We start from the raw sequence: 108,874 nt of genomic DNA, 5'->3' as shown, positions 1-108,874 counted from the left end.
CATTCAAAAATGTGGAGCAAAAAACATTAGATTAAGATAACCCACTGTACAGCTGCAAAAATTTGGGGACTTCCTGTGAAAGTGGAAGCAAACTTACAATGTTGTGGTGAATTGTACCCTTCACCTTGATCAGCAAATTCCCCTGAGAGGGAAAAATCCTCACAAAGCTACATCAGGCGGCTGAAGAATTTTGAAGTAGTTGAAGGGAACAGACGGCCATATCTGGAGCCACAGAGAACAAGACCTACCCGGTGTTCCTAAATAAGTCCTTGATATTGCCGCAAGGACCAGGTAGGTGGCATGGTTCACCTGTACAATCATCAGGAGCCCACATGTCATTGCCTTATGTTTACACCTGGTTAAGTGCGTTATCGCGGTAACCAGGGGCAAAAAAAGTTGGTATACCTGTATTTTTTGTTTCAGAGAAAACCCACAGAATACTATATGGGCCAATACTAGTACAGGTTTTAGTATAGGGTGATACAACCAGACCTGTACAATAACAGAAAAGCCCAGTTTAGAGTATAGTATATGCCCATTGTTGTGAGCAGGAGCCCAGCAACGAGCAATGAATCTAAAAACAATTTAACACAGGCTAAGAGAAAACTAATCAACAAATATGTTTGGTGAAGTAGTGCGCTGCTGGGCGGTTAAAGTGATTGACAATTCTGGGGATTGCTAGTCCCTCAGAGGCCTGCCATTTAAGCCTTTCGGAGACTGAAGCTTTGGCTCTCTAGTCTCCGGACTGGCCTTCCAATACTTCTCATTGGAGGGCATAGCCCTGTTACAGAGAAAGAAGCTCTTCTGACCCGTAGCTATTGGCTACGGGTCGCGTGGACACTATACACTTGTAGGAGGCGGTCTAGCCTTCCTACAGGAAACAGTACTTCTGCGATCATCTGCTCTCGAGTGGAGGGTTGCTAGGTACCAGTCTTGTAGGAAGGTTCTAGTTCTTAGAAGCTCGGAGCTCTTGGCTCTTGGATGACTTCCTGTAGGCGGTAATACCAATTTGCTCATGCTTTTCCCTCGCGACCCTATACTTTTTGATAAAAGTCGCAAGGTATTCTATTTTCAAACTAATATTTTAGAGGGAACTTTGGGAGTCTAGCCTCTCAGCGGTCTAGTCTCCTTGCTGTTATAGTTGCAGAGACAGCACCGCTATTTTTCGGTGGCTGTTGCTGTTGCAACAGGTTGCGGGTCACAAGAAGAGGGTTCTTTTCATATAATTTCAGTTGATGCGCTTTCTTCAGCAGAAAGCATACTCTTTATTTTTCAGTGTTAGAGCCTCTGTTTTCAAGGAGTGCTCTCTAACAAACTTTTATGGTGTTTTTATATTTTCTATCTATTTTTGTATATACTTTTTTACATGTATATTATCTACTTATCCGCGCGCGCATTGTGGGTGTCTTTGTTGTTCAACATTTTTATCTCTTAGCTGCGCTTCCTCAGCTAAGTTTGTTTTACATATTACGTCTGCTGGCTTCTGGAATGATAGCCCGGCTGACATCTTTGGACCCAATTGATGGGTCTTCTGTGGTTTATCAAGATATTATTTGATTGCATGCTCTTAAACACCAGTAGTAGTAAAAAAACTGGACACAAAAACAAGTTAATAAAATGTATGAATTAATAGAAATAACAATGTGTATTTTAGGAGTTTTTACCTATGCAAGTGCAAGTTTAATGTGACAACAGACTGTTTGAGATGGCAAGACTTTGAGGTTAGGAAACTAGAGAACAACAAAAGAAAACTGAGTCAACAATAATTATCAATAACATAAACAATGAATCCCAGCTACCTATCCTCCTCCCCCTGAATGTTTATCCCTGGATGAGTTGATGTTCATGGATGCTATTGATTGACACTGAGTGAGTTGAAGCGTCCAGGATGAGTATAGGCCTTGGATTTGTTGATATCAACAACTTTACCTTGTGTTGATACCAGGTTTGAGTTATGATGATGATCTTGCAGTACTTTGACTTTTTGGCTCTTGTTGGTTTGGTTCTGAACTTCTACTCTAGTTTTTGCTGCCGCTTAGAATGTGATCAAAATCAGATTTCATTTCTTCATGTGACATGTGACAGACATTTGATCCAACATCTTCAGACCCAATTCATGGGTCTTCGGACCCAATCAATGGGTCATCATACACAATCAGGTCTTGGGACCCAATCGTACCTGCGGGCCGCGGGTACCTGCCTCTTGCACCCGGGTACCCACCATTTGTACCCAGGTACCCACTCCGCGGGTGCGGGTGTCTGATTTTAGTGAAATTCTGTCTGGGTACCCGCACCCGTGTGGGTACCCGGGTACAAAGTGCCATCCCTACTTCACACAACATCTCACTGCTCTCAAAGTGTATGGCCTGAATGTAGGAGGCTCAGTCCAACACCATCTGTAGTAAACAATGGGAAGTTACGTTATCCAGTTTGCCTAGGTGTGATTTAGTTATCCAGTCCTCTGGGGTGTGAAATCCAACATAAATTGAATCTGTGGTAGTCAAAAGAAAGGCTGAATGTTAATTAACAGCATGGTACCACTTTTTTTCAAATATACTCCTATTTTTGATGTTGAAATATCACTTTTGTGACCAAAAATCAGTTATCCAGGTAACTGAGACCAGATAATTGATATTTGGTCACGAAAGCATTATTTTAACATCAAAAAGAGGATTTCCTTGGAATAAATTGGTGTCCATATTGTGAAACAACATTATACCTTTCTCTTGACACCCACAGATTCAATTTATGTTGGATTTTACACCACATACAACCGGATAACTGAATGACATCTTGGCAAACTGGATAACATAACTTGCCATCGTAAATTAAAAATTAATAAGACTGTACAAAGTGGCCAAAAGGTTTTAAAAAATTCAAATACATATTTATCATGATTCATTAAATTATTTGGATGTTTTTGCCTGCGGGAATATGGATTCCAGGTCCCCAAATGACTGTACTTGTTTGATTTCTTAATGGTATTTTTAAGCATACAAGGAAGCTTCAAAAAACTCCAAATAAACTCACAGAGGACAATAATAAGCTTGTATATCAATTGGTCAATTCATTTTTTGAAAAATTTGCTTCCTTCACACACAGTGCGCAAAGTGTTTGCAAACTCTGCGCACTGCACAGTGCGCAAAGAACTTTTTGCAGTGCACAAAGTAAGTCCGTGGAAATGATTTGTTACATTAATTATTATTAAGGTTTTAATATTTAAGGCAGTCTTTTGTACATGTAATCATGTCTCTAAGGCTGACAATAAGCGTGCACAGCAAGTATGAATGGTGTGTGCAACCTATAGGTTAAATGGACACCCTTTGATATTTTCAGAAAGGAACAAAGGACGGCCTTGGCGGAGGGTCGATGTAGATTTTGTAAAGGAATGTAAGGTGGGCCAACAAGAGAATTCAAGAGGAGATGGCGAATCAAATAAGATGAGAATAGGTACAGTTTGAGCTTGTTTGTGAATGGCGAAAACGACCGGATCTGATAGGTTAATGAAAATATTCCTTTTGCACCTCGTGGAGCGTGTGATCTAGTGAGGTAAAAACAAGTATAAATCAACAACTGTCCGGAGGCAACTTTCCTTTTGAAGAAACACTACAGATTTTCCACTTACGTTTTTGCCAGAGGGCTGGCTAATGAAGCCGACCCTTACGGCTTTAAACACGAAAAACAGCCCGATTTTTTACCGATGAGTCGCGGAATACGGGCGTTGTCGCTGGCAGGCGGGTGTGGTGATGAATTCTCGGTTTCGGAAATGCCAGGTCCCTCCTCTTGAATTGTTCTTAGGCCTCCATATGAACAGGTCTTTGGCATCCCGCGCAAGTCTGCTCTTGTCACCCCAGTCCGTCTTGACTCTTCCAATTCTCTTTCCAATCCAGTGTTTTCAGGCGCTCTGCTCTGGGATCCGAGTGTTGAAACCTCATGGGTGACCGGGCGGCTAGAAATCAAATTGACATGCAACATAGCAATCAAAAGAACGAGGACGGAGGTGGTGTAGTAGCCTAGTTTCATAGTTGCAAGAGGTGTGCTGGGGTTGTCGTGAGGGATTCCAATGTAAATTTATGGATGCGGTGTGTGTGAAGGCGCAAGTCGTGAAATGTGTTCCCAAGGCAGGACTGATGGCTGATGATGATACAAACAGTTGTGGCCAGAGGCCTCTGTTTTATATCTTTCGTCAAGACCCATTCTACTGGATTCCAAGGATGCTTTCGTCCCACTGGTTTGGATAGGCAGTGGGGCCTCTGTTTATACGTCGTACTGGTTATGGATCAAGTTTGTTGCGAGCCTTACCTGGGACATGTTCAGGTCTATCTCGGACCTGACCCGCTCGTGACCTACCGAGCACCGGCCCACCATGCACCCAAGAACAGGTTTTGAAACTTGACATCCATGCCAAATCCAGACATAAAACATCGTAAAGCACATTGCACTAAGGGAATGGATGTACCTATCAGCTTTTTCCCGAAGCTAGCTTCCATACTACACCAGCAACCTGAGACATGAGCAGCAGATGGATATATTTTGGTCTCGTTTTCCCCTTCACATTATCGGGCCAGATTAACACCTAGTCAGTCAAACAAAGGATAAATTTGTGCTTGTGGCAGATTTGAACATACAAGGCGCGCAAAATCAACAAAAAAGAAAGAAGAGAAAACAGGAGGCTGTCTCGCAGCAAAATACTGATAAGACGAGCGAGTGAGAATTGGACTTGGGCATACAAAAAATGGTGCATCAATTTATCAGAGCATAGGGAAGGCGGCGCTAAGAATCCGGCCTGACTTTGCAAATTCGAGATGATGGCTGACATTTCCTCAAGAGAGCGGGGCTGGTTTGGTGCCCAAAGCCGAGGAAGAACTAGGCTTGCTGCGTTTAGCCTGAAGAGAATAAGCTTGATGGTTCTGGCCGGAAGATCAGGAAGACGGACGGCGGGGGATCGCCGTGGCTGATTTGGGGGCTAAAATCGTGCGAGAACGAGGCTGGTTGATTTTGGCCTGCAGACTAGAAAGGATACTCTGTTTCTTGAGCCGGAAGAATTCTCTCGCCTGGTCGTCGGGAAGAAGCGAGATATCTTTCTCCATAACCTCGCTCTCGATCCTGTCTCGTTCGAGTTGCAATCGAGCATCATCCAACTTCAGTCTCTTCCGTTCGTTTTCGGCGTCATGCATGTCGTCCGCATAGCCATCGCCGTCTTCCGAATCGGAATGATATTGCTCTCGACCCCGAACTTTACTCGAGCGAGTTGTATTTCGACCTCCTTGATCGAGAGCTTCTTCCTCCGTACTATCCGAAGACAAGTCACTGTCCTCAGCCTCTTCGTCATAAGCTTCTTCCTCCGTAGTATCCGAAGACAAGTCGCTGTCCTCAGCCTCTTCGTCATCAATCTGGCCAAAATTGGGCTCTGTTATCATCCATTGAGCTTCGTGACGAAGTGTACGTTGCCATAGGCATACGAATCCGAACTTTCGTCCATGACGTGACTTGAACCTGTCCTTGGCCTCGGTGATCAGTTCGTGCTCCGATCTCCCAGTTGGCGGGGACGCTTTGAGCGCTTGATAGTAAGCAGAGAAATTGAGAGTATCTTTGTGAATTTTTTCCCATCTGAAACGAAAAAAGGAGGATCGTGAGGAAAATAAGCCCCCTACTTTCTTTGCACATGACTTCCATCAGTAAAGAGCTTGTAAACGTACCTTTGTTGGAGGCTAATCGCGTCTCTTGCAAGGTCGCTGCCTGCATTGTAGACTACCGTGAGGGTAGGCCAGAAAGTATCTTTGTCGGCCCTAGATTGGAAAAGTTTGGTCACCTTGATCCAACACGTGGCGAGTCGGTCGTCATCCTGAGAGATGAAGGGAGGGTTCGAGGTGGAGCGTGAATTGGTTTTGGGCATCGCGCAAAGTGATATTGGTGGCTTCCCTTGGGGCTGGTAACCAATAAGTATGAATCCTGGGGATTCGTTCAAATACGAATATCGAAGACACACAGCTAGGTTGTTTGAGCTTGCGGTTGGCTGGGGAAGCAGAGGTGGGCTACGTCAAGAGGCCTGTGGAAGGAACCAAAGGATGTAAATCTCAAAGAGATGCTCGAAGGGCGGACGAAGGGAATCAAGATTTCTGAAGAACTGCTGAATACGAAAGCGTTCAAGGGGGGTTATATACACATATCCGATACAACAGGGAAGTAACCGCAACAGGTAAGAAAGAAATCCACAGCTTCAAGAAAAAAGTCCAAGTCAAAAGAGGGCTGTGCGTCGAGGGAACCAGGCTGGATGCAACAGCAGAAGGGTGCAGTCGTATCCATCATCAGCTAAGCAACTGGCCTGCTGCTTGTCAGGGCCAACCACTGATGGCGCAAGTTTAAACAAGTATTGGGCTGGTTAAGTTTGAAATCAAAAAAGATCTGGTTAATGGTGCTGATAGTAGTGATACACATCGCCTGTTCCAGACCCAGCGCTGCAATAGGCCGACGGACAGCGCCGGCGTGGATACATAGTCTTTTTCTCTCTGGGAGATACATCCAAGTCCCTCTGTTTTTTGCGCAGGAGCGCTGTCCCGCAGGGGTCCTGCCAGCGCAATGCGACCAGTTTACTGATCCCCCGGTAGACTACTAGAAAGATGCCGGCCTACCGAGTACTGGCCCACCACACCCCAAGAACAGGTTTTGGAACTTGACATCCATGCCAAATCAAGACATGAAACAGCATAAAGCACATTGTACTGCAGGCAGTGGAATGGGTGTATCTGCTAACCCAACCAAGTCCCACCAGGTCCCACCGGCCTCATACATACCTGTGGAGTGGTGAAACACCGGCCACCCTCCTACCCGTGGTGTGGTAAAACCCTTCCCGAGCGGGTCAGGTCCGTACGGTGGACCTGGCCCGACATTGGTTGTGCCACCCAAAACAAAAACAAAAAACAAAATATGACACCCGTGTCAGATACATATGCCGAGTACAGGCCGCGGTACATAGATACTGCGCTCTGCACTACGTCCACAAACTGCTCGGGTTGGAAGGGCATGCCCCCCGATCCATCCGCCCAGAACAAGCCCATGGACTCCGGGCCAGGCCCGCTGATCAGGACCGCGTACGCTCCGAACTGAGTCGGACCAGACCTCGGATCGGCCGCCGATCCCAACTCTCCTCGGAAAACCATGTCCGACAAGAGGAGAGGTCGAGCCACCATGCCTGAGATGACCAACTGGGGAAGGGTTTCAAGGCTTGTCTGAAGACAGTGAGCGTGAAGAGAACAACGGTCCCCGGCGGGCTTCCTACCGTCACCCAACAAACCCCGCCGCCGCTTCGGTAACCTCTTCTGTCGAATGAGGGAGAGAAACCCCGCTTCTGCCCCACAAACTCTACCTTCCTACGACACTCCACAGCACATCATCATCAAATTGCTCATTCGTAGTCAAAAGCGACTGAAGACGTTATCGAGCCGAAGCAGGCGACGGGATGAAATCAAGCCACGCAAACAACCACCACCGGCAACTGTTCATGTCGGATTTGGAAAGATTGTTGACTCAAAAATTGAAAGGGTTAAGGCAAGACCTTGGAGAGCTGCATAGCTTGAAGGTGGATTGGGATTCGCTGAAACGGGATGCCATCCTGGACGAGATCAACGTCCGGATGGACAACATCCTGAATTGCTGGCTTGGCGGATCAGGCAAAGAGAAGGTCGGCAGGTCCATGCTCTCCGACCAGAAAGCTGATCTCATGGTCGCCGCGATCGATCGATGGGGCTCCCAAACTGAGGAGAAACTAATTAAGGACTTTTGGGTGCACCCAGGGAGGATGTTGCTGCCGCTTGTTTTTTGCTTGGCGTATATATTTCGGCGAGGATCCTTGAGACTTCCTCGCAGTTCCAGGAAGAATGTATCCGGTGGACATCTTATATGCTCCCAACCCAGAGGCAAACTATCTCCATGCACCGGTCACAATGATCTTCCAGATCCATTCCACCCAACCAACAGGTGATATCCTTGTGTTCTTTACCGGTCAAGATGAGATCAAAGCAGCACAAGAACCCCTGGAGGAAACAGCAAGGTCCTTAGGGAATAAAATTGGGGAATTGAAGATCTGTCCAATTTACACCAATCTGCCCACTGAGATGCAGGCCAAGATCTTTGAGCCACCACCAAACAGAGCTCGCCAAGTCATTCTGGCAACAAACATTGCCCGAAAATCTGATATAAATATTGATGGTGTTGTTCATGTCATTGATCCCTGTTTTTGAAATCTGTGCGCCTCTAGGGCTTTGATAAGGACCTTCCTTAAGTGCCATGATGAAGATGGAAAGCCACTAGTTATTGTTTTAAAGGTTAAATCTAAAAAACTGATGTGAACAAAGCAAAAAAGGATTGTGATAGCCAAAATTACATGAGAAGAAATAGAGTTAAAATCTATATACAAGAATAAGAAACCAGGGTGTAAACTAGATTTGTGGGTTGGAGTGATTTTCAGAAGATGAGTTGGTATTGTAAACAACAGGAGAAATACAGTTAAAATCTATATACAACAATAAGAAACCAGGGTGTAAAATAAATTTTTGGGTTGGAGTGATGTTCAGAAGATGAGTTGGTATTGTAATCTAGGGGTAAATTTGCTTGAATATATGGGAGCATTTGATCAAATATGTGCCAGACACCTCCTGGTGGAATTTCATCAACATTGAACTCAAGCTCTTGCATTACCAGAGTGGCTAATTCATGAAACCAGTCAGGTGTGTGAGTGAACATTGGATGAATGTCAGGGTAATCATTTTCCAGGATAAAACTGACTGTTTCCTTGAGTACATGGATGATTTGATTAGATGCACCAAAGTGTTCAGGGGTGGTGTATGAGAGGTTTGGGAAGCAGGATGCTGGCAGCTCAGTAAAATTTTCCTTCCTTTTCCTTGAATCATTGTATATTTTCACCCAGTGGTCAACACTTTTTTGAAAAACTGGCATCCAAAGGAACAGGAACAGGAGTCTAATGTGGCATAAGTTGGATTAAACCAAGCAATAATGGGTATTGAATGAAGAATTTACCTTTGGATTTCATCTCCCTGGTCATATCTACCAGCCTCCATTTGTGTCAAAATGTTATCAATTAGTGTTTGGTTGTGTTCCTTCATCATCCTTGACCATAGGGACTCGATTTTTTGATTGTGGGTGGATTTGGTATAGTGCATATGTGTCTGGGCTTCTTCAAAGGTGATTCCAGCATATCTTTGGGTGAGTTGTATCATGTGGGTGGCCATATCTGGTGTTTCTGTTCCACTGTCTGTTGTTAATTTGAGAGGAACTCCACCAGCATTTGCTACAAGTTGTAGGAAGTATATGTCAATATGCTTTGGATCATTGTTGGTAACATGAGCATACATTCCTAGTATCTTCCTGGACCAAGCATCAATGAAGCCATAAATGGTGATTCCATATGGCTTCCACTTGTCATGTCCATTGGCTGACCAAATGTGGTTTGGACCATGTGTTTGGAAAATTCGACGTTTGCAAGCATGGCGGAGCCGGTCAGCCATTCCTTGTGGATCAAGTTCAGACAAAATTGATATACAACAAGTCTATATTGTGAGAGAAGATGTATTGTTAATATTTCTAATTCAGGGAGGTTGTAACTTGTAGGAAGAGAGAGAATTGAGAACCAACCTGGGTGGAGATAATAAGAAATGTCAAGGATCTAAGAAGTGAAGACTGAGAAATATTCAGAAGGGGAGATGGTTAGTTTGATGAGTAAGTTAAAGGTTTTTGGGGAAGAGGAAACCAGAAAAGAAATGCATTGATGATCATTTCTCACCAAGTTGGAAGCTAAATAAGGTGGTCCAATGTTGGCAGATTGAGCAAAACTTGTTGACTGAGGAAGTTAGATTCCAGTTGGTAGAGGTTTAGATCAGAAAGATGAACAGTTGAGTGAAATGAAGATGAGTTGATTGAGAAAGGAAAATAAGGGGAGGAATTGTTGTTTGAGGGTTCTTTGAGTGGTGATTGTATTGGCTAGAGTAGCAAGAGTATTGGTTTGGCTAGCAGGATGAAAGGAACATGTGAGGCCAGATAAAGTGAGAGGATGAAGGAATAATATTTCCAACTGCAGCTTCCTTTTATAAGAGATATGAGATTGTCTATATTAGCAAGTGGTCTGTTTCATTTGAACATGCCCATCCCAAATTTTGATAGGGAGTTGAAAAATCGACTCCCATGAATTAATTAATCGACTCCCAAAAGTCGTTTACGTCGCGCGGACCGCCTCTGGACGTCCTTCCCCGGTCCGCGGGACCAAAGTTCGACCCGCGCGCATTTTGGGAGTCGGAAAATTAATTCTACTCTCCAGAATGGGAGTCGGAATTTTAATTTCACAAAAAATGACAGAAAATAAAGAAATATTTATACCTCCGCACTGGGGGACCTAAAGCCCCCCAAAATTTTACAGCGCCATCAAGCACTCTGAATAACACCTGATGAGCTTCACGGCATTGGCACACCCCAGGAAAGGGGTGTGCTACTGTGGGTCTAATTTGGCGGATTTCCTTAGTAGGAAATCCGCCAAAGCCTTAGCTAAAGTGCCCCAAAGCCCCCCAAAATTTTACAGTGGGCATAATAGCCTCTGAATGGCACATGGTGAAATTCTTGGCATTATTAAAACCCAGGAAAGGAGTGTGTTACTGTGGGTCTAATTTGGCGGATTTCCTTAGTAGGAAATCCACCAAAGCCTTTGCCACAGTGCCCCAAAGTGCACCATACTTTTGGATCATGAAATAAAATACTCTGTGACCAAATGGTTAGCTGCAAGGCAGTAACACACCAGCATAAAATAATTTTGAGGCAGCAGGGGCTTTTGGTTATATCTGCTACTAATTGCCTCCGCAACAGATAATAGTGCCTCCACAACAGTTGATAGCGCCTCTGAAAGAGTTAATAGTGCCCTGCCACAGCTAATAGTGCCTCCGCCACAGTTAATAGTGCCTCTGCCACTGTTAATAGTGCCTCCGCCAAAGTTAATAGTGCCTCCGCCACAGTTATGTTGCGGAAGCATTACACTGCCAGCATATTTGGCTGGGATGAATTCATCCCAGTTTAACTGGGATTCACTCAACCAATTTCAAATGGGTTGATCTCATTCAATGAAATATAAAACCAAGGGGGGTACCTTGGATTTATATTTCATCAGTTGAGATGAACCAAGTTTAAATTGGTTGAGTTCATCCCAGTTTAACTGGGATAAACTCAACCCAGCCAATTATTCTGGCAGTGTTATTAACTGGGCGGACGCACTATTGATTGTGCCGGGCACACTATTAACTTTGAAAGAGGCACTATTAACTGTGGCAGATGCACTATTAACTATGGAGGAGGCACTATTAACTGTGGCGGAGCCACTATTAACTGTGGCAGAGCCACTATTAACTGTGGCGGAGCCACTAATAACTGTGGCGGAGCCACTAATAACTGTGGCGGAGCCACTATTAACTGTGGCGGAGCCACTAATAACTGTGGCGGAGCCACTATTAACTGTGGCGGAGCCACTATTAACTGTGGCAGAGCCACTATTAACTGTGGCGGAGCCACTATTAACTGTGGCGGAGCCACTATTAACTGTGGCGGAGCCACTATTAACTGTGGCGGAGCCACTATTAACTGTGGCGGAGCCACTATTAACTGTGGCGGAGCCACTATTAACTGTGGCGGAGACACTATTAACTGTGGCTGAGCCACTATTAACTGTGGCTGAGCCACTATTAACTGTGGCGGAGGCACTATTAACTGTGCTGTTGCGGAGGCACTATTATCTGTTGCAAAGGCAATTAGTAGCAGATATAACCAAAGGCCCCTGCTGCCTCAAAATTATTTTATGCTGGTGTGTTACTGCCTTGCAGCTAACCATTTGGTTACAGAGTATTTTATTTCATGATCCAAAAGTTTGGTGCACTTTGGGGCACTGTGGCAAAGGCTTTGACGGATTTCCTACTAAGGAAATCCGCCAAATTAAACCCACAGTAACACACCCCTTTCCTGGGGTTTCCTACTTCCAAGAATCTCACCATGTGCCATTCAGAGGCTTTTATGACCACGGTAAAATTTTGGGGGGCTTTGGTGCACTTTAGCTAAGGCTTTGGCGGATTTCCTACCAAGGAAATCCGCCAAATTAGACCCACAGTAGCACACCCCTTCCCTGGGGTGTGCAAATGCCGTGAAGCTCATCAGGTGTAATTCAGAGTGCTTTATGGCCGCTGTAAAATTTTGGGGGGCTTTAGGTGCCCCAGTGCGGAGGTATAAATTTTTCTTTATTTTCTGTCATTTTTTGTGAAATTTGTTGAAATTCTCACCAAAGAGGGTAAGAGAAAAGGGAGAGATGGTGTTTTTGGTGAACAGTCTCGAGATCCTTGGAGGGGGCACAAGGTGGTCAACTCAGGAAAAGAGGAGAACTGATGATGTTATTACTTGTAAAAATAAAGTAATATATACATGATTTTTGATAATGAATAAAGAATGTATGTATAATGAATAAAATAATAAGGAGACATGTTTTGAATAAGAAATAGTACTAGAGGCTATTCCTCAGGGTTCTAGACTACAAGAGGCTGCCATAAAGGCTGAGATCAGATCAAATAACAGGCTACAATATTAAGTAAACATTAACATAAAGTAAAGTAATTTTGGGGTAAGTAAAGAGAAGAAGCTGAAATTCCAACAAAATTAAAATTCCGACTCCCATTCTGGAGAGTAGAATTAATTTTCCGACTCCCAAAATGCGCGCGGGTTGAACTTTGGTCCCGCGGACCGGGGGCGGACGTCCAGAGGCGGTCCGCGCGACGTAAACGACTTTTGGGAGTTGATTAATTAATTCATGGGAGTCAATTTTTCAACTCCCTTTTGATATTGGAAACAATATTTATCAATACAAGGTTGGTTTTGCTCAGGCAACCATCTGGTCTGGTTGGTGTCCCACCAAGGGCTGTGAGTTGTGGGGTTACTCCTGGTTGAGCTTGTTGACCAGTCCAATTCATTTATTGACTAGAATAGTCCAAGTCCTGGTCAATAGAATGTGCTGGTTTATGCTGGGGCTTCTCATGGACACCTTGGCCACCAAGTTGTCTGGTGGCCATGCTGATGATAGCTACATACATCAGTTCAAGGGTCTGCATTGAATGGGCTGGGGCAGCTCTATGATCAGTCATTGCCCAGGGAAGATTTGGGCTGGACTGGGCAGAGAAGACAAAGAACTACCACTCGGGGAATCGGAATGCTCTGGCGAGGCAGTCAGTCCATGAACCAATGTTGATTGGGGAATGGGTTGGTTCGCTGACTGTCTTCTCAGGCGCTGCATTCCAAGGTAAGGTCTTGTCTAACGGGCCTGTCTACATGTGTACTAGTTCATCATCTCAGGCATGGTTGTTCGACCTCTTGTCGGACATGGTTGCCCAAGGAGGAAGATCAAGAACTATTCAGCAAATCTGAATGCTCAGGCGGCGCAGTCAGTCGCTGAAGTGGGTTCAATTGGGGGACAGATTGGTACGCACACATTGCATCATCTTGGGGTCTTTGGAGAGCATCCGCGAGCTGCATGGAATCGGCGCCCCATTGGTTCTCCTCTTCGTCATCATTGCGGCCGTCCATGTAACTTTGGGGGCATCCATTGTCCCTCGCGATGAGTCGGGAACACAGGAGAGGGGAAGATTCTGCTTCTCCTCATCCTGTCATCATCACTGAGCTTCAGGACGAGGTTGGACAGCGAACAGTTATTCTCATGGGCGTCAATTTTCGAACGGCGGACGGGTCCAATGACGAAGGTCGCAAATATTTTTTTCGGCAGCACCCCTGCATACTTCCTCAACCCCACTGCCGTGAACGTTTTCCTCGATATATTCTTGTCTCACATATTACAAGGTCAACCTACTGCGCCACTCCATTAAACGTTCGCGCTTGAAAAAAACAATCAAGGCGAGCGCCCCAAAGATATGCCGGCAAAGTCATGCAAGCAGGCCTGGCCGTCCCTCCTCCCAAGAGAGTGGCAGGATGGGGGACGGACGAAAAGACATAAATAGGCCGATTGGTCGTTTGCGTTTCTCGACGGTGTTGTCGTGAGTGAATGACTCGGGGAAGCGCAACTTCGCTGCAGTGCCACGGTAGCGCGGCCATAGAGGGAATGCTGTCGTAGTCCGCACGGTCTGTGTACATATTTATTTTTATGGGACCGGCGGCCGATCCGAGGTCTTGTCCGACTCAGTTCGGAGTGTGCGCGGTCCTGATCAGCGGGCCTGGCCCGGAGTTCATGGGCTTGTTCTGGGCGGAAGGGTCGGGGGGGCATGCCCCTCGAACCCGAGAAGGTTGTGGACTTGGTTCAGACTGCAGTATCTATTTACGGCAGCCTGTACTCCGCATATGCATCTGACACGAGTGTCAGAATTCATTTTTTGTTTTCGTTTTGGGTGGCACAACCAATGTCGGGCCAGGTCCACCGTAGGTCCGAGATAGACCTGAACATATCCCAGGTAGGGCTCGCAACAAACTTGATCCATAACCAGTACGACGTGTAAACAGAGACCCCAATGCCTATCCAAACCAGTGGGACGAAAGCGTCCTTGGAATCCAGTAGGATGGGTCTTTACGAAAGATATGAAAAAGAGGCCTCTGGCCACAACTGCTTCATCATCACCCATCAGTCCTGCCGGAACACAGTTCACAACTTGGCCACCTTCACACACACACACTGCATCCATAAATATTACAATTGAATCCCTCACGACAACCCCAGCACACCTCTTGCAACTATGAAACTAGTCTACTACACCACCTCCGTCCTCGTTCTTTTGATTGCTATGTTGCATGTCAATTTGGTTTCTAGCAGCCCGGTCACCGATGAGGTTTCAACAATCGGATCCCAGGGCGAAACGCAAGGAAACACCAGATTGAACCCAGAAGCGAGGCCGACTGAGAAACCACGTCGCCGGGCCGTAAAAACTCATACTTATGGAGGCATAAAAGTATTTCAAAATAAGGGATCTGGCAGCTCCACAACCCAAAATTCACCACATAAAGTCCCCCAAGATCCGAGGATCAAGATTGACCAAAATAATGCCCGTGCTCGTCGACTGGCCCCCAACAAATCGACCTGCCTCGGGTTTATCAAGTGGTAATGGTCTGCTTCATTAGCCAGCCCTCTGACCAAAGCGTAAGTGAAAAATCTGTAGTGTTTGTTCAAAAGTAAAGTTGCCTCCGGACAGTTGTTGATATCCACTTGACTTTTGTTTGCCTCACTAGATCACACACTCCACGAGGTGCAAAAGGAATACTTTCATTAACCTATCAGATCCGTGTTCGCTATTCACAAACAAACTCAATCTGCACCTATTCTCATCTTATTTGATTCGCCATCTCCTCTTGAATCCTCTTGTAGGCCCACCTTACATTCCTTTACAAACTCTACATCCACCCTCCGTCAAGGCCTTCCTTTGTTCCTTTCTGAAAAAATCAAAGCGCACCCATTTAACCTATAGGTTGGAAACACCATTCATACTTGTCATGCACGCTTGTTCATTCCTGCATTCTCCCAGCCTTGAAAGTCTTTCCTTCCCCTTTTTTACCCGTTACAGAAAACCTCCAAACTAAGAAACATCATTGACCACAATGGAAACAGTGTCAAAGCTACCTTCATTCCATTTGGTGAAACCAACATGCCTGCATGTTTTTTTTGTCTCTGGTGAGTGTGAGGGCCTGAGATGACAAGAGAATGAGTTAAGCAACCGGAAGGACGAGAGACATCAACGAGATTGTATTTGATGGTACGAATTACAAGTATAAAAATTAGTAAAAGGGGTTTGGCGATGGCAAAAAGAATGTAAGCTAGGAAAAGATTGGGTAAGAGAGGAAAGAAAAAAATCACTCAAGAACAGAGGGCTACACCTATAAGCGCGAAGAGATATGTATCACAGTCCAAGGAAAAGTCAAACATTCTCAATTGGATTAAGGTCTGGAGATTGAGCTGGCCAGTCAATCTTGCTGATGGAGTAGTTGTCACAAAATTCTTGACTGGCTAGGACCTTATGAACCAGAGTGTTGTCTTCCATTAGAGCTGGTCAAAACAAACCCGTTGCGGATACCTGCTATCAGCTGGCGGGTACCCGCCGCGCGCAACAGGTCCCCGCCAGTGTGTGCAGGTTTGGATGCGGATGTCTGGGATTCTGCAAAAAACCATGCGGGTACCCGGGTATTGGTCATCACCTGCTCTGGAGTACAGCTGAGCTGTGCAGGCTGCGGATCACCCATCCTCCGACGCAGCTGGGGCTCATATCTGATGGGATCCAAGGCCTCAGCTGTGCGCTCTTCCACTCCAGCCAACAACCAGAAGATGCCTTGATCACGTGAGTGACTCCGACAGCAGTCGGCACTAGAGTGGCAGGTACCTGCAAATACCCGCGACTCTGCGGGTGCGGGTGTCTCATTTTAGGCAAAAAGGCTCCAGGTACCCGGGTTCAAATTGTTTTTCTTTTGTAATGTTGTCACTTTAGAGACACAGGCTCACACCATGTTAAACCGGGGTTTGCTCATTATTACCCTGTGCCAAAACGTTCAGCGCACCCACTGCACACACTCCCATTGATGTCCAACACAACCAATCATCAAGAGGAGGACATGCCCCCCTCAATTCAGGCACTACCACCTAAATTTCTGGTAAGTATTCCAGCCATTAAGAACAGTGCTCTCAATGACTGATTGTGTTGACCATCAACGGGTGTGAACAATTCAATGACCAATCCATGGTGACCAATGCACCAATTGGAAGATAGGAAGAAAGCTTCTCTCTCATACTAATGTTTACTAGTCTTCTTTTCCCATGTTTTTGTTTTTCCCATATTTTATATATCTTTCTGTTGGGGGCTTTAAGATTGATTTTTTTTCTCTCTTGATCTGGAACGAGCAACTGAACTTTGATCTAAAAAAAAATATTTTGAGAGCTTACCTGGAGGCTGGGATGAAACCAGGCTATTGCTGGGCTCCTATCCATTTTTAATCCAGGGGTGAAGCTCAACCTATTCCGAGTTGGGCATGCTGCTGGGGATATCAGGTTACTGGATATGCTGGGGGAAACCAGTGAGATTGAGCAACTGGATAAAAAGATTGAGTGTTGGTCATTCGATAAAAAGATGGAGTGTTTTGATTCTGCTGATGGAGGGTTACCAATCAATGTGCTTGATACAAAGTGAACAAACTGAATCTGAGAGGGCAGGGATACTTGATGAGGTTGTCAAAAAAAATTGTCCCAGTGCTGTATGTCAGTTTGTGAGCGCTCATGGGCCAGTTGTGCAATCTGCCCGTTTGACCAGATCACTGTTTTTGACAAACGGAATCAGGCCCTCAGGGCTCCACAGGGTATTCCCCCGGTTGCAAGCCGTTTGACCAGATCGCGGTTTTTGACGAACGTAATCAGGCGCTTGGGGCTCCACAGGGTATTCCCCGGGTTGCAAGTCATTCGACCAGATCGCGGTTTTTGACAAACGTAATCAGGCGCTTGGGGCTTGACAGGGTATATAAACCCCTACCCCCGGTCACCAGCCGTTCGACCAGCGTCCAGATCACCATTTTTAACGAACGGAATCAGGCACTCAGGGCTCCACAGGGTATATAAACCCCTCCCCCCCGGTCACAAGCCGTTCGACCAGATCACGGTTTTTGACGAACGCTCCTCCCAGTTGCATCTCACAACCCCTTTGACCAGATCACCGTTTTTGACGAGCAGAATTAGCGACTAGGGGTTCCACAGGGTATATAAACCCCTCTTCCCAGTCACATCCCATAACCCCTTCGACCAGATCAAAGTTTTCGCCGAACATATACACAGAGGTATAAGGTTTTTCTTAGGCTATTTATAACGCTCTAGGGTTCTGGTTCCAGCGACACCAGAGTCACAAATCAAACATCTCATTCCACCGGTATGTTTCCTTGCTTATATACTCATGAATTTAGATATTGACCTCCCTCACAGCTTGGATCAGGTAGTGAAACCCAAGAAGAAGGTAACCTTGTGACCACTGATGATTGGACAACAATTTCTGCAAACAATCCCTGGCGGGTGACCCGGAAGACAAGTGCTGCTATGGCCTCTGCTCCTGTATGTACCCTCATCTGCTCCTCCTGTGTTTTTTTGTGGACTATATAAGCAGCTCTGGTTATGTGTAGGTTGTCAATATGTGTTGTCAATACCTACACATAACCAGAGCTGCTTAGTCCACAACAAAACACAGGAGGAGCAGATGAGGGTACATACAGGAGCAGAGGCCATAGCAGCACTTGTCTTCTGGGTCACCCGCCAGGGATTGTTCACAGAAATTGTTGTCCAACCATCAGTGGTCACAAGGTTACCTTCTTCTTGGGTTTCACTACCTGATCCAAGCTGTGAGGGAGGTCAATATCTAAATTCATGAGTATATAAGCAAGGAAACATACCGGTGGAATGAGATGTTTGATTTGTGACTCTGGTGTCGCTGGAACCAGAACCCTAGAGCGCCCCACCCCCGGTGTCTCATTGCCAGGAGGAGGTGCTTCAGTCTGATCAGTGACCGGCCCTGAGTCTGCAGCTGGGTTTCTGCAAAGTAACCTGTCAGTGATCCATGAGAATCTTGATCTGCCTCAAGACTTACACCATAATTTGTTGTGGATGATTGGGAAATCTGTGTGTTTGAGATGTTAGTGCAAACCCATGACCAGGGGAGGGGGGTTTTAAATAGCCTAAGAAAACCCAATGGTGGGTCTGGGCATGGAAAAAATCTTCAAGTGGACATGTGCCATCTTTTGTTGGAAATCCACAAGTTCTCCTTCCCCTCTGAAAAACAAACCAAATTGATATCAGAATCACACAGGAGTGGATCCAATATGGTGTCATCTCATGCACTCAAGATGATTCTTTCTTTGAATTTGGATTGCATGAAACAATCCTACAGTACTGGCCTTTGTAATTTTTCCAGCTGGCTTTTGGTTGTTTTCACTGTCCATTACTATGTGATAGTAAATATGCATAATCTACATATTAAATATTAAAGATGGACATTGGGACCCGGGTACCTGCGGCGGGTATGGGTACCGGGTCCTTTTCTTGCCCAAGCCAGACACCCGTACCCATACCCATACCCGTTAGGCGGGTACCAGCGGTGCTTGGGCGGTGTACCCGCGGGTACCCCCTCCTTCAGGCAGTACTGGCCATTGAGAGAGTTCTGACTCCCTCGCTGGCCGGCACCAGCCCTTGGGATATTCCATTGACTCTCTCAATCGCCAGTAACGGCCATCAAGGGAGTTCCGACTCTCCTGTTGGCCAGTTCGGACCCTTAGGAGAGTGTAAGAGCTCTCTCAATGGCCAGTACCGGCAATTGAGAGTGCTCATACACTCTCCCAAGAGCCCAAACTGGCTGACCAGGGGCTGAGGCCCCCAAGGGACATTGACTTTACACCCACCCAAGCCCCCATCCACGAGCATATTGGGGCTTGAGGCGGGTACCCGGGTATAACTCCGACCTCCCGCATTGGGAGGGACTTTGTTAAGTTAGGTACCTGCCAGCTGCAAAAATTCAGGGACCCGCACCCGTACTTGACACCGCCTGGCGGGTGTGTGGCGGGTGTTGCAGGTACCCGCCAAACGGGTGCCAGGTACCCGCGGCGGGTACCCGATTGCTATCTTTAGTAAATATGCATACTATTCACATTATATACAACATGCAGGGTTTCTTGCCAAGGGCATGAGAGCCAAGCACTTCCAAAAAAGGCACGTGTGCCCTGCACACCTTCTTTTTCAAAGGGTATGGGCGTGGGCTTGGGTGTGGGTGTGGGTTTGGGTGTGGGTGTGGGTGTGGGTGTGGGTGTGGAGGGCTTTTTTGCACATGTATATATCAACATGTTGGAATGATCATATCATTAGATCAATTGTGTCAAAAATCAAAAGGAAATCAAGTTGTGATCTCACCAAAGAACATGATCTGGAAGGTTGCAAGACCAATCTCATACAGTTGTACATATCCCCTTGATGACCAGTCTGTACCAGTCATCAAGAGGGTTGTATGTTCTTGAATGGCTGGTCTGGTTTGGGGCAGGAATTTAAATTGCTCTTTTTAGTAGTGAGTACTCCATCAATTTTTTGATGCACAGGTGGAAGAGATTGGTCTGTAGAATTCTGCACCCCAAGATATATTGTGGTGTAGGAAGTTTGGTAGTGCAAATGGTAATTTTTGGTAGTGCCTAAACCAGCATTGTGGGTAGTTAAGTTACTTGACTTTCTCCACGTAATTTTGGTAACATAAATATCCTTTTTGCGCATTCATTGAATTCCTGTTATTAGTAAAAGATGATTTTTTAGTCTTGCACCTAACAAAACAGGCCTGATTCTGACATATGTTTAACATTATGGCTGCAGAAGAATTCACTTAGCCCTCTGCACTAACACAAGGGCTAAGTTGAGCTCATTTTTGCCTAGCATCTCACTGGTGATGAAAGGGAGATGGGGAGCCAGTTAATGTTAGCCCTGATGGGTCTGTGTGAGCTGGAGGTGTTTTGGTGGTGGAGGGGGAAATAAATGAGCTTTATTTTGGTACCAGTGGGGAATTTTGGGTGCCAGTGGGCTGGCTGAGCTGGATTTTAGTGTGCTGAGTTGAGCTGGGACAGAAAGAATTTTCAATGATGGGGAAGCTGGGTGAACTGGAATTGTTGGTGCAGGGGGAGCTGCATGGGCTGATTCGTTTGGTGCAGAAAGAGATGAATGAGCTGGATTTTGGGTGAGCTGGATTTTTAGGTGCAGACAGGAGCTTGATGAGCTGGAATTTTAGGTGAGGAGGGGGCTGAAGGAGCTGAATTTTGGGTGCGAGGTGAGCTGCAGGAGCTGGATTTTAGGTGCCATTGGAGCTGGGTGAGCTGGGTTTTTGGGTGTGGGAAGGACTTTTGGGTTCAGAGGGAGCTGAATGAGTTGGATTTCGGGTGCTTGTGAGCTGGATTTCGGCTGCCGGGGGAGCTGGGTGAGCTGGTATTTTGTGTGCTGGACCAAGGTGCGTAAGCTGGATTTTAGGTGCTATGAGGAGGTGGGAGAGCTGGAATTTTGTGTGCAAGTGGAGCTGGGTAAGGTGGTTTTTTGGGTACAGAGGGAGCTGCATGAGCTGGATTTTTGAGTGCTGTGGAGAGCTTCATGAGCTGGATTTTGGTACTCAGAGAGCTACATGCTGATTTTTGGGTGGTGAGGAGAGATTTGTGAGCTTGATTTTTGGATGCAGATGGCAGCTGTATGAGCTGGATTTTTGGGTGCAGAGGGAGCTGCATGAGCTGGAATTTGGGTGCGGAGGGGCATGAGCTGGACTTTGGGTGCGGAGGGGCGCTGTTTGAGATGGATTGTTAGGTGCAGAGTGGGCTGCATGAGCTGGATTTTGGGTGCAGAGGGAGCTGAATGAGCTAAATTAGGATGCTGAGGGGAACTGGGTGAGCTGAATTTTGGCTTCTGAGAGGAGCTGGGTGAGCTGGATTTTGGGTGCAGAGGGAGCTGGGTGAGATGGATTTCTGGGTGCAGAGGGAGCTGGGTGAGCTGGATTTTTGGGTGCGGAGGGAGCTGGGTGAGCTGGATTTCTGGGTGCAGAGGGAGCTGGGTGAGCTGGATTTTTGGGCACAGAGGGAGCTGGGTGAGCTGGATTTCTGGGTACAAAGGGAGCTGGGTGAGCTGGATTTCTGGGTGGAGAGGGAGCTGAATGAGCTGTATTTTTGGGTTTAGAGGGAGCTGCATGAGCTGGATTTTTGGGTGCAGAGGGAGCTGGGTGAGCTGGATTTCTGGGTGGAGAGGGAGCTGCGTGAGCTGGATTTTTGCCTGCAGTGAGCTGGGTGAGCTTGATTGTGGATGTGGAGGGGAGCTGAATGGATCTTTTACACAGGGCAGAGCTGGGTGAGCTGGAATATTAAATGAACGTGCTTGAGCTGACCGCAGGCAGCTCCAGTGATCCTTCCATTCCAAATGGAGGATGAGATCCTGTTTTCCACTATTTAGAATGGAATGGAATGGAAGTATTTCTTAGCCACAGGTGTGTCAATGAGACCAAGAAAAATAAGTGAGCAGTGTAGGAATACAGGACCAGACCACCCCCAGCAACCGCAAAGGAAGCTGGTGCGGTTAAGCCCAGATCACCCGCAGCAACCGCAAAGGAAGCTCGCGCGGTTAGCCAGAAACATAGACCCAGCTGCGCAAAGAGGTAAGACCCCTCGAGCAGTCCAGACCCAAAACCTAACCCAATCTCAAGCTGACAAGCCCCGCTTGATCACTTGCAGATACGGAAACCGCAACGGCAACCGCACTGGGGAAAGGAAGATTAGACTCAGCCTCCGGGTACGTGCTCGTGGAGAGACAAAGTTATGGCTCAGATAAGCTGACCAACTTTGTTCTCGTAGATCCCTCGCAGACTGTCTTGGCAATCAGAAATCAGCCCTTCTACTCGATAGGATCACGGCCAGCACCGCAACCGGTGAGTAGTCCAATGCCTGAGACCCAGGAAAGGATAAAACATAGACAGCTGACTTGATTCAAACCCTGTTCGACAAGCAGACCAAAAAGCCGCGCACCCGTACCAAAAGGATAAGACCAAGTTATTTGAATAACTGGCTCCTGCGTCGGTAAGCTCAGAAACCAAACCCAGACCAGAGTTATAGAGTGAGAGGAGAAGCTAACAAAGGCGCACTACATAGGCCCGCCTTCTCACCTTGCATCTCACCATAAACTCACCAGCTCAGACCAAGCAACTCAGTAGAAATAACCCTAAAAGCAATAGCACCCACTCGTGCTGCTTTCAGGTAAATAGAACAAACTCTTTTTCTTTATTCATCTTAATAAACTATATGTAAATACAGATGATTAAAATAAAGAAAAACACTTTCAGTTGCTCCTAAATTTTCAAGCAGGACATGATACAGTTCTGTCTTGCTGTTTCTTGCTAAATTTTTGCCCAAAACAGGAAACAGCTTGTTGCTAAGGACTACCGGGAAACTCCTGGAGATGGAATGGAGGTAGATGCTGGCTTGTCCCAGGGGGAAGATGAAGAGTTGACCATTGATGATTTTGGTGAAGGGGTCAGTTTTGTTTCTTTCAAAGAAATTCTTTTCTCTTTCTGGACTAACCAATCCCCTCACAGCCTATCAAAAAGCCCAGCACCAAAAATAAAGCCTCAAAGAGAAAGCCAAAATCTCCTCCAAAGAATAAATCAAAGCATCAAGTTGTGGTGGCTGTGGAAAATGTGGTGCCTTTCAGCGAGTAGTCTGACACTGGCAAGAATCTGATGAAAAGATTTACTAGGGCTGATGGAGTGATGGATGGAGCAGCAGCCAAGAAGGCACTTGCTGCTGGGACTCTGAATCAGCAGTTGGTGAGTCTGCCTAACTCTCTTTCCATTACCAACCACACAGCTGACTTGACTCCACCCAATCAGGCAGCTCCCTCACACAATCCGGATGCAGAGGCTGGGGATTCTGATGTGAGAATCAATTTTTCTCTGTCTTGCACACAGTCTGATGATCTTTGTCTGGGGTATTTGTAGAGTGACAGTCTTTTTGGCCAGGGTTGTGAAGAAGCACAGGTAGTTTTGCCTGATTTTTCTTGCCCTGCTGGCTGTACTTCACACTGATCATTTGATTGAACAAACAGGGTGGGCCCCAATTGTGTCGCGTTGAAGTATTGCTGGCTGGTATCAAAACCCGACCAGTTTACAAGAAGGCCAAGGTCATCAATGCTCCAGAGGGGAAGGCAGATTGGCACTGTGAGTACCCTACAGTTGCTGCCAAGAATCTTGAGGCAAAGCTTGGCCGAGCACCTTGGGACCACATGAAACTGTCAGAATGGGTTGTGCTTCCTTCTGGTCCGTTTGGATCGCCATCCTCTCCGCCTCTAGCAAAGCAACCTAGTCGGCCTGACCCCACCCAGCTAACCACTACCACTCCACGAATACAAACCTTTCAAAGGCCTCCAGTTAGCATCCTCATGCCCCGCCACATCAGCAGTGTCCTCAACGATTGTGTGCCCTTTTTAAGATCTACTTCCTTTTGTTCCTTTCACCAGTGTTCCCCCGTAGCCTACCAGCCAACCACTTAACACAATAACTTGTGTGTGTCTCCTTCATATTTGCTTTTTGAATAATCCTCAGGATCCCTCCTTACAGTGTTTACCACCCCAAACGGAAGCCCACAATGTCATCCATCAAGATCCCCACAACCAAATTGAGCTCCGACTCGAACTGTTATTTGGACAATATAGAACACTGCAAAAAAAACTTGGTCAACTGCTTGCAGTTGACATGCAGGATACTCAAGTCAAGCTACCATTGTAACTCCACCTGAATGCACAAGTGCCTTTGTTGGTACAGTCACTGTGCAAGGTGCACAGTGACTGTGCATTGAAGCTCAGGTTGAGTCAAACCTTGGGTAAGGCTGGTGTAACACCACAAGCTTCCTCAGAGTTACCGCATGTCAACTGCTCACAGTTGACACAGTTTTTTTTTGCAGTGGAAACCGTTCGACTCACCGGGTGTTGGATCCAGGTGTCGGAAATCTTCAAATCTAGAACCAACAAAGAGAATTTTTGGCCGACTCTCACTATAGTCTACAGTTCAGCCCCCGGATGTAGTCCTGTAAAGGAAGCAATTGTCAAAAAAAGGTACGTTTTCAAGTCCTTTGCTCGTGAAACACATGTGCAAAAAACTCGGGGCTTATTTTCATCACGTTTTTCAGATGGGAACAAATCAAGGAAGACACTCTCAAAGAAACGAGGCCAAATGAGAAACCACGTCGCCAGGCCCCAAAAACTCATACTTATGGAGGCATAAAAGTATTTGAAAAGAAGGGATCTGGCAGCTCCACAACCCAAAATTCACCACATAAAGTCCCCCAATATCCAAGGATTGAGAATGGCGAAGATAAAGCCCGTGCTCGTTGACTGGCCGGTAAAAAAGCAAGGTGCCAGTGCTTTGGGTTTTTCAAGCCGTAATGGTCTGCTTCATTAGCCAGCCCTCTGGCCAAAACGTAAGTGGAAAACCTGTAGCGTTTTTTCAAAAGTAAAGTTGCCTCCAGACAGTTGTTGATATCCACTTGACTTTTTTTTGCCTCACTAGATCACACACTCCACGACGTGCAAAAGGAATACTTTCATTAACCTATCAGATCCGTGTTCACTATTCACAAACAAACTCAAACTGTACCTATTCTCATCTTATTTGAATCACCATCTCCTCTTGAATCCTCTTGTAGGCCTACCTTACATTCCTTTACAAATCCTACATCCACCCTCCACCAAGGCCACACTTTGTTCCTTTCTGAAAATATCAAAGCCCATCCCTTTAACCTATAGGTTGGAAACACCATTCATACTTGTTGTGCACGCTCATTCATTCCTGCATTCTCCCAGCCTTGAGAGTCTTTCATTCCCCTTTTTGGTCCGGTAAAGAATGCCAGCCTGTATGTAACTAACCGGTCTGAGAGGGTTGTTACTATCAAGATGATGGTGTAAGATGCCAAGGATGGGCCAATGGGTTCGTGGTAAGACCTGTAAAAGGTTTCACTCTATCAGCAATCTTGACTGAGAGGCTTGCTCAATTAAGGCGCATCCAGATCAACACAGGGTGTTAATAGGCATCCAAGGAATAACTCAACTTGGGTTTGTGGTTTTACCTACAGAAAGGTAAGGGTAATCAAGAGTTGAAGGTATTCCTGAATTGAATGATGGGTGAGAATGAAAGCACTGTTTAACTATAGTATGGGTTAAAATTTGCTGTAATAATATTCTGAGGGATAAACAGTCCTGGAGGGCGTGTTTATATAGAGGGGGAAAGAGCAGGAGGGAACATGAGGCGCTTGGAGGCGCTTCAGAACCAGGGGGGAACTGGAAGCGCTCAAGGGAAGCAGATCCTCATGAGGATCAACATTGGAAATGATCAGGGCAGTTTAATGATCAGTACTGATCCTAGATCAGTAGCTGTGCACACTAGCTGATCATAACCAATCAGTGATTCCAGTCAGTTCTCTTTGAATTGGATTACATCATGTATTGTTTATGTATTTATATCATAACCAATATGTTATGTAAATGGGAGGAGAGGGTGCAGATATAGATATAAGATATAAAGAATAATGATAATGATAATGATATAATAAATGATAATGGTAATGATAGTGATAATGATAGTGATGATGATAATGATTTCTGATTTCTTCTTCGAAGAAATAGGTAATGATAAGTAAAAGTTTTTGTAAGATACAGATAAATAAAAGGATAAAAATGTAGATGTAGGAGGGTGTGAGATATAAAGATAAGGCCTAATCCTCCGAACCTAAACCTTAAATGCTGAAAATAAAACTTCTAAACCTCCTTCCTTGGCTTTCAGTAGGGGGAAGTGCAAGTATAAGTAAAGGTCAAGGGGGGATGCCGAGATAGATATGTTCATGAAGTTGTAGCTCAGTGGTAGAGCAAGTAGCTGTTAACTACTCAGTCAAGAGTTTGACTCTCTTCAATTTCTTCCCTCATTTCACACACGATATATATGTGGAAGGAGGTATACATAGATCTTTAAGTTCACTAAATAGCCCTCCTTCTTAGAAGAATACCTAAGCCCTATCTTTTACCTAACGTCTTCTCTATGTTTTATCCATTCGATAAAACTTATTCTTTACTATTGCTAAGTAGTAAAGGAGATAAGTAGAGGGAAGGTAACGGAGATACTAATGAAGGTCTAGGTATGAGGTAATATAGCGTAACAGGGGATAAATGAGTGATACCTGTCTTGGGGTATTTCACGTGTGCAGTAATATTACAATGTATTGTAATCTTACTGTTTGCACGTAAATTAACTCTCATAACAACATTACATTATGGTAACTGTATTTAACTATGGTTATATATAATGCAATGTATATCCAAGTTTATTAAATCCACACAAATGTGGAAACTTAGATCTAAGTTTTGGCGTGTTTTATTGCAAAACACCACAAAAATATCACACACACAATAGACAAGTTGAAAGAATCCCCAAACACCTTAAATAGGCACCTTGGATTGACCCTCCAGCCGTGCCAAAGCAACAAGCAAAAAAGGGCCGGTTGTGAAGGACTCTGTGAGGAGCCGTCAAGGAGGGGCCTAATCAAGCAATTAGGGCGCCTCCAGGGAGGGGGTGGGACAAAACCAGAACCCCTGGGGGACAGCGGACACAAACCTCACCCCCTTTAAATATCCGATCATCTGGCATCACGTGCACCCTTGCCTCGGTCCAGTGCCACGCCAACCGCATCCTTGCCAGCGCCATGCCCACTGAATCAGTGCCAACGCCCACCGAATCCGTGCCAACGCCCACCGTAGCCTCTCCAACTGAGGGTCCAAGGCCTCACCTCGAGCCCAAATGCCAGAATCTGCCTTGTGCAGGTCTTCCTCCTCACGCTCCCAAGACGGTCCTCGCATCCAAACGGATCACCCAACCAACTGTTTCTATGGGACATTGTTGCCCCCTTCAACTCGGCCCCGCACGGATGTCTTCTTCTACCAGGCAGATGACGACCATCACATCCCACGGGCTATCATGATTGAGCTCGAACCACGGGTGATCAATACCATCTTGACCAGCGAATACAGCAAGCTGTACAACCCAGAGAACGTCTATCTTTCAAAGGACGGCAGCGGGGCGGGCAAGGACGGCGGCGGGGCGCGCAAGGACGGCGGCGGGGCGCGCAAGGACGGCGGCGGGGCGCGCAAGGACGGCGGCGGGGCGCGCAAGGACGGCGGCGGGGCGCGCAAGGACGGCGGCGGGGCGCGCAAGGACGGCGGCGGGGCGCGCAAGGACGGCGGCGGGGCGCGCAAGGACGGCGGCGGGGCGCGCAAGGACGGCGGCGGGGCGGGCAATAGCTGTGCGGCTGGCTACGAGACCGGAGAGAAGATCTACAAGGAGGTCATGGACATGCTTGATCGCGAGGCCAAAGGATCAGATCCACTCGAGGGATTCATGCTCTTACATTCAATCGCCGGCGGAACCGGATCTGGACTGACTCTGCCTCTGCTATTGGTTCGGACGCCATAGTTGGCAGCTCAATTGCTCCTTCATCCCCTGTCCTCAGTACGTGCAGTGAGAGTAAGGCTGTTACCCGGGGTTCGGGACGGGGTCTGAGTGTCATCCCAAACCCCAAACCCCGTGAAACCCCGTGAAACCCCAAAGCCCCGGGGGTTACCTTTTTTTTCAACTCACCGCAGTGGGCAATGGTCTGGTAGCCGGATTTTGCCCTAGTTAGGGCTAATGTGAGCATAACTGTGGGTTTCAGAGGTGTCTAACAGATAGCGGAGAGGTTAAAGATAAGCTTTTTGACATCCTCAGAACGTTCCACACAGTCGCCGAAGCGTTTGAAGAAAGTCTGAAATCTTGCGCAAAGGATGCGAACAAGAGGCAGCCCCCTAGTTCCTCCAAGAAGCCCAAGACAAGTTTTTTTTTTCTGCGGCATTGTATCAACCAAGCGTGCCCGTTGAGGGCGTCAAAGCTGAAATCGCGCGATACTTGAAGGAGGACACCGAAGCGGAAGGAATCAAACCCCTAGCATACTGGGTCAATCGCCGCAGCACCTATCCTGTCCTCTCGACGATGGCTCGCAAGTACCTCTCGATTCCCGCAACAAGTGCCGCTTCCGAACGAGTTTTTTCGGGAGGCCGACGAGTTGTATCATGGCAGCGATCTTCCCTCAGCGCTAGCAGTATCGAACAACTTTTGTGCCTCAAGGGGTGGTACAAGATGTTTGGTGGACAATTCTAGGTTTCTTATTCTTTTTTCTACTGATTCATTCCAACTCAGGACCTTGTACATACATAGTTAAATGGGCAATAGAATGCAAAAAAAGACTCAAAAAAAAGACTCTGACATCGACCCCTCTCCCCCTCTCCAAAGTCCTTCCATGCCCCGGGGCTTCGGGGTTTTCCAGAGGGTTGACCTGAACCCCGTTCCCCGGGGTCAGACCACGGGGTTAGACCCCGGGGCGCCAGTTCGGGTCACAGCCTTAAGTGAGAGTATTTATTCCGCGGCATCCCCGAAGCAAAGTCATGTTGGTGTTGCTTCTCACTTCCATGTATTGTTTGATTTATTTATATATGTCATGCGCCAAGACTAACCGCTGACAACCCTTGAATTTCATTCTCATGATCATGACACATAAGACTATCGAGAATAATGGAATGCCCAGCAGCCTGGCTCATGTCAATTCGGCTCGGAGTAGCCAAAAGATTGCATCATTTGATAGACCCCAAGTCCAGGCTGAAGCTGCTTATCTGGAAACAACGGTTGGAAAGCTCCGGACAGAATTGGCGCGCGTCCGAGACAGCACTTCAATCACGGACCTTTCCAACTCCCGTCTTACATAGTCTGTCTTCAATTGAAAGAGATCTCTCCACAAAATTTGAATTACCCAATACAAAGTACCGGCATGTTTCGCGGCACTTCACCCAGCTTCAAGGGGTCTACGGCAAGGCGTTCTCGGACATCTCCAAGGCTGCTTCTGTAGAGGCTGGTCCACGTTCAGATCTGAATTCTGTCCAATTGACCCTGGAAAGCTCGATTGATCCGATCGCCGAAGAATACGAAAGTTTTATCCTTTCCCTTGAGGCTCAGCTGGATACTATCGGAGCGACGCCAACAAAGCGGACTGCGAAAACAGAAGCCGTACCGACGGGCAAGAATGTGATCAGCCTCGCTGGGAGCCAGCTCTATCCATCCGCAAACCGGAAGGAACTATCTGATCGAAAGGCGGAGCGCATCTCACAAACCGCCAGCTCAGAGGCTGCTATAAAAGACGTGCGCATGTCCAACGGTTTTCGCCTTCATGACGGGGAATCACAAGCCCCGGGAGGAAAAGGAGAGAAAGAAAGGCCCCGAGATCTTGCAAGTTAAGCGCACCCCTGTCTCTGAATATTGTTGTTTTTCTTTCATGATTTACTTACTTTGAGTGAACCAATGTCCGCTGTTGATTTTCTCCTCCAAAAATAGAAGTTTCGGAACAATCTGAGCCGGGGAGAGGCAAGACGCTAGCAGATGCAAACGAAACACAGTTGAAATCATTGAGCGAAAATCAAGGAGACGGCAGGTTGCTCACCAGTTTCCAGGAGCTTCAGGAGCAGCAATTTGATTTGAAGAAGCTCGGAAATCCCGACGAGCCTCTCCATCGCGATCCCTCGCCGACGCCACTGTTTTCCAACACCTCATCTAGGTCTACCCGCTCCTCTACTTGACCTGCAAGTTGGATGATGCTGAACGACGGGAAATATGCTCCTCCTGCCAAAGCGCAAATACAATCTCGCTCCAAAAGTAACCAACACAGTACAGAGACATTTTACAACGGCTCTCGGATCCCGAACCAATTTGAGAGTAGTGACGAAGATAGTCCTCTGCAATGCTCGGCTGCAGGTTGGAATCGTTTATCAGCTATGCCACAGTCGCAGCAATCGACAAAGCTGATGGGTGTTTTGGCCGGGTATCAATTACAACCCACTCCTGCCCCCGTTGCAGCCGCCCAGGTCGCTCCGGGCCGGTTGCAGCCTCCTATCTCGATCCTCGCTCAGTCGGATCCTCGGCCAGCTATACCGCCCAGCTCATCCCGCCCGGCTGTTCCACCCCTCAACCCATCCCGCTTGGCTGGTCCGCCTGCCAGCCCGTCCCGCTCGGCTGGTCCGCCTGCCAGCCTGTCCCGCTCGGCTGGTCCGCCTGCCAGCCCGTCCTGCTTGGCTGGCCCACTTACCAGCCCCTCCCGCTCGGCTGTTTCACCCACCAGCCCTCAGTCTACTTATTATCCCCTCGCTGCTTTCTTGGGTCACGCTAAATCTCAAGTTCCTGTAGTCTTGAATAACCCTTCTGTTCCTCCTGCAGCTCAGAATGCATCAAAGCCCCTGCCCTCTAGCAGTCTTTTGTCTGCCTTCTTCGGCAGCCAATCAATTGCAGAAGAAAAATCGCAGCTGTCCGATGAGCAACCCGCAGCGCCTCCCATCACTCGGCCATCCCCAAAGCCTTCCACATTGTGGCATTGAAATCTTCAATTTTCTCATGAGTCATTCAATAAACAACATTTGCAAGGTTTTCACAGAGTCAAATGAATGGTTGCAAAAGGCTGGAGAGAACAAATTCCATGAAGACTTATATCTTTTCAAAATCAAAATCAAACCTGTTCTGCAAAATACCACAAGCAAAGAGGTAAATTAATTCAGTGCTGATTAATTTTTATAGGCATATGTTTGGTCCCATCAGTGGTCTGATATGCTGCACTAAGCTACAGGGTGCTGGATACAACCCTGCAGCGGCGGAGCCGCCTTGGCCTCTAGTCAAGAGTACATTCTTAAGCTTGTATCTAATGATATACATATGTAATACAAGGTGTAAAGGGAATGTACTATATGTAATGTGAACAATTGCAGGTACTTGGTACATGTAAGGTACTGTGACATGTACTCTGTGGCTGACAAAGAAAACCTCCAAAATAAGAAACATCATTGACCACAATGGAAACAGTGTCAAAGCTACCTTCATTCCATTTGGTGAAACCAACATGCCTGCATGGTTTTTTTGTCTCTGGTGAGTGTGAGGGCCTGAGATGACAAGAGAATGAGTTAAGCAACCAGAAGGACAAGAGACATCAACGAGATTGTATTTGATGGTATGAATTACAAGTATAAAAATTAGTAAAAGGGGTTTGGCAATGGCAAAAAGAATGTAAGCTAGGAAAAGATTGGATAAGAGAGTAAAGAAAAGAATCACTCAAGAACAGAGGGCTACAGCTATAAGCACAAATAGATATGCATCACGCTCCAGGGAAAATTCTTCCCAGGCCTGTTTGAGTGCCTCATGCATCTCTGGTGGTAGAGGTCCTGGACATTCTGCTTTAGGACGAGCCAAACATTCTCAATTGGATTAAGGTCTGGAGATTGAGCTGGCCAGTCAATCTTGCTGATGGAGTAGTTGTCACAAAATTCTTGACTGGCAAGGACCTTATGAACCAGAGTGTTGTCTTCCATTAGAGCTGGTCAAAACAAACCCGTTGCGGATACCTGCTATCAGCTGGCGGGTACCCGCCGCGCGCAACAGGTCCCCGCCAGCGTGTGCAGGTTTGGATGCGGATGTCTGGGATTCTGCAAAAAACCATGCGGGTACCCGGGTATTGGTCATCACCTGCTCTGGAGTACAGCTGAGCTGTGCAGGCTGCGGATCACCCATCCTCTGACGCAGCTGGGGCTCATATCTGATGGGATCCAAGGCCTCAGCTGTGCGCTCTTCCACTCCAGCCAACAACCAGAAGATGCCTTGATCACGTGAGTGACTCCGACAGCAGTCGGCACTAGAGTGGCAGGTACCTGCAAATACCCGCGACTCTGCGGGTGCGGGTGTCTCATTTTAGGCAAAAAGGCTCCAGGTACCCGGGTTCAAATTGTTTTTCTTTTGTACTGTTGTCACTTTAGAGACACAGGCTCACACCATGTTAAACTGGGGTTTGCTCATTAATACCCTGTGCCAAAACGTTCAGCGCACCCACTGCACACACTCCCATTGATGTCCAACACAACCAATCATCAAGAGGAGGACATGCCCCCCTCAATTCAGGCACTACCACCTAAATTTATGGTAAGTATTCCAGCCATTAAGAACAGTGCTCTCAATGACTGATTGTGTTGGCCATCAATGGGTGTGAACAATTCAATGACCAATCCATGGTGACCAATGCTCCAATTGGAAGATAGGAAGAAAGCTTCTCTCTCATACTAATGTTTACTAGTCTTCTTTTCCCATGTTTTTTTTTTCCCATATTTTATATATCTTTCTGTTGGGGGCTTTAAGATTGATTTTTTTTCTCTCTTTAACCATCATCATATTTTTGCACTCCAAAACAGAGGGAGAAATATTATAAATATTTTTTCAAAATTATGCAGAAAACTCCTAATTGACATTGGACAACTCCCAAACAAACTAGGTAAAAATAAAATAGATAAAAAACATAAACAATTGGGTGGAAAACTCCAAAATGTCTGCCAAATTTGGTGGAGGACTCCAAAAAAGCTGTAGCCTTAAAAAGGGGCCCGCTAGATGTTGGGGATCTGGTTGAGAAACAATCCATTATCCCAGCAACATAAACAAACTTTGGGATTTGTTTTCCCCAAAAACAGCAGTTATTTTTTGAAGTCTCTAAAAGAAACAGGATCTAAGTCTTGCTAAAATTGTGGACCACCTTTTTGATTTCTCACTGAATGTATACGATCCAGGTTTCATTTCTTAGTTTCTCATCAGTTTCTTCTCTTTTCCACATGAGCTGTGTCTTTTGGAATGGGTCAATTTGGTTGATCTTTTTTTTCTTCCTCCAGCATCATCACCGAAGAGACAGAAACCAACAAAGGGGCCTCACACCTTTTTTTTTTACATTTGCAGTCTTTTATCCTCAAAAATCCACTCATTAGACTCAATATGAACTTATTCTGTCTGTGGGCCCATCATGATTTTGAAATCTCCTAAGTCTTGTGCTCCTTGCGGTTGCTAGTTGGGTAAAAACGGCTGCCAATTTCTCATTGAGATGTGGCGCAGAAACTTGAGACCCGGTACACTTTATGAGCAGTAGTTGGATACTATCCTTTTCCCCTTCATATTCTGGAGGCCCAGATTAGCAAATAGGGAAACAAAGGATGGATTTGCGCTGGCCGCGTCTGAACATACAAATTGAAAAATCAGAGGAAATGAAAGAAGAGAAAACAGGGGCTCTCTTGCAGAAAAATGATGAGACAACGGAGTGAGATTTGACTCTGGGTATGCAAAATTACTCCATCGGAGCAGCGCCCAGAATCCGGCCCAACATGTGCAAGCGAGTAAGCTACTGTTGCTCGCACGAGGAGCTCGGCGTAGCTGATTTGGGGCGCAAATCCGAGGAGGAGCCACGCGTGACGTTTTGAGCATTGAGATCCGAAGCCATCGCTGACGTTTGCTCGAGAGAGAGGGAGTATGGCGAAGCTGAATTGGAGCCCAGAGCCGAGGAAAAACTAGCCTGGCTGAGTTCGATTTGGTCCTGAAGATCAGAAACGGCAGCTGAGATTTCTTCGAGGGAGAGGGGGCCCGAGAAAGCTGACTTGGGCCCGGAAAGCGCGGGAGAAGCGAGCGTGCTGGCGGTAGCCTGGATGCTGGGAAGGCTGGCTGATGCTGACTGGGCCGCGGGAGCCCTAGTGGCCCTAGCTGATTCGCGGTCCGAAGGCGGGGCAAGAAGGGGATGGGCGGCCAGGGCCTGGAGCTCAGCCAGGGTGTCTCTAAGGGGCTGGGGAGAGGCGGCCTCTGCCGTCGCGGATTTGGGGCCCGAACCCGGGGGAGGATTGGGCTTGCAGGCGAGGGCCTGACGCTCAGCGAAGGCAGCCCAAAGTGACTGGCCGGCGGAGGGCCTCGGCGGCGCGGATGTGCGGTCCAAGCCCGCGGCAGAACCGGGCGCGCCGGGCCCCGCCTGCATTCCTGAAAGGCTGGCTGGAAGTGACTGGGGGGCGGCGGCCCTCGCCGCCGCTGCTTGGGGGCCCAAAGCCGAGGCCGAAAGAGGCGCGGCGGTCGAGGCCTGCATCGCCGCAAGGCTGGCTGCGAGGGACTGGCAAGCGTTGGCCCACGCCGTATACCCTGGTTTGTCCATCCCCGCGAGAGCATTGGGCTCGGCGCCCGCGGCGTTAATCGGGGCCCGGCTAGCTACACGGGACCGGCGATCGGCGGCCCTCGCCGCGGGTGGCTTCGGCTCCAAACCCGAGGGAAAACCAGCCTGGGGGGCCCCGGCCTGAAGACGGGAAAGGATGCTCTGTTTTTTGAGCCGGAAGAATTGCCGGGCCTGGACGTCGGGAAGGAGCGAGAGGTCTTTCTCCATCAGCTCGTTGTCGGCCTTGTCCTGTTCAAGTTGCAATCGGACAGCGTCCAACATGAGTCTCTTCCGCTCGTTTTCGGCGTAGCACATGTCGTTCTCGTAGTCCTGTTCGTCTTGAAGGTCGTAGTAGCTTTGACCTGGCCCACCAGCCTGGCTATTCTGAGCCCCTTGATGAGCAACTTCTTCCTCCGGCGGAGTCTCCAACGACGAGTCGCCGCTCGCAGCCTCTACTGCACCGGGGCCGTCGACTCGATTGGCCTTGGCGGCAAGATCGCGCTCTGTCGTTCCGGCTTCGATCCATCGCGCTTCGCGGCGAAGTATAGTTCGCCATTCGTATTCGAACGCGAACTCTCGCCCATGGCGTGATTCGAAGCTGTCCTGTGCTGCGGCGATGAGCTCCTGATCTGATCTCCCGTTGTTCTCAGATGCCTTGAGCGCTTGATAGGTAGCGGAGAAATTGAGAGTGTCTTCCTCAATTTGTTCCCATCTGAAACACGCGAGGAAAATAAGCCCCGAGTGTTTTGCACATGTCTTTCATGAGCAAAGAGCTTGAAAACGTGCCTTTTTTTGAGAATCGCTTCCTTTACAGGAATACATCCGGGGGCTGAACTGTAGACTATAGTGAGAGTCGGCCAAAAATTCTCTTTGTCGGTTCTAGATTTGAAGAGTTCTGACACCTGGATCCAACACCCGGTGAGTCGAACGGTTTCTATATTGTCCAAGTAACAGTTCGAGTCGAAGCTTAATTTGGTTGCGGGGATTTCGATGGATGACATTGCGGGCTTCCCTTTGGGGTGGTAAACGCTATAAGGAGGGATCCTGAGGATTATTCAAAAAGCGAATATCGAGGAGACACACACAAGTTATCGTGTTAAGTGGTTGGCTGGTAGGCTACGGGGGAACACTGGTGAAAGGAACAAAAGGAAGTAGATCTTGAAAAGGGCAGACAAAGGCTAAGATTTCTGGAGAACTGCTGGATATGCAAGTATTCAAGGGGGTCTATATATGTAAATATCCGATTCTAATGCAACGGGCAAGCTGATTGCAACGAGCCAGACCGCGTTTTTAGTGCACAGTTTCGGTTTAAACTGCCAGTCAAGGAAAAGGGCCAGATCAGTGCCCAGAGAGTAAAGGTTCCAGTAGTGAATACAGCCAGTGCTGAGTCTTCTGAGTTGCAGCCTCCTGAGGCATGGACGGGCTTTGTTGCGCTCGGTTCAGTGTCCATCCTGAGCTGTGCGACCGGCTTGGGCCCTGACGAGAAGCACCGCCACAGTCGAGAGCATTGCGGCAGTCGCTTTTGCGAAAGGATCCATTCGAGGTCGCGGGAGCGTGAGGATGGGTGCAACGCGTTATCGGCAGCTCCACCAACAGTTCAAGAGGAGAATGAAGGATCCCCTACTGGGTATCCAAATGAGCCTCGCCCCTGATCTTGCCGATGTTTCCCTGCCGCATCCACACACAACCAGGTGTGTTCTTCTGCAACTGCCGAAATCGTCCCGCGGCTAGGGATCCTTCATCATGAGAAACCCAGCACTTGATTTACGGATGCAGCAAATGCAAATGGGCAGGACACGAGGTGTGGCGGCCCACATAACGGCGTATTTCGTTCGAAAAAGTTTTAGTTTTTTGGGTCAAGCAGGAATATATGGTACTCGGAAGAGGAAGGCTATGTAAGCAAGGAAGGCGTTTGAGAGAGGAATACTGTTTATGCTTCTATATACATACATATAAGGAAGAAATACGTAGATATATCAACATTTTTGGTTGTTTTGATTGAAGATTACGAGGATTCGGAGGTTGAAGATGCAGTAGTAGTGGTGGTAGTGGTGTTGGTGGTAGTGGTAGCAGTGGAGTTTGAGTTTGAAATGGAGGGGGTAGGGGGGGCAGCGGGGATGTCCTGGGTGAGGCTGGGGTCGGTGAACGGGTGCAGATGATGGGGATGATGGAGGGGGAGGAGTTGGTGGTGATTAGGGACGGGGATGGGGTCGGGGGGGAGGTCGGGGTCGTCGAGCTGGTCGATGAGGTCGTCGGGGCTGTGTTGTTCGGAGAGGAGATTGAAGGAGGCGGCGCGGGGCCGCTTGGCCCTGTAGCGGTCGCGGATGTGTTCCATCTTGAGTCTGTAGACCTCCCTGCGGAGGGGGTCGAGGATGGAAGCGGGGTCGATGGCGAGCAGCTGGACCTCGAGGGCCTCCTGGTGGACGTCGGCCTTGCGCTTGATGGCCATGGCCAGCAGCCGGTCCCCCTCGTCATGATGTCCGCGAGGCTGCTCCTGCTGGCCCTGGTGTGGCTCCGACTTCCGTCGCCCGGTGGATGCCGTCCGGTGGCGCAGACGGTGCAGGAGCGGGTCCGGCGAGCCCGGCATCGAGCCCGGCGACCCCGCCGTCCCCCCCTCGCCCACACTCGTCCGGCGCACGTTCCCCGGCTGGCTCCCGCCGCCCGCGCCAAACGTCCACTTCTGCCAGCGACTCGAGCGCCGGAGCAGTTGCCATGAGCTGTAGAACGTGAACTTGTGCTGCTCCTCCCGCTCGTACAGCCGCATCGCTTCCGAGACCATCTCTTCGTCCGATTGCGCGCTTCCTATCAGCCCTTGGATCCGCTCGTAACACGACGTGAATTTGATCACCTTGGCTTGGAGGAGCTGCCATCTGGACAAAAAAAAACAAAGGGCATTGGCAGGCTTTTTTTTTGAGGATGGAGCGGCAGACATCGTGCGTACCGATTCCTGACATGGTCCTTGTTGCGCTCGATCAGTCCGGGTCCCTGGGCGGCGAAGTCGTCGGCGACCCTGTTCCAGAACTGGGATCCTTTCTGGATCGTATTGGTCACGGGATCGACGGCGTTTTCGAGCCAGGAGCGGCAGAGCTGCTCGTCCTCGGCGGTCGTCCAGTTGGGTCTGCGGACATGGTGGGTGGGCCGGCCGGCGGCAGGCTGGGCCGCGACTGGGGGCGAGGCTACCCGCGCCGGTTTCTGGGCCTCGGCGGCCAGCAGTGCTGGGTTGTGGTGCTCGTTGGTCGGCATGGTGTGTCTGGGTGGCTGGCGATCCGGGCTGGGCTCGCAGGGCTTGCCGTTGGTCCGGGTTTAGTCTGCGGTTTAGTCTGGTTTTGTCTGGTTTAATCTCTGGTTTAATCTCTGGTTTAGTCTGGTTTAGTCTGGTTTAGTCCCTGGTTTTGTCCCTGGTTTAGTCCAGTTCTGTCCCTTTTGGGCCTGCCCCCTTCCCTTCCCACCCCTTCCCACCTCCAACCACTTCCCAGACGACGATGGACCAGCCAGGAACAGCCCAGCCGATACTCTCGACCCCACTCTCAGCAGTCCTGCGCGCCGGAGGCCTCTCGCCCGGCACGAGGTACTCGCCCAGCCCGACGGTCAAGAGTCTCAGGCGGATCCTCGAGCAGCAGGACCAGAAGACCAGACTGCCCCCGCTCGAGCGCATCAGGCTGATCAACTCCCAGTACTCGCTCCTCTTCAACACCGCCCAGCACACCGTCCATTCGCGCGACTCTTCTGCCGAGTCCTCCGTCATCCCCCTCGCCGAGCCAGTCCCAGAACAGCCGGACACCCCCACGACTGCGGCCAGTAGGATTAGACGATGGTTCAGGCTCACCAGGACCCAGGATGATAACAGCATCCAGCCCGGGCCGCGCTCTGCAACTGCAGAGCTGCAGTCGATCATCAGCTATTCCAACACAGACCCCGCTCCATTCACCAAACCCAAGTTCCCGCTCGTCCTCTGCCACGGGCTACTCGGCTTCGACGTCCTAGGCCCCGCCGCCCTCGGCCTCTCATACTTCCGCGGCGTACGCGAAGCTCTCGAAGAAGTAATTCAGCCTCCCCCCCCTCTGCTCACTTATCGTCGGACCCTAATCTTCTTTCCCGTTGTCCAATAGAGAGGCGTCGAAGTCCATGTGGCCAAAGTCCCAGCCTGTGCAAGCATCGAGGTACGCGCTCTCCCCTTCATCCTGAACGACAAATCTTGGGTGTTTGAAAGGCTCATTCTTCGGTGGAGGAGTTTTCTTGTTCTTTTTTTGGTTTCGTGGACGACCAATTAGGAAAGAGCAAAGACGCTGGCCCAGTTCATCGAGAGTAGATTAGCCGGACGGACGGTCAACCTGATCGGCCACTCGATGTGTGTCCCCCTTCTCCTTCCTAGAAAAGAATACGGATGTCTGATCAAAATCGGGGGTGCATTTTGATCAGGGGCGGCCTGGACTCGCGGTTCCTGATCACCCATCTCCAGCCAACCTCGTTCAAGGTCGCGTCCCTAACAGTTAAGTCACAGCAAGTCATCACCCAAGCGTCCAGATGTTCACGCCATTCATTGATGCAGACCATCGGGACGCCGCACCGGGGGAGTGCGTTTGCGGACTACCTGTTACTCGACGTCTTAGGCCGTGAGTGGTGCTCGCGAAGTGTTCCCTAAACAGCCAGAGACAGCCGGCATACTGATGGCAGAGAATAGGCCAGCACCTCCCCACCTTCCTCCAGATCTCCAAGACCTTGGGGCTTCCAGGCGGCGGCCAGGCCTTCGTGGAGCTGACGAGCGAGCAGATGGCCGCGTTCAACAAGACGACGCCGGACGTCGAGGGCACGGCCTATTTCTCGTACGGCGCGACGTGCGAGCCGTCGTTTGCGAGCCCGTTCCGGCCGCCCTGGGGCGTCGTCTTCGAGCGCGAAGGTCCGTCCCTCTCCATCTTTTTTACTTTTTACTGCGATGATTGATTCTCTCGGGCTCGGCTCGTCTGCGCGCAGGCCCCAATGACGGCCTCGTGTCCGTCGCGTCCGCCCAATGGGGCACCTATCTCGGCACGCTCAGGAACGTCAACCATGCCGAACTGGTCGGATGGGTCGAGCCGTGGCGGACGTCGAAGAAGCAGCTCGCCACCCTCGTCCCGCTCCACTCAGGTACATCCCTCCCTCCCGTCCACCAAACAACCGTCTTCAATGTTGTTGATGACGGTGATTTTTTTTTTCGGGGATTGGAATCGGGAAGACGATGTGCATCATCAGGACCAACAGTGCCACCAACACCACCAGACCGACCAGTTCCAGGTCGTCCCTTTCTACCTCCAAGTAGTCGACTCTCTGGCCAAGAAAGGCTTCTAATAAAATCGAAACACTAATCCATCCCTCCCACGGAGAAACCTTGCTTATACTGTTCGACTCTGCGATGTGTATACCATTGATTTGATCTGCCCCCGCATTTAATCATCTCCACAGGTCCCTTTCACTCCATCTTTCACTCATCCATGTCTCTCTGTACTTTCCTTGTAACATGTGATCTGCCTAACCTGTTGTATGGGATCAGTGTCTCCAGGCTTGTATGTATTACCCTTTATCTTTCGTGGAATTTTTTATTGTAGATGTGTATGTGCTGGGAAAAGAATTACTAAATAACCATGTTTAGGTGTCTCTTGTTTAGTCCATGAAGTTCTTTTAGTCCAAGCTCCCCCGCGATTATTGCACATTTGTATGTGTCAAACTGCACTTGGTAGCATTTTCTCCAAGGGAGCCTCCTGTCTTCTCCTTCCTTTCTTCTATGCCTTGCATGCATATTAGGGGGATTCAAAGTTGGCCATGCATGACTTGCATGTACTGTTGCAAGTTGGTTTTCAAGGATTTTCCTCAGCACCAACATTCAAAAAAACCTTCAAGCAGGTTTGGGAGGTGTAGTACAATGTGACTTGCATGCACTTTTGCAACTCAGTGTTCAAGAATGAACTTGAACACTGACTTGCAAAAGTGCATGCAAATTGGATCTGGCCAACTTTGAAACCCCCTATTCAATCCTTTGCCGACTGCAAATCTGGGGTGCAGTAACATGGATGCTTGTAAAGATAGGGTCTGTCTCTCAGATAGCTTGGGGGCAAAATGGCAATGTGTTACTTTGGCGGCTGTTTCTTTCTGGGCAAGAGCCGCAAGAGCCCAGGACTTTACGCCATCTTGGATTCCAAATGGCCAGCCCCACTGAAAAGACTGAGTTGAAGAGACAAACACTGGGAGTGACAGAAAGCAGAATGAGTAGCCACCTGCATTTCTTATGGTGATTGCCCCAATTCCATCATTCAGAGAGAGAAAATTCACGTGGAAAAGAAAGCAAAAGTGGTCTGAAACTGTACTGAAATGAGCCATGTATCTGATCAAGAACAACACAAAAAAGGCTATCCAGAATGGTGCCAAGGTTTGAATGCATCAGCAAACTTTGATGAACATGTGAATGGAGTTCAGTGTGAATGTGGACCATCAAAATCTTTTTCTGTTGGGATCAAGTTTCCGAAAGCCTGGAGTAATTTGTGTTGCTCAGTGGTCAATGGTTTGGAAAGCAAGCTTTGAGGGATGTACTTGAATCCTCCAGTCTTGAAGAACATCAGATCACGGAACTGTAGCGCCTCCAGAAACGCGGCTCTTGCGTCTGATGAAGTAGGCAGAATTGCCAGTATTTCATGCACCATGTGGGCCAGTTTAGCTTGAGTTTCGGCATCCATCTTGGCACTTTGAGCAGTCATCTGCAAGAAGCCAAAAAACAGCCCTCTTTTGCTCATTTCAGCTAAGGCTGGTCCAATTGATTTGGCAAACTTCACCGGATAATTTTTGTCCTCATTCTCCTTCTGGTTCTCCACAATGACTTCATCAATTTGCCCACGTTCAGAGCCTTCAGGGTCAATTGGATATTCCTGGAAAAGCCCAACAGTTTTCTGGAGCATGTCTTTTTGCAGGTTAGTTAAGCTTTTCTCAACCGCTTTACATTTTTGGTTGTATAACTCTTCTTCAAATTTGAGAATATCCTTGGGATCTGACAGTTCTGGGATTATTTTTTCCGACAGAATTTCCTCAAGTGGCTCATTGATTTTTCTCAATCCTGCAATCAAACCTTGCAGTTTTTCCCAGTAGGGTTTTTCATTATCAATATCCTCAAGGTTTGCTTCTTCAATTGCCAGCAAAAGCTTTTGCATATTTGTTTCATGCAAATCTCCTACCTCCAAGGCTTTAAATTTTTCATCAAGAAAATTTTCTAACAGTTGTGGTAAGTTTAGAACAGTTTAATACATGTTGTAACTTTTCTTCTATGCTCAGAGGAAAAATTATAAAAGGTCTGACTCGCCAGCTTCTGTTTCATGGATACCCACAGGTTCCTCATTTTTGAATTCCAAGTGGGAGATATTCTTCTCTGCTTCTTCAACATGTTTATCCACTAAAGATGAGACTCATGCAAGTTCAGTGTTAAACAATGTAAAACAAAGCCAAAATTTGAGATGAAAACACATGGGAATTTAACATACAGCTTAATCTTTCAAATTCGCCAGCAGCTGCAACCCAATAATCATCAAATATCAGCATTCAGGGTAGAAATTGTTTGAAAGCTAAATCAAACTAGATGGAATGATTTACATACAGTTTAAACTCTCTGCTTCTCCCCTTTCATGGACATGAGGGATGTGGGTAGCTTCTAATGTAGAGCTTTCTGCTCTCTTGGCCAGAGAATGTGTAAGTGAAAGTGGGTGTGCTGCAACCCTATAGTAATACAAGAGCTGTAAGGAAACTAGTATCTTGGTTAAAAGCATTCCTATGAATGGCCTGGATGGTTTCTGTGTGGTAAGGAGAAAACCCCAGCAGATGAGGAAGATGATGAATGAGGTAATTGAAGTGGTGGGAAGAATCAAATTGCCAAATTGTATGGCTAATGATAATATAAAATTTCTCCCTCCCAGATACAATAATTTCCCCATTCCCAATATCTCAATACAGAGGGGATGTAGAGTGTGTATGTACAGTGTGGGAGTGCAACATGTTTTAAAATCTAACAAACAATAACATACTTGTCTCAACAGTGGATTAGAAAATACTTCACTATCATGAGCACTGAAACTTATTAAATGTGAGATACCAAAATTGGCTTATATTATGACAGAAAGTATTGGAATATGTATTGGCAAGCCAAAACAATTTATCTTAAATTTCTGTACAGGGCAAAAAAAAACATGCCTAAACCTTTTGTGATTTTTTTGTATTGAGGGGGGGGGGGGGGGGGGGGCTGATGCAGCACAGAAATCTATGAAACATCTCCACTAATGGAGGACTTCCCTTCAATCTGGAAACCTAGATTTTGCAGGGAAATCTAGGCAGATCTAGGATTTGGGACAATCAAGCCCAGATTTCCCTGTGAAATCTGGAAAAATCTGGGTTCCCAGATTGACAGGAAGTCCTCCAATCGAGCCAAGTTAAGATTTTGCAAACAATAGGCAGAAAATATCAGCCATCATAGCATAGCCACCGGCTCACCATTGGAAAGGAAACGGAATGAAACCTGCCCAACTTCTCCAAAGGACCTTTATCATTGCCTGAAAAGGTAATGGTATATACAGCTGCATTACCACATCTTCCTCATGCAGCCTCCGGTCTATTTGGATGCAAGCGGACAAGAAAAAGGCAAAGAAAAAGGCATGCCCTTTTCTGTTTGGAAAAAAGTGGACAAGTAAAAGGTTCAAGTGTGAAAAGCACTTCTATACGGTGATCTTGACCAATATGGTGCACAATTTTTTTCACTGATTTTGGGCTTTTTTTTGTGTTTCTTGTATGCCTTTTTGAAAGATAAAATGGCCAATGTCCCGGTCTGCACATACATACAGGTGTGATACCATCCTAAATATGAACCAACATACAGTCCACGCATCTACAGTGGATTTATAAGAAAGGGCAAACTGTTCATCCAAACAATGAGCTCATGGTGAACTTGTTTACCAGGTACCTCAACAACGGAGCTGTGTGCTCTTATGGATCCTCTTGTGGCTGTGCGGTTCTCAGAATTTTGGATGTTTGTGTTGAAATTGAATGCCCTCATTCTCATGTGGACTGTTTCTCAACTGCTCATGTGCAGCAAAAGGATTCTTTAAAAAAAATTGTGGGGATGAAATTTTTTACATCGGACACCACAAGTTACAACAAGGAACAACCCATATATTTACAAAATTTACAAGTCAGGTATCAAACCGCAATAAAAGAAGTGACGAGTTCAGTCGTCATTGTGGACCTTTGGTGGAGGAGGAGGGCTAAGTTTTCCAGTATCACCGTCAGGTTTCTGGGAGGTTGTGCCTTTCCCCTTGTCATTTGCTCCAGTGACAACCCCGTCGCCACCGCTGACCACGTTCTTGAGGAAGGACCTTAAGCCTCCCTTCTTTGGCACTTCCTTTGTTTCTTGTCCCTCGGTAAGCTTCGTCGAAGTGGCTTCGTTCTCCTTCCGCTTCGTCAGCTTAGGCCTCGGTGTCATCGGCCTGGTTTTTTTGGGTTTCGCCTCGTTTTCTGTTTCACTTGAAGATTCTAATCGTCTGCGCAGCGGCACCTCGGGCACAAGAGCTGGTCTGGCGACTGCGGGCGCTTCTGGCGAGTTAGCTGAGGATATTGATCGTTTGCCCATCGCTGACTTCTTTGCCCCGTGTTTCCTTCCAGTTTCTTGGGTACCGCTAACAACTTCCTTGATTTTCGGCGGGGTAACACTTGTTGATTGCTGATCCCTTCGTGATAATGAAGTTCTGGAACTTCTCTTATTCGAAGCTAATGACCTGGTTTTCTTCTGCTTGGCGCCGTTAATGTTCTTGCCTTTTGACCCGTTGGAAGAACCAGGAGATCCTCTGCCGATGAAAGTTGAAAAGAAGGGGAACAGCAACACAGTCAGACACAAAACTTGCTTGTCAATTGGGTTGCACTACCGCAATTGTCGCGTTGAGCTCGCCAAAAATTCAAGGCACTCACTCGACTCGCAGAGCTTTGGATTCTCCAGTAATCAAATTTTCTGACAAACCAACGGGCTTGCCGGAAGAAGGATCCAAAGCAACTGTTGACGTACTGGCAAGCATCAAGGAACAAAGGGACAAATAAAGAGTCAGAGTGACAAACTACTGTGATTCTGGGACGGAATCGCTCGAAATTCAAGGCACTTACTCGGAGGTTTTGGGAATTTCGATGGTTCTAGTTGTGAGGGTGCCAGCTTGGATGTTCATGCAGGTGGATGCAAATACGGTGATCGAGATAAGTTGGGCGAGTTTGACAGAAACCATGGTGGTGACTTGAATTTGTTGGAGCAAAGTACTGGGTGTTTTGGTTGAATTGACTCAACTGATCGGAGAAGGAAGTGGTGTTTGGATAGATATTTAAAGCCCGGCTTTATAAACAGAATTGATTTTAAATATACCAAGCAATGATTTGAACAATTGAAATACTCGGATTTGTTACTGGTATATGGCGATAGTGGATGAGGGAGATATATACTGGAATGTGGTGAGGGGGATGTTGATTAGTCGGTAGACAGCGTCTTAAATAGAATAAGTTATAACCGGAGTTGTCCCACTCCTCCACTGGAGCTTACAGAACCCTTCCATTGCTTCAACTCGAACCTGACGGGAGCTGACGGGGCAAACATGGGTCTTGGCCTAGGAACTGGTCATGTTGCGAGTACCAAGGAAGCGATCTCAGGCGCAACTTGAACTGGGCATTGATTGCTCCCTGCCATCAGTTGCTTGGGACTAGCTCGTCATTGCGTCACTCTCAGCCTGTTGAGCTTTGCTGAAGTCACCACCTGGATTCATCGACCTTAGCCAGAATCATTTGCACATGGCCTGGGACACCGCTCGCCTCGCGGGAGTCATCCCGAACGGAACACGAGTTCCTAGACGCTTCAGATGCTGGTTGCGAACCAACTGAGGACACAACGGCTCAGGATGAATCCAAGGGCCCGCCCTTTTCGCCGCGCGCGAGCTCGACATACAGGTATGAGGTACATATAGATTCACTGAAGTTGTCAGCCATCGTGGCAACATAAATTCAAAGAGAATTAATGTAAAGGAAACCATGAAAACATGCATCATTGGTTTATTGATGGTTTTAATTATTTTGCATAAGAACATTTTTTTTCTAAAATGATGATGACGAGAAATAACAACACATGCAGACACTCAATAACATACACGAAGCAACTATTAATTTTTGTAAGGGGCGGAAGAGAATATTATGAGACAAACGGTCCGATTTGCAGAGGGAAAGGATAGATAAAAAAAAGGACGAGGTTTGTTGTATGAAGAATTGCTAGGGTAGGACAGGGTAGGGAATCAATCCTCGTCTTCCTCTTCCTCTTCCTCCTCATCGGAGCCAGGCTCAGTGACGTTGCCCTCGACATTAACGTTGGCGCCGTCGAGGCCGCCGAACTTAGCGATAGAGATCTGATGATGATCAGAGCAGTTGTCGGGAGAAGGGTCGGGGAGAGGGAGGATACGACGAGGCATGGCAGTGGAAAGTTTGAAAGAGTATGAGTGTCGGTAGTCCGGGCTTGGACGAGCTAGAGGTGCCGAAGAATCTTCCTCCTGGATTGCCGCCGACGCAGACTCCAGTTCTACGAAGAGGTAGAGCGCTTCGAGAGGGGCGTCTGGCGCGAACTTGCGGACCACCCTCCGTCCATCGCCCAGTCGGAAGCCGATCGTCACCCCGCCGCCGGTGGAAGGAGGCTCGGAGGGCATCTTCTCCCGACGGGCCCAGTACCGCCACCGCCGTTTCTGCTCAGCCTCTTCAAGCCGCTCTTGGCGGGCTTTCTCTCGGGCGAGTTGCCTCTGTTGCAGCTCCTCGACCCGCTTCCGTTCCGCCTCCATCTCCGCCTTCTTCCGCATCACCCGTTCCCGATCTAGTCTGCCTGCCTCGGCATACGCCCGGTCTTGCTGCTCCCGTAACCGTCGATCAGCTTCCCAGCGTGCCTTCTCCGCTCTTAGTCGACTCAGATATCCATTGGTCCGTGGAATTACTACATTGTTGATCGTCGTACATAGCGAGCGACTCGATGTCGAATGCATCGGCGATCCCTCCAGTCGTGTACATACTGACATCACATTCGATGACGACCGGTTCACGCTCGAGGTGATCGTTGTTACGGTTGATGAGGGCCGTTTAGCCTGCAATGAAACAAATGCAACGAATGGGTACGTGGTCACATCAAGAACATGGGCCGCTGCTCACACATATTAATTGTACGCATCAGTCAATTTCTTAACAAAAAAAGAGGGAAGTTTCATTTTCAAGTCACCTGTTGACTTACCAAAAGATGCATCCCTCTCCTTGACATCCCCTCCCCATACCAAAATATCTTTTGTGCGCAGCAAATTCAGTAATTCCTCATCCATCAAAGTACCTCTACCAAAGAAAGGAAACAAAAGACAGTCAGGATGTAACTTTTTTTTGGAAGGAATGATTGATTGGAGCAGTTCGAGAGACCTTTTGAATTGATAGACATCGTCATGTTCTTCAGAGACCAATACGACCATGAGAACCTTAAGTTCCTCTCTAGCTTTCTGGACAGCATCATCGTAACCGAGGAGCAAGAATTCGGGTAGTCTGGGGATTGCGGGGTCGCCTGGTTGAGCAGTAGTATAGGAGGAACGCGCCTGGAGTTCTTCCTCGAGCTCTCGCACCCATCTCTCCGCCGCCGTCCGTGGATCTGTCCGCGGCATCGGCCCACTTGTCCAGCCAAATGAGGAGGGCCGTGGCCAGTGGAATGATATCGTCGGTAATCTCAACCCTAATAATCTCCCTGTTTTGTAATCCCCCCACAAATGAAAATTGCTTAGTCTGATGAATATATATATACTGGATTTTCGTTTTCTTGTCTGGTCTTTTTACCTAGTAAGCTGAATACTGTCAGTCCCAGATCGGCCACGAAAGAGACAGGAATAGCAATCAATCTGAACGGCCCGATCCAAAGCTACACATTCATTTTATCACCCAAAACAAAAGAATTCAAGTCAGAAAGATGAATAAAAGGGAGCCAAAGAAAGGGAGAGAGTACAAACTCTGAAGAAAAAGCTCAGTAGTTTAGAGGAAGACCGTCTGGGACGAGGGGCCGATTCGAACGCCCTCGAGGGTCTAGATCTTCCTGCAGAGGCAGGTTGGTTGGACGCAGTGGCAGAGCCGTTTGGAGGGCCATTTGCGGAGGCTAGGTTGCGGTCGGATTGGGAAGAGTCGTCTAGCGATAGCTGCTCGTATATCGACCGTTCTTGGTCATTGGATAGTAACGCTGAGGTCGGATGACTGTGTGAATCCAGATATGCTTCGACTGCTGCCTGCAATCAGAAAAAAAGGCAATCAATCAGATGTAAAATTATGTATGCGTGTAGAGTAGTGAAATACCTCCAAGTTTCCATTGGCTAGTTGCAACGCATGGCGGGCAGCCTGGACATCGCTAGTGTTAGTGAATGATAAGTATGAGCTGATAGCTTCGTCATCGAGCGTGTCTGGGTTCATACTTCCTGGCTGTTTTGTCGATTGGTTGGTGGTGTGGTTGTTTCCGAACAACAGCCGCTGCGATGACGATGTGTGCTCTCATCATGGGCCGGGTGCTCCGACTCGAGGTGGCCCGGCCCGACGGCACTGATCACTTACAACCAATATGTACTCCTGATTTTGCATCGCAGTTCTTCCTTGGCTAATACGGACCCCAAATGTGATAGTTGATACGGCGAGCCCCTCCGCTGGCCAGCCAGACACTGCACTGAACAATAAACAGGTGACACATGCTAGGTCAGATTCTTAGTGCTGCCTTCCCTGTGTGTTTTTAAATTTAACCAAGGTCATAGTTCATCTCACTCAGTGACCGTCTCATGAGTCATTTTCTGGGAGAGAGCCTCCTGTTGTATCTTCTTTCTGTTCTCCTAGTTTTGCAATCTGGTGTCTTTATATTCATACGCGCCAAGGCCCAGGGCAAATCAATCTTTGAACTGCTGCTCATGAAGGTTTCTTTTGATGATAATTCTTTTCTTCCTAAACAAGAATTAAGAACCACAGACACCGCAAGAATATTAATGGTTAAAAATCATGAAATGCCTCAAAAACAAGACAATTTTCCAATTAGCCTAATAGAATAAATTTTTGAGCATAAAGAACTGCAAATGAGAGAAAGAAAAACAAGATATGTCTTTAGATGATATCTTTGATTTTGGAGGAAACAGTGAACCCAAATTCAAAATTCAGAAAGAGACAATTGTTAAGTTTTCAACCTCAGAGCCCAAAAATATCCTGGGGCCAGAGAAACAGGATTATGGTGAAGTAGAAGGCACAAAACATAATGAATAAGAAGCATAATCAATGAGGAAGATTCTAAAACTCAGTGATAGATCATCAAATGAATATAGATGGGTGACGGTCTCAGACAGAGAAAACATTACCAGGATCATTCAAGCAATGAGAGTTGAGATGTCTAATCTAATCAGTGTTCAAGAACTAAAAGATAGTAAGACTGCATACACAACATTTGACATAAGACAGAACATAAGATGAGAAGCTTGTGAGTATGATGACCAGGCTTTTTCAAAGGATTATCAGCAGACAAAAAGTGGCCGGGGATTGAGGCAGAAGAGAAAAGAAAGAGATGGCCACAAGCAAGAAATCCAAAAACAATGCATGCGGAAAAGAAAATGATAAGAAAATTTGAAATTTGAAAAAGTGCTAATGAAATCCGGTATGAATCTTGTGGAAGCACATTAATCTTCTTCAGCCTGCAAAAGATTGAAGTAATCTACTTTGTGCATGAGTCAATCTTTTTTCAATTAAACCTGGAGGGATGTGTTTAAAACCTTCAGTCTTGAGGCAGAGAAGGTCAAAATATTGTATCAACCCAAGGAAAGCATCTTTTGCTTCAGAAGTTCGTAGAATTTGTGTTATTTCAGTCTTCATATCTTCCAGTTTGGTTTGAATTGAATCATCAATCTTCAGCCTTTGACTCATCTCTAAGAATTTATTGAGAGAATTATCTTCATCTTCATTCAAGTCCAACTTCTGCTTTATTGACTCGTAAAAGTGTAGGGGATAATTTTTTTCCTTTGCTTGTCTGCTAAAAACAACTTTATCCAAAACTTGAGTATCAGTAAAATCTTTAGGGTGTCAAATACGTTTTTGGAAGCGCCCAACTGTGGTTCTAAGCATGTCTTTTTGGATTTCAGCCAAACTTGACTCAATGGCTTTACACTTTTTAGTGTACAAATCTTCTTCCAATTTGCGAATGGTTTTTGGATCTGAATCTGCTGGCTTAACTATTTTCTCCTTTAAAATTTCTTGAAGTGGACCGTTGATTTTTCTGAAATTTTCTGTCAAAATTGACAATTGGTCCACAAAGGGTTTTTGGTTGAAATCCTCAAAGTTGGCTTCTGCAATAGCCTCTGAGAGCTTTTTCATGTTGCTTGCATACACATCTCCTTCCTCTGAAGCTTTGGCTTTTCCATCATGAATGTTTTCTAACAGTTTGAAAAAGTTAAATAACACTTCAATACATTTTGCAAGTTTTGCTCTGTGATCAGTTGGAAAAAATGAAATTTATCCAATCCAACTCACCAGCTTTGCTTTCCCTGATATCAACTAACTTCCCAGGTTTAGATTCCAATGAGGAAACATTTTGATCTTCCTTTTCAACATTTTGATTCACTAAAAGTGAGAATCACAAAATAGAAGCATTGAATGACAGAAAACCCAGAAATTTGAGAGAAGAGTACATGGAAATGTTGACATACAATTCAAGTTTCCAAATTCACCTGCGGCTGCAACCAAATCATCATCAAATATTAACATCCATAAGAGAATACTTTTGATGATTCCCAATTTTCTGTTTGTAACAAAATTCAGATGAATTGATTGACATACAATGTAAGTTATCTGCTTCTACCCTTTCTTGAACAGGGATTTGGGCTGCTTCCAATAAAGAACCTTCTGCTCTCTTTACTAGAGAATTTGGATGTGAAAGTGGATGTGATGAACCAGTGCAATAATGTAAGATCTGTAGGGAAACTAATATTTTTGTTAAAAGCATGTTGATGGATGGCCTGATTAGTTTATGTTTTTAAAAATTCCGGTGGATGATTGATTCAATGTTAGATGCTTGAGCTACCAGATTAGATAGCTATTTATAATCTAACCGTCTCCCTCATCCTGGTGCGTGGAGGGAGCAGGGTTCCAGGGCAAAGCTCAAAAAATCCTGCCCTTCCCAATATCACAATACAGAGGACATATATTAAGTTGGCAGTGTACCAAATTTTACTGCTTACAAGACACCAGTGGTATTGTCTGAGCAATGAATCAGAGACAAAATAACACCCCCGGACACTGAAACAAACTTCATAGCATGTATTGGTCTTAGTCTGTATCCTACAACCCTGTGTTGGTCCTCAATTAAACATCCTATACAGTGATGGTTTTTTTCATTTGTAGATCAGCCAAACCAATACACTAAATATTCTGCCTTTTTTTGAATTGGGGTAATTGATACATCACAACACTTTATGTATTGAGTAGATTGTTGCTGCATTAATACATAAAAATATTTTGAAAATTTGTGTCTCAGATAATGTATTTTCTTGGCATTGATTGTATTTCCAAGCCAATGTAATACAACATCTTGATAAAGCAGTGCACTCATGAACCACGGGTGCACCAAAAGTTTTTGGGATGGTTGTGAAAACCAAATTGATTGGATAGTGGTTGTCAGAACCAAATTGGTCTGAATCTGGGTTGTGCACAAATTCCGTTGCCAAAAAGGTCCCAAAAACCATGCCGTGAGAGAAGGAGCATCCAAACGGTTTCCAAAACCATTTCAAATGGTTCTGGAAATATTTTTCAAACCAAGTTGGTTTCCAAAATATTTTTAAAACCACCTCAGGTGGTTCTGGGAATATTTTAAAAGTATCTCAAAATGGTTAGTCCAACTTGTTCTTCAGGATGTCCGGACTCAATTGAAAAAAATGTTTTGAAAACCAATCAAACTGGTTTTCAAAATATTTTGTTGCACCTGTGGTGAGCAACTCTGATCTGTTGTTATTACATAATTGCTTATAATTATGTGTTAATTACTAAGCCTTTGCTTTAGGACAATCAAGAATCAGGATTTCCTTGGATTCCTGGTCTCTATGAAGCTCCATGATCTCAATCTACATGCAAATGATGTATTGTTACATTTGTGACGTCATCGGTTTTTTTCTAAAATGTTGTAGTTACCTTCTTCTGTTGTGACTCTTTCCTGTCTCCCTTCCTTCTTTTTCCCATCGAGATATTATTTGTCACCATAGCTATAACTTTTATGGTATTCAAAATTGCATAAGATTTTTTTACATAAAATCATAAACCACAATTTTGGCTGGGAGATGTCACTTTAAGTTTTATGCACGCTGACATCTCCCAGCCAAAATTGGTTTTATGATTTTATGTAAATAGGGACATATGCAATTTTGAATACCACATTTACTTATCATTATTTATCCGAGTAACTCATTCTTGGAACGCATACAAATAAAAAAAACCTCATAAATCATAATAACAAGCTTTGGATCCTATCTACTACGTAAGCATTTGGCAAACTATCCTCTCGGATAAGTTTCATAGCCACATCGCAAACTATGTGGGTAGTAGGCTAGACTTCGCAACTCACCCCACATTACAACATTGTATTGGCCAATATGATATCAGGGTTGGAAAAATGACTCCCAAATAATGGCCACACCATGAAACAGCTGAGAGACTTTGGCTGCCTGCTACGGCTCGCTCCGCAGTAGCTGCTTTGCAACGCGCCCAGGCCTGGCTTGCCCTGTGTGCAAGCAGATCTGTCAAGCTCGATGCGGTACGTGTCTGTTGATTATGACACAGGTGCTTTGCCTCGCAGAGGGGCGAGCGTTAAGACATGGAGCCATTCAGGCGCATTGCACTCTGTTCACACAGCATAGAGCACCAAAACGGTTTCTCATAAGAGTGAGGTTACTTTTGGGTTAGTATTTAAGAGAGATAGGTGGGCGCAAAAAGAAGAAGCAGAGCGGTTAAGACAAGTGTGTAACAAAAAAAGAAGAGCAACAACAATCATATGGAAGGAAAGAAAGCAGACATGAAGAAAGTGGTAGGAGGAGAAGGGTAGGTTTCCGTGGGCGTGGCGGAAGATGATCGTAGCTGAGAGGGGTATAAGCCGCTCGTTGTTGATGGTGTTGTTGGAGTGTAAGAAGCGTCGTGGTGAAAAGTAGGATCAAGGGGTGCACGTGGTGGATGTTGTTTTCAGAGTTCGAGGGCGGAGACGGAGGCCTTGGTCGAATGGCCAGTCAATCAGTCATTTGCGCGGCGTAGTCGTTTGGGTCGGCGAGTCCGAGCACAAGAAACGAGCGTCTGCTGGATGGGATCGGGGCCTCTGGGTTTTGATGGTGGGTGGGGTCGTGGATTTGCTGGGTGGGAGGTCGGAGAAGGGAACGGGGAAATGAAGACTGTATGTGTATATAAATAGGTAAGAAAAACGAGATCAAGGACAGCGCATTGGATCAAGGCTGGTGCAAAGACTCCTGGAACAAGAACTGATTAAAATCGAGGAGGTTTTTGGAAGAAAGGTGAACATGCGGGTACTGCTGTGTGAATGTATGTGTGGGCGTGTGTTCAGCGCAAGGTAGGGAAGACAGGATACATGTCGGGAGGACGGCCCGGAGGGGAAGGGGGGCTGACATACTGATACGGAGGCAAGGATTAGCACACACCTTTCTACAGAAAAACAGCATGGGGGAGTGTAAAGATACAGCAAGGAGTATTTTTTTTGAATAGTTTTTTTGGTGTGGTTTTTTTGGGGGAGATAGGGAGGGGAGTTAGGTGGGAGGAGCAAATCGGTTGGGGATGCCACCATCGGCAAAGGAGTTGGACGAAGCAGAGGGGGGCCTGATTGGACCGAGCGGTTCGGCGTCTGTATGCGGAGTAAGGAGACGATGAGTGACGGATGGGAGAGAAGAGCAAGGGAGGAGAGAGAGTGCTACCTGAAACCACGTGCGCCTTATCCTATTTGTTCTTGACTGAGAACGAGATAAGAGTCAGTGAAGAGTAGGCTGGAGGGAGGAGAGGAGAGAGGGATGGGGGACTGACCGACAATGGGGATGATGATGATCAGGAGCAGGACGATGATGCCGAGGGCAATCAGCAGCCGCATCTTCATGTCCTTCCACCACATCTGCTTCCTGACCCTGTTAGCGCCCCGTCGAAAGCCCTGGGCGGAGACGGCGAGATTGTCTGCGAGAAGAAGCGTCGGTCGAATGCACGTTCAGCGGGAGTGTTTCTGCTGTTGTTTCTGTGTACAGACGAGGAGTGTGGGGGATACTGACCGGTTTTATCCTGCAAGGTGTCCAGCCTCTCTCCACGCTCGGCCACCTTGGTGATGTTATCCCGCATGATCCCAACAGTGTCATCGATCTATTATGTAGCACGCAGCCATGATCGTCAGTGGGGGTGGGGGAGCGACGAAAGAGAGGAGAGAGCACAGCAAGCGAGTCGGGTGGGGTAGATCTGACCTGGGCTTGGATGGCCTGGGTTTTCTGGTTGCCTTTCGGCGCGGGCGGGTTGTTGCCCGTGCCGGGGATGTAGGGGTCGTAGGGCTGTCCGGCAGGCATCTTTCGCTGTCTTCTGTGGCTTGTTCGAGGTCTTCGAGCGTCGTCGTTTGTGCAGTCGGTGGTGGTTCTGGCTGGGGTTTTGGGTGGGGGTGGGGGCTAGCAACAGCATGTGTAGAGCCTCGGTTGGTGGGAACGGGGGACGGGGACGGGGCGGGGCGGGGAAAAGAAAGCCTATCGGCGCAGCTCGGGACGGGTGGTCATATACCCCGACGCCCGTATCCGAATTCACCCGGGTGGACACCGGACCACCCGGGTGCTTTTTGTCAGTCGCAACCGCCAACCAGAGTCCAGTGGCACAAGCCGCAGGAAGAGTCCAGTCACGCTGGATCCAACACCAAGGTCTGTCATCAAAGTTGAGGACAACAGCAACACACATCAACACCAGTGGCATATCAAAAACGGATAATGTACGCCATAGCTGGGTTTCTGTTTTTGGTCGTGCTCATCACTCGGCCCCAAAACTGTTGAACAGCTTCTTTGTATTAAAGACTGCTACCACTCTTTCAATGAGCTTGTTTAATTTCTTTTCTCATTTCATCTCCTGCCTCACTCCACAGCCCAGCACAAGCAGTCACCCAACACAATACAATTCAACATTATAACTTGTAAATAGGACACAATACAGCAGTATAACCTCTAAATAGGCCTCCCAAGCCAGCAAATATGAGCTTGTTTATCCCCTAATATATGTTTCACAACCACCTGGGTGTTTGGGTGGTTCCAAAGGCTCATCCTGTGGACTAACACCTGGGTGGTACCACCCATGAAAACACCTGGGGCACAGTTTTTGGGTTACACCTTTAGGCAGAGCACAGTGAACAAGAACAAAGCCTCTCAAACAGGGGTCCCAAAGGGACTCTCTGTAGGAGTGGGTCCATAGGAGAGGCTTATGTTGTAAGTCGCCCGCATGGCCTGAGCACTTTGGGGAATTTGGGCTGATTTTCACATTTTTCACACTCAACATCTATTTAAAAATAGCAGAACCTCTTGAACGTGATTCTGGGTAGACAAAGCACTTGCTTCTCAGGTGTATTTTCTTTTTTTGGAAACATTTGGCCAAAAAAAGCCAGTGGCTTGTGATTTGTAGTCCATCATCCCCCTGTTTTTTTTGGGAAATAGAGTTTGACAGATGTGGATCCATTTGGATCATTGGTCCATCAACCCTCTCACAGTTTTTTTGACTCATTGCAGTCAACAGGGGGTTTCACAATAAGGAAACCCAGGAAGGTGTTCAAGTGCTTGCAAGTATTGTTATGAGGACACTCAGGACAATTTCTCATGGGACTTCACACCAAATTTTCAAGCAAGTATGTCACCTGCAAGTAAAGAAATTTAGTGCTGCAGGAAGTGACTCCTGTGTGATACTTTGTTATGATTTAGCATTGGATATATCTACTGGGATATCCATGCATGAAGAGGGCTGCGCTAAACTAGCGGTAGCGGCCACTATCTGACAGTGTAGTATCAGGTAATTTCCAGAAATATTTGGTAGTTTCAGTTGAAGCTGAAATAATCTACACTACTGGATAGTTCAGTGGTTTTTTCTGCCTTGAGATTCATGGTAGTTTTAGCTTCAACTACAAGGTGTTAAACTGTTCCTCAGTGTAGAATTTTTGCGCTATCCAAATTTTCTGTCCATTTCAGCTCAGTTTTTTTTTCCTGCTACACTACGCTACACCTGCATACTTTGCTCTGCTACACATGCAGACTGAACTACACTACACTGACTATTGTAGTTGCTCTAACTGACCAATCAAAGATCAGCTACCTGGTGTTATAATTAATTCCACTCTTATGCATCCTGTCACCCAAAGACAACTGAGCTTGACCCTGGTAACATGAGAAGCAATGTAAAACACATGTAAGACTTGATCCCAGGATATATCTCAAAAGCACAAAATTTGGTAACCGTACAGTGAATTGAGCACCTGAAGCAACAGCGCACTTAGCTTTGTTGGTAAAAAGCATCACTCATGAAGTTTGAGGACATGGGTTCAAATCCCATAGTGCACAACTTACATTTTGGTTTCTGACAGCTGGAGACTGAAACACCAGCCAAGAAACACAGCATTGTGGGGGGCAAACCGGTAGCCAAAGGAATTTTCAGTTCAAGAATCTCACCGGCGCTCCCCTCAAGTTCAAGAATCTCACCGGCGCCCCCCTCAAGTTCAAGAATCTCACCGGCGCTCCCCTCAAGATCAAGACCTCAAGATCAAGACCTTCAAGATAAAGACCCTCAAGATTCAAGGTTCTCAGACTATTTTGTCTTCCCCTTTGTTCCTATTCCTCTATTCCTTTCCCCTTTCCTTTTCTTGGTCCTAACACAGCTTGTGCTGTGGGTTTTATTCCTTTCCTTTTTGTCTTTGATCTATGTCTCTTCTTCCTCCCCCTGGTGTGTCATTTATTTCTCATCTCTTAGGCTGTGGTTGTCTCTCCTGTCTGCTCTATTTCTCATCCTCCTGTGATCTGTTGTTCTGTGTTGGTTCTTGGTTCTCTTTCTTGTCTTCTTTTGTTCTGTTGTCTTTTTGTGTTGTGTTGTGTTGTGTGCGCGCGCACGGCGCGCAAGGAGATGATGAAATTTATGTGACATGTTGTCTCCCCGAGTCCAAGTTCGCAGAACTTGGAGGAGGGGAGCGGCATGGCATTCTGATCCGCCATCAAATATTATTGATCCCAGAAGTCGAGAATCCGAGTCCTACAAATCCCTTCCCTTCGACGAATCACTCGAAACATCCCAGAATCCCCAACAAAAACCGCCGCCGAGAATCTAACCCTTGGCGAACTCTCAAAACCACCCCACCACAAGCTATCAACTCGAATTCCCAGACTCAACTCCGGATCATCCGAGAGGGCAGCCACCCGGCACTTTTCCCCTCCCAGCGCTGTCGCCGGCCTAGCACTGGTCGAAGCTCCATAGCGTACAATCTATTAGGTGCCCCGGTCTCCATAGCAGGCACATGCGGGTCAGTACAAATCAGAATTGAACCTGTGTGTTTTCATAAAATTATCATAACAGAATCACCCATCCTGACTGCTATGCTATGTCAAATTATTTGGCGCATGAGACACCCAATTATGAAGCAATCCTCTGGGCCCAATTATAAACCAGTTTTGGGATAATATTGGGATTGTTTCCAAATAAGTTTGAAATCAAAAAAAGTTATCTTAATGGTGCAGATACAGGGGCCAAAACTGTTTCCAACCTGTTTCAAAACAAGTGTAAATTATAAACCCACCACCATGCTGGATGAGTTTCTGGCGCAACTGAACGTAAGCCTCCAATACCAAAGGTTGCTCTGTTGGACAGTTGTACGTCTTTCATGCGCCAAGAAAATGGCAGTGACAGCAATAGCTTTCCCAAGAACTTGGGGGGACAACTGGCCACCATTGTCTGCCAACTCCCCCTAGTCATCAGATACCCGTGAATCAGCCTTGAAGGCTGATTCTTGCGCGCAACATACTGGTTCAACTGTGAGAGCCTGTAGCTTGCTCATTCTGCGAGCTACATATGAGGTCCCGGTCATTGATAGATGCACTTGCATCCTGGCTATCCATCCATGGTGTCCGTTTTGCAATTACCTGCAAATCAGCCTTGATGGCTGTATCTTGCGCAAGTACATATGCTGTGGCCTTTGGCGGGGGGGAAGTACTGGTCAGGTGTATGGCGGGCATCTGCATGCTGAGCTGCAATCACATTCAAAACAGTATTGGTAATCCAGTTTTTCCCAAACCACCTCCCCAAGGTGGTTTGGGTTGTTTTGAGATTTTCAATTCCGAAAAAGTGAGCAAAAACATCTTTCAAACTTATTTGAAAATAATCCCAATATTATCCCAAAACTTGTTTATAATTGGGCCCTCAAAGATTCAACCAGTAGTCATGTGCTGTGGCTGCAATGAGCTATGTATGTTTGTACATCTGTATATACATAAAATAGAAGAATACCCAAAGCAGGGGAGGCCCCTGAGGCTGACACGTGACTGGAGTGAAAAAAGTGTGTAACACCAGGGCAAGCCCTGCCTCATGGGCCCAAGGGTGTTCCTCCTGTGTCAGCTACATATTTTCAGCCACCTTCATCTGCTTGCTCCCCTCTGCTTGCACACCTCCGTTTGCTTACACCACCGCTCAAATTTGGGCTCGGGTTGACAATGGCCCAACGTGCGGTCAGCAAAAGGTTGGGCTGAGTGGGCGCCAACCTGCCCGCCCAGAGTTTGACCGCGGGATTGGATTGTGTCAAAGATTGATTGGGGCCCCCTTGACCCGACCCATCCAGCACCGTGGGTGGTTGGATGGGTCGGCCGTGGCTAACCCAGCCAACCCATCCCGGCTCTGATCAGCGTGCCCACGGGGGAAGCTGGTTGGGCATGACAAGAGCCCAACCAGCTTCACTCAGCGGGTGGGCCAAGTCAATCATGGCTGGCGCTGAGCAGCGCACCAGCGTTTCACTCTTGTTGAGGCCGTGTTAAACTTAGGCCAACCAAGAAATTATTTTTGTTTTAAAAAAAATATATTTTCTGAGCCTCTTTCCATGTTTGGAAAAAGGCTACATAAGTGAGAAATTACAAAAAAAAAAAAGAAAGGATGAGTCTTGGTCCAAATCCGGAGACTTTCACTACCAACATGGATGAAATTGCAATGTTGTATATTGATCAATATAGCTTATATTGATCAATTTTTTTGTAATATTATTCCTCTTGATACCTTTGTCTGTGTTCCATGTCACCTTAATACTCTTCTATAATCTCTCTCCTTCCCCCTGTGTTACCTTCAAGCCACAGGAATCTTTTCTTTTTTTTTGCCTGATAACATTCATAAATTTCTACATACACCATTCAATTCTCCCTGACAAAAAGACATTGCAAGTTTTAGGATTGATCCAGGGTGGCTGAGGGGTCTCAAATCTTTTTCTTTTTTTTTTACTTCAACAATTGATGTTATCAGAAGCCTCCAAATCTACTTTTTTTCAAAAAAGGAAAAACATTGACCCCTGACCTCTCTCATGATACCATCCTGGACGCAGTGTTAATTTGGTTGGCTGAACTTCCTGAAGATATTGCATATCATACATGAAGTGCTACATGCATAGAAGGCCTTTTTGAAATTATTTTACCCTGGTTTAGCATATTTTTGTTGGGTTCTTTTTGGGTCAGGCTTTAGGCACGCCAAAAAAATGCTTAATGCACGCCAAAAAAGGCGTGAAATCTGGACCACTCCAAGATTTTTGGAGTGGAGGATTGTTCACTCCAAAAACAGCCCCCATTTGGAGTGCCCAACCTGGCACTCCAGGCTGGTATGGACCAAACACCCTGCCACGCCAAAACCAGCCCCCCCTTGATTACTGGTCTGTGCCGACCACCAAGGGCAGTACACTCAATGACCGGCACAGGCCGGCCATTGAGGGCAGTACACTAAATTACCAGTCTGCACCGGCCACCAAGGGCAGTACACTTGATTACCAGCACATCAAGGGCAGGACACTCAATGACCGGGATAGACTGGTCATCAAGAGGGATCTGTCCTCTCGATGACTGGTCTATACCGCTCATCAAAAGGACAGATCCCTCTCAATGACCATTACAGACCAGTCATTGAGAGGGATATATCTTCTCAATGACCGGTCTATGTCGGTCATCAAGAGGTGTGTGTCCGCTTGATGACCGGTCTATGCTGGTAATCAAGAGGGGTGTGTCCGCTCAATGGCCGGCCTGTGCCAGTCATTGAGTGTACTGCCCTTGGTGGCCGGCGCAGACCGGCCATTGAGAAGGGGCTGGTTTTGGTGTGGCAGGGTGTTCACTCCATACCAGCCTGGAGTGCCGGGTTGGGCACTCCAAATGGGGGCTGGTTTTGGAGTGAACAATCCTCCACTCCAAAAATCTTGGAGTGAACAATCCTCCACTCCAAAAATCTTGGAGTGGTCAGGAGTTCACGCTTTTTTTGGTGTGCATCCGGCATTTTTTGGCGTGCCTAAAGCCTGATCCTTCTTTTATTTATCTACTTTTGTTATCAACCACGGATTAATGAGGAATATATCCACATAAAATTTCATTGGAAAATTGTTCTGCATATAAAACCCAAAAATATTGTATTTGGGGTCACATCCATTATGCAGCAGCTATAATCTGATCAGTTTCCAAACATCAATAATTTGGTAGTTTCTTGGTGTTTCTGCCACTATATCTCATCCCAGTGTGGGAATTCTTCTGCCATATGGTTACCAAAATTTTTAAAAGCCCACAAAGTTTCATTAAGTACCTTTGCTGACCACAAAACCCCCAAATGTAGCAGCTACAGTCTGATCAGTTTCCAAAAATCACTACTTTGTATTTTCTTGGTGTTTCTGCCACTATATCTCATCCCAGCGTGTGTCAGCCTTAGAGTCATCACAGCTGACCTAAAGTCTGCCTTTTATCTACTTTTACATATGAATTGCTTTATATCTTTTCCATCTTAAGAGATATCCTTGTTCTGACTTCATATTCTGTTTCCTCATGCAATTTTAACCCTAGTTACAACTTACCAATTCTTTGTAACTCTACTCCTTCCCTGAGTCCTTGAGTTGTGGCGCGCATGCGCAGTTGTGACGTGTCAGCGCTACCAGGCGCGCCAAACCACATGTACATATGTAATTACATAAGCAAACTGTGAAAATTTTCGAAGTCAGGATCCCCCTTGCCTGAGGAGGATCTACAGACTTCAGACCACCCAGAACCACGCCGTAGATAACCCAGGATCACCTTACAAGAGGATACCACGCTCCCAGTACTCCTACCGTCACAGGCGCCTAGGATATTGACAGTAAGTATACTATTCATTTGAACCTTGATTATCCAGAGTGATTCTCTGTGCCTCTTGATTGCTTCTCTTTATTGCTTTCACCTCCACCATTCTCAAGATCAAAGGTTACTCTGTTAATCCTAGACTCAGTCTAAGAATCAGAGCAGATTAGTATTACTATCCTGTGTCCCCCCACTGTCTCCTTGGTGCGCGCGGAGGCTGTAGCCCTTGTTGGTCTGGCACAGCTGTCCTTATCACTTTTCCAGGTGATTCAAGTAGACTTTTGAGGATCCTCCTACAAGGAGTAGATAGACCCCCTCCAGATCATTATATTCTCTGTCTCCTTCTCTTTCTTTCTCTTTCTCTCTTCTCTCTGTTTGTAGTTCTTTATCCCAAGAAATACAACCAGTGCCCCCCACTTTTCTTGTGTCCTGTAGCCACTATAAAGGCTCAGGCTCACAGCGTGTGTCAGCCTTAGAGTCATCACAGCTGACCTAAAAGCTGCCTGTTCTACCTTTGTTACATATAAAAATACTTTATATCTTTTTCATCTTAAGAGATAACCTTGTTTTTACTTCATATTCTGTTTCCTCATGCAATTTTAACCCTAGTTACAACTTATCAATTCCTTGTAACTACACTCCTTCCCTGAGTTATTGAGTTGTGGCGCGCATGCGCAGTTGTGACGTGTCAGCGCTACCAGGCGCGCCAAACCACATGTACATATGTAAATTACATAAGCAAACAGTGAAAATTTTCGTAGTCAGGATCCCCCTTGCCTGAGGCGGATCTACAGACTTCAGCACACCAGAACCACCACCCAGATAACCCCAGGATCACCACCAAAGAGTTTACAACACTCCCAGTATACCTACCGTCACAGGCGCTTAGGATATTGACAGTAAGTAACCTCTTTCACTGAACCTTGTTTATCTCAGAGGTACAACTCTGTGTCTTGCTTGATCTGCTCTTTTCTGCTGGTTTTTTCTTCTTCTTGATCACAGGGCTGTCCCTCCAAATGTACAGGCCTTTGCCTCAATCTTGATCACTGGGCTGTCCCTTCTTATCTGTTGGCCTTTGCCTCAACTGTAGGTTACAGGGCTGTCCCTCAGGTTTCCCTTTAAGAACCTTGACTATCCAGAAGGAAGCTCAAAAATTGTGGCTGGATTAAACTTATCCAATCCAGAGACCCTCCACATTTCCTTAGTGAGAAGAGGCTGTAGCACTTTCTAGCACAGCTTAGCAGCACTCTTCAGAAGAGTAGCATTGCCAGTGGACGTGCATTCCCACTAGAATAATCTAGTACATCTCCTTATCCTGATCCTTTTCTGTTTCTCTTTCTATTTCTTTCTCTCTCTCTTAGTTGTGTTTTCTTTATCCAAAGAAATACAACTATTTCCCCCCTTCTTTCTTGTGTCCTGTAGTCACTATAGAGACTCAGGCTCACAGCGTGGGAATTCTTCTGTGATATTTTTACCAAAATGTTTAAAAGCCCCCAAAATTTTATTATGTACCTTTACTGGCCACAAAACCCCCAAATGTAGCAGCTACAGTCTGATCAGTTTTCCAAATATCACTAAGTTGGTAGTTTCTTGGTGTTTCTGCCACCATATCTCATCCAAAAATGGAAATTCTTCTGCCATATGGTTACCAAAATATTGAAAACCCCCAAAGTTTCATTATGTGCCTTTACGGACCACAAAACCCCCAAATGTAGCAGCTACAGTCTGATCAGTTCCCAAACACCACTGCTTTGGTAGTTTCTTGGTGTTTCTGCCACTATATCTCATACCAGCATGGCAATTCTTCCAAGATATTGTTACTAAAATGCTTACAATCCCCTTGAGACACAGTAGGGTGCATGCAAGTCCCTCCCTGACAGGATGTCACACTTCCTGCAAGGCAGTTTGCGCCCCACTAAGTTTTGAGACTGATGAGGCCTCAGCTGCTGCATGTTGACATTTTTAAGTGCACAAGCTGTCTCACATTGATCTTGAAAAGTTTCTTATCATTTTGTTACCAATGGCAGAAGCATAAAAAAATACCACATGTGTTATTTTGAGACTGATTGGTCTATAGATGCTGGACTGGAGCATTTACAACTGGAGAACCTGCCCCAACTGGATCCCTAAGAATTTCTTATCATTTTGGTAGTCATTTCTTTTAATGATCCCTATCCCTGGTTGAGATATATTGGCAGAAACACAAAAGAAAATACCTAATTGGGAAATATTTTGAAACTGATCAGATCTTTGCAGCTGCGTTGTGGTATTTTCATGGGTGATAGATGTACAAAGGCTGACTTGGAGAGCTTGTGAAAATTTTGGTACCAATATCATGGAAGAATTCCCGCATCGGGTATAGTGGCAGAACCACCAAGAAACTACCAAAGTAGTGATATTTGGAAACTGACTAGAGGCCAAAGCGGCTTTGCCGCTGCAGGGCGCAGCCTCCCTTTTTCCTCAGACATTGAAAAAAGCCAAAAAATGACAAGATATGTGTATTGATGTACATAACATACTCAACTGTTGTAACTTAATTTTACATCTATTGTTTCACCTGCCCCCTTCTCAAAAGAACCTTTAGAGAAAGAATGACACACACTTCAGATCAATGAAACTGGAGGACTTCCCATGAATCTGGGATTCCAGATTTTTTCACATTTTGCAGGGAAATCTAGGGAAATCTAGGACCTAGAGTCCTAATGCCCAGATTTTTATGTAAAATCTGAAAAATATGAGTTTCCAGATCAAAAGGAAGTCCTCCACTGACTTGGCATCAGCTCCATCCCTCAAGTTTTGCACGAGGAATTGAATAAAACTTCTCTATTTCCAAAAAGAGAGCCAGTTGTGAGGAGGAATCAGCAACAGTCTCCACCAGGACAACAACCGCGTAAAAAAAGGTAACTGGAATCTGTGGCTCGGCCAGCGGGTACACCTTATCTACACCGGGATGAGTGTTCTTTGGTGAGCACCTGCACTTCGGGAAGGATTCCACCATGGAGCAGTCCGTACCTGCTAGCCAAGGAAGGCTGCTCCAGGCGGACAGCAGCTATGTGTATTGGCTGGCCGGACCGCGGAAGGTGTCTTCGCTCGCCGGGCCCGGGGAGAATGTCGCTCCTTGTAATTCACTTGGCTCGCCGGGCCCTAGTCTACATCCTTGCCAAGGTTGCTCCCCGGAAATCACCTGCACATATGCTTGCCAAGAATGATTCATTCCCACCGGGCAGAATCCTTGGCATGCTTGACAAGGAGACTGGCCATCGAATGGAGTAAACCTGAGTAAACACTCCCTTCAATGGCCAGTCCGACTGCACATCTAGAGGAGGAGAGTCCTCTTGATGGCCATTGTCTTCTCCCTTTGATGACCTATTACATTGGCGGCCATCGGGAGGGGTAACTGAAGGCCGAGGAGGCATTCTTGCACCGGGAAGGGGCTGGGTGGGACAATCTTTGCAAGATCAGCATGTGTGGGTTCTCAGGCCCTTTTTTTAGCAATTCAAGAAGTTTTATTCGGGGGTGCGTTTTGCACATTGTGACATCAATTGTTTCTAGTTGTAGTACTTGGCAACCTGTGATAGTTATTCATTTTTGCGGGCAATGAATAATTACATATGTGGAACAGTATTTCTGATGTATTTGGCATATGACAAAACACTTGCATTGAGTACAATATGGTGATTAACACCCATACAATTTGTTGAATTTTCATGGTACACTCCAAAATCACAGCCTTCATTCCTGTTGGATTCTAGTCTCTTCCTGCTGTCCTCTACGGTTTACGGTCACGGTGCGCCCGGGACATGCAATGCGCAACAAGTGCGCAATGACGTCAAGAGAGCCGCGCGTGCTCATACTCCATTCTTAGAGCAGTTGACCGTCCTCTTAGGACCCTGTTGACCGTTCGGCAATCTTTCCCTTCCTCATCTCGACCACCACTCTTCAACCGCGACAACTCAACTTTTTTCATCGTCGTGTCCGCGGTCTGTTTGTCGAGGTCCTCAGTCTAGGCCAGCTGTTTACAGGTTCTTATTTCTTTATCTTTTCCATTTCTCTCTCTTGACCATTGTACTCCAGAATCCTGATCACCTCTATTTTATTATTAGCCTGAAAGTCCTAGTTTATATTGTCGGTTCTGGTGTCTATTGTTCTCATCCTTGATCTTAGTTCCTGTTTTTATTAGGTAAAACCATTTCTATTGTATTTCTTTATTTCTTATTGTTCTTACTAAAAATAAAATGTTTTTATTAGCCAAATCTTCTCAATTCCCTTCAGCATCTACAACAAGGAAACAGAGGAGGGGGGGACGAACTTGTCCAATCATGATACAAGTCGTCGGCCAGATCAAAGATCGCGATGGGGTGATTGTTCAAAGATATTTGGATTCGTTGGCACGAGGAGAAGTCGTTGTCGTCGAGCTCGGGGAGATAGAGTGTGACAAGCATTGCAAAGTTCATATGAAAAGAACACCCGCGCGAGGCGGATGATGTTACAGGACTCGTTCTGGGGCGCTCGGCACGATCCAAATCAGCCCATTGCGAAGTTCATAGCGAAGGTTTGCAATGCCGCTTCCAAGTAGAAATTGCCAGTTTATCCTTGCGCCCTGGGACGGCCTTGGACCAGATGTTGGGCGCCTTGATGACCTCCTGCGGGCCGCGGCTTGACCGCTTCGCTCTTGCCTGACGACTCTTACACAAACGAGTACTTCTCCTTCCACCCCTGGCTTGTCGCCCGCCACACCGCTCGCTCCGACGGACTCTTCCGCGCCAGCAGGATGCTCAGCAGCCCCGTTTGGATCACATCTCCTTTGACTGAGTATGCTGCTTGGACCACCTTTTTGATGTTCTTTGGTTGGATCTCGAAGGGATGATCTCTCCTGGTCCCTGTTGGGCAGCGGCCAAGGCATGAGGAGCAAAAGCTAGAAGACAGGAGCCAATATTATTCATTATCAGACAAAATGGACACTAAATTTTTTTAATAGAAAAAATAGGGAGAGATGGTGACTTACTATCAACTTTTCCAGTCACAAGGTCATTGAACCAAGCTCCGAGAGCAGTCAGGACATCGGCGTCCGGCATGGCCAAGTTAGCATAGGCTGAGCCATGCATACCGAGCATGTGTAACGGGCTGTGTAGAGTGGTAGCAGGGGGCTTACTTACGCCACCCGGGTTGGCATGCAAACGCGCCTCTGCCGGCGCCAGCAAGTCAAGCAAGAGCTTGTCCTTCAGGAGCTCTGGGATTGTCGGGCGTCTGTCCTCTTTGTAGTGCATACGGGCTTTGGAAACGGGGAAGGCGGTTACAGTCACTGCGCCTGGCTATTTTTTACAAAGTAGGGCAGTGGGTCAGGATAAGCGCGTAGTGGTGTGGTAAACGCCACCAACCAGTGTTGGCAGGATTCCGCGGAGTGTAGAGGTGTGTTGCGTCAAGAGGGTGGGCAGGGGTTTGCCTTGGCGGTGGTTTTGGTAATCAACAACAGGGGAATTGTGTGGCTGGCGATTTTGCATGTTGAGAGCTGGAAAGGTAGGATCGTGGGCAGGAGGCGACTACTGAAGTTTATGCTAGGGCTAGACGGTGGCGGTACCAAGGCGGAGACAGTTGGCAAGGGTACAAGTCAAGCCACGGGGAGGAGCAACTGAGGCGGAGTTGCAGAGTAGGTTGGTCGAGTTAATTGCCACAAGGTATAAAGGGGGGGGGGGGGGGGTCGGGACGGTCGATTGATCTGCAGGGGATTCGGTTTTGTTCTGCCCCCTCCCTGGGAGCCACCTAGCTGCTTGGTTAGGCCCTCCCTGGCTAGTTTACCAACCGGCCCTCTTTTGCTTGTTGCTCCAGCACAGCTGGAGGGTCATCCATAGGGCCTTTGGGTCTTCAGGGATTTTTCAACGTCTGATACCTTGTGTAATAGATTTAACTAGAGGCCAAGGCGGCTTCGCCGCTGCAAACCCTCTGATTCAGCTCCAGTAAATTTTTGGCCACATCCTTCAGCCTGCCCTTCCAGATAAGAATCAAACTTCAAAAACCTCCCTGGACCTTATAAAGGATCACCCTCCAGCTGAGCGCCCAGTATCACTGCAGCATTCTTGTGTCCAAAAGAAAAATTTATTTGCAAATAACTGAGGATTTTTGAGACAAGGGAAAGTCTAGAAAACTTTGACTGATGATTTGTGGGCAAAGAAATTTTCTGGTGTCATTAGGAGGTTCTGATGGGAGCATCAGACAGGACCTTTCCACCAGGCGCTGCTGACCTTACTCTGCAAGATGGTTGGTTTTACCCAAAGGAATCAAGGCTGGAGGCCAGCTCTCCTCTTTTCAATGGGTGGCAACATACACCAATCTCCAATGAATAGTGGCCAAGACTCCAGTGCGGCGGGAGGACTCTGGTTGATCCATTGCAGGTCTCCCGGTTTGTTGCCGTGCGGACAGCCGGTGGCTCGACCCACCTCGGGCTGACTGTCCGCCGCCCAATCACTCACCTCGCCCTGGGCTCCCTCGGACCGACTATCCGACGACAGGTGCCACCCTGTTGGGCTGCCTTGCGGATGTGGGGCAGCACGTCGTTGGGGTCTTGCGACGTTCAGTCAGCCGTTCTGTTGCCAGGCGGCCACTCTGTGGCTTGACCCACCTTGGGCTGTCTGTCAGCAACGGTGGGCTGCTACGCTAAACTATCCGTAGCGTGTGTATCCGCTAGTTTAGCGTTGCGTAGTTCCTGACACATTGCCGTTAGTTGTAGCGCCCGCTACGGGCCGCTACGCTACGCTAACGGGCGCTAACAGCGCTATCAGCTTTTTTAGCGGTTGAATAGCACTGCTAGCGCTGATAGCGGCGATAGAGGCCCTGTAGTTTCAAGGGGTGCCTGTTAGCGGTAGCGGGCAATCACTGCCCGCTAACGGAAAACACTGTCATTTGTAGTTTAGATCCGCTACGCTGCGCTGAACTACGGACTAAATGTAGCGTAGCAGCCCACCGTTGCTGTCAGCCGCCCCATCGCGCTTTCAGATGGTGAGATTTTTTCCAAAACATCTGATAGCATGATGGCTGCAACTCAGGAAAACCCTGGAAAACCTGCATCTCCAGCCACTCGCTGGAGACTTGAGCTGACAGGGCTGTCAAATTACCAACCTGGAAGCTGTCTCGCCGAGGCTCACCCGGGTCGGGATGATCGGTTTTTGCCGCCGGCTTGCTGTTGAGGCCTCCCCCAGCACAGTTTTTCCTCCTCATCTCAGAGCTCATGTGTTCCTTTGAGAGCTTGAGAAAAAAAAATGAACATGTTTTTTTGACAAGAAACGACTTTGCAAAAAAAAAAATGGATCAGCCCATCTTGAGCAGGTTACACCGTGTTGTGACATATGGCGGTCATGAGTACAAAGGGATTTGCCTTTGGCCAAGTTGGCACGCACAGCGACCGGGAGTCCTGACCCGTTTCAGGTGTGGGTTCCATCCCGCGCTCCACAGTTTTTTTGGATACATATTTACCTGCTTGTGGGCACATTTCTAACGGGCGCAATTAATAATGCTCCAAGTGTCTCAAGACTGGGCCCTCATAGCTGAGGTCATGCACGTTCATGATGTCACGCACCCATCACATGACCGCTGTACGGGTGGCTCGACGGCTGTTTGCCGACGGGCCGATCTTGGCCGTGGAACCCCAATCCTGGATAAAATGATTGGTGGTTAAAAAAGTAAACTACATCACCTTTTGAATCACTCCTTGATTGAAGTTCAAAGCTGACCTCATGTAACTTCAATCCACCCACTCCTGAGTGGACTTGATCCACCAATCCTTCTGGCCTCGAGTCGTTGCCCTTTCCCGTCAACAAGATGTTCATGGGTATATCATCAGTTGCCAACAGCATGTTCCTCTAATGAAAAGAGAAAACCTTTCAGTTGCCACCGCCAAATTTGAGCTCCTCGCCATAACAGGTGTGGTCATGTTCCACCTCGACCCAAAGAGATGTATCTGCAAGGTGAATTTTGTCACCTGTTGTTGGTCCAAACATGCTAGACACAATCCGCGATGGTGTTAATTCCTGGATGAACATATTGTGCTGCACAATGATATTTTAGAACTTGGTTAAAAAACTCACTTGGCGTACGCTTCTCTCGACATCTCGACTCCTTTCACAGGTCTCTCAACGTTGATTGCTGGTTGATGCTCGGAGCCCTTTGCTATCAAACTTGGTATAAGCGCTGCGATGGCTAAGGTATCATCTTTCTGCAAAATCTGGCCCTCTAGGCCGTTTCCGCCGGCCACTAGACCACTTCCACCGATCTCGACCATCGTTACCATTTGTTGGTCACCAGGCTCGAAGCGGACCGAAGTACCTGCAGGGATATCAAGACGATAGCCCAAAGCCAGTTTGCAATCGAACCTCAAAGCTGGGTTCGTAAGGGAAAAGTGATAATGCGAGCCGACTTCAATAGGCCGGTCGCCGGTATTTGTAACCTCGATCCTGATTTGCGATCGGTTGACGTTGAGGCTGATGGATTGTGAAGTCAAGACATCAGGCGAGCTTTTTACCACAATCGCTCCTGGTAGATCATGCTCTAAGGATGGTTGGACATGCTCAAACCACAAGTTGGGAGGAGGAGTGATGAAGGAACCGTAGAGCGCTAGCAAAAGATGCGGGTCCCGGCCACTCGGACTGCAAATTGGCGAATGAACGGTTACAAGGAAGGTGCCATCGGGACTGTGGGAGAAACGCGCACAGTTACCAAGTCAGTTGAGCTCTTCAACATTCAAATTCTGACAGGCATTTGGGTAAACATAGGTGGCTTATTTTCTATGCGATCGGGATGGAAAAAAGAATATCGAGAAGAGGAGGCCACGCACAAAGTTCCCTCGACTTGGACTTGGGACAACCCGCCAGGCACAGACGGTTGGACATGGCGGAAGCGCAAGATTTCTTTTCCAACCTGCATAAGTTGGGAAACCGAAGATTGGCCATCTCGAATCAATCTGGATTAGGCATTACATCGAAAAGGATGGAGGGAAAGTATGGGTGACAGTTACCAGAGGGATGGAGGAAGTCAAAAATGATGAGCTCCTTCATACACTGGTGTCTAAAGACCAAGAAATTGTGTTATTCGCTCACTCACTCCTGTAAAACACAAGCTATCAGGGCCGTGGCTTCGGACAAGTTGAGTCGGAGTCCTCTAGCCAATCTCCTCTGAGCTAAAAGGCCGGTCGTCGACAGCAGCAACTTATCTTGATCCTTGGTACTGAGATACATTCGACTAATCATAGGACCTTGAAGAGTCGCTGAGACACTCTCGACGGCCTGCCCCTGCTGGCGTCGGACATGCGGCAGCGTTTGTCGACTGGCCGGCATACTGGCTGCAAACCTTGACAGTACGACGGCGGCCACCATCAAAGTTGAGCGGAGGTCGGGGAGGTTCATATTGCCGGCAAAAACGACCGACAAGCTAAACTCAATGTTCTCCTGTGGTGTAGATCAGATCGTGGAATTTTCGCACTGTGCAGTTTAGTAAAGGTCAGGAAGCGTCAGCTGGTTTGAAAGGGTCATGGTAGTTGACCAAATACATGCAGCAGGTCTGGGCAGGGAGAGACGTACGGAGCCAAGAGGCATGAGGCCGGTGCCGCTCAAATCTGGAACGTGAATGTTGTAGCGACTTCATCAACGGTGTTGTTTGGTGATGAGCAGGGTGGTGCCAAAAGTAATTTGACTATTTATCAAAACCCAAAAACATAGAAATCAGCGTTAGTTTTTGGAAGACAGAATTTGCAAGGACAAGATCAATGAGGTTGATGACAGAGATAGAATACATGGACAGTTTAAGGCTTGGCCAGCCCCATGGCCACAAAAACGCGCATGAGAACCGCTGGACCCTTCATTGGCAATATTGGATGGGGAACGCAGTGGCCAACTGCTTTGATTTTTTCGTGTGATATTCAGGAGAGATTGTCATGGTATTTGGATGGGGGCGCTGAGCGTTAGCGGCAAGGTGATATGTACATAGGGGAGGCCTGAGCTGGGCAGGAAGAAAGGCTGAATGAATGGTGGCAATAGAGACTGGCCACAGGCAAGGCCTAGCTTAACAAAGCCTCTCGAGCGGAGGGTCCGGGGGACCCCGCCCGGAGGGCTCTCCGCAGGAGAGGCTTATGAGTTATGTCTTGATTTAAGCAGGAGCAGAAAGGATCTGCTACACTAAAAATCCCAACCAATATAGAAAAACTGAATACACAGAGTTTTAGGTTCTGTTCTTGCAAGGAATTTGAGCCACCCATTTATCTTGTAGCCAGAAAAACTACTCCTGGAGTCCCAAACAAGTGGAGCCTCATTTGGAAGACTTGTGCATTTTTGATCTTTTGAAAAGGTCAACAGATTGGGATAGAAAAAATCCGAGTAGACCAAATTGTAGAGAAAGAAAGGTAGCATAGGGTACAGATAGGGCATATTGGTGGAGAGGCTGGGGGAGGAGCTATAAAAATTTTAAAAACCTCTCAGCCAAATGAACTTTCTGCTCCAGCGTAAAATTTGGGATAATGCGCAAGTCCCTCCCTGCGGGAGGGGCGGCTTCGCCGCCAGCCACAGCGCTCCCACCAGGGGGGACTTGTGTTAAGCTAGAGGCAAGGCGGTGTGTTGAATTTTCTCGCGTCTCAATTCTGAATACGCAGTCATCAATCAATTGTCACTCGCATCCAAAGTATACCAAGCATAAACCTAACCCCAACTCAGAAATTTCCCCCGCAAACAAAACCACCGACAAACCCCCCAAGCTTGCTAGTCTTTTTCTTCACGCGCTTATATCAGAATTATCGTGAAGAAAGAGACTAATATAAACCAATTCTCTTTGCGCGTCCTTCACCGAAAACCCCTTATCAAAACTCTCTGCGTAATCGCAGGTGTGTGCTGTGTGGTCCGAGTCGTTATCTTCTGAGCTAGTCACTCAGACAGTTTTGTTTATTATCATCATCAGGTGTGTGCTGTGTGGTCCGAGTCGTTATCTTCTGAGCTAGTCACTCAGACAGTTTTGTTTATTATCATCATCAGGTGGCGTTATCTCTTCGCATTCTTCCAAAAATTACATGGTAGCGAGAGATCACAATGGCCGAACGATCTAGAGCCGAACAAGTGCGAATGGATAACCTCCAAAAACAAGCAGCTAAGAATGCCACAAACTGAGGCGGACTTGTGCTTGGTGCCAATCAAGCGCACGCATTCGCGATGTCATCAACCCTGAACAAAATTAAAGGAATCAAAGACCTCACGGACGATAACTATTCATCATGGTCAAAACAAGTGATAGGCTCACTCAATATCATCTTCTTCGATTCTTTTCTCTTAGACATTTATTTTGAAGACTACTCGGTTGGACCAGAAATAAATGACATCAATCGGAAATGTATACTCGAGTTTCTCTTTTCTCGAATGGATGAAAATAACGCAAATCGTTTTCGAGCAGCACTTCAAGATGTTGAAATTCCAAAAATCCGAGAAATCATAGAACCAACCGAAGAAGAAATCAGACTAGACCCCAACGCACCAACACAAGAAGGAAAACTGATCCCTGAAATGATCCACGGACCAGCCCACTTATGGACATTAATGGTCAAAGATTTCCACCAATCCGACAACAAGGCTAATCTTTACCTCATTCAAGCAAAAATTGAAAGCTTCCATCAAGACTACAAGACCTCAATATCAAGCCATATCAATAATTTTCTAGCCCTCAAAAATGAATTCGTCAATTGAGGAGGAAACTACGACAAATCCTATCTCGGAAGAAGACTGCTCCACTCGTTACACAACAGCCACATGTCAGAAGTACGAAATATACTACGAACGGTGAAACCAATAACTAGCCGGGCCGTAATCGCAGCTCTCAAGCAATATGAAGATGAGAACAGCGAATTCAACTATACTTCTGGTGGGAAACTTAGCACCGGAATAAACAACCTGAAACTCGCCAATAACACAGTAAAGCAAGAATTTCGTGACCCGAACAGACCTAAATGCACACCAACTGTATGTATAGGACCACATCCAGCCTCAAAATGTTTCAAGCGCCCCGAAAACGCGAAGGCAGAAAGAGAATGGTCTGAATCTAAAGGGCTACACCCACCAAAAGGCAATGCCAACGTTGCGAGAACTAGCGAACCGACTCTAGAAAAAACTGACGCACAACCTATTGCAAGCCACACCAGCACTTCGACTATACCAAAGAAGAAAAAGGATTATGTCTTTATGGCATACGGTCTAGAAGCAAACCTTGTTCACCCAAAACTCAAAGCTATATGGGACTCGGGAGCGTCAAGTCATATGTTCAACGACTTTATCTTCTTCCACAACGTCAAGAACCCGTCGCAAACTCAAGACTCAATCATGACAGCCGGCTCCAAAGAACTCAAGGTTGAAGCTAGCGGCGATGTGATAATCAAAGGAGTAACTATTGAAAAATTCACCCTCCGAGATTCGCTCTATATCCCGTTGCTCCGCAAAAATCTCATAGCCGCAGGCGCGCTGAAACAAAAGGGCACTATTGAGATCTCCGACCCTAGTGATCCCAAGAAATTCATTGTTGCTTTTGATAACGAGACATTCCTTCGAGGCCGATACGTAAACAACTTGATGGTCGTCCAAATAGAACCGGTGAGCAAAATTCTGCAATTGGACAATGACATTGACACTAACTTCAAAGCACTCAATACAGATCACAATCAATTAGGACACATCAATCCCATGTACCTCAAAAAGACACTGGACAGTCAGGAATCCGTGAATCCCTCTTGTGAAACCTGTAAGATGAGCAAATTGACCAGACTCCCTTTCTCCGGTAATAAACCAATGTCTAGAAGCCCTCTAGAAAATATTCATATCGATCTTAGCGGCATTATCCAAGCACCGTGTATTTTCAACCACTCTTATTTCATGCTAGTTGTTGACGAATACACTAGAATGACGTTCATTTTCTTCTTGAAAACTAAAACTAAAGAAGAAGTATTTGAAGCAATAAATTCATTTATCATTTGTGCTGAGAGACATTGTGAGAGAAAAGTGAAGATGATTACCACCAACGGAGGAAGTGAATTCATGAATTCACTATTAATTCCTTTTTGTGAATCCATGGGAATAGTGAAGAACACCACGGCACCATACACTCCTCAACAAAACGAACTCGTCAAACGTTTCATGAGGACAATATCGGTCAAAGCAAGAGCCCTAATGCTACAAAGTGGAGTACCAACCCGGTACTGGAGTCTAGCTTGCAACGCAGCGGTCTTCATTCAGAATCGTGTCTTCAACAAATCTAGGAATGGGATGCCCAAATGCGCCTATGAGCTATGGTACAGACATAAACCAAACCTCAAATACGTTAGAACCTTTGGCTGTCTGGCTTACATTCACAACAGAAAAGAACTTATGGACAACAAATTCAGCCCCACGTCCAGAAAAGGATTCTTAGTCGGGTTTGACGAATTCAATCGAAACTATCTCATTTTCAATTATGAAAATCAACGTTTTGTCAACACTCATGATGTCACCTTTGATGAAAACAAGTTCCCGGAGCGAGGAGATGAGGAAGACGAACCTTTCTTAATCGAAAATGATGAAGAAGAAGCTCCATTGAACGATTCCAACTCGCCAAACATCGATAACACCTCTGATTCAGATAATTCAAGCGATGATTTTCCCATCAATCGACCTATTTCGGGAAATGAGACTCCAAGACTTAAAGTAATTCCTCCCAAACCACCAATCACCCATCCTGATCATCCGAACTATGTCCGAAGATCCACCCGGATTAGTCAATTACCACGACACGCATATCTAGCGGCAGACTTGAAGAAGGATGTCATTGACCAATCAAACAATCCGAAATTCGAACCTAAACGCTTCAAAGAACTACGTACAGAACTCAAAGTTTAAAGCAAGATGGATTGAGGCTTGTAACAAGGAAATTGACGGAATGAAGTCAAAGAAAGTTTATAGCCTACAAAACCGTCCTAGAAACCGCAAAGTCATCAAGGGTCGATGGGTCTTTAAGGTCAAACTATTACCGGACGGAAACATCTCCAAATACAAGGCCCGCTTTGTCGCAAAAGGTTATACGCAAGAGGAAGGCATCGACTACGACCAAACCTTTTCCCCCACTGGAAAGCCGTCCTCTCTCCGTCTAATTGTAGCTTTGGCAGCAAGAAAGAACTGGATCATTGAACAGATGGACGCCGTGGCCGCATTCCTGAACAGTGATCTTGACGAAGAGATCTACTTGGAACAGCCGGAGGGTTTCGCGCAAGGAGGAAAAGACAAAGTTTGGCGATTACACAAATCGATATACGGTTTAAAACAATCTGCTTGTCTATGGCATCAAGAGGTCGAAAAACATCTTCAATCAATTGGTTTCCATAAAACTGAGGCCGACGCATGTGTGTTCTTCCGGTGTCGCAACAACAAGGAAAGCGTCATCTATCTCCACGTCGACGATATGATCATCACTGGAGACGAAATTGCGTGTGTAAAAAGTGAGATAAAACAGAAGTGGGCAATGGAGGACCTTGGAATTGCGAAGTTCGCCGTTGGTATTGAAATTGAGCGGGACCATGTGGGAAATTATTCTCTCCACCAAAGAGGAATGATTAATCATGTACTGGAAAAATTTGACATGACAAGTTGTCGCCCGGCAAGTACACCTTTTGGCTACAACGTCAAGCTTCTAAAATCAACCAATGAAGAATCTGCCAATTTCACAAAACAAAATCAACGGTATCGAAAAGCAGTGGGCTCTCTCATGTATATCGCCATCTGCACCAGACCGGATATCAGTTTTGCGGTTGGTGTTCTTTCCCGATCTCTTGAGAAGCCAAATCAACAAAATTGGGACGCCTTCCTCCACGTCCTAAGATACCCCAAGGGCACAGTCAACATGAAGATACAATACAAATCTGATCGTGGGAAGGAGATCTCTGCAAACCCAAGTTGGACTTTCCCCAAAATAGCCAGTGATGCGGATTGGGCGGGAGACAGGTCTGCCCTTTGATCAACCACCGGTTATGTATTCAAATTTATGGAAGGCGCCATCAGCTGGCGAAGCCGCCTGCAGCCCACCGTTGCCCTCTCATCCACCGAAGCAGAATACCGCGCCATCACCGAGGCCGGCCAAGAGGCTCTTTGGATAGCAAAATTGATGAAAGAACTCAATATTCCAATTCAATTACCCCTTGAAATGGTTTGCAACAATCTCAGCGCTATCCATCTGGCACAGAACCCCGTTCACCACGGACGCGTCAAACACGTTGCTATTGAACATCACTGGATCCGAGAACACGTCCAAGCCGGCACCTTCAAGATGAAACACATATACACATCCGGAATGATTGCTGATATACTAACCAAAAATCTCGGCAAATCACCTTTCTTTAAGTTTCGAAAAATGATTGGTTTAACGGATGCAGTTCCAATTGAGGGGGACTGTTGAATTTTCTCGCGTCTCAATTCTGAATACGCAGTCATCAATCAATTGTCACTCGCATCCAAAGTATACCAAGCATAAACCTAACCCCAACTCAGAAATTTCCCCCGCAAACAAAACCACCGACAAACCCCCCAAGCTTGCTAGTCTTTTTCTTCACGCGCTTATATCAGAATTATCGTGAAGAAAGAGACTAATATAAACCAATTCTCTTTGCGCGTCCTTCACCGAAAACCCCTTATCAAAACTCTCTGCGTAATCGCAGGTGTGTGCTGTGTGGTCCGAGTCGTTATCTTCTGAGCTAGTCACTCAGACAGTTTTGTTTATTATCATCATCAGGTGGCGTTATCTCTTCACATTCTTCCAAAAATTACACGGTGGAGACACGGTGAGGGGCAGGCAGTGGCGAGTGGTAGTTACGAGCGGCGAGTTAGGCGTGCTTGGACCTTGGTGACTGCCCCGGCGGCAGGCACCTTCCAAGTAAAGAAGTACTTCACTACCATCAGACCAAGGGTCTTGTAGACCGAGATGATGATGAGTGAATACAACTCACTGTGGCACAATCTGCTGTCAGGGTTTGATGTACATTTAATATGTAGTCAGTGCTACGCAGGTCAAACATACAGTAGCAGTGGGGCAGTCGCAGATGGTCTTGTACAATAGGCGGAGTCAAGGGGAAGGGCAAGGCTAACCAGAGTTGGATATAAAAGCCGGTCCTTGGGTTTGATTAATCCCCAGGCGTCCTCTGCCGCTGTAATTCCAGCGTGTGGTTTGTCCTCACCCCCTCCGCTGTTGCACTTGCACAGTTTGAGGGGCTCTAATTGGTGGCCCCCCTTTGCATAATGCCTTCAATGCGGCGCACTGGGGGTCATCCTCTCACCATTTTTTAACCCTGCTAGACAGGGATGGATGGTGGGCCACGGTGCATCAGCTTGCTGATGTTAGGTGGCTGGGTGCAGATTATTGTTTTGTTTTTGGTTTTCATAGTTTTTTTTTGTTGATTTTGGCATTTGTAGAGGGAAATCCCTTCATGTTTTTTCTTCTGGATGTTGTAGAGGGGAAACCCTTGATTTTCTTTTGTGATTTTTGGATATTTGTAGGGGAAACCCTTGAACTTTTGTTTTGTGATTTCAAGGCTTTAATAAACTTGGATTATTTTTTGACAATTGTATAGGCCAAAACTTACATCTAAATGTCCAGGATTGTGTGGATTTAAGATAGTTGGATCAGTCTTTAGCCGCTACATTTGGGGGTTTTGTGGTCAGTAAAGGTACATTATGAATCTTTGGGGGCTTTTAAACATTTTGGTAACAATATGGCAGAAGAATGCCCACTCTGGGATGAGATATAGTGGCAGAAACACCAAAAAACTACCAAAGTAGTGATATTTGGAAACTGATCAGACTGTAGCTGCTAAATTTGGGGGTTTTGTGGTCAGTAAAGGTGCATAATGAATCTTTGGGGGCTTGTAAAGAGTTTGGTAATTATATCGCAGAAGAATTCCCACACTTGGATGAGATATAGTGGCAGAAACACCAAGAAACTACCAAAGTAGTGATGTTTGGAAACCAATCAGACTGTAGCTGCTAAATTTGGGGGTTTTGTGGTCATTATAGGTACATAATGAAACTTTGGGGGCTTGTAAGCATTTTGGTAACCATATGGCAGAAGAATTCCCATGCTGGGATGATATAGTGGCAGAAACACCAAGAAACTACCAAAGTAGGGATGGCACTACGCACCCGGGTACCCGGTGCTAGGCCAGCAACAGCGCTGGGAGGGGATGAGTGCCTGGTGGCTGCCCTCACGGATGGTCCGGAAAAGAGTTGTAGGGATTTGAGTGATAGCTTGTGGTGGGGTGGTTTTGAGAGTTTGCCAAGGGTTGGATTCTTGGCGGCGGTTTTTTTGAGGTTACTGAGGTGATTCAAGTGATTTGTCAAAGGGGGAAGGATTTGTAGGACTTGGACTCTTGATTCTCCAGATCAATAATATTCGAAGGCAGATCAGAATGCCATGCCGCTCCCCTCCTTCAAGTTCAGCAAACTTGGGCTCGGGGAGACAACATGTCACATGCATTTCATCATATCCTTGAGCGCCACGCGTGCACAACACAACAATCACAGAGACAGAAAAGAAAACAAAGCCAGCAAAACTCAAAAGAAGGCAGAAAAAGAAACCAGACATCAAACAACAAGGTAATCAAGAACAACCACAAAAATAAGGAAGAAAAAATGAACAGAGGAAGGAGGAAAAGAAACAGAAGCCAGAAAGGAGAGAGGAAGGGAGGGGAGGAATCAAAATCAATCAAATAAACCCGCAGTACAAACTGTGTTAGGACCAAGAAAATAAAAGAGGAGTCTTGAGAGAGGAAGGGAAGAAAAGATGGGGGAGAGAACAGAATGGGGAGGAAGCTGAGAGTGAGAATGGGGAATTGATTTCTTGAGTCTTGATGATTGAAACTTGAGGTCCAGAGTTGTAAGTCTTGATGTGAGCGCTGGTGAGATTTGAGGACTGAAAAATTGATTTGACTACTGGGTTGACCGCCACACCAGCCGGGTGCGGGTACCCGCACAGAATTTCAGTAAAATCAGAAACCTGCACCCGCACCCGCGGAGCGGGTACCCAGGTGCAAGTGGCGGGTACCCGGGTGCAAGTGGCCAGTACTGGGGTGCAATTGGTAAAGATGGTTGATTTGATTGGGATACCCACTTGTGTTTGGGTATCCGAGGCGGTTTTTTCCCAATTCCTGGAATCCGCATCCGCTGGCAGATGCCTCTGTGTGTGAGCAGATACCCGCGCAGGTATCAGCGGATACCTCCCACTCAAAAGGCACTCGAAACACCTGGGTTGGGGGCCCAAGGGCCGGAAAGCGGGGTTGGAGTTGCGCAGCTGCGGCTCACATAGACCCTAGGGAAGGCGCCTGTCCTGTGCGTTTGCATGCAAACGGACAGGACACCAATGTTTTGTCCTGTCTGTTTGCACGCAAATGGACAGGACGCGGATGTCTTTCCTGTCCGTTTGCGTGCAAACTTGGACAGGACAGCCCCAAAAAGTACTCCGTCATGTCCGTTTGCATGCAAACAGATAGGACAGAACATTGGCGTCCTGTCCGTTTGCCGCAAACAGACAGGACAAAATATCCACGTCCTGTCCGTTTGCGTGCAGGACAAAACATTGGCAGCCTGTCCGTTTGCGCGCAAACAGACAGGACAGCTCCAACACCTCTTTCCTGACCGTTTGCACGCAAACAAACAGGACAGGTCAGATAGACGGGTACACGCGCGGGTACCCGGGTATTGAATTTTTGGCTAGCCCTGACACCCGCACCTGCACCCGGTATCTGCTGGCGGGTACCCGCGCCAGCCACGGGTTCCCGCCGACGGATACCGGGTACCTGCGGCCATCCCTATACCAAAGTAGTGATATTTGGAAACTGATCAGACTTTAGCTGCTACATTTGTGGTTTTTGTGGTCAGTAAAGGTACATAATGAATCTTTGTGGGCTTGTAAACATTTTGGTAACCATATGGCAGAAGAATGCCCACGCTGGGATGAGATATAGGGGCAGAAACACCAAGAAACTACCACAGTAGTGATATTTGGAAACTGATCAGACTGTAGCTGCTACATTAGGGGTTTTGTGGTCAGTAAAGGTACAGAATGAAACTCTGGGGGCTTGTTAACATTTTGGTAACAATATCTTGGAAGAATTCCCACGCTGGGATGAGATATACACCAGGAAAAAAAAGTAGTCAATTGATGGCAAGTGACATGATGCAGCTTTGTTTTCAGCTCCAATGCTGCTCCTCTCCACCAGCACATCTAGGGCTCACAGGACAGTTGTCAGGATCAAAGCACTCAATGTGACAAAACCAGATGATGCTCAGCTTTGGCCCTGGCCCAGCTGATGCTCAGCTTTTACCCTGGTTCAGCTGATGCTCAGCCTTGGCTGTAGCTCAGCTGATGCTCAGCCTTGGCTTTAGCTCAGCTGATGCTCAGCCTTGGCCATAGCTCAGCTGATGCTCAGCCTTGGCCGTAGCTCAGCTGATGCTCAGCCTTGGCTGTAGCTCAGCTGATGCTCAGCCTTGGCTGTAGCTCAGCTGTTCATGCTCAGCCTTGGCTGTAGCTCAGCTGATGCTCAGCTTTGGCCCTAGCCTAGCTGATTTTCAGCTCTGGTCCTGTCCAAGCTGATTCCCATTTTTTTTCCCTGGTCTGGCTTGGCTGATCCTCAGAAAGCTGAGCATCAGCTGGCCAGCTTGCCCAGGACTGGGTCAAAGCTGAGCATCATCTGGGACAGGACTAGGAAAATGCTGAGAAAGGATGGGTAAAACGCTTAGCATCAGCTGCACCAGGACTAGTATAAAGCTGAGCATCACCTGGGCTAGGACTTATCAAAAGGCTTTATTCAAATTCTGAGAGTGAGCTGCGTGAAAAATCTGAGTATGAGCTGAGCAACAAAGCTGAGTATGAGCTGAGCAATAAAGCTGAGTATGAGCTGGGTACCAAAGCTGAGTATCAGCTGGACAGAACTGAGGATCAGTTGGGCTCATCAAAAACCAAACAGGACCTCCTTGGGAAATTTTGGAAGTTGAAGGGATTGTTGGGAGATTGGGGTAGATAGTGGATAGATATTGGATAGATGGTGGGTAGCAGGCTGGAGCTGGTGTGATGTCACTTTTCATCAACTGGAGGACTTCCCGTGCGATCTGGGACCCTCGCAGATGTCAATCTAGACCCGAAAAGTCTAGATTTTTGCAGGGAAATCTAGCTTTTTGGGGTCCAGATGACTTCTGGGAGACCCGCAGATTCCGACGGGAAGTCCTCCACTGACTATTTTATTTTCCTGGTGATAGTGGCAGAAACACCAAGAAACTAACAAAGTAGTGATATTTGGCAACTGATCAGATTGGAGCTGCTGCATAATGGATGTGACCCCAAATACAATATTTCTGGGTTTTATATGCAGAAAAATTTTCCAATGAAATTTTATGTGGAAATATTCCTCATTAATCTGTGGTTGATAACAAAAGTATATAAAAAAAGAACCTGACAAAAATATGCTTAACCATGGTAAACTAATTTCAAAAAGGCCTTCTATGCATGTAGCATTTCAAGTATGATATGCAATATCTTCAGGAAGTTCAACCAACCAAATTAACAATGTGTGCAGGATGGTATCATGAGAGAGGTCAGGGGTCAATTTTTTTCCTTTTTTGAAAATAAGTAGATTTGGAGACTTCTGATAACATCAATTTTTGAAGTAAAAAAAAAAAAAGAAAATCTTTTTGAGAACCCTCAGCAACCCTGGATTAATCCTAAAACTTGCAATGTCTTTTTTTCAGGAAGAATTGAATGGTGTATGTATAAATTTAGGGGCAGGCTTTAGGCACGCCAAAACATTCCCAGATGCACGCCAAAAAAGGCGTGCACTCCTGACCACTCCAAGATTTTTGGAGTGCATGATGGTTCACTCCAAAACCAGCCCCCATTTGGAGTGCACAACCCTGCACTCCAGGCTGGTATGGAGTGAACACCCCGCCACGCCAAAACCAGCCCTCCTCCCCTCAATGGCCAGTCTGCGCCGGCTACACATGCCCCTCTCAATGACCAACACAGACCGGTCATCAAGAGGACAAACACAGCACTCTCAATGACCGGGACCGACCGGTCATCAAGATGACAAATACACCCCTCTCAATGACCGGGACGGACCAGTCATCAAGAGGACACACCCCTCTCAATGACTGGCGCAGACCGGTCATTGAGAGGGCACACCCCTCTCAATGACCGGCACAGACCGGTCATTGAGAGGACACACCCCTCTTGATGACCGGCACAGACCGGTCATCAAGAGGACACACCTCTCTCAATGACCGGGACCCACCGGTCATTGAGAGGACGCACCCCTCTCAATGACCGGGACAGACCGGTCATCGAGAGGAAAAAACCCCTCTCAATGACCGGGACAGACTGGTCATTGAGAGGAAACAACCCCTCTTGATGACTGGCACAGACTGGTCATCAAGAGCTGTATCCCTTGATAACCAATCCAGTCTGTCCCGGTCATTGAGAGGGGTGCGTCCTCTCAATGACAGGTGGGTCCCGGTCATCAAGAGGGGTGTGTCCTCTCAATGACCGGTCTGTGAGGGGTGTGTCCTCTTGATGACTGGTCTGGGCCGGTCATTGAGAGGGGTGTGCCCTCTCAATGACCGGTCTGTGCCGGTCATTGAGAAGGGTGTGTTCTCTCAATGACCGGTCCGTCCCGGTCATCGAGAGGGGTGTGTCCTCTTGATGACTGGTCTGTCCCGGTCATTGAGAGGGGTCTATTTGTCATCTTGATGACCGGTCGGTCCCGGTCATTGAGAGGGGCATGTGTAGCCGGCGCAGACCGGCCATCGAGGGGAGGAGGGCTGGTTTTGGTGTGTCAGGGTGTTCACTCCATACCAGCCTGGAGTGCAGGGTTGTGCACTCCAAATGGGGGCTGGTTTTGGAGTGTACCATCCTGCACTCCAAAAATCTTGGAGTGGTCAGGAGTGCACACCTTTTTTGGCGTGCATCTGGGAATTTTTCGGCGTGCCTAAAGCCTGCCCCTAAATTTATGAATGTTATCAGGCAAAAAAAAAAAAGGAAAGATTCCTGTGGCTTCAAGCTAACATAGGGGGAAGGAGACAGATTATAGAAGAGTATTAAGGAGACATGGAACACAGACAAAGGTATCAAGAGGAATAATCAAAAAATTAAAATTGATCAACATAAATTGATCAATATACGCTATATTGATCAATATACAACATTGCAAATTCATCCATGTTGGTAGCGTTTGTCTGACAAAATTTGGAAAAATGGCTGCCATGGCAAAATAAACTGCAGGGGCAGCATAGAAATGTGTGATGCCCCAGTCAGCAAGCCTAGTCTTCCTCCCTCATGGAAGCACAGTGGATTGTAATTTCTCCCTCCTGGAAGTGCAGTGACATGCCAGGTTCAACCCCGGTGGCAAGTCATATTTTTGTGGACCGCTCACCTAACACCGACTAAGGCGCCCACGGAGGGCCAACGTGAGGGAGAATCACGTGGGAGGCTGCGCCAACCGCGGGTGGCAATCACTCCGGCTCTGGGTGAGACCAAAACTTCAGGGTGGGGTTGCAGGGGTTGTCTCCACATTGCATCCAACGTCAAACCGCATTTGGGGGCGCTCTGTGGTGTACTCAGTTGAGCAGAAAATTTTCTATTAAATTTTGCTCACCTCCTTTCTCTCACCCCTCTTGCTCACCTCTGTAAACTGACAAGTTGACCTAAGGGCTTTCTTGACCCCAATCTTGCAGGCAAAAGATTCAAGAGTGAGCCCCTAGCAGCAGCAGCATCAAATCAAAAGGCTTAAAACAAAAGTCAGCAGCCAGTTCCTTCAGCTAGACAACTCAAAATCCAAGTGGACTGATCACCAATTCCAAACAACCAGACAATATTGGCCACACTCCCCTATTGCATTGCCTAATCTAGGCCAAATAAAGCTTAAAAACCTGGCCCAAGTATTAAATGCTATCACCTCAAGCAGAGATGCAGTAGACCTGCTAACAGAACATCCAATTGCTCACCTCCGCTTGCTCACCTCCGATTGCTCACCTTGGCTTGCTCAAGTCTTCTTTCTCACTTCTCCTTGCTCACCTCCATTTGCTCAACCATCTAAGCGGCTTCTACCTGTAACTGTAAGTTCATTGACAAACTGGCACACTGCTGAACTCAAATTCTTCTCATATGATGTACTGCTCATGTATAGCAATCCGTTTCTTTCAGTCTACCTGATCTACTGAATTGTAGAACCACAAAAGGCACTAAGAACAGGATGGTGAGGGCCCACAACAAGAGGTATGATTTTCTTTTCCCTACTTACTTCAACAAGCTGCTGACTTAACTCCTCCTGTTTTCTTCTTCAACTTTGACACGTTCTCTGCCATTCTTTTTGATAATATTATGCTACTTGTTGGTATTTTGGATGTTGTTTCTTGAAAATCATACTGGTGACCGGCATATCACACAGGAACCATAATACTTCAAAGAGACTGTAAAAGAATCAGAAAAACGTGAAGAAGAAAGCTGAGGAGCATGAGACTTTCCAACAGGAAGCTATAGGTCTTGATACACCTAATTGACTCCACAACTTATTTCAATGGCAGCAAGTCAAGTTTGAGCTGCTCAATCTCTATCCTTCAATTCCACTGGACAAAAAGAATGATCTGAGTTGTCCACCCACCAATGAGGAGATTGAAGCTGTGTGCCAAAGCACACTCTGTTCTAGGAGTGTGCCAAACTAGAAACAGAGTGTGCTTTGGCACACTCATAGAAACGGAGTGTGCTTTGGCACACTCCTAGGAACAGAGTGTGCTTTGCACACTCCTAGGAACAGAGTGTGCTTTGCACACTCCTAGAAACGGAGTGTGCTTTGGCACACTCCTAGGAACAGAGTGTGCTTTGGCACACTCCTAGGAACAGAGTGTGCTTTGGCACACTCCTAGGAACAGAGTGTGCTTTGCACACTCCTAGAAACGGAGTGTGCTTTGGCACACTCCTAGGAAAAGAGTGTGCTTTGGCACACTCCTAGAAATGGAGTGTGCTTTGGCACACTCCTAGGAACAGAGTGTGCTTTGGCACACTCCTAGAAACGGAGTGTGCTTTGGCACACTCCTAGAAACGGAGTGTGCTTTGGCACACTCCTAGAAACGGAGTGTGCTTTGGCACACTCCTAGAAACAGAGTGTGCTTTGGCACACTCCTAGAAACAGAGTGTGCTTTGGCACACTCCTAGAAACAGAGTGTGCTTTGGCACACTCCTAGAAATGGAGTGTGCTTTGGCACACTAATAGGAACGGAGTGTGCTTTGGCACACTCCTAGGAACGGAGTGTGCTTTGGCACACTCCTAGGAACGGAGTGTGCTTTGGCACACTCCTAGGAACGGAGTGTGCTTTGGCACACTCCTAGGAACGGAGTGTGCTTTGGCACACTCCTAGGAACGGAGTGTGCTTTGGCACACTCCTAGGAACGGAGTGTGCTTTGGCACACTCCTAGGAACGGAGTGTGCTTTGGCACACTCCTAGGAACGGAGTGTGCTTTGGCACACTCCTAGGAACGGAGTGTGCTTTGGCACACTCCTAGGAACGGAGTGTGCTTTGGCACACTCCTAGGAACGGAGTGTGCTTTGGCACACTCCTAGGAACGGAGTGTGCTTTGGCACACTCCTAGGAACGGAGTGTGCTTTGGCACACTCCTAGGAACGGAGTGTGCTTTGGCACACTCCTAGGAACGGAGTGTGCTTTGGCACACTCCTAGGAACGGAGTGTGCTTTGGCACACTCCTAGGAACGGAGTGTGCTTTGGCACACTCCTAGGAACGGAGTGTGCTTTGGCACACTCCTAGGAACGGAGTGTGCTTTGGCACACTCCTAGGAACGGAGTGTGCTTTGGCACACTCCTAGGAACGGAGTGTGCTTTGGCACACTCCTGGGAACGGTGTGTGCTTTGGCACACTCCTGGGAACGGTGTGTGCTTTGGCACACTCCTGGGAACGGTGTGTGCTTTGGCACACTCCTGGGAACGGAGTGTGCTTTGGAACACTCCTGGGAACGGTGTGTGATTTGACACACTCCTAGGAATGGAGTGTGCTTTGGCACACTCCTAGGAACGGAGTGTGCTTTGGCACACTCCTAGGAACGGAGTGTGCTTTGGCACACTCCTAGGAACGGAGTGTGCTTTGGCACACTCCTAGGAACGGAGTGTGCTTTGGCACACTCCTAGGAACGGAGTGTGCTTTGGCACACTCCTAGGAACGGAGTGTGCTTTGGCACACTCCTGGGAACGGTGTGTGCTTTGGCACACTCCTGGGAACGGTGTGTGCTTTGGCACACTCCTGGGAACGGTGTGTGCTTTGGCACACTCCTGGGAACGGAGTGTGCTTTGGAACACTCCTGGGAACGGTGTGTGATTTGACACACTCCTAGGAATGGAGTGTGCTTTGGCACACTCCTAGGAACGGAGTGTGCTTTGGCACACTCCTAGGAACGGAGTGTGCTTTGGCACACTCCTAGGAACGGAGTGTGCTTTGGCACACTCCTAGGAACGGAGTGTGCTTTGGCACACTCCTGGGAACGGAGTGTGCTTTGGCACACTCCTGGGAACGGTGTGTGCTTTGGCACACTCCTGGGAACGGTGTGTGCTTTGGCACACTCCTGGGAACGGTGTGTGCTTTGGCACACTCCTGGGAACGGAGTGTGCTTTGGAACACTCCTGGGAACGGTGTGTGATTTGACACACTCCTAGGAATGGAGTGTGTTTTGGCACACTCCTAGGAACGGAGTGTGCTTTGGCACACTCCTAGGAACGGAGTGTGCTTTGGCACACTCCTAGGAACGGAGTGTGCTTTGGCACACTCCTAGGAACGGAGTGTGCTTTGGCACACTCCTAGGAACGGAGTGTGCTTTGGCACACTCCTAGGAACGGAGTGTGCTTTGGCACACTCCTAGGAACGGAGTGTGCTTTGGCACACTCCTAGGAACGGAGTGTGCTTTGGCACACTCCTAGGAACGGAGTGTGCTTTGGCACACTCCTAGGAACGGAGTGTGCTTTGGCACACTCCTAGGAACGGAGTGTGCTTTGGCACACTCCTAGGAACGGAGTGTGCTTTGGCACACTCCTAGGAACGGAGTGTGCTTTGGCACACTCCTGGGAACGGTGTGTGCTTTGGCACACTCCTGGGAACGGTGTGTGCTTTGGCACACTCCTGGGAATGGAGTGTGCTTTGGAACACTCCTGGGAACGGTGTGTGATTTGACACACTCCTAGGAACGGAGTGTGCTTTGGCACACTCCTAGGAACGGAGTGTGCTTTGGCACACTCCTAGGAACGGAGTGTGCTTTGGCACACTCCTAGGAACGGAGTGTGCTTTGGCACACTCCTAGGAACGGAGTGTGCTTTGGCACACTCCTGGGAACGGAGTGTGCTTTGGCACACTCCTGGGAACGGTGTGTGCTTTGGCACACTCCTGGGAACGGTGTGTGCTTTGGCACACTCCTGGGAACGGAGTGTGTTTTGGAACACTCCTGGGAACGGAGTGTGCTTTGGCACACTCCTGGGAACGGAGTGTGCTTTGGCACACTCCTGGGAACGGAGTGTGCTTTGGCACACTCCTGGGAACAGAGTGTGCTTTGGCACACTCCTGGGAACGGAGTGTGCTTTGGCACACTCCTGGGAACGGAGTGTGCTTTGGCACACTCCTGGGAACGGAGTGTGCTTTGGCACACTCCTGGGAACGGAGTGTGCTTTGGCACACTCCTGGGAACGGAGTGTGCTTTGGCACACTCCTGGGAACGGAGTGTGCTTTGGCACACTCCTGGGAACGGAGTGTGCTTTGGCACACTCCTGGGAACGGAGTGTGCTTTGGCACACTCCTGGGAACGGAGTGTGCTTTGGCACACTCCTGGGAACGGAGTGTGCTTTGGCACACTCCTGGGAACGGAGTGTGCTTTGGCACACTCCTGGGAACGGAGTGTGCTTTGGCACACTCCTGGGAACGGAGTGTGCTTTGGCACACTCCTGGGAACGGAGTGTGCTTTGGCACACTCCTGGGAACGGAGTGTGCTTTGGCACACTCCTGGGAACGGTGTGTGCTTTGGCACACTCCTGGGAACGGTGTGTGCTTTGGCACACTCCTGGGAACGGAGTGTGCTTTGGCACACTCCTGGGAACGGAGTGTGCTTTGGCACACTCCTAGGAACGGAGTGTGCTTTGGCACACTCCTAGGAACGGAGTGTGCTTTGGCACACTCCTAGGAACGGAGTGTGCTTTGGCACACTCCTAGGAACGGAGTGTGCTTTGGCACACTCCTGGGAACGGAGTGTGCTTTGGCACACTCCTGGGAACGGAGTGTGCTTTGGCACACTCCTGGGAACGGAGTGTGCTTTGGCACACTCCTGGGAACGGAGTGTGCTTTGGCACACTCCTGGGAACGGAGTGTGCTTTGGCACACTCCTGGGAACGGAGTGTGCTTTGGCACACTCCTAGGAACGGAGTGTGCTTTGGCACACTCCTAGGAACGGAGTGTGCTTTGGCACACTCCTAGGAACGGAGTGTGCTTTGGCACACTCCTAGGAACGGAGTGTGCTTTGGCACACTCCTAGGAACGGAGTGTGCTTTGGCACACTCCTAGGAACGGAGTGTGCTTTGGCACACTCCTAGGAACGGAGTGTGCTTTGGCACACTCCTAGGAACGGAGTGTGCTTTGGCACACTCCTAGGAACGGAGTGTGCTTTGGCACACTCCTAGGAACGGAGTGTGCTTTGGCACACTCCTAGGAACGGAGTGTGCTTTGGCACACTCCTGGGAACGGAGTGTGCTTTGGCACACTCCTGGGAACGGAGTGTGCTTTGGCACACTCCTGGGAACGGAGTGTGCTTTGGCACACTCCTGGGAACGGAGTGTGCTTTGGCACACTCCTGGGAACGGAGTGTGCTTTGGCACACTCCTGGGAACGGAGTGTGCTTTGGCACACTCCTGGGAACGGTGTGTGCTTTGGCACACTCCTAGGAACGGAGTGTGCTTTGGCACACTCCTGGGAACGGAGTGTGCTTTGGCACACTCCTGGGAACGGTGTGTGCTTTGGCACACTCCTGGGAACGGAGTGTGCTTTGGCACACTCCTGGGAACGGAGTGTGCTTTGGCACACTCCTGGGAACGGAGTGTGCTTTGGCACACTCCTGGGAACGGAGTGTGCTTTGGCACACTCCTGGGAACGGAGTGTGCTTTGGCACACTCCTGGGAACGGTGTGTGCTTTGGCACACTCCTGGGAACGGTGTGTGCTTTGGCACACTCCTGGGAACGGTGTGTGCTTTGGCACACTCCTGGGAACGGTGTGTGCTTTGGCACACTCCTGGGAACGGAGTGTGCTTTGGCACACTCCTGGGAACGGTGTGTGCTTTGGCACACTCCTGGGAACGGTGTGTGCTTTGGCACACTCCTGGGAACGGAGTGTGCTTTGGCACACTCCTGGGAACGGAGTGTGCTTTGGCACACTCCTGGGAACGGAGTGTGCTTTGGCACACTCCTGGGAACGGAGTGTGCTTTGGCACACTCCTAGGAACGGAGTGTGCTTTGTGTCAGACACATCAACATGCCTCACCAAATTCCATTTCCACTGAAGCTTTGACAATTACTCAACAATCCAGCATGTAATCTATATGATTGGGGCCAGGATCACAAATTATCCAAGTTACATTTCATTCAAATCAAGGACAGGAACACTTTTGCCAAATCTGAACAGTATATCACACGATTCGGCCCAAAACGTTATGTTGCATTCTCTCACAACATGACGCGATACGACTTTTGCCGCTGGCCTACCTCCAACAATGAGGACTGCTGGAGGCATAAGTGTCTAGTTCTGAACCCTGAAACTCGGTCACTCTGGGACCAGGTGACGTGCAATTGTGCCGCTCAGCAAGCAATGTCCCTGGACCAACCTCGACCTGTGCTGAAGGAAGGTCCCAAACAGAAACTTCAAACTCTCTCCCAGGACACTTGCAAGCGGCAAAAAAAAGGTTGGTCCAGCAAGTGTCACCCAAACGTATCTGACAAGTCCGCAGCAGCAGACAAAGATGCACTTCAAGAATATCTCAAGCAGGTAAGTACACCTGACCCAGAGTAAGAAGCTTGTTTCACCTCCTTGTTTTGATTGTTCTGTTTCTTTAGGTTAAGGAAAGGTGGGAAGGCTATGTCTTGGATTTGGTTGATTACCAAAACAAGACAAGACTCATTTGGAGCTGGGAAGACTTATTTAACAAACAAAGGGAGCACAGCAGTGAACTTGGACAAATGAAACTGTCACTAGGAGTGTGCCAGAGCACACTCCGTTCTAAGAGTGTCCCAAAGCACACTCTGTTCTAGGAGTGTGCCAAAGCACACTCTGTTCTAGGAGTGTGCCAAAGCACACTCCGGTTTAGGAGTGTGCCAAAGCACACTCCGGTTTAGGAGTGTGCCAAAGCACACTCCGGTTTAGGAGTGTGCCAAAGCACACTCCGGTTTAGGAGTGTGCCAAAGCACACTCCGGTTTAGGAGTGTGCCAAAGCACACTCCTGTTTAGGAGTGTGCCAAAGCACACTCCGGTTTAGGAGTGTGCCAAAGCACACTCCGGTTTAGGAGTGTGCCAAAGCACACTCTGTTCTAGGAGTGTGCCAAAGCACACTCCGTTCTAGGAGTGTGCCAAAGCACACTCTGTTCTAGGAGTGTGCCAAAGCACACTCTGTTCTAGGAGTGTGCCAAAGCACACTCTGTTCTAGGAGTGTGCCTAAGCACACTCTGTTCTAGGAGTGTGCCAAAGCACACTCTGTTCTAGGAGTGTGCCAAAGCACACTCCGTTGTAGGAGTGTGCCAAAGCACACTCTGTTCTAGGAGTGTGCCAAAGCACACTCTGTTCTAGGAGTGTGCCAAAGCACACTCCGTTCTAGGAGTGTGCCAAAGCACACTCCGTTCTAGGAGTGTGCCAAAGCACACTCCGGTTTAGGAGTGTGCCAAAGCACACTCCGGTTTAGGAGTGTGCCAAAGCACACTCTGTTCTAGGAGTGTGCCAAAGCACACTCCGTTCTAGGAGTGTGCCAAAGCACACTCCAGTTTAGGAGTGTGCCAAAGCACACTCTGTTCTAGGAGTGTTCCGGTTTAGGAGTGTGCCAAAGCACACTCCGGTTTAGGAGTGTGCCAAAGCACACTCCGGTTTAGGAGTGTGCCAAAGCACACTCCGGTTTAGGAGTGTGCCAAAGCACACTCTGTTCTAGGAGTGTGCCAAAGCACACTCTGTTCTAGGAGTGTGCCAAAGCACACACTGTTCTAGGAGTGTGCCAAAGCACACTCTGTTCTAGGAGTGTGCCAAAGCACACTCCGGTTTAGGAGTGTGCCAAAGCACACTCCGGTTTAGGAGTGTGCCAAAGCACACTCTGGTTTAGGAGTGTGCCAAAGCACACTCCGGTTTAGGAGTGTGCCAAAGCACACTCCGGTTTAGGAGTGTGCCAAAGCACACTCCGGTTTAGGAGTGTGCCAAAGCACACTCCGGTTCAGGAGTGTGCCAAAGCACACTCTGTTCTAGGAGTGTGCCAAAGCACACTCTGTTCTAGGAGTGTGCCAAAGCACACACTGTTCTAGGAGTGTGCCTAAGCACACTCTGTTCTAGGAGTGTGCCAAAGCACACTCTGTTCTAGGAGTGTGCCAAAGCACACTCCGTTGTAGGAGTGTGCCAAAGCACACTCTGTTCTAGGAGTGTGCCAAAGCACACTCCGTTCTAGGAGTGTGCCAAAGCACACTCCGGTTTAGGAGTGTGCCAAAGCACACTCCGGTTTAGGAGTGTGCCAAAGCACACTCCGGTTTAGGAGTGTGCCAAAGCACACTCCGGTTTAGGAGTGTGCCAAAGCACACTCCGGTTTAGGAGTGTGCCAAAGCACACTCCGGTTTAGGAGTGTGCCAAAGGCACACTCTGTTCTAGGAGTGTTCCGGTTTAGGAGTGTGCCAAAGCACACTCCGGTTTAGGAGTGTGCCAAAGCACACTCCGGTTTAGGAGTGTGCCAAAGCACACTCCGGTTTAGGAGTGTGCCAAAGCACACTCTGTTCTAGGAGTGTGCCAAAGCACACTCTGTTCTAGGAGTGTGCCAAAGCACACTCTGTTCTAGGAGTGTGCCAAAGCACACTCCGTTCTAGGAGTGTGCCAAAGCACACTCCGGTTTAGGATTGTGCCAAAGCACACTCCGGTTTAGGAGTGTGCCAAAGCACACTCCATTCTAGGAGTGTGCCAAAGCACACTCCGGTTTAGGAGTGTGCCAAAGCACACTCCGGTTTAGGAGTGTGCCAAAGCACACTCCGGTTTAGGAGTGTGCCAAAGCACACTCTGTTCTAGGAGTGTGCCAAAGCACACTCCGTTCTAGGAGTGTGCCAAAGCACACTCCGGTTTAGGAGTGTGCCAAAGCACACTCCGGTTTAGGAGTGCGCCAAAGCACACTCCGGTTTAGGAGTGTGCCAAAGCACACTCCTGTTTAGGAGTGTGCCAAAGCACACTCCGGTTTAGGAGTGTGCCAAAGCACACTCCGGTTTAGGAGTGTGCCAAAGCACACTCCGGTTTAGGAGTGTGCCAAAGCACACTCCGGTTTAGGAGTGTGCCAAAGCACACTCTGTTCTAGGAGTGTGCCAAAGCACACTCTTTTCTAGGAGTGTGCCAAAGCACACTCTGTTCTAGGAGTGTGCCAAAGCACACTCTGTTCTAGGAGTGTGCCAAAGCACACTCCGGTTAGGAGTGTGCCAAAGCACACTCCGGTTTAGGAGTGTGCCAAAGCACACTCCGGTTTAGGAGTGTGCCAAAGCACACTCCGGTTTAGGAGTGTGCCAAAGCACACTCCGGTTTAGGAGTGTGCCAAAGCACACTCTGTTCTAGGAGTGTGCCAAAGCACACTCTGTTCTAGGAGTGTGCCAAAGCACACTCTGTTCTAGGAGTGTGCCAAAGCACACTCTGTTCTAGGAGTGTGCCAAAGCACACTCTGTTCTAGGAGTGTGCCAAAGCACACACTGTTCTAGGAGTGTGCCAAAGCACACTCTTTTCTAGGAGTGTGCCAAAGCACACTCTGTTCTAGGAGTGTGCCAAAGCACACTCTGTTCTAGGAGTGTGCCAAAGCACACTCCGGTTAGGAGTGTGCCAAAGCACACTCCGGTTCAGGAGTGTGCCAAAGCACACTCCGGTTTAGGAGTGTGCCAAAGCACACTCCGGTTTAGGAGTGTGCCAAAGCACACTCTGTTCTAGGAGTGTGCCAAAGCACACTCTGTTCTAGGAGTGTGCCAAAGCACACTCTGTTCTAGGAGTGTGCCAAAGCACACTCTGTTCTAGGAGTGTGCCAAAGCACACTCTGTTCTAGGAGTGTGCCAAAGCACACACTGTTCTAGGAGTGTGCCAAAGCACACTCTGTTCTAGGAGTGTGCCAAAGTACACTCTGTTCTAGGAGTGTGCCAAAGCACACTCCGTTCTAGGAGTGTGCCAAAGCACACTCCGGTTTAGGAGTGTGCCAAAGCGAACTCTGTTCTAGGAGTGTGCCAAAGCACACTCTGTTCTAGGAGTGTGCCAAAGCATACTCTGTTCTAGGAGTGTGCCAATCCGTTCTAGGAGTGTGCCAAAGCACACTCTGTTCTAGGAGTGTGCCAAAGCACACTCTTTTCTAGGAGTGTGCCAAAGCACACTCTGTTCTAGGAGTGTGCCAAAGCACACTCTGTTCTAGGAGTGTGCCAAAGCACACTCCGGTTAGGAGTGCGCCAAAGCACACTCCTGTTTAGGAGTGTGCCAAAGCACACTCCTGTTTAGGAGTGTGCCAAAGCACACTCCGGTTTAGGAGTGTGCCAAAGCACACTCCGTTCTAGGAGTGTGCCAAAGCACACTCCGGTTTAGGAGTGTGCCAAAGCGAACTCTGTTCTAGGAGTGTGCCAAAGCACACTCTGTTCTAGGAGTGTGCCAAAGCATACTCTGTTCTAGGAGTGTGCCAATCCGTTCTAGGAGTGTGCCAAAGCACACTCTGTTCTAGGAGTGTGCCAAAGCACACTCTTTTCTAGGAGTGTGCCAAAGCACACTCTTTTCTAGGAGTGTGCCAAAGCACACTCTGTTCTAGGAGTGTGCCAAAGCACACTCTGTTCTAGGAGTGTGCCAAAGCACACTCCGGTTAGGAGTGTGCCAAAGCACACTCCGGTTTAGGAGTGTGCCAAAGCACACTCCGGTTTAGGAGTGTGCCAAAGCACACTCCGGTTTAGGAGTGTGCCAAAGCACACTCCGGTTTAGGAGTGTGCCAAAGCGAACTCTGTTCTAGGAGTGTGCCAAAGCACACTCTGTTCTAGGAGTGTGCCAAAGCAAACTCTGTTCTAGGAGTGTGACAAAGCACACTCTGTTCTAGGAGTGTGCCAAAGCACACTCTGTTCTAGGAGTGTGCCAAAGCACACTCCGTTCTAGGAGTGTGCCAAAGCACACTCCGGTTTAGGATTGTGCCAAAGCACACTCCGGTTTAGGAGTGTGCCAAAGCACACTCCGTTCTAGGAGTGTGCCAAAGCACACTCCGGTTTAGGAGTGTGCCAAAGCACACTCCGGTTTAGGAGTGTGCCAAAGCACACTCCGGTTTAGGAGTGTGCCAAAGCACACTCCGGTTTAGGAGTGTGCCAAAGCACACTCTGTTCTAGGAGTGTGCCAAAGCACACTCCGTTCTAGGAGTGTGCCAAAGCACACTCCGGTTTAGGAGTGTGCCAAAGCACACTCCGGTTCAGGAGTGTGCCAAAGCACACTCCGGTTTAGGAGTGTGCCAAAGCACACTCCGGTTTAGGAGTGTGCCAAAGCACACTCTGTTCTAGGAGTGTGCCAAAGCACACTCTGTTCTAGGAGTGTGCCAAAGCACACTCTGTTCTAGGAGTGTGCCAAAGCACACTCTGTTCTAGGAGTGTGCCAAAGCACACTCTGTTCTAGGAGTGTGCCAAAGCACACACTGTTCTAGGAGTGTGCCAAAGCACACTCTGTTCTAGGAGTGTGCCAAAGTACACTCTGTTCTAGGAGTGTGCCAAAGCACACTCCGTTCTAGGAGTGTGCCAAAGCACACTCCGGTTTAGGAGTGTGCCAAAGCGAACTCTGTTCTAGGAGTGTGCCAAAGCACACTCTGTTCTAGGAGTGTGCCAAAGCATACTCTGTTCTAGGAGTGTGCCAATCCGTTCTAGGAGTGTGCCAAAGCACACTCTGTTCTAGGAGTGTGCCAAAGCACACTCTTTTCTAGGAGTGTGCCAAAGCACACTCTGTTCTAGGAGTGTGCCAAAGCACACTCTGTTCTAGGAGTGTGCCAAAGCACACTCCGGTTAGGAGTGCGCCAAAGCACACTCCGGTTTAGGAGTGTGCCAAAGCACACTCCTGTTTAGGAGTGTGCCAAAGCACACTCCGGTTTAGGAGTGTGCCAAAGCACACTCCGTTCTAGGAGTGTGCCAAAGCACACTCCGGTTTAGGAGTGTGCCAAAGCGAACTCTGTTCTAGGAGTGTGCCAAAGCACACTCTGTTCTAGGAGTGTGCCAAAGCATACTCTGTTCTAGGAGTGTGCCAATCCGTTCTAGGAGTGTGCCAAAGCACACTCTGTTCTAGGAGTGTGCCAAAGCACACTCTTTTCTAGGAGTGTGCCAAAGCACACTCTTTTCTAGGAGTGTGCCAAAGCACACTCTGTTCTAGGAGTGTGCCAAAGCACACTCTGTTCTAGGAGTGTGCCAAAGCACACTCCGGTTTAGGAGTGTGCCAAAGCACACTCCGGTTTAGGAGTGTGCCAAAGCACACTCCGGTTTAGGAGTGTGCCAAAGCACACTCCGGTTTAGGAGTGTGCCAAAGCGAACTCTGTTCTAGGAGTGTGCCAAAGCACACTCTGTTCTAGGAGTGTGCCAAAGCACACTCTGTTCTAGGAGTGTGCCAAAGCACACTCCGGTTAGGAGTGTGCCAAAGCACACTCCGGTTTAGGAGTGTGCCAAAGCACACTCCGGTTTCACTGCCAGCATTTAAGCCTCGGATGCGCGCATCCCCGTTAATCTGGGATGCACGCAACCGATTTAACATTGGTTGCGCGTATCCGATGCAATCCGCATTCAAGCTGACATCGGGGGACAGTAACCCAAGGGTTTTGCCAACCGATTCAAACTGGGCTGGTCCGCGGCCGAGCCAAAATCGGCAGGCTGTCTGACCGACGAACTAAATTCCTCGATCAGTGGCCAGCCGAGTTAACCTCGGCCGCCACCAACCGAGCAATGGAAGCTCGGTTGACAGCTCAAGCGAGCTTTCATCTGATATGAAAGCTCGGTTACGGACCCACCGAGTAAAATGAACATTGGTGGGTCAATCACCGAGGATTTCAAATGATCAGTGGGTAAATCACCGATGATTTTGAATCATCGGTGGGTAAATCACCAATGATTTCGAATCATTGGTGGGTAAATCACCGATGATTTCGAATCATCGGTGAGTCAACAGCCGATGATTTTGAATCATCGGCTGTTCCACCCTCCTCGGAGAACTTTCCCGGGGAGGAGCCCTCCGGCAGTTAGCACGTCAAGCCACAGTGGCCGGAGCAGTCTGCTCGCTGGTCCAAGAACTCGACTCGCCGGTCCAAGCAGACTGCTCAGACTAGCAAGCAGTGCTGCCCGATCCCGTACAGGTACTATACCCGCTTCGCCAGCAGGTTAACCTGTCAAGCTGCTGGCCGAGCAGGTCAACCTGCAGGCCAAGCAGGTTCAGGTACCTGGCCAGCGAGCGGGTCAACCTGCTGGCCAAGCAGATAACAGTACCTGGTCGGCAAGCAGGCTGACCTACTCGCCGAGCAGGTAAAAGCTTGTCGAGCAGGTACTTTTACCTGCTCGGCCGTTAGCATAACCTGCTTGTCGAGCATGTACGGTTACAGGTACTTGCTCCGACTCGGCCAGCAGTTCAACCTGCTGGCCAGGAAATAGTACCTGCTCGGCGAGCAGGTTGACCTACTCGCCGAGCAGGTAAAAGCTCGCCAAGCAGGTAAAAGCTCGCCAAGCAGGTATTTCTACCTGCTCGGCCATCAACCTGGTCGCCGGGCAGGTACAGTTACACGTACCTTCTCCGGCTTGGCCAGCGGGTCATCCTGCTGGCCAAGCAGGTAACAGTACCTGCTTGGTGAGCTTTTCCCTGCTCGCCGAGTAGGTCAACCTGCTTGCCGAGCAGGTATTTTTACCTGCTCGGCCATCAGGATGACCTGCCCGCCAAGCAGGTGCTTTTACCTGCTTGGTAAGCAGGTTGACCTGATCTTCAAGCAGATACCTGTAGCCGCTTTGAAGCGGGAACAAGTACCTGCTTGCCCAGCAGGTACTGTTACCTGCTTGGCCAGTTGACCTGCTGGCCGCGCCGGAGCAGGTACCTGTAACTGTACCTGCTCAGCGAGCAGGTCATCCCAATGGCCGAGCAGGTAAAAGTACCTGCTTGGCGAGCTTTTACCTGCTCGGCAACCATGTAGGTCATAACCTGCCAGTGCTAGCCAATTCCTGAGGGCAAATCTCCGCAGGCAAACTGCTAAAACTGCTAAAGCAATTTTTCCTGGGAGCAAAACTCCACAGGCAAACTGCTAAAGCAGTTTTCCTGGGAGCTAAACTCCACAGGCAAACTGCTAAAGCAGTTTTCCTGGGAGCTAAACTCCACAGGCAAACTGCTAAAGCAGTTTTCCTGGGAGCAAAACTCCACAGGCAAACTGCTAAAGCAGTTTTCCTGGGAGCAAAACTCCACAGGCAAACTGCTAAAGCAGTTTTCCTGGGAGCAAAAATCCACAGGCAAACTGCTAAAGCAGTTTTCCTGGGAGCAAAACTCCACAGGCAAACTGCTAAAGCAGTTTTCCTGGGAGCAAAACTCCACAGGCAAACTGCTAAAGCAGTTTTCCTGGGAGCAAAACTCCACAGGCAAACTGCTAAAGCAGTTTTCCTGGGAGCAAAACTCCACAGGCAAACTGCTAAAGCAGTTTTCCTGGGAGCAAAACTCCACAGGCAAACTGCTAAAGCAGTTTTCCTGGGAGCAAAACTCCACAGGCAAACTGCTAAAGCAGTTTTCCTGGGAGCAAAACTCCACAGGCAAACTGCTAAAGCAGTTTTCCTGGGAGCAAAACTCCACAGGCAAACTGCTAAAGCAGTTTTCCTGGGAGCAAAACTCCACAGGCAAACTGCTAAAGCAGTTTTCCTGGGAGCAAAACTCCACAGGCAAACTGCTAAAGCAGTTTTCCTGGGAGCAAAACTCCACAGGCAAACTGCTAAAGCAGTTTTCCTGGGAGCAAAACTCCACAGGCAAACTGCTAAAGCAGTTTTCCTGGGAGCAAAACTCCACAGGCAAACTGCTAAAGCAGTTTTCCTGGGAGCAAAAATCCACAGGCAAACTGCTAAAGCAGTCTTCCTGGGAGCAAAACTCCACAGGCAAACTGCTAAAGCAGTCTTCCTGGGAGCAAAACTCCACAGGCAAACTGAAAAAATAGGAGCAACTGAAAATAATATTTCTAATTAAAAACTCCGCTAGCTAATGACAATCTTTGAGGATTAAGAGAAATGTCTGAATAGTGAATAGAAATCACCTGAAAGCAGGAACGCACTAGCTTTTTCTTTTGCCTAACTGCTGTATAGAGAGAAGAAAGAAAGTTTTGATCTGAGAATTGAGAGAAGAGAAGGCTACAAACGCAGGATCACGCTACTTCCTCACTTTGATCAATCAACACACGGGGTTTATCAGCATCACTCTTCCAAGAAGAAATCTGATGCCACCACTGCAATTTTGGACTTTCAAAAATTCTTTGAGCGCCAGACTGGCCAAGTCATCATCAAGAAGATGATCACCAACGGGGGCGGGAAATTTTGTAATCACTCTCTTTTGGGTATCCTTCACCAAAGCGGAATTCAACACAACGCCTTGCCTCCCTACACCCCGCAGCACAATGGCGTAGCTGAGCAAGCCAACAAAACCATCATCAACATGGACAGATGTATGATGGTGCAGTCTGAGCTTGCCAAGGAATGGTGGGGCAAAGCCGTTCTCACTGCGATGGCGACCACTAACTGCCTCCCTTCTCTCAGAAAAAGCAAGATCAGCCCAATCCAACAACTCTTTGGCAAGGTTCCCAACATGAAGTTCTTCTGACCCTTTGGCTGCAAAATGTGGGTGATCAAGCCCAACCAACTCCGCACATCCAAATTTGACGCCATCTTGTGGGATGGCATTCTCATTGGGTACACCAATGACTATTCTTCTTATAGGGTCATCAGGACCTCAGACAAGAAAATCATCGAGACGAGAAATGCATACTTCGATGAGTCACAATTTCCTTCATTCTCCGCGCTTAATCCTAGTCTTGATCTATCCCCTCTTGATCCACTACCTGACTTCTCCGGACAACCACCTCTCCCACTCATCAATTTTGACAGCAATGAAGAGGAGGATCCTTGACAGGACCTCGATCCTGAAGATCACTTGGACTTTGATGTTTCCTCCTCGTCGGACATGTCAGTGGGTAGCAACCTTGACCAACAGGGGCCTCCCCAGCCTGCTCAACGCCTCATCCTCTGCCTTGTTCCTCACCCGACTCGAGTCAATGGTGATGTTGACCCATCCAATATTATCAACCATCCTTGGCGGTCCGCTGTCATGGTTAATAAACCATCAGCACCACGTGAAGGTCCCGGGCTGAACTGATTGAAATCTTGAAGTATCCAAGACCAAAAATCATCTATCTTTTGGTTATTAGACCGGATAGCATCTTCCGAAATCCTAACCCAGCTTTTTGACAGCTGCTCGTCTTCCTCCGTGGTGAAATTGGGTCCTCGGCGTTTGGTTGTATTTGTTGCCGCAGCGGGGGAGTTTGTGGCAGGGGCTGGTGATGGGGCTGAAGCATTCTGGGCCGTTGCGGCAGGCATGGGATGGCAGTCTGGGGCGGCTGTTGATGTGGAGATGGGGCAATAGGTGGGTGTACCACGGTTGAGATGGCTACATAGAGCTACTCTGGCTTAATCCAGGTGTTTTGCATATTCAAGTTGCTCTTAATCCCAGAAGCAACAGTGGGTAGTTACAATAAGAGTTACTATCAGTTTTTTTTCTCCTTTGGTCTTTAATTTAAAATTCAGATCCACATAATGATTTCTTTCAGCTAGATCAAGAAGTCATAGCTCTACTCTAATAACTGGTGAAATAATTTCCCATTTTTGTAAATAGACTGACTGTATATACTTGATTACACTTCCAGTTTTTATTTACTGGTTTTAGTTCCTAGTAAATGCAAAATTTGACACGGAATAAGGGATATCAATTCATTCTTTCTACAAACATGGAAAAATCTTTCACCAATTTTTAGAGGAGAGCTCTGACTTCTTGATCTAGCTGACAGAAAATATTATTATTTGGTTCCTAATTTTGAGTTGAAGACCAAAGAAGAGGATTTATGGTTATCGTAACTACCCACCGTTGCCAGGAGTAGCGAGGAGTAAAGTTACTCCTGCTTACTCCAAATCGTACTCCAAGGAGGAGTTTAGTCCGACTAAATCGGACCCAATGTGGATGCATTGCCAGGCATTGCCAGGCATTGCCAGGCATTGCCAGGCATTGCCAGGCATTGCCAGGCATTGCCAGGCATTGCCAGGCATTGCCAGGCATTGCCAGGCATTGCCAGGCATTGCCAGGCATTGCCAGGCATTGCCAGGCATTGCCAGGCATTGCCAGGCATTGCCAGGCATTGCCAGGCATTGCCAGGCATTGCCAGGCATTTGCCAGGCATTGCCAGGCATTTGCCAGGCATTGCCAGGCATTTGCCAGGCATTGCCAGGCATTTGCCAGGCATTGCCAGGCATTGCCAGGCAATGCCAGGCATTTGCCAGGCATTGCCAGGCATTTGCCAGGCATTTGCCAGGCATTGCCAGGCATTTGCCAGGCATTGCCAGGCATTTGCCAGGCATTGCCAGGCATTTGCCAGGCATTGCCAGGCATTTGCCAGGCATTGCCAGGCATTGCCAGGCATTTGCCAGGCATTGCCAGGCATTTGCCAGGCATTTGCCAGGCATTGCCAGGCATTTGCCAGGCATTGCCAGGCATTTGCCAGGCATTGCCAGGCATTTGCCAGGCATTGCCAGGCATTTGCCAGGCATTGCCAGGCATTTGCCAGGCATTGCCAGGCATTTGCCAGGCATTGCCAGGCATTTGCCAGGCATTGCCAGGCATTTGCCAGGCATTGCCAGGCATTGCCAGGCATTTGCCAGGCATTGCCAGGCATTTGCCAGGCATTGCCAGGCATTTGCCAGGCATTGCCAGGCATTGCCAGGCATTTGCCAGGCATTGCCAGGCATTGCCAGGCATTGCCAGGCATTGCCAGGCATTTGCCAGGCATTGCCAGGCATTTGCCAGGCATTGCCAGGCATTGCCAGGCATTGCCAGGCATTGCCAGGCATTTGCCAGGCATTTGCCAGGCATTGCTGTTAGGTTACCCGGAGCGTAGCGGGAGGTGGGTGGAGTCCATGGAGCCACCCAGCCACTCCCTGTACCCGTCAGCCTAAGCCATGTACAAGGTGGCTGAAACGGCTGCCCTATTTATCTCACGCCTACCCCTCGGCGGAGATAGCGGCGTACAGGGACTAGGGGGAGGTCTCCGGCCCCTCGGCCAAGTCGAAGGACAGGAGAGACCTAGAGCTCTCCACGCCCAAACGTCTTGATCCCTCCTTCCTCCTCATCCCGGATCCGAAATTCCTCCCAGCGACCTTCAGCTCGCACCCCCCTTCTTCCCCTCCTGGATCATATTATTTTTGCAATTATCAAACTATCTTACACAACAAAACAGACAACATTTCCTACAATCCAACCTAAAATCCACCCGCATATCCACATTCTATCTTTACCACGTAATCGACTCCCACGCTTTCCCCACCTTAATCTCATTTCAAACCCAAACCTTAGTTGCCAAATGTCAGGATTAAACATCTCCGACGCAACAAACTCCGTGAAAGCCGCATCCCAACAAACCGCCCCCAAGGCGGGTGAGGGAAGCCAAATGGCTCAACTCCCCACCACCCAAGCCCAAGAGAACTACACAGATGAAAGCCAACAGGCCACATCGTCGCAAGCCCCAGTTCCGAACCCCAAGCCGCCCAAGGCAACAAAAGCGGTGAAAACCACGAAACCCACGACACGTGCAGCAGCTAAGAGCAACGCCACGACTCCGCGCGTTGAACCTACTTCGGGAGAACCCCCAAAAGGACCACTCCACGATCCGGAGATTGCTGAGATACTCAGCCCGGTATGCGGTAACCTCCAAAGAGACCGGACTAAAAGGAGAAAGAGCCATAACTGACCAGAACCCCCACGTGAAACCTCCCAACAGAACCAGTCGGGACTGAGAAAGAGACAGGACCAGTGGAAGTCAAAGGAGAGTCAAAGGCAACAGCCGATCGTGAGGCACGCGCAATCCTCATGGCCAAGATGGTGCAAGCGGAAAAAGCCGGAGACAACGCGAAGGTCAAACGCTACATGAAAATGTATGAAGCCGTCCTAGCAGACCAAACACCAGCCGCCCAGAAGACAGCAGTGAAATGCCTCGAGCCCATGATCACCCAGCCGCAAATCGTCCCACAGAAGAGACCAGCGCATCCAGGCGAAACAACACAGGTGCGAAACGTCAAATTCATCACGGGTCGGTCAAACTCCCACGACGATGGTGGTTTCCCCCCCTACTTCCATAAGCTCCTTCTCGAATGTAAAGGCCCACTCCCTCTTACCATCTTCAACAGAGAATGGCAAGAGAAAGCCCTGGCCGAGCACTCAAAAAACCGGCCAAAAATTGAAGAAACAGCCTTGGAAAAAGGACTACGCTACCACGGCTTCCCAGTCCCCGACGAGTTCTCCCAGAACTTCTCCGACTGGACCCTCAACCACCGATGTTTTCACTTAACCATGAAGGACAGGTATCACTACCCGTTCCTTGCAGATTGGATCTTGGCTCATAAGGATCACTGCGACCGTCTCCACCGGAAGCGAGGCTTCATGGTAGCCTTGAGATACGACATCCGGATTCGAAATAACGCTTTCGCTTTCAGGGTTGAAGAAAACGGCGAAGAATCATTCTCTGATATCTCCCAGTTCAAACAGGAGACAGCCGATGAAGCCATTGCCACCTGCCGGGACTTCAATGAGATTGGCCTCCAAGAGAATCCCTACGCGATCGGAGACGGTAAGGTCGGAGGCGACCCACTGAAAGGAATCAGGCCAGCAAAGTCAAACAAGTCCAACGCTCCAGCCAATCCCAACCCACCAAAAACCAAACCCAATCAGAAAGGACCCACAGAAGAGTCCTCATCCACGACCCAAGGCCACTCATCTCTACCCCCCAAGCTGGATCAAGGCCGCGGCCCCCCTGGAAGCGGGTATAAGGGCAACCACTTCAACCCAAACCACACGGGAGGAAGTGTGCAAAACCAAAACCGCGACCAGTAAGTGTCAACAAGATCCCCCCCACCCTAGCACTCCCTCTTTCCTTTTTCTCTGTTTCAGACTCCCTAACCCGTCTGTAACCTCCTCGTAGAACGGCCCCCTTCTAGATCCCCCGATGATATCGCCCTCTTTTCCTCATTCCCCCCCTTATCATCCCACAATCTGTTCCCCACCCTTCGGCGTGTCTTTCATCCCATGCCCCCCCCATGCAATAAGAAACGTGAGAGCCCCCCCCTAACATATGTGAATCTGTGCACCTCATCAGGGACAGAAGCCATGAGTACCCGAGCCTCCGCGAGCAGAGAGCAACGCCCGAACCTGTGAGCTGTCTAGACCCCCCAAAGTGGCCTACACGTGTATCCTGTGAGATGGACATCAAGGAGTGGGAAAAAGCCTTAAGCCGAGCCGGTCTGAGAGAGAAGTACAGCGACGTCATCCGCGGTTTCAAAGTAGGCTTCCACCAAGGAATCCCAGAGCACGACCTGGGTCCTGGCATCCCTTACTTCACCCCGCCAAACCACCAAGGAGCCATGCTGGCGAGGGAAAAAATAGAGGCCACCATTGCAAAAGAGATAGCGGCAGGCAGAATGTTCGGCCCGTTCTCCCACGAACAGCTGATGGAACGATGCGGGTTCTTCAGAACAAACCCCCTGGGCGCCGTGATCAACGGCGACGGATCGGTCCGCCCAATAAATGATCTATCATTCCCTCGGAACGACCCCAGGATCCCCTCAGTGAATTCCTTCGTGGACAAACTAGACTACATGACGACATGGGATGATTTCGAAGCAACATCGCGATTCTTCCGCAGTCAAACTCAGCCGCTACTCCTAGCAATCTTCGACTGGGAGAAGGCTTACCGCCAAATCCCTACCTCCGAAGACCAGTGGCAATATCTGATGGTTAAAGACTTTAACGGAGGAATTCTCATTGATACACGAATCGCTTTCGGCGGAGTAGCGGGATGCGGTTTGTTTGGCAGACCAGCAGACGCCTGGAAAGAACTAATGCAGAAGGAGTTCGACCTAGTCAACATCTTCCGATGGATTGACGATAATCTTTTTGTCAAAACTACCCACTCAGCGGTGGAAATGGACCACATCGTGGCGCGCTCAGAGCAGCTAGGCGTAAAGACCAATGCGACAAAGTTTTCACCATTCAAAGAAGAACAGAAGTACATCGGATTCGTCTGGAACGCCACAAAGAAAACCGTGCGCCTCCCGGACGATAAGAAATACCAAAGGATACAACAAGTAAAGGCGTTCCTAGTTCCTGGCACCGAGTTCACCTTTGCGCAAGTCGAACAGCTAGCAGGACGACTGAATCACGTGTTGTATATCCTCCCGCAGCTGCGTTACTACCTCAATAGCCTATATAGATGGATGAATGAGTGGATCCACAGGCGGACGGACCGCACCCTCCCAAAAGATGCTCAGGTCGACCTCGAATATTGGCTGTCAATGCTCCTGCAATACAAAGAGACACGAATGATTCAAAACCCAGACCCCATAGAAATTGGGTGGGTGGGTGATGCCTCTACCAGCTTTGGAATCGGCGTCCTCATAGGTAAGAGGTGGGCCCAATTTCAACTATCCCAGAACTGGGACAAAGGACCAGACCCCAAAAGGGATATCGCATGGCTTGAAACCGTTGCGATAAGACTCGGCCTCCTTGTCCTCAAAGAACTCGGAATCCGACCCGGGAAGACCCTGATTGTATGGACGGATAACACTACCACAGAAATTGTAATCCCCCAACGGAAATCTCGGCACCCGGCGGTTAACGAAGAATGGAAGATTATCCAGGAAACGCTAGTCGATATGGAGATAGACATTGTCTCTCGACGTGTCACCTCGGCGGAGAATGCGGCGGACGCTCTGTCGCGAGGGGATAAGTCGAAACATGACATGCAGTTTCAAGTAGCCGTAGTGGTACCATGGGATTTAGAATATAGAATGTTTCAGGTGTAATCTTCTTCCCGTCCCTCTCCGATAAGGCTGTCCCCCCTTTGTGCCTCCTACACCTCCTATGCCCCAGAAATAAAAACCTACTTCTTCCCCTTTCCGTGTGACTTATCGGAACGCGCCCCATCCCATATGGCCTCTGCCGAGAAACTAGAGAGTCTAACGACCTTAGCCAAGAAGGGGTCTTCTCCCCGAGACCTCTCAACCCAAGACAAACACTTCCTTCTTGGGTACCGCTGGAATACATTGAACTGCTACAACTCCGCTGTCAAGAAATATCTCAAGTTCGCAGAGAGAACAGGACAAATCCCTTTCCAGATCCCGCTTTCCGCCAAAGATGTCTATGATTTCTGTTATTGGGCGGGTAGGACCTTCGAGTGCCAAGCCCCTCACAAAGTGTCATCGGTAACCCTCGCCAAATACTTGGCCGGCCTCCAAATGTGGCATACGATGCACGACGCTCCGTACCCTTATGAAACGAAAAACAAAGTCAACGTCCTCTTGAAGTCCTCAGCGTATATCGACGCGGAACAGTCCGCCAAACCCAAGAAAAGAGCAGTTTTGATTAGACACCTGGTAATGCTCACGTCGGCGTGGATCGAGGGGACCGAGTTCCAGAAAGCCCTCCTAGACCTAGTGATAGTCGCCTTTTGGGGCCTAGCCCGGCTAGGGGAGCTCACCTACAATGACCGAATAGGTCCCCTCCGGGAATCGGCTTCGGTGCTTGTCGGAGATGTTTGCTTCCAGACGGTGAACCTCAAAAGGAAAGCTACACTAACAATCCGCGGCGCCAAGACAGCCAGTCCCGGCAAAATCCAAGAGATCCACCTGGCTGCGAGGAAGATGATGATCTGCCCGCTCCTAGCCCTCGAAAGAAGGATCAAGAATGCCGCGGGGCAAAACACCTCCCTGTTCGGATATTGGGAGTCCGGTAGTTGAGTTCACCTTACCAAACCGGCAGCGTGCCGCGCACTGTCTCAGTTCTGGAACAAACACGGGTGCACGGGGATCTCTGGCCACTCCTTCAGAGTTGGAGGGACCTCCTTCCTGCGCGAGGCTGGCGTCCACAAAGACGGCCTCCGCTGGCTCGGCCGCTGGACCTCCGATTGTTACAAGCTTTACATCAGGGAATACACCAAAGAGGAAAGCGACGATACCAGCGAAATCCTACGAGAACTACAAAGATGCTGGTCTCAATAAAAACTTTACCCCCTTCGATGAAATCCCAAACTCTACTCCTCCAAGTGTGTGATAAGAGCAGAAGGCAGTCAGGCGCCCGGCTCTGTGCTTCCCCAAGCCAGAGTAATGGGTCTAGCGCCTTCGCCCACACTCCCTCCGGGGGCTTTCTGCTCCGGGAGGATCCGGTCCGTTGCCTCTCCTCCCTCTGGGACTTCTCCCTGTTCCGCGGGGAGAAGCTCCACGAGAGCGCAGCACAAAGGATCGGGGACCATCCTCCCCCCAACCCGCACACGAGAGTCTTGGGGAGTCACTCCCTGACTTCCGGGACTCTCAACATGTGAGCAGTTAGTAGTGCCAGCGCTACTAGACAAAGTGAGCGCCAAAGAAACGCGCCGCAGCCGCCGCTGGGTGGCTGCAGCACAGAGAGGCCTGGGGTTACCGCCTCATGGCCACCTCTTAGCTTTCCCTGGTGACCTCCCCAAGGCGTCCCGGCGTGAATGGACAGGCATTTTCTGTGCACTTACTGGGAGCGCAGCGGGAGGTGGGTTGAGTCCAGGAGTGCTAATGGGAGAGGTGGCACCCTGCGCAAAACCGATTGAAATTTCGTCAAAGTCTTGAGTTCGACGGGTGATTGCAGGGACCGGGACCGGTACTTTAAAACCTGAAATGGATGGGAGGTTGGATGGTGTGAGGGGGGTTGGTGAGGGATGTCTGTACCCTTGTGGATGGGGTTGCCAGTGATTTGGCGGTAGTGGCTGTCTGGGTGGTAGTTGGGCTTGATCGCTCGGTGTTCTCCCCTCTTGGTTTCCCGCCAAGACCGGCGCTGATTTTGTAGAAAACTTCTGCCTGACCCAACTTTCCCTCTGCTTCTGCCGCCATCCCTTTCTTGAATGCTTCTAGCATTGCCACTTTGATGTCCATCTTCCCAAGCCACTGTCCTGCCAAACCTGCCTCCACTCTCCCCGCTACTCCTACTGGATTCTCTGTTGGACAGTGCAAGTGTTGCAGAAAATCTCAGCATCATGACCCCTTTTCCGTTTATGGATCTGTTTTGAGTTCGCTGAGGTTACCTGACGAGGGTTTGGTTCCTTTTGTCCCTTGCTCTCCTTAACCTCCTATTTCTTCCCATATCTCCTCTACCCCCTTTGATCCTTCTTTCCCTAACCCATCAAGCCCCTCCTCTATCTCTCCTTCCTTGCCTTCTGGAGCCCGCGATATCAATCTGGTCCGGATTCTCCTCGTTGAGGCTTTGATGGTGACCTTCTTTGGTCTTTTGGAAGGCGGGGCTGGAATTTTTGGGTGGGTAGTCCTTCCACTTCTATTTTGTCCTGCTGGTCTTGCACCTGCGTGGACGACTCTTGAGTCAGCCTTGGCTACGTTGTATCCCTCTGTTCTTGTGTATCCGCCTGAGTGTTGCTGATGCCGGCAATCTGTTTCACAGTCGCCGTCGCTGCTGCTATCAAATTTGACATACTGTTAGTGTCCTGATCCACCTAACATTTGAAATGTTTCCTGATCGGCGAGGGTCCTAAGTTTTCCTTAGTCGGCGAAAAAAGTTTTCCTGATCAGCGGGGTTGATAGGTAAGCTGAGATCGGCTGAATCCGATGGAGTCGTGGTTCCGGGTCGGCTGCTGCAGGCCGGTACCGGTTGCTCCTCAACCAACTAGGTTTCAGCGCTTGACCACTGCGAACTCAGTTGCGGGGTGCCGCGCCTCCCCCGGGGGAGGCGCTGCTGATCAACCTCTGCCTGCGCTCTTTGGCCCTACCTGACCGGAACACCGGTCCTCTTCAACGACGCCGCAATCCCAACCAATGACAATCTAGGATTTACGCCGTTTTTTGAGAGGAACCTCCTCGCTTTCAGGGCGCCACTCCCGCTGACCATTTTCAACAAGGTCTGGCAGGATCGGGCGCTAGCTTATCAAGCCAAAAAGAGGATGAAGTCAGACAACGGGGACAAAGACCGCTACAACGGGTACCCATACCCATGCAAATACCTCCAGACCTACCAAGAATGGTCAGTGAACCATCAGGTTTTTTTTGAAGCAGTAGTTAAAATACCCAGCCAAGCCAACCTTGCAGTCTGGCTACCACTCCACAAGAAAAATTGTGATCAAATCATCAAAAGAGAAGGATTTATGACAACGCTACCCTATGATATCCACGTACGGACTAACGTGCTTACGCACCGGGTGACAATGCCGGATGGGTCCTTGTCGGTGGCAAACATTTCAATTTAC

At 48.2% G+C, this 108,874-nt stretch overlaps 15 protein-coding genes across 15 annotated transcripts; 6 read left to right on the top strand and 9 right to left on the bottom strand.

Annotated features, from left to right (window-relative positions):
- Positions 1-4,881: 4,881 nt before the first annotated feature.
- Positions 4,882-5,896, bottom strand: PtA15_13A340 (uncharacterized protein; the record flags this gene model as incomplete). The annotated part of the gene is made up of 3 exons (XM_053162528.1): positions 4,882-4,966; positions 5,143-5,610; positions 5,700-5,896. 3 exons carry the CDS (start codon positions 5,894-5,896, stop codon positions 4,882-4,884), a joined length of 750 nt encoding a protein of 249 aa, XP_053026495.1.
- Positions 5,897-7,459: 1,563 nt separating this feature from the next.
- PtA15_13A339 (uncharacterized protein) lies at positions 7,460-8,240 on the top strand (the record flags this gene model as incomplete). Its single annotated transcript, XM_053162526.1, has 2 exons — positions 7,460-7,783; positions 7,956-8,240. The coding sequence occupies 2 exons, from the start codon at positions 7,460-7,462 to the stop codon at positions 8,238-8,240; spliced, it is 609 nt and encodes a 202-aa protein (XP_053026494.1).
- A 6,528-nt stretch (positions 8,241-14,768) lies between these two features.
- PtA15_13A338 (uncharacterized protein) lies at positions 14,769-15,134 on the top strand (the record flags this gene model as incomplete). Its single annotated transcript, XM_053162525.1, has 1 exon — positions 14,769-15,134. One exon carries the CDS (start codon positions 14,769-14,771, stop codon positions 15,132-15,134), a length of 366 nt encoding a protein of 121 aa, XP_053026493.1.
- A 12,246-nt stretch (positions 15,135-27,380) lies between these two features.
- Positions 27,381-28,052, top strand: PtA15_13A337 (uncharacterized protein; the record flags this gene model as incomplete). The annotated part of the gene is made up of 1 exon (XM_053162524.1): positions 27,381-28,052. One exon carries the CDS (start codon positions 27,381-27,383, stop codon positions 28,050-28,052), a length of 672 nt encoding a protein of 223 aa, XP_053026492.1.
- A 1,131-nt stretch (positions 28,053-29,183) lies between these two features.
- Positions 29,184-30,238, top strand: PtA15_13A336 (uncharacterized protein; the record flags this gene model as incomplete). The annotated part of the gene is made up of 2 exons (XM_053162523.1): positions 29,184-29,895; positions 29,997-30,238. 2 exons carry the CDS (start codon positions 29,184-29,186, stop codon positions 30,236-30,238), a joined length of 954 nt encoding a protein of 317 aa, XP_053026491.1.
- Positions 30,239-30,433: 195 nt separating this feature from the next.
- PtA15_13A335 (uncharacterized protein) lies at positions 30,434-32,301 on the top strand (the record flags this gene model as incomplete). Its single annotated transcript, XM_053162522.1, has 2 exons — positions 30,434-31,020; positions 32,223-32,301. The coding sequence occupies 2 exons, from the start codon at positions 30,434-30,436 to the stop codon at positions 32,299-32,301; spliced, it is 666 nt and encodes a 221-aa protein (XP_053026490.1).
- Positions 32,302-33,849: 1,548 nt separating this feature from the next.
- PtA15_13A334 (uncharacterized protein) lies at positions 33,850-35,639 on the bottom strand (the record flags this gene model as incomplete). Its single annotated transcript, XM_053162521.1, has 2 exons — positions 33,850-35,350; positions 35,425-35,639. 2 exons carry the CDS (start codon positions 35,637-35,639, stop codon positions 33,850-33,852), a joined length of 1,716 nt encoding a protein of 571 aa, XP_053026489.1.
- Positions 35,640-36,643: 1,004 nt separating this feature from the next.
- Positions 36,644-37,881, bottom strand: PtA15_13A333 (uncharacterized protein; the record flags this gene model as incomplete). Its single annotated transcript, XM_053162520.1, has 2 exons — positions 36,644-37,508; positions 37,580-37,881. 2 exons carry the CDS (start codon positions 37,879-37,881, stop codon positions 36,644-36,646), a joined length of 1,167 nt encoding a protein of 388 aa, XP_053026488.1.
- Positions 37,882-38,120: 239 nt separating this feature from the next.
- Positions 38,121-39,963, top strand: PtA15_13A332 (uncharacterized protein; the record flags this gene model as incomplete). Its single annotated transcript, XM_053162519.1, has 8 exons — positions 38,121-38,678; positions 38,748-38,798; positions 38,910-38,986; positions 39,058-39,127; positions 39,188-39,251; positions 39,320-39,535; positions 39,610-39,762; positions 39,851-39,963. The coding sequence occupies 8 exons, from the start codon at positions 38,121-38,123 to the stop codon at positions 39,961-39,963; spliced, it is 1,302 nt and encodes a 433-aa protein (XP_053026487.1).
- A 1,118-nt stretch (positions 39,964-41,081) lies between these two features.
- PtA15_13A331 (uncharacterized protein) lies at positions 41,082-42,419 on the bottom strand (the record flags this gene model as incomplete). Its single annotated transcript, XM_053162518.1, has 4 exons — positions 41,082-41,869; positions 41,981-42,049; positions 42,138-42,164; positions 42,251-42,419. 4 exons carry the CDS (start codon positions 42,417-42,419, stop codon positions 41,082-41,084), a joined length of 1,053 nt encoding a protein of 350 aa, XP_053026486.1.
- Positions 42,420-43,867: 1,448 nt separating this feature from the next.
- PtA15_13A330 (uncharacterized protein) lies at positions 43,868-44,909 on the bottom strand (the record flags this gene model as incomplete). The annotated part of the gene is made up of 3 exons (XM_053162517.1): positions 43,868-44,483; positions 44,605-44,697; positions 44,794-44,909. 3 exons carry the CDS (start codon positions 44,907-44,909, stop codon positions 43,868-43,870), a joined length of 825 nt encoding a protein of 274 aa, XP_053026485.1.
- A 543-nt stretch (positions 44,910-45,452) lies between these two features.
- Positions 45,453-48,132, bottom strand: PtA15_13A329 (uncharacterized protein; the record flags this gene model as incomplete). Its single annotated transcript, XM_053162516.1, has 7 exons — positions 45,453-45,548; positions 46,011-46,843; positions 46,931-47,025; positions 47,107-47,422; positions 47,512-47,593; positions 47,682-47,951; positions 48,019-48,132. 7 exons carry the CDS (start codon positions 48,130-48,132, stop codon positions 45,453-45,455), a joined length of 1,806 nt encoding a protein of 601 aa, XP_053026484.1.
- A 1,635-nt stretch (positions 48,133-49,767) lies between these two features.
- Positions 49,768-65,488, bottom strand: PtA15_13A328 (uncharacterized protein; the record flags this gene model as incomplete). The annotated part of the gene is made up of 5 exons (XM_053162515.1): positions 49,768-50,144; positions 50,215-50,304; positions 50,391-50,417; positions 50,521-50,598; positions 65,356-65,488. 5 exons carry the CDS (start codon positions 65,486-65,488, stop codon positions 49,768-49,770), a joined length of 705 nt encoding a protein of 234 aa, XP_053026483.1.
- A 244-nt stretch (positions 65,489-65,732) lies between these two features.
- PtA15_13A327 (uncharacterized protein) lies at positions 65,733-66,547 on the bottom strand (the record flags this gene model as incomplete). The annotated part of the gene is made up of 3 exons (XM_053162514.1): positions 65,733-65,926; positions 66,052-66,358; positions 66,425-66,547. 3 exons carry the CDS (start codon positions 66,545-66,547, stop codon positions 65,733-65,735), a joined length of 624 nt encoding a protein of 207 aa, XP_053026482.1.
- Positions 66,548-68,920: 2,373 nt separating this feature from the next.
- Positions 68,921-70,270, bottom strand: PtA15_13A326 (uncharacterized protein; the record flags this gene model as incomplete). Its single annotated transcript, XM_053162513.1, has 4 exons — positions 68,921-69,038; positions 69,125-69,727; positions 69,871-69,996; positions 70,137-70,270. The coding sequence occupies 4 exons, from the start codon at positions 70,268-70,270 to the stop codon at positions 68,921-68,923; spliced, it is 981 nt and encodes a 326-aa protein (XP_053026481.1).
- Positions 70,271-108,874: the final 38,604 nt, after the last annotated feature.

Source organism: Puccinia triticina, chromosome 13A, assembly GCF_026914185.1.
Source record: "Puccinia triticina chromosome 13A, complete sequence".
Lineage (NCBI taxonomy): Eukaryota > Fungi > Basidiomycota > Pucciniomycetes > Pucciniales > Pucciniaceae > Puccinia > Puccinia triticina.
This window is presented reverse-complemented; position numbering and strand designations above follow the sequence as displayed.